Genomic DNA, 144179 nt, shown 5'->3' with positions numbered 1-144179 from the left:
TTCACTTGCACATGAAAGTCAGCATGATATGATGGTTATTGTTCCACTTTCACGGCTGAAGAAACCTAGCTCAAATCTTCATTCAGAACTCATCCTTAATTATAGCATAAACAGATCTGTCTATTGAAAATTATGTTCTCATGTTATTGTCTTCATCTCGTTCACAACCAGCAGCCGGGACTACTTAAAGTAATCTTTAAAGCAGCGCTTTCTGCTTTCTTAATGTGGAACAAGTTATGGAAAATCATTGGTCTTTTTCCCTCACTTCATTCCTTCCCCACTGAGCAGCACCCACTGGTGGAAAAGACAATTACTAATTGCATTTCTTAAGAAACAGTAGAGTATGGCTGAAGTGGTGGTTTTACTACCTGTCAAGTTGTCCATTAACAATTGCATGCATAGATCTGCTCCAAGGATCGTTCAGTCTACTTTTTATTGTCAGTCTGATGCTCTTCTGATAAAAATCTTAATCCCACATTTTTTTAAAAAAAGGAATTGCAGGCATGGGATATCGGATGGAGCAAGGCAGAGCTCCCCCAATATGTTAGAGAGAACTTCCTCTCTCTATACAACCTGAACTATTTGCAACCTATAAGCATAACCAAATTTGAAACACATGTTTAGTGCATATAAGGAGGCCAAGGAAGACCTGACAAGTGCTTCATGTATCATCCAGGCAGATTTCTCTGTGGAAATTTGATAACCAGACTTTCCTAAAGCTCTGGCCAAAATTATAGCTGAGGGATGTGGTCCAATAAGAGCTGGGCAGATTCCTGCTCAATTGCATTGTAGGAAGTTAAGCACCCACCCTTCTCTTAGAAAAAATGAAATATCCTAGGAAATATTGAAAGGCAGAATATTATATTTCCCTGGATAAGAAATGGAGAAACATGTTTTTAGGCAGGAAACAGACTCACTCTTAATAGCCCCACGTTTCTCAACGGGCCATTAAAGGCTCTGAGCTATTCTACTCTACCCATCTCACCACAGGGCCCCTAGGAAGAAGCAATACTCAATCAAACTTGGACTCAAAATACATCCTAGAGAGTTGTCCATGCATGGCCCCATGGGAGTCTGATAACCAATCAGAATACATTTCTTACGCAGGAACAGGAAACAGAGAGGTGGGGGGCGAACAGAGAGTATAAAAAAACCCAGGAACTCTCAACAAGGTCTTCTTTTTCTTTTCTTCTTCATTTAACATCTTGAAGCATGTGATCACCTTTCCCCCAGGACCTCAAACCATATAGTCCTGTCCACCATTAAACTCATCTTTCCAAGCAGCCTCCATGTTCCCAGTGTCTTTTTCCCCACTTAGAACTGAACCCAGAAGGACATTTCTTCCAACAGCATCATCAATTATACTGTTGTTCAAGTATCCAAGACCATGTCCACAGTAAAAAAAATAATGGAGAAGACTGAAAAACATGATATTGTAACTGAAACTTCTAAAGATGACTAAGCTGCTACTTCTAGAGATGAGACAAATGTGATCTCATAAAGACATGTAATTTAAAAACAGTAGATTGTGTTCATTCTTCAGGTAGAGGAATGACAGCATGAGCTGCATGTTTTTACTATATAGCATTTTGTTTCAGAGGCAGTTGGGGAGCTATAATATTACTTATATGGTTTAGATCTATGTGTAGCCCACATACTTCCACTTAAAAAGTAGTAGACAATAGAAATGAGAAATAGTTGATATGAAATAAGGCAGCAGCTGCCCACTGCTCAAAATTCATCACAATCAACCATGATTTATTTTAATTGTGGTTATGGAATATGTTACAGTGTTTAATTTTCTATAAAATGCTAAATGAAAATAAAGTACAATAAATGAAGACTTAGCATCATGTATTAACTCCGTCCATATGTTCAATAGTCTGATATTCATAATTTTAAAAAATGAATATTTGGATATACTCTCTTTTTTTCCAGATGCTCATTCAGTTTGCCAGTCAAATTCTCATGTTTATGCTTGCCTAGTCTCTTTAAAAAACAGCCACCAACTCTATCATAAGTTATTGTTACAACTGACAAATTCTGAGAAGCGCTACCAGGACAATCCTACTTCTGACAATCATGTCAAGTAAATATGCTGTTACCCTCAGCAGTTCAGATCAGATAAGAGTCTTTTCTAAAAATTCCTAAGCAATATATGGGAGCTGCTAAAACATAAACTGATAGCACATCATTCCACTCTCTGTGGAATGAGGTTGCTTCTCACATTCCAGAGTTTCTCAAACAAACCATTATAAGAAGCATCTGCGTATGTTGTTTGGCTATCAGCTCCCATCAACATGGTCAGAGATGATGAGAACTGTAGCTCAGCAACAACCAAAGAACATCAAATTCCCTGTCCCTCTTCCACATCATTTCCTAGCTTTGCTTGGGCAGGGAATGGGGAAAGCATCAAGCATTCACATGATGATATATATGATTATATAGACTTTTTGTGCCTTGGACTCGGTGTCAATTCCTGGCAACTGCCTAGACTAGTCCCTGCAGTTTCCTTGGCAATGTTTGTGCAAATGGTTTATTTATTCTTATTTGTAAAATTGATTGGTCACCCATCTAACTTTAGGGTAACTCTGGGCAGCTTAAAATAATAATAAAAAAATAAAAACTGTATAGGCTAAAAGACATAGATAAGTTAATACAAAAGCCAAACACTGCAGTGAATTAAAGATGGGGAGGGAGATGAGATTTGTTGTTAATCTATCAACTATTAACCACTGAGATGGTCTCCCATTGTATCCACAAGCTAATTGGCAGAGTCAGATCTTTAGGCTTTTATGAAAGGTCTTGTCTTCTTCTTCCTAGGGCTGAGAAAGAGTGAATGGCCCAAAGTCACCCAGCTGGCATCATGGACTGGTTTCTAACCTGGCTTCTTTAACCAGTGCATCAAATTATCTGTCTTATTGTAAAGGTAAAGGTTCCCCCACACATGTGTGCCAGTTGTTTATGGCTCTAGGGGCGTTGCTCATTTCCGTTTCTAAGCCGAGCAGCCGGTGCTGTCCAAAGATGTCTCCATGGTCATGTAGCCAACATGACTAAATGTGCTTTCGAACTGCTAGGTTGGCAGAAGCTGGGACCAATAAGAGGAGCTCACTCCATTACGCGGTGCTAGGAATTCGAACCGCTGAATTGCCGACCTTCTGATCAACAAGCTCAGTGTCTTAACCACTGAGCCATTGCATTCCTTATTGTACTGCATTATTATTGTTGTTGCTGCTGTTATTGCTATTGTTACTATTATTTTAATAAACTTTCTAGTTTCAAAAGCGTCACTTGCAGATCACATTATTTCCTACTGTAGGGTGAATCACAGATAGCACAAGTATGAACCGAGTGACCTAAAATAATTATCGCATGATTCAGTATGAACTTCATAGTATTAGAGCTCATCAGCAATGTGTTCCTTGCAAATATGACTGACCTTGTGAATCAGTTCCTTCTAGGGCAGTTTTTAAATCTTGTCTTGAAATGCAATTTACAGTTTGGAACAACGTATCTGGCTCTAGCAGTTTTAGAAAGAAAAGAGACAACCACCGAACAAATTGGGAACAGAATATTATCTGATATGAACACAGGAACAAAGGTATAGATTCCTTTATGAATTGCTAATCTGGTTATATTTATCAAATTTATATGCCATCCATCTCATTATCAAAGTACTTTAGCAACATATATTGAGTACATGCAATCATGAAAAGAAAGCAAAATTAGCCAAGAGAAAAGTTATCTTCTTTTGAATATAAAGTGTATCTTTATATTCTGTATTTATCTGTGTAAAGTGCATCTAACATTTTTGATATATTTTTTAACATTGATATGAGTGAGAAAAATTAACCAGTGGAACAGCTTGCCTTCAGAAGTTGTGGGCTTTTCACCACTTGCCTTAAATTGTGTAGGGTCTCCTGCTTGACACAGGATTGAACTAAAAGACCTCCAAGGTCCCTTCCAGCTCTATTCTGATTGATCTCATCACAAAGAGGTCATCTACATGAAAAGTGTTGCTTTTTAACATGGCTCTAAATAGACTATAGAGTGAGGAAAAAAGAACCAAGGTATCGCCAAGGTAGCAAAGTTTTTTGATATCCCCAAATTATTTATTTATTAAACCCATTTATATTGCACATATATTAAACACGTTAAAACACCATATGAACTCGCGTATGGTGTCTTTATATGGCTTACATCCAGGTTATTCAGGGTAGTAAAAGAAAAAAAAGGGATAGTGAAGAAACTGGGGTTTTGAACGACATATGCAGTTCAATAAAAGCAGGTCCAAAGCGACATATATTGGAACAAAGGTATGTCCAGAGAAAAGGAATCTTAAAGTCATAATGGAAATGAAAATGTCAAGCTGCCCTCAATGAAAATATCAACCCAACGTGCAGCTGCTATTTGAAAAGCTGAATTGCACATCAGGAATCATCAGAATAAAGAGAAATAAAAGTGTTGATATAATAATGCTGCCATATACGTTTCTAGTGTAACTATAGTAAAGTATTACAGTATATAGAGTTCTATTCAGAAAGATCTATAGCAAACGACAGTCAAAATTACTAGGCAACTAAGGTGTAATCCAATAAATATAGAAATAAAGCAGACAAGAAAAAAGAGGTAAGAGAGCTGGAAAGTTGTGCATAAAGGAGAAAAAGAGCCTGTGGAGATTTTTTTTTCCTATTTCTTACAATATTGAAAACCAGGATTACTAAATTATGAAATTTACTTTGCTAGATGCTGCCAGTTTAGGTAGCTTTTAATGAGAAATTGACAAACCTATCTAGTACACAATCCACAAGTTTGTTGTGTAGTGGACTTGGAAGCAGAAGTATTATACACCTCACCTTGAACCAGTGGTGGGTTTCAAAATTTTTAGAACCTCTTCTGTAGGTGTGGCCTGCTTTGTGGGAATGGCTTGCTGGCCATGTGACCGGATAGGAGTGGCTTGCTGGCCATGTAACTGAGTGGGAGTGGCTTGCCAGCCATGTGACTGGGTGGGAGTCGCCGACTTGTAAAATGTGGTGAAATTCACTTAACAACGCTCTTGCTTAGCAACCAAAATGTTGGCTTAGAAACCCTGGCATTTGAAGCACGCAAGTCTTAAAGCTGTCAAGTTACAAGACCCTTGCACCCCTAACCCTTTAGAAAAAAAAAAACCATGGGTGTTCAAATTTGACAGCTTTAAGACTTGTGGACTTCAACTCCCAGAATTCCTTCTCTCGCTCTTCATCTTGATGATGTGCGGACGGACGGGAGGAGGGAGCTGGAGCCGGTTCTAAATGGCACGGTAGATTTGTGGAACCTCTTCTATAGAAGATGTTAGAACTGGCAGGAACCAACCCCTGCCTTGAACTCATAAAAAAGGAGGAACATAAATCCATAGGGTTGACAGGAGATATGGTCAAAAGAGTCAAAAGAGTCAATGGATCCACCTCAGTGGTGGGTTTCAAAAATTGTTCGAACGTACTCTGTGGGTGTGGCCTCCTTTGTGGGAGTGGCTTGCCACCCATGTGACCGGATATGAAGATGCCGACGACACTTGTCAGAACCACCTTAAATTACCTCACACACACCACTGGCATGCATAAGAATATGATGTAAACTTGTTTTTTAAAAGGCATATTTGGTTTGCGTTAAAACAACTTCAACACACGCAATGTTCTGATTGCATCACAAATGCAGTAGTCATCCTTACCTTTCACAGAGGCACTGAGTTTTATAAATATGAGCATGATAGTGTAGAATAATCATATCCACCTGGGCTACACATAACAAATGAATGGCCCCAGAGGTGAGCTGCACATACGTTAACAACTGGTTCACCAGAAATGTGACTGTGCATTCCTTCCACACTTTTGTGCAGCTAAATTAATCATCTAAGGCAGCCACAGTGAATAGGGCAGGAGAGGTGCGGCAATCAGCTGGGCTGTACAGGTGGGGAACAAAGCCAGAAAGTGAGATAAATAGGACAGGCTAGTCCTAGCCTGGGAGATAAATAGGACAGGCTGGTGAATGGGCAGGCCCCAGCTGCTTGGAACTACCGGTTCACTACCAGTCCCACCAGGCAGTAGCCCACCACTGGATGGCCCTTTGATCATACCCACTGTGGCACTGATTTAACTTTTTTTTAACTATATGCTATGGACAATCCTATGAATCTAACATATGGATAAATGATGCACACAAAGGCCTAATCTTATGCTAAGTCCTCGACTTGCAACCGGTCCTAAGTCCTCGACTTACGAATGACAGCCGGCAACGGCTCAACCGCGCCTGATTGGCTAAGGCACGGCTGGCTAAGCGCGGGCTGTCAGTCATGTTCCTATTGGTTGCCCTGCTTGACAGCTCTGGTATAAATAGCTGTCAAGCAGGGCAAGGTACTGAATTAGTTCTAGTTGCTGTTTTGTCTCATTGTGTTCTAATAAAGCTGTTCAACTTACCTCAGACGTCTCATGTCTCCTCAATCAATCCAGAATTCAACACTTTACTCATTGAAATTGTTTATCCATTTTGGATCATATGTCAGCTATCCAGTGGTGGGTTCCTACCAGTTTGGACCGGTTCAGCCGAACTAATAGTAGCTTGGCGGCTGAGTCACAGTGACCCAGGCCTGCTACAACCACAAACTGGTTTTCCCAGCGGTGCCATAGGCGCCGCAATCCTGTTGACCAATTTTAGTTATACTGCACATGCGTGCTACACATCAAGCGCGCGCATGACAGTCTCTGCCAGAACCCAACCCTGCAGCTATCTGACCTCACACCAGTGTGAAATTCAATTTTTTTTAAACTATCGGTTCTATGGGCATAGCTTGGCGGGCATGGCAGGGGAAGGATACTGCAAAATCCCCATTCCCTCTCCACTCTGGGACCAGCTAGAGGTGGTATTTGCCAGTTCTCCGAACTACTCAAAGTTTCCACTACTGGTTCTCCAGAACCTGCTGAATTTCACCCTTGCCTCACACCCCTCTGTTTTTCTGAAACCTGCCTGTTCTAAACTGTTTTAGCTCCCTTCTGTCGGAAAAAGACAGGAACAAGTACTTAATTTTCTTTTAGCTCCCTCTTGTGGTTCTTATGGATAGGTTTCGTAATAATTAAGCATTTTCTCAATTTATGAAGTTCTCCTGGGAGATGAGAAACTCAATGGTCCATTGCATTAGTTTGAAGTTATTATGAATAATTTTGTTTTTAAAAAAAACAATTGTTGCTTTTTTTTCAACTGGAAGAATTGTCTAGATCTAAGAATTTCCTAATTGAAATGCAAAATAGCAGGTATACCATCAGCTTAGAATCAGCAATTTTGGAATGCTACTAGAGAAGTTACCTTTTCTGTTTGAGTCAAGTTCATTTTGCAAACAGACCTAGAGTTAGAGTGCTCTGACTTGTGGGGTGGGTGGGAGAGGGAGGTTGACAGTTTCTGGTTGCCATACTTAATCTTATAAAGGAGGAATGATGCTTCTCTAGTTCCTCTTATTTGACAATCTAAGTTGTGGTGGCATAGTGGTTAGAATGAAGTACTGCAGGCTATTTCTGCTGACTGCCAACTGACTGCAATTTGGCAGTTCAAATCTCACCAGGCTCAAGGTTGACTGAGGTTGGTAAAATGAGGAGCCAGTTTGTTGGGGACAATATGCTGACTCTGTAAACCACTGAGAGAGGGCTGTAGAGCACTGCAAAGTCTAAGTGGTATTGCTATTGCTAATGAGAAGTTTGTTTATTTAAAAAATATAGCTGTTTATCTTATGCAGTGATCCTAGCCAGTCCACACCCTATAAAAAGCAATAATATAAAAACAAATCAGATCCTTCCATTAGATGGCCCATGTGACCACATGACCCAAACTCATCCTAGCCCATTGCTTGGGGAAGAGACAGGTTTTTCTTACCGTCCAGAAGGCTAAATGTGCATTCCATACACAAATGCATGCAAATCTCAGGCAGATAGCTCTTTGAAAGATCCAAGTGGCTACAGAGAAGTTGCAACTTCAAGGTCCCACTAGATGACAATGTTTGAGGAACCTGGTGTATGCCCATCTGTCTGTGCTTGTGGGATAAGCAGATACCCTCAGGGAAAGCAAATCTGAATATAATCTGACCCTATGCCATGTAGGACTTTAAAGGTGAAAAATCCAGGAGAGCCAGGATAGATACACAAACACTCACTTCGCTCCCACACGCTGCGTCAGCGCATGCACAGTGCTTGTGCATGATGTCAGGGCGGTTGGGTGGAGCCTCCCACAGTCACTGCTACTGGTTTGCCCGAACCAGAGAGAACTGGCTGATTACCACCTTTGCACACAACTCTCCATTTGGAGCGCTCCAGAGGTCATCCCCAACTGTGATAAATGAAGTCTTGATATTGTGTAGCACAGTCTAAATTCTAACTGAAAAGGGTCCAGATAATCTGTTTCATTCAGATTATCTCTGAAGTTGTAAGCCCAGTGCAACTTTCAACAACCTTCCCTATAAAGATTAGAGAGTGGATGGAAACCTTCCAATGAATGGTTTCTTGAGGAACAGGAAAATCACTACCTCTTTCAGAGCAGGCAGGATCTCACACTCTATTGCAAAGTGGCAGAAACAACCACTTGGACCCAGATGTCACTGCCTGAGATAAATATTAGACCCAATCTGTGACACAAACCCCCATGGGAGTCCAGCTCTTGATAAGATGGTTCAGGTCAACAGCTACCAAGGTGACCATGCTATTTCCAACTCTCATTCCAAAGAAGGCAAGTTGAAGTCCTAAGCATCTTCACTATGGGGAACTCCATTGCTAACTCTGCCATGGACTAGGGGAGCTTGGACAGGACTACTGAGGGAGGCAAGCAGCATGCACAATTGATTCCCTTCGGCTCTCACAAAGGAAGCCTCTCGTCACTCCTCAAGGCCAGTAGAGACTCCTAAACAACAAATGCCAGAGTCCCACCTAGAGTTGTGTATGGTGGGGATTAAATATTAATATAGGAGTGTTATAATTCCTATGTTATAATTGCTTTAGATGCGCTAGCTACAGTGTATAGCAATAATACTTAGACTTATATATGGCTTTACAGTGCTCTACAGCCTTCTCTAAGCGGTTTACAGAATCAGCATATTGCTCCCAACAATTTGGGTCCTCATTTTACCAATTTTGGAAAGATGGAAGGCTCAGTCAGCCGTCAGCCTGGTGAGATTTCAACTGCCAAATTGCAGGTAGCCGGCAGTCAGTAGAAATAGCCTGCAATACTGTTCTCTAACCATTGTGCTACCACAGCTCATGAAAGGAAGGGGAATACACTTTCCTTTCTTTTCTTGCCTGGCATAATCTGTTTTTGAGAAACTCATTTTGGTTCCCAGTAATAGTTTTGCTTCTAGGTGTTGGCAGATCCGTTGCTTGATTATCTTTTCCAGGATGTTCCCAGGAACTGATATCAGGCAAAGTGGTATGTGGTTTCCTGTATCTATTTCCCCTCTTTTTTTGAAGATTGGAACCATGTTAGCTCTTTTCCAGTCCTCTGATAGTTCCCTGGTGCTCCAGGATCTTTGAAAGCTATGGGTCAGGGATTTTGAGATCATGTCTGCCAACTCCTTCAGAACGTCAGAAGTATGTGAATAAATTTTTGAGGAAGAAACAGGTAGCTTAGTATAGTTCATATGACTGATACAAGTGTTAATAATTTAACAAATACAAGTAGTCCTCACTTAACAGCAATAATTGGGACCAAAATGTTCATCACTAAATGACATGATTATACAGTAAAGGATGATATCATGTGACTGCGTAGCTTAGCAACATAAATTATGGCATGCCCAGGTGTCATTGTTAAGTGGTTATAGGTTGTTAAGCAGTTACATCACATGGTCCCTATTTGTGACCTCCTGCTGTCTTCCCCATTGACTTTGCTTGTTGGAAGCTGGCAAGGAAGGTTGGAAATAACAATCATTTTTCTGTGGGATGCTGCAATGTTGTTATTGAGAACCAGGTGCTGAGCACCCAATTGCAATCATGTGACTGTGGGGATACTGTGATTGACATAAAAATGAGGACTAGTCATAACTATCGTTTGTTCAGCACCATTGGAAGTTTGAAAGGTCTCTGCATGAGTAGTAGTTAAACAAAGACCAACTGTAGCTTAATCCAGTGTATTTTTCTGGTTTGCAACATTAAGAGCTTTTTATTTAACTTTGTGGTAGTGCACTACTGCATAATGTCTATGTTCATACAGTACATGAGTACTGAAAATAATTGTATATTTGTAAATATGTATAAAAACATTTTATTTACAAATATACAAATACAGACTAAGCTGCAAACAGGTATGTAATTAGAAAGACTCAGTATTCCATATCAGTTCCTGGAAAAACATTTACACCTTCAAGATGCGTTCAGCTTATATTTGACTTTCCATTTTCCTCCACTTTAGTGCCTATTTTCCAAACTGCACACATACTCATTTGAACTTTTGGCTTGTGAGAAGAAGCCAAGGAGAGCTTTTCATTCACTGAGAGTGGCTTGCTTCCAGTGAAATTTTAAAAAAGCACTTTTTTTTTTCCTGACTTCAGTCTGCGCAAGATTTTGACCTTTATAAAAGCAAAGGTTCTTTGGAGCCTGGAGTTTAGATATTTTAAAAAAATCTTAACCCCCTAGTCCCCTTGGTTAGAACTTGTGAAGCTGAGAAATAAAGAGTGGAACACTTCTGTTACCCATTAACTGATTGAAGCATTATAAATGTCAATAGCCTGATATTTACTGAAGCAACTGCTACATCTCTAGGACTTCAGGGCACAGGCGACTCTGACTTCTCATTCATGTGGGTGCTTTTATCGAGCAATGTTGGAAGACCTGAAGCTTTGCTACTCTGGACAATTTAAGGTAACAGCTCCTAAAGGCCATGTTGTTAGCATGAAAGGAAATGCTGTATATACTTTCTTCTTTCTCCAACTGAATTCTTTCCCAAGAAGTGGCTCCAAGAATGTTTTTATTGTGTTTCCCCAAAAATAAGACCTCCCCGGCAGACGTGGGTTCCTCCCGGTTTGGCCGAATAGGTAGTAACTCACCTGGACATGTGACCATACCGGATCTATCCTCGGCGGCGCCATCTTGATTTTCTGTTTTGCACATGCGCAGAACAATCTTCATTGAAAATTTCCCCCCCTTTTTAATGTTGTGCACATGCACAGACTTTTTAAAGTGCAAATGTGCACGTGCGCGGAGTGCAAAATGTTTCAGCACCGAACAGGTAATAATGCCAGCAGGAACCCACCCCTGCTCCCCGGATAATAAGCCCAATTGGGCTTTTGAGCACATGCGCTAAAATAAGCCCTCCCCCCAAAATAAGCCCTTCCTGAAAATATTGCAACACAGCAGCAGCCATGAGGTGACTACACTCGCTGTCTCCTGCACCTCAAAAATATTAAGATCTCCCTGAAAATAAGGCCAAGTGTCAAAAGAAAATAAGACTTTGTCTTATTTTCAGGGAGATGCGGTACAAACTGCGGAAAAGTTCTCCTATCTGTTGGACTATTTGATTTATCAATATTTTATTGCTAAAACAACCACATAGAAAATATTAAACATTTGTACCTATGGATTAATACCATTCTTCAAAGCCATTGTTTGCTGAAACACAATTTCATGTGTGTACCCCAACTGTATTTAGCAATATACTACACTAAATCAGTAAACTGCGTAAGCATGTGTTTTTTTCTTAGTCAACCACAATTTATCTTTATACCTTGGTTGATCTAGTCTTTGAAGGAAATTCTCCCCCAAACAATTCAGACAGAATTCAATATATGGTATGTTTTTTTAATCGTGTTTCTTGAATGTCGCTAGAGGGCACTCTGGTGTGGGTTTTTTTCCCCCTTCTCTTTATTCATTCTTAAGTAATTAAAAAATGTTAGGTTGGCTCCCTAGAGCATTCCTGGAAGTCACAAGGGCTCTTTCAAATTTACTTTTCTATGGAGCATAAAAAAGATCGCAAAGGCAAATACAAGATTAAAATACAGAAGCAGCTGAATGGGAAACATCAAAGTGTGATTGAGTGGAAAAACAGATATGAGACAGCATAGTTCTTATACCTTCAGATGTAAACTGAGTTACAGTTCTGTTCTTCCTTGAAAAGTTTGTCTTCTATTCAAGAATGGGGGAAACATTTTGTCCCTGCAGAAATGCTCCATGCAGGTAGTATTTCTTTCCGCCTTTCCATCTAGGATTTTAAATAATCTTAGTATGTTAATGCACCATCTACATTAGTTTCCTACAATAACTCTGAAAAGTATAAAATTCTCTATGCTTGAAAATGTGTTAAATTATAATTGTGATTTTGCTTAATGGATTATTTGAATTCGAACTGAAAATCAAATTGCGATTTGATTTAAATTTTGACAGCATACTAAGAATGATCAAGTTAACCACAGCTTGATTAAGATTAGCTTACTTTGTTTTCACTGGTGTACAAACTTAGGCTACTGGCTGGCTTATGATTAAACAAAAAAATAAGGTAGATCTGCTTTTCGTATGTGTATATATACTCATCTACCAATACCTATCAATGTGTATGATGGACCTTTAGCCTTCCCCCACACCTCCCACATGTGGAAACTCTAATGATGAACAGCACAGACTTTTTTATTAATAGTATTTAAAAATAAATATATGATAATAGATGAATATCTGGACCAGAAGCAGAGAAGTCAACAGAATGGTTAAACTAAGTCAACAGCATGTTAATTCTCATCACACATCATGCAACAGTCATCATTATAGTGTCATACATTAGAAATGAGCGATTATTTGTGATCTGTGCATGTCACAAAAATAGATGCCAAGATGGGTATCTTTACATTTAAACTAAGTTCATGCCAATATTAAGCTTTAAATTCTTTAATCATGTTTTATTCAATACATCACATATGGTAGGGCTTACAACACCTAAGCCAAAATCTTCAAATGAGTACAGGTAGTCCTTGACGTACGACCACAATTGAGCCCAAAATTGTTGTTGCTAAGTGAGACATTTGTTAAGTAGGTTTTGCCTTATTTTACAACCTTTCTTGCCATAGTTGTTAAGTGAATCACCACAGTTGATAAGTTAGTAACCTCATTGTTAAGTGAATCTGGATTCCCCATTGACTTTGTTTGTCAGAAGGTTGCAAAAGTTGATCACATGACCTTGGGACACAGCAATGGTCATAAGTATGAACCAATTGCCAAATATCTAAGTCATAGGTCATCTTTTTCAGTCCATTGTAACTTTGAATGGTCACTAAATAACTGTTGTATGTCAAGGACTACCTGTATCTTTTGCAAGGATGACTCATAAATAAAACTATATAAGCCCAGGTTCACTGATTATAAGTTTGAAAAGGCAACATGGCCCCGCCTGTAATCAAAGGCTCGGCTCGGCTCCAATCCAACTTCTGTGTTTGTGTTTGTTTGAGAGAGAGAGTGAGAGAGGAAAGGAGATAGTCCAATCCAACTTCTCTGTGTGTGTGTGTCTGTTTGAGAAAGGGGGGAGGGAGGGAGGGAGGGAGAGAGGGAGGAAGGAGGGGGAGGGAGAAGAAAAAGAATGAAGGAAACTTTTTCACAAAGGAGAAAAACAAATGCTGTCGCTTTAAATCAGAACTGAGCATGCCTGGCTGTGGAATTCTGGGAGTTGAAGTCCACAAGTCTAAAAAAATTTGAAACCTCTGTGTCAGTGCCTCACCAGCCATAAACCTCACCACACATCACTGACTCACAGCCATATTATTCTGCTTCTATTTCCCTCTTCCCTACACAGTTATGTTCCTGGGACTATCAACTAGAAAGGTCTGTGTTTGGATGTGTTTTATACAGCTCTTTAAAGTCGTATATTGATGTCACACAGATTTTCAAGGCAAGAAAAATAATTCTGCATTATTTCTTTTAAAAGAACCTAACATCGAGTAACTGTTATATACAAACTAAAAACAACAACAACAACAACAAAGAAAAACAATCCATGCCTGTAGAATTTAGATTTTTAAAAATACTGTAAATTAAAGAAATGGGGAAGAAGGAGCAAGAAAAAAGAAACAAATTTCCAGGTCTGTAGAGTGGTTGAAAATCCCCCAAAATTGAGAAACAGAATGATAATGAAGCGATAGCTGGGTTTCTGTTGTGACTATACAGTAATTAGGATTTATCTTTTACAATATTTTTTCAATATTTTAATGTCTTTCATAGTTTCTGATAAGCCATAATATGGTTAATATGGTTTTGATTTCATGACCCTGGACATTTTAGTTGGAAAACTATATTTTATGCCTTAGCCTTGCAAACTTGGATAAAATAAGCCATAATTTAATACAGTTTCACAGAATATTGCAGGACTTGGAAAATAAAAGGAAATTTTCCAAAGAAATTATACAGGTTGAGATAAACTGAAATGAAATTGTTTTAAATGCAAATGCTAAAATACTAAAAAAAGAGAAAAACCTAAAATACTTGAAAGCATGTTATGATTACTACTAAATTATTGGTATAGATAAAAAATAAAATTCTAAATTATTGACAAAGAAGCTAAAATGCTAAAAAAATAATCTAGTAATATATTACATTATTAGAATATTTAAAATGCAGCTAATATATTTAATACATTAGAATGTATAAAAATATTACTAAGCTGTCAATGATTGTTTAAGATGATAAGCCAACATCAAATATTTAATTTTCATTCAGCATATGATCCAGGATATAAATTTTTTAATAAACTGTATTAGATTCTATACTACCCCTGTAACACTTTATTCCACAGGCAAAATCTCAGTTCTTGCCATAACATTTTTGGATCTTTTTCTGCAAATAACTCATATTAAATTCATAGAGAACATAATATATATTTTAGTCTTAGGACAGGTGTTAAGATTCTGCATGTACCTCTTAGAAGAGTCATTGGCCAGTGTTTCTAACCCACCATCCCCTTGTGGATATACTGTACATGTCATTGTTAATCATTGACGAGTCATTTTTAAAAGAAAAGCAGGGTATAAATGTCATCTTCTTATTTCTGTTCACGTTTATGATTTTCTATTCAGGGATTGTAAACTACCTTGTGAACTTTGAGACCCAGAGGAAATATAATACAGGAATCTAATGGGATCGTATTGGCACCTGAAAGCCCCATTGTGCTGGACATGCCACATGAATAGGCCCAATGTCCCTTCCCCAAAAGCCTGCAGATGTTGATGAGGGACAGCAGATGGAAGGAACAAAGGCATGGAGGGATTGTGAGGTAACAGCAAGGCAATGCTTATTAGTCTGAGTAAGCTGCTTTCCTACATACCAGCTGTCCAACTACAATCACTAATTGATCTTGGTGTTTAGTGAATTGGTTCTTCAATGACATTAAGAAATCTAGCTGTTTAACTTCACAGGGGATTTAAAAAAAATCTTTGGATTTTGTTCCTGTAGAAGACATCCCAATATATTTTATGGAATGTTGCTTGATAGTGAAATGGGAGGCATATAATAGTATAATAGTAAAATCTTTATTGTCATTGTACTTAAATACAACAAAATTGGTTTTAACCTCACTGGTGCAAAATTATAGCAGAAACGAAAAAAGAAAGAAAAAACTAGCATGTGCATGGAGTGATTGTGGTTGTATTTAAAAGTCTGACAGCCCAAGGATAGAAACTATCTTTAAACCTCTTTGTTTGGCTGGCTATACTTTGATGTCTTCTGCCCAATGGTAAAAGTTGCAAAGAGACACTGACTAGGGTGAGAATCATCTCTGAGTATCTTTCTTATTCTGCTAAAGCAGCAAAATCCAGCGATGTCATCCAATAGTGTCAGAGGTCAACCAATGGAAACTTGTGCCAAATTGATCACTCTCTATAGGGCCTTCCTGTCCGCTGCTGTTAAACCAGCATACCATACTGTAACGCAATATGTGAGGACACTTTTTATGGTGGACCGATAGAAAGAGGTCATCGGCCGTTGTTCCACCTGATTTTTTCGCCGGACTCTAAGGAAATGAAGTCTCTGCTGGGCCTTTCCAATCACCAGAGGTGGGTTGTTTTTCCAGATGAGATCTTGACTAATAAGCACTCCCAAGAATTTAAAAGAGGAAATCCTTTCCACACAGTCCCCCTCGATATACAGTGGGGCAGGCTCCTCTCTGTGCTTCCAGAAATCTGGCACCATCTCCTTTGTCTTACTAGTATTTAGTTGTAAGTTGTTTCTTGAGCACCATGTGGATACCTTTTGGACTTCTTCCCTGTATGCTGCTTTGTCCCCTCCAGTTATGAGACCCATCACCGTTGTGTCATCTGTAAACTTTATTATGATGTTGGATGGATCAGAGGATATGCAGTCATATGTATACAGCGAGTACAGGTAGGGGCTGAGCACACAGCCCTGAGGGGAGCCTGTGCTGAGCTTCAGCGTGGAAGATGTAAAGGACCCAATCCTTACTGTTTGTGGACGATCCATCAGGAAGTCTTTGATAAATTGAATAAAGAAAAGTTTTTAAAAAATTAAAGCTGTTATGCATTGCATAATAGTGTGAATCTTCTTTCTTCACCTCATATCCTACCATTTCTGTTCTATGAATGAGCTTTGTCAGAGACACATCTAAAAATCCTTCTAGTAATTGGTTAATCAACTTCTTAAATAATGTTATAAATATCCAGCTCCACCATGCCAGAAGGTACGATAGGTTTTTTTTTAAGAAAAATATTGGTCTAAATGAAATTACAGCCAAGGGAATCATGTTGGAAATCACCTTTTCTTTCTTGCAATTTTATTTGCTCCATATCAGAATTCATATCCTTCATCAATTGGTGCTGACATCTATCCCATTCCTCTTCCTTTGTTATCAGATCTATTAGTGATGGGGTTAATTAGACATACAAACTATACTAGTGCTGTTATGTTCCTAAAACTATTACCAATAAATGAAACATTGGTTATCTGATTTATTAGAATATAAACACGATATAATCTTATAATCCTTTAATTATAAATGAATAGCAATCTGATCAATTTCCGAAGCAGTCTGCCTCTGCCAAGAGATCCCATTCACCCCCAGGGAATCCCAAAATTCTCTGATGGTCCCAAAACTTTTATAATATATTAGTCTCGGAGAAGCCTCTTTTCTAAACCTTTTTTTTAAAATTCTTGTTGTTAGTTTGGTGTCAGTAGGAAAAAGTTGCTGTTTTACACACACAGATGGTGGCTGGAAGAGAAGCCTTTGTTGCTGTCTCCCCTCTTTTCTTCTAGAGATTTATGGTAATTCTTTCTTTGGGTTTTTAGTTCTTCTTAACCCCAAATAAAAATCATGCAGCCAGAAAATATTAATCTACCAGAAAGCTTAAAGGAGCTTTATATGGGGACAAATAACATTGTAGTAATTCAGGTATTTTGGTCAGAATCCTATAGGTTACTATTTTGTTTTACATTCTGTGTTTTTCTAAATGTTCAAAATAGGTTGCAACAGAACAAAATAAACCTCCAAACCAATGAACAGTTAGCAGATTTAAAACTGTTATAGTAATAATATCCAAGAGAAGTCAAGATCAATAGTTGTATACTCAAAATGCAGCTCAACTTTGGGGATCCTGGTAAGGAAAACTATAATATGATCTGGATATTGGGTGGAATGAAATGAAAAGGTAAGCACCCAAAAGCTGAAGTTGCATGCTAGCTGAGGAATTCTGGGAGTTGAAGTCCATACACCTTAAAGTTGCCAAGTTTGCAAAACCTGTTTCAAGGGATGATGAACTGAGAAAATTTATTCCATCAGAGTAATTGTTCTGAATAGACAGAGTGTTTCATAAAAGTAATAGGATACTACATCTTTCAGAGACAATCTTTGGGAAATACTAATTTGAATGGGACAATAGATAATACAATACAGTGGTGTGTATTGATATTTCCCCCTTTACTTACTCTACACAGAGGGCATGCTCAAAATATGCCTAACCACATCCCAGATTAATTTTCCTATAATTCAGCCTTATCCCACACCCGTGGTGGGGAACATGTGCCAGAGGTGGCAAGCAAAGCCCCTCTCTGTGGGTATGCGCACCATCACTAGCTGCTCTTTTGGTTTCCGGCCAGGTAGTCTTCATGGGCACTGGAGCACCAGAAAATGGCCTGAAAACACCCCCAAAACAGGCAGTTTTTCGGGATGTTTTTGCACACTAAGCAGCTGGTCTTTGCTGGCACGGAGCTCTGGAAAATGGCCAAAAAACCCGGCCATTTTCCAGGCTGCTTTCAGGGCCATTTTCTGGGCCAGAAAACAGCATGAAAATGGCCTGAAAACAGTCCAAAAACCAGCCTGAAAAAGGCCCCAAACCCCACCTGAAAATGGCCCCAAAACGCCCCCAAAACAGGCATGTGCCCGCTGGTCTTCAGGTTTCCACTGCTCTGGCACGCACACATGCACACACATTCTGGTTTGGGCACTCTGTGCTGAGAAGGTTCACCATCACTATCCTATACTTATACTGTGGTACTCACACAGAGTTATTTTCTTTTAAACAAGTATTCCTAGAAATCACTTGGCAGGCATTTGATCAGATCATCTAAAGGCTTGAATCTCCCTCTTTAGAAGAGATTCTCACAACCCAAAGAAACTCTCTTAAACAGTGATTTTCCATTGTGTCCAAGACATTGACAGAAAGGCCAGGACCCACTGTGGAATTCTACAAAATTACTCTGAAATATAATAAAAGATAAGCTCCTAAGACATTTAGATGGCTAAGATGGGTTTTGTAAAATACTAAATACTGATTGCAACACTCATTCTCTTGGGTCTGTCAGGAATCAATAGCACTTAGATACCACGCCACAATGCTTTACAGCACTCTCTGAACAGTTTACAAACGTCAGCATATTGCTTCCAACAATCTGGGTTCTCATTTTACTGACCTTGGAAGGCTGAAAGGCTGAATTAACTTTGAGCCTGTCAGGATCGAACTCCTGGCTGAGGGCAGAATTAACCTGCAATACTGCAATTTAACACTGCACCACCCTTGCTCGTTGGTAGGCCCTACCTATCAATGAGATAGTAAAATGCATAGAAAATCATGATAGTATAGGTAGGATAGATTGGAAGGAAATCACAGCTTTAATTATAATTACTTTAATATGAAATCGTTTCTTCATAAAATCTGTTCCTTTTCTTAGTGTAATCTTTATTATAATAAGGATTCATTCTGCTACAGTTCTGTATGAATGATTGGGTTCACACAGCATATTTAGCTGTGATGTGGTTTGATTTTTCTTTAATGGGCTGTGGGAAAGAAGTCAAGTTTACTCTGTATGGTTAAACAAATCTTGTTTTAGGATGACGTAATACAAAGTAAACAGATTGTCTGGATCTATTTCAGTTAGGATTTAGGCCTGGTCATGGACTAGAAATGGTATTGTAGGAGTCATGGTGGCACAGTGGTTATAATGCAGTATTGCAGGCTAACCCTGTTCACAGTCTGGAGTTCGATCCTGGCAGGATTCAAGATTGATTTGGCTTTCCAACTTTCTGAGTTCGGTAAAATGAGGACCCAGATTGTTGGGTGGGTGCAATATGCTGACTTTGTAAACCACTCAGAGTGTGATGTAAAGCACTATGGAGCGATATATGTCTAATTATAATTAAATAATTTCATTGAAAACATATGTGCATAGTAAAGGATACTAAAGGTGCATGCATAGTTGGCTTAGATTGCAATGTTTAAGAGGAGAGACTTAGATTTCCTATGGCTAAATCTTGTCTGTGATATGAACTCTACACTATATTGACTGTTGAAGGATTGCTGGTTCTCAGAGACCCTGGGACAAAACCATTGAAGTGGAGATGAGCAGGGGTTCCAGAGGAGATCTACTGAAGGAAGAACTAAAGAGTTCTACTAATCAAAGATGGCTTTCATGAAAATTTGGAGAAGGAAGAATTCACATCCATCCAAAGGAAATATTAACTCTTTTAAAAAGATTCTAAGGAACCTAGTAATACACTACACACTACATTAGACTACACACATACCCATAAGAACAGTAGTTACTTTAAAGATGCTGGACCAAATGCTAATCAAATCAATAAGTTGGTCAATTAAGTTGGTTTTATATTGTTTTAGGCTTTATACATAAGCCTAAATGTACAACATTTGATTATAAGTTTAATCAATGTATTTATCTTAGGTGTTCCCTCTCAGAAGACATTTTTCATAGATGTGTTAAACCATGGTTTATTAAATCATAAGTTATTCACTAACCAATAATAGGTTTGATAAGCACAATTTGTTAAGTTGTCAGGTAGGATGGATAGCTTCTCCCCTTTGTATTTAACTATAAATCCCACTAGAAATAGAACCAGTAGTCAAGAAATATGAGTTCTGCTTAAGACCTAAATGTTCAGGTTTCAATTAACATATTTCAAACATATTATGTAAAGGATCAGCTTCCTCAAGAAGTCAGTATGGTAATGTTGGGAAAGATGGAAGGAAAAAGAAGAAGGGAATGGCTTCAGCAAGGTGGACAGACTCAATTACAGTGGTGATGGATGTAGTTTTGGAAGACCTCAAGGGCCAATCTGAGACTAGATCATCCTAGAGAAGGTCTGTAAATATGTGGTCAACACTGATGATGGCACATACGGTAATAATTCAAAATAGTTGGTACATACAATACTTTAAGCAAAAATGAAACAAATCACATCATGTCTTTTTACTATGTATGAACACAGCCACTGGCAATTTTGCAGCCTCCTGTTAGGTTTCAATAAAATTTTCTTAAGAATAACAATATTTACTTTGAGGACAGATGATGGATCATTGAGGTTTCATTAGGCAAAGGGGAATTTTGCTTGGGGCTGGAACAGCTGGCAGAGTTTAATTATTCAATTGTACATTGTCGAGGAAAGCAACACCTTAATGCAAATAACTTATTACCTTGTCTAGCAGAAAAAAACCTGGGGAAAAAACCTGATTTGAGCAAGGCAATAAATTATAGCAGATGATCCTTTTCAAGAAATGGAAATCTCTCAGTCCAAGAATCTAATGGGATGCTAATGGGAAGATGGAGCAGCAAGAGTTTATAAAGGACTGGAAAGGTTAATTATGGAAGAGAATTCCTGTCTCATTATGACTCTGCTAGTCACACATCAATGACTCCAAAGCAGTTACTTGCTTTAGAAAGAAAGGAATGGATTCTCCTAATCTGAGGGAAGCGCTGTCTTAAAAAGTATGATTAGGGTTGTCAGAAAATATTAGGAAGTTTTAACTAAACAGGTAAACAAAAACCTGAATAAGAAATGTAATTAGAAGCCTAAATGGAAGACATAGCAGATAAAAAGGTTTTAAAAAATGGTGAAACTAAACATTACAGTTCATCAATCTCTGATTTTCAGAAATGGGAGAGACACAAAAAGATGGGTCATCAGTTATCTCTTTATTTGTAACAGGAAAACCCAGTAAAATACCATCATAGGTATGTTTTTAATCCACAAACTGAATAATAAGACCACCACTAAACATAATAGAATCAATTTATATCTCTGCAGAACAGAAGGAAAATATTGGTTAAATCATTTTTAGTAGAGGTAGCAGTCAGAGATGGAATTTTTATTTTAAAAAAATGGAACATTTTAATATAATATAGGCTACTGTAGCCTACTGGAATTGGATTTTCAACTGATGGGCTTGATAAGGGTTAAGAAGAAAGATGAAGTTTGCAATGTTACCTAGCCTTTTTTCCCCCCATGATCATTTTTTGTGGTTAAAAAACAAACTCTGGTAACAACTTACAATCAAGAAAAACAGATTCTCAAATATTCAGGGAAGTCAAATGCAATTACAAGTTAGGCTACAGAGATTTGGAAACTGGGTGTATGGTATATATACCTTGAATCTCATTTACCTATTATTACAGTAATTGTATTTTTCTTGTTTTCATCAATTAACCAGCAAGCCAACCAAGCAACCACCCAGCGAGTATATTGAAGACCCTCCCTGTTTTCTTAATCAACATTTTAATATAGTATTGGTTTGATAGGGAAGATGCTAATTGCTTATTGTATAATACAATTACTTTACTTCTTCTTTGTGTAGAACAGGGGTTCTCACCCCACCCCACCCGGTCCGTGCCCGCTATCAGTCCGTGGCCCGTTGGGAACCTTGCCATGCAAATGGCGGGCAAGTGCTCAAAGTTCCATTTGTGCACACACAGGATTAGGTTGCACATGTGGAACCATCTCAACTCTGCCAGTTGGCAGAACTGGAAAAGTTGGGGACCACTGTTGTAAAATATTTGGAAATATCTATTTTCATCCCCCAATTTAGGAGCTTCTTTTTTATCACATTTTCTATTCCCATGTTCAGCGTAAATAAAGCTGGTACAAATTAAAACTTAGTTTCTTAGAGGGGGAAATGTAACCTTGTGTTTTCATTGTTCTTGTGATTTTTACTGATATATTTGTATTTCACAACAAATTTTGATTCCACTATTTTTTAAGGAAAATAAAGTAAAAACAAATGATAAGTAGGTGATTGATTCCCACATTGTGATGCGCCATCATGCAGCTTGTTTGATTGTTGGCTTGGTGTCAAGCCTCCAAGTAACATGTCCCGAAAAATAAAGTCCAAGATATCCATCTTCTTTTTCAAATCCATTTATTGGTGTATAACTTATAAACCATGGTTTTTGTCAATATATTGTGTTATCAAGAGGTGTGCCGTAACTTTCAAGTTCATAATGGTTCAAATAGGAAACATTGCCTTGTCCCCACTTGCCTTGTCTCATCTTACCAGTGGTGGTCCAATGCTGTTGTGAAAACACAATCTAGTTAGTAGGTACATGAAAAAGTGCTGTACAATATCTGCTGGATACAGAGCGGGAGTGCAAAACTCATATTTCATAACTGCAACAATAGGTTCAATTTTTGGCAGTCAAATTCATGATTCAGTCGCGGGCTCTAGCTGTTATCATTTGCATATGCTATTTCTACATGTCCCTGTGTAAATTTCAATAGGTTTGAAGTTTCCCTTTCCGTATCATACATTACATACATTTAGGGATTTCTTTAAAAAAATCAATATCATGTAATCCCTTGGTGCAAGTAGGGGTCTTTTCACCATTTTTTGACCACCTTCCATTCTCTAGTAAAGTTCAGTACTTAAAATCTTATTAAAGAATGCAATCTTGTCAATTTCAGTTTTTGTTTTGCTTTAGGTCAGTTTCAAAACTCTGTTAATAGTCCTTTCTCATATATATAAAACAGTCACCTTCCTTCTAGATGTATCCTGAAGATGTACAAAAGATCCAGCAGAAAAGCAACAGAAAAGCAGGTGTGTGTGTGTGTGTGTGTGTGTAGTCTCTGAGAGAATATCAATAGCAGAACATTTTGGAATGTTTCAATTCCATTAGGGTTATAACCATAACTTCTCTGTAGATACTGCTTCAAAACTAGGAAGACCAAAACTGAAAGCACCAATATGTTTATATACTTATTAGGTGACTAGTAGTCATCATTTGTTAATATAATCTACCTCTCAAGGTTATTGTGAAGATCAAAAATCTGGGAAGATAACTACATAGGCTGCTTTGAATACCTGGATGAAAAGCAGAACATAAAAGCAATTAAATAGAGAAGCTCAGCAGGCTTGGATGAATGGAAATGTTCAAATTGTACTCAATTTTTTCTGATGTGAGGAAGAAAGCCAATATTATCCATTTACTATTACATAACTGTGAACAAACACATAAAAAACAGACATATCTTGCTGCTACATTTCTGAGTATTTCCTTTAAATCCATAATGTGTTTTAAGTGGCCTTCATAACAATGGATGGTCCTATGCCAGTTCTCAACAGGCAGCCAATTGAACAAGCAATACTGGTTTTCACACAGTGTCCCCTGCTGTTTTGTTGTTTTTGTCTTTGGCCAAAGTACAATATCTACCCCCCCTCTCCACCACTTAGAAGAAGAAAAAAAAGACATTTTTTTAAATATGGTACAACCTTTCCTGATTCAGGCTTATCACTGATATTAAAAGCCCATCTAAACTTGCTCTGTTGCAATAAAAATTGGAGAACAGAACAAAGGATTATACAGTGTGCCTTAATTTAATCAGGTAGTAGGAATACTTTGACTGAGGGCTACTGAATGGGCACATTATGTATCTCAAGGTGAGTATTTTCAAGAACACAATCAAACATTCAAGGTTCACACTTCTTTCCAAGATATCTACACTATAACATCTTACATTCATGCATGTTCGATTGTTCTTGATGGGTGGGTAGGGTGTGTGAGAAAAGAGTGCTATTTACATTTTGAAGAATTCCATTGCATTAGTTTCACCTTTAAATAAGACCAAAGGAAGGAAAAGGCTTATATGTCAGCATTCAGTGGTGGGTTCCTACCAGTTCGGACCAGTTTGGCTGAACAAGTAGTAGCTTGGCGGCCTGGGTCGCTGGAACTGGCAGCAACTCGGGTCAGCCACGCCCCCAAACTAGTTCTCCCAGCGGCGCCATAGGCGTCACCATCTTGTTTTTTGCTTCTGCACATGCACAGAGCAATTTTTTATTTTTCTGTGCATGCGCGCATAGCGTGCATCAAGCATGCGAGCACAGTGCGCTCACGGCAAATGAGCAGTAGGGACTGCCGGAACTCACCCCTGGAGCATATATAATGCATGGTGCAAAAGAGTTGCTTTTAGAATAGTCTGACATATTTTTGCAGTTTGTTTAACCACTTGGCTCAAGACTGTAGTGCCAAATTTATGAAAAAGAACAGAGGATCCAAGGCAGATGGGAAAGACGATACCTATAAAATTCAGCTTTATCTTCAATGAAGCTGAACACGAGAAGCCAGGGCACTGGCAGGAGTGAAGGGACTGATTAGGAGAAATTTCCTCTGCCGGTGAGATTTACTTGTCTACTGGGACGCAACAAAGGGAAAAGGAGAGAGAGAAACAGGGCTTGTACATTATCTTTCCTGAGTAGCTATTCCAATCAGATGCCTCCCTTTTATCAATTATCACAGGCAACAATGGCCACGCTGCCTGAAAATTCGTGATACCATTCCCAAAATATCTCAAGGGCACCAAGTTGGAGAAAGCTGGGGTATAGCCCAAGTTGTTTCTACAATGTGAGGACCTGTGTTTCTTAGTTTTCCCATTGGTTTCTTTAACTGATTAGTATAAAACCCATGATCTTTGTGGGTGGACTTTCCTGAAACAGTTTCCTGTTGCCCTGTAACACAGGATATCAGTCTTGTATTATCTACCAAATTTCTTGGAGAACAGCCAAGAACAAAAGACTCAGACTATACCTTAGTTTAGAAATCCTTTTCAAAAAAGTTACTTTTAAACATGTGCACTTTGAGGGTGCTGGTGGACACAGCAGAAATTACTTTGTTTACATAAGGTTTAGCAAAAGCAGTTTTAGAATAATTTCACAAGACAGATAAGGAAATCATGTTTGTATTTTTCCATAATCGGGCAGGAAAAAGGAACTGTTGGGACATATTTTTCCCTTCATAGCCAAGTCATTTTTATTTTTAGCATTCACCTCAGTTATCAGCACCACCCCAATCCAAGCTTGCATAGTCTATGATTCACTAGGCTGAACGCAGGCAGCCATTGTGTGTGTGCAGAGCTCCGATTTCTTCATTCCTAGACAAGCAGCTGAAGCAAAATAGTCACTGAGATTTCCATGAGCTGACTAGCATTTGAAACATTGCATCAGAAATTATGTATGCAAGGTCTTGGAAAGCTATCTGAAAATGTGACACCATTTTGAATTATGCAAACACCTTGTTCTTGAAGCCAGATGGCCTGCATATTGTTCTAGTCATAGGCATGTTATCTGTAATTTGTTGACTAAAGCACAATTGGTTATATAATCCCAACTGAAATAACTTGCATATTAATATCAGAAGGGCTGATTATGAGTTTGCTTGAGTTTGTTTTGAATCCAGTGATTGTCATATGTGAACATATGTGAATATTGCTTAATATGTGAAACATCTAATTAAAGCTTAATTCAACAGACTACGATAACCTTAATACATGTAAAGTGTAGCCTCTGTATCTCAGTGACAGGAATTCAGAAGTTGGAAACTTCATTTTAAAAAGCTACAAGAATAGTCAAAGTGATCCCAAACTACAGTGGTACCTCAGTAACTGATTGTTAATTAGTTCTGGGAGGCATGATGAGTACCAAATAATTTTTTACCATAAGAAATAATGTAATGAGTCACAAGGCAGCTGACAACAAGTTCCACCTTATGTGTTGAGTACCAAACAAGCAATAAGTATCGGGACAAATTTTTTGTGTCAAAATGTGTTGAGTACCAAATTGGATGAGTTTCAAAGCAGTTGAGTACCAAGGTACGACTGTAATGGCATTGCATGGAATTGTTAGCTTCACTTTCTTGCTAAACATGTTTTATGAACACAACCTAGCAACTAAATCCACTTCACAACTTCCAGTTAAGGACTTCCAGGAATCTTTGTAAGAATCTCAAGATCACCAATAAACAATTCCTAGGTTTATCCAGAAATAACAATTCTTAAGTTTATTTTCAAGTCCCAGCTGTGTATTTTGAATAATATTTAACAGAGCATCACCATAGAGAAAACATTTAACACTTTTAGTATTTCAGACCAGGACTGTTGATAGATCTACTTTATATAAGAAAGATCTCGACTATCTCATCATTGCATTTGGTATAACTCATATGAAGGATCTCAGCTAAGAGCAATTATGACCATGATGGTGAACCTATGAGATGTGTGCCAGAGATGGCATGCAGAGCCCTCTCTGTGGGCATGCACACCATCACTACCTGGTCTTCGAGTATCCAGCACACACATGCATGTCGGCCAGCTGCTCATTGCACACACCGGAAACCGGAAGACCAGATGGCCAGTGTGCGCCAACCACCTGGTCTTCCAGTTCCCAGCGGTTGGGCACTTGGTGGCAAAAAGGTTCGCTGTCACTGATTTAGGAGTTTCTGCAAGTCAGAATACACAATTCAATTCCAATTTAGCATTTTACAACTTTATATGTTCCTGTTATACAAGAAACTAGACTTGTGATACATAGCAATCACTGATCCTTAACAGTATGCCTACGCTTGCTGGTGGTAGATCTGAGAGATTTTGCTTGTTGTTTCTCATTATACTATTGTAACTGGATGTGAACAAGTACTGGGTTTTGAAACTGTCTCTTTCTATACCTATTTCTGAAAATCATATTTCTTACTACCCTTGAATTTTGAGTATTTAATAGTTCATTACCTTCAGTGAAGAAAATTATAACGAACAGTCAACATTTTGCATTGCATTCCTTTAAAAAGATAAATCTGATGACATAATCCTTACTTTATATGGATTTTATTGCTGCTATACAGCGAACTGCAATTAAGCCTAGCATGTTCCAATAATGCAATCTATGTCATTATTTAATTGGCTCAATTGTCATATGAACCCATAAAATTGGATTGAATAGATCATGGTTAAGCATAAAATGCAAAAACAATGTAAGAAGATAGTCTTGGTTAATTAAGTGATTCTTACTTTCAAGTAAGTGGGGGTAGGAATCTCAATTTGTGAGCCTATCATAGCACCCCTTCAGAAAGAACAGAATATATCTCAAGATATCCACAAATTGGACCCAACTAAATGACTCTATCAACCCTCCCCCCTTTGTTTATCTTGAAATCTTAATCTGAGTAAGACCTAGTTAATATTTAGATGGGAGACCATGAGGAAATCTCATCAGAGTAGGCTAGATGAAGATGTCATAAAAACATTCTGGAAGAGGGAATTGGAAATAAAAGAATAAGTTTAGCTTTGTACAGCTGCGAGACCAAGGACAACCAGAAGATAGGCTCAAGATGCAGATGGATCTCGACAGACTCGAACACTGGATCCTATCTAACAAAATGAAATTCAATGGAGAGAAAAGTAAAGTTTTACATTTAGGCAAGAAAAAAAAGCCAAATGCACAGGTAGAGATTAGGTGAAACTTGGCTCAACAGCAGTAATTGCAAAAGGGATCTTGGAGAGCCTAGTGTAGCTTGCACTCTGCCGCATTCTCCAAAAAAGCCAATGCAATCCTAGACTGTATTAACAGAAGAGGTAGAATTAAGATCACATGAAGTGTTTGTAGTGCTTTATCTTGCTTTGATAAACCCAGAATATTCCTTAGAATATTCCATCCAGCTTTAATCACAATATAAAAAAGATGTAGACTCTGGAAAGAGTGCAGAGAAGAGCAACAAAGGTGAGCTGTGATGGCGCAGTGGTTAGAATGCAGTAGTGCAGGCTAACTCACTGCTCATTTCAGTTGAATTCTGAGCAGCTCAAGGTTGACTCAGCCTTATATCCTTTGGTAAAATGAACACACATTGTTGGGGGCAATATGCTAACATAGCACTATGCTGTATAGCACTATGAAGTGGCTAAAACATATGAAGAGTGGTTGCAGGAATTGGGTACGTCTAGTCTAGTGAAAAAAAGGACTGGGGGCGACATGAGAGAAGTGTTCCAATATTTGAGGGGCTGCCACAAAGAAGTGATGGGGTCAACCTATTTTCCAAAGCACCAGAAGGTAGGAAAAGAAACAGTGGATGGAAACTAAACAAGGAGGGAAGCAACCTGGAACTAAGGAAAAAATTCTTGACAGTGAGAATGATCAGCTGGTGGAATGGCTTGTCTTTTTAAAAGAGATTGGACAGCCATTTGTCTTTACTGAGCAGGGGGTTGGACTATAAGACCTCCAAGACCTCTTCTAACTCTGTTATTGTGTTCCCCAAAATGTATCTTGAAAATCTTTCCCAGTTTAATCTGAGCTATGAGATCCGAGCTGCAAAAATCAGAATTAGGCAACATCAAAAATCAGACACAGAACACTTTGATGCCGTTTAATTGTATTTATTCAGATTTGATTAAGTTTGTAAAATCTCAGCCACTCATTCAGCTGCTTAATCACAGAATGCTATGGGAGGAGGAGGGGTATGGAAATAGATAAGTTGAGTGTTATTATTTGATATATCAGCAAAAATATATATATCATATATATATCATTTTTGCTGATAAATAAATGGAAACTAGTATAGATCTATTTCAAGCTATTTAGCTCTCATCAGCTAGCCATATCCTTACTGGGATTCGAACTTGGTTTGTTTTTACATGTTAAGCAATTATATTAACCTCTAAGACACAAGCTCTCCTTCCTTATCAGCTGAGCCAGGGGAATGATTAAGAGTTTTGTCAAAACACCTTGAATGCCCAAATATGGGAGGGATCTATATTAGTATCCCTTCATTTATTTATCAGCAAAAGTGCAACACAAAATGGTTTTTCTGCATGGAAGGCTCCTGGAATGGAGCTGAAAGACATAAGAGAAGCATACCAGGTGCTTTGACGAAGGAGTTTGTGTGTGTGTGTGTGTGTATGTATGCATGTATGTATGTATGTATATTTCTTTCTAATGGCAGAAAGTGAAGAGGAACTAAAGAGCATCTTGATGTGGATGAAGGAGAGTGCAAAAGTTGCTTTGAAAGTCAACATTAAGAAAACTAAGATCATGGCATTCTATCCTCTCAATGCCTGGCAAATAGATGGGGAAGAAATGGAGGAAGTGACAGATTTTTATTTTCCTGGGCTCCAAGATCACCACACCGATGGGGACTGCAGCCAAGAAATTAAAAGACGCTTGTCATGGGGAAGAAAGCTATGGCAAATCTAGACAGCATGCTAAAAAGCAGAGACATCAACCTACCAACAAAAGTGTGTATGGTCAAGACTATGGTTTTCCAGTTGCAATGTATGGCTGTGAAAGGTGGACCATAAGAAAGGCTGAGCACCAAAGAATTGAGGCGTTTGAACTATGGTGCTGGAAAAGACTTCTGCAAGTCCCTTGGACTGCAAGGCAATCAAACCGGTCAGTCCTAGAGATCACCCTGACTGCTCTTTAGAAGGCCAGATCCTGAAGATGAAACTCAAATACTTTGGCCACCTAATGAGAAGGAAGGACTCACTGGAGAAGAGAAAGATTGAGGGCAAAAGAAGAAAGGAGTGACAGAGAATGAGGTGGCTGGATGGAGTCACTGAAGCAGTAGGAGTGAGCTTAAATGGACTCCAGAGAATGGTAGAGGACAGGAAGGCATGGAGGAACGTTGTCCATGGGGTCATGATGGTCGGACGCGACTTCGCAACTAACAACAATATAAAAGATCAGATCTATGTTCGTACAACGCACCGACCCCTGGAGTATTCTATTCTAAACGAATATTTGCTAAATTTACCCAATCTCTTGGATTTAACCCCGTCCTTATGAACGGGATGCCCTTATCAGGAACGAGTAGGAAGTTATAACAAATCTAAAGCATTTGGGGCGTGGGAGCCAGGAATATGCTGACGGGAATTCCGGTGCCTCGCTTGTTTCAATCCACTTGGCAAAGGAAAAGGTTTTGGATACGTGAAGAGAAAGCGGCCGCTTTGTTTTGCTCCCGGGGGCTTTCAGGTTGCGCAATTCGCGAATCTGCCGAAAGGGTTTTTTCTTCCCGGCTTTCCAATCGCGGCTCTCCTCCTCCCTCTCCTCCTCCTCTCCGAGCTTCCTGTTGCCCGGATGCTCACAGCCAGAGGGAGCGTTTCCTTAGGAACTACGGCAAGAGGCGAGGACCAAGTCCTTCCGGCTTCTTCTCGGGCCACTTTTCCAGGGCCCTCGCCCAGCGCCTTCCGTCCTGCTCCCAAGCGCCAGAGAGGGCGGGGCGGGGCGGGGTGGCGGGGCGGGGACGGGAGAGAAGCGGGGCTGAGTTGAGAAGAGGCGGCCTGCTTTGGGGGGGAGGGGAGGGGGCGGGGGCTGCTTTGACCACCGGCATGACTTTGCCGCACCGCCTTCCCAGCGGCGGCCGTCGCAACTGAAAGCCGGGACTTCATCTTCGTCGTCCTCCTCCTCCTCCTCAGCCGTTGCCAGGCGAAGTGAGAGGGCGGGTCCGAAGGGGAGGGACCAACCGATGGACCAGCCGGGCCTGGAGCGGAGTCTGCTGCAAGAGCTGCTCTTCGGAAAGGCCTCGCGAAATGTGGGCGTAGCGTGGAGGCGAAGCAGCCCCTAGTCTTGCCGGGCCCAGGGCCCGTCGCAAGGCGTCGAGGAGGGAGCGCCTGGATAGGCGGATGCCTTCGCCGCCGCTGCTGCCCGGAGCCTGAGGCGGCGGCTCTTTCCTCCTCCTCTTCGCCTTCCCTCTCCGCCTCGCTCGGCCTCTCCCTCCTCCCTTGACCGACCAGTCGCTCAGCTCGCTCTCCTCAGCCGCCGCCGCCACCATGTCGGCCAAGGTTCGGTTGAAGAAGCTGGAGCAGCTGCTCTTGGATGGGCCCCGGCGCAACGAAAGCGTCCTGAGCGTCGAGGGGCTGCTGGACCTCCTGGTCGGGCTCTACACCGAGTGCAGCCGCGACTCGCCGCTTCGCAGAGACAGGCTCGTCTCCGACTTCCTCGAGTGGGGTGAGGAAGAGGAGGCCTGGGGGAGGGTAAGGGAAACGGGTTGGGAATCTTGCTGGATCGCTGGGTCGGTTTGGCGAACTGGGGGTGTGGGGTGAGGTTTCCTCTCTGGTCGCCCCCGGCTGAACTCCGGGCGACTTGCTTCCGAGTAGTAGGCAATGGGTACGATGCCTGTTTTTGTAGGGCGATAGAAAGTGGGAGCGCCCACACGGTTTAAACAGGAGTTTGAGATGATCGGGTTGGGGAGTTCGTGGAAATCTGAGACAGAGATGGGTCTGCAGATGGGGATAATAATAAGGGTGGGTCTGGCTGATAAGTGCTTGGGGGAAGTGAGAAGGAAGAATTGCTGGGTTAATTAACAGGAGGATGGGGAAAAAAGAGCGCATCCCCTGTCAAATTGGCCGAAGTAGCAGGAGAAGTGAGGATTATTACCTGAATCATCAGAGGATTGTTCATTTTTTAGGAGACTGTGATGGTAAGGGATTGGAACAGAAACTTAAGCAATAAAGTGGCAATGGTGAACAAAGAGAGCACAATTTCTGCCCTAAAAGCTTTTGCAGAGCTAAACATGGACATTTCTGGTGAGAAATGTCTCTTATGAGACTTTGGGAGTGGCAACAGTGAAGATGAAGGGAAGTGTCCTCACTCAGTGATATGAATGATGTGCATTGAGCACATTTGAATTATAAAGAAGGCAGAAGAGCCAAAGTATTATTCAAGCTAGGAGAGCATTGTTTTAAAATAATCATTCATAACCATCTACAGTTGCAGAAAAAGGAGTTGCATGAATTCAAATGTAGCTGGATGAATAGGAAGATGGTAAGGCCAAAGAATATTAGGCGACTGGAGACTAAAATATGAAGAATGGTTGCAGGAACTGGGTATGTCTAGTTTAATGAAAAGAAGGACTAGGGGAGACAATGTTCCAATATCTCAGAGGTTGCCACAAAGAAGAGGGAGTCAAACTATTCTCCAAGGCACCTGAGGGTAGAACAAGAAGCAATGGGTAGAAAGTAATCAAGGAAAGAAGCAACTTAGAACTGAGGAGAAATTTCCTGACAGTTAGACCAATTCATCAGTGGAACAGCTTGCCTCCAGAAGTTGTGAATGCCCCAACACTGGAAGTCTTTAAGAAGACGTTGGATAGCCATTTGTCTGGTATAGGGTTTCCTGCCTAGGCAGGGGGTTGGACTAGAAGACCTCCAAGGTCCCTTCCAACTCTGCTATTGTATTGTATTGTAATATGGTATAAATTCACTTTGAATTATGGGTTTTGCTACTCTAACTTAGAAGAAAAGGAGAAAGTTAGAATAGAATTGTATTGGTTAAAGGTGAATTAAGGAGAACAGGATGTGAATGAAAGATATGCTGTTTCTGCAAAATCAGAGGAGACACTATTTTAGGGCAGGAATTGTCAACATATGGAATAGCTCCAGACACTACTGATCACAAAAGAGAAAATAGGGAACTCAGTCTACAAGTACTATACATTAGAAAACAAATTGCAAACTTTGTAAAAGAAATTGCACATTGTTGTCAGTTTAAGAAAATGGGACTAATCAATACATCCCAGACAGTTCTTACAGAAATACTGTATTTATCTGAAATGAGCAGTGAAGAAAAGTCAGAAGACACTTTTATATTCAAAGCTGTAAGGAAGGAAGTGTTCATATCCTGAAGGTGACAGTTCAGACTGTCATCCTGACTAATATGGGGGGAGGGGGTGGATTAGATTCCATTAATAGCACAGCCAGATGGATTATTAGAAGAGATGTGGGATGAATTCAAAGGTAGAATTAGTTTAAATGAAGAATTTGGAGTCAGTGTTACTTTTAGTAACTGAGGAATACAATGTTACCTTCTTGGTTTGCTGTAATATTGGAGGTTCCAAGAAATCCAGTGCAACAATGAGGTGGAAGGGAAGGAAGACAGATGCTTGCACCTCTCCATTCCTTTCTGAACTTTTTTTTTTTTTTAAGATTTCCATTACAAGTATATAGATCAAGAAAAGAAAAGAAAGCTCTGAACAAAACCTTTGAGTGATGGGTTTTTAGTGCTCCTTGAGCTTGGTTGTTTTCTTGTAGACATTTCATTACCCAAACTAGGTAACATTAGTGCTAGTAAGGAGTGGAGCTTGCTCTCAATTTATATTTTAGTGTCCTGTCAGTGTTGGTGGGAGTGGTCTTGATGATTTTTTGGTTGGGCTGTTTTCTGTTAGCTTGTTTGGCAGGTCCTAGATTGGTGTATTGTTTACTTCTTGATTGTTGCTCTGATGTTAATCTTGGTGTTAATCTGTACTCATCTGGATATTGATTGCTGTTGGGGAGATGTTTTTGTTCCCTTTTTGGTTTATAGCAATAGCAGTAGACTTATATACCGCTTCATAGGCCTTTCAGGCCTCTCTAAGCGGTTTACAGAGAGTCAGCATATTGCCCCCAACAATCTGGGTCCTCATTTTACCCACCTCGGAAGGATGGAAGGCTGAGTCAACCCTGAGCCGGTGAGATTTGAACCGCTGACCTGCTGATCTAGCAGTAGCCTGCAGTGCTGCATTTAACCACTGCGCCACCTTGGCTCCTTGGCTCCTTGGTTTGTTGGTTGTTCCTTTTGCACAGTATATAGATGTTGTTTATGTCTGGGTGACTGTAGATGGCTTTGTAGATTTGTCAAAGTGCCAAGCTTCCAGGAAGTTTCTAGCGTTTTTTTGAACCTGGCATGGTCTAGGATGGTCACCATTTCCCAGTTGAAACTATGGTTAAGTCTGTCCATATGTTGTGAAATTAAGGAGTTTTCATCATGTCTTCTGACTGCTGATTGGTGTTTATGGATGAGCTCTGCTAGTCTGTCTGTCCTCCATAGTGGCTGTTGTAGTCTTTACACTATAATGTCGTAGATGACTCCTGTTTTTTCTTCTGGGTCTGCTGGGTCTTTTGATTTACTCATGTTTTGGAGGGCTTTAGTTGGTTTGGATGCTGCACTGATTCTGTGTGGTCATAATGGTCTGTTGGTGGTTTCTCAGATGTTTTTGATGTATGACGGTGTTAGCCTTTTTATGACTTGTGTTGCTTGTACTATATTGGGTGGAGTGGTCAAGCAGTTTTTGATGAATTTTTTTTGAAAGATGTGTGGATATTCTGTTTTCTTTTTCCGCTGTTCAGAGTTGTGGCAGTCTAAATAGAATTCTTATACAGCTTCTCTTGTGAGAAGTTAGGTTACTCCTAACCTCAAAGTTTAGGTAAAAGCTTTGAGTTCCATATAAACTTCCAAAATAATCTTAGAAGAGTGGGGGGGAGGAGAAGAGAGAGGTTAAATTAAAAAGTATACCTGGAAAGAGGCATGATTTTGAAATATATCAGCTTAACATTCAGTTCCCAAATGCTTTTTTAATTGGTGGATTACTGATTAATGGAGCACTTCTGATTTTGTCTTTGCTTTGTAAATTCAATCCACATATTTTTCACCACTGACCAGCACAAAATATAACACATGGGTTTACAAAATGTAGCTGCAGATTAACAGCTATAATTTAAGAATATGCTAAGCTTATTAAGCTGTATAAAAAGTAAAATAATGATATGGTACATGAAACTATGTATTTTGGAACTCAAAACTACAAGACATTTACTGTATTACAGCATGTAAGGTTAATTATTAATTCAACTCTAATTAAACTTTCTATATAAACTTACTTCCCTTTCAGTTAGGCGTGATTAGGGCTTACCCATTTTATTACAAGAGTTTTTTTAAAAAAAACATTCTCCAGGAAGAGATACATATGAATATAAGTGATGAGGAATCTTTTACTTCCTCTTAATGATACTTAGTACAACACTAAAATGTGAGAACATCTGGTTCTCAATTTTTGAATGGACCAGTGCTTTTTGTTTTACATTAACCCACTAAGAGGATTCACTTCCTGCAATCATCTATTGACATCAATAAGCCCTTTAACTGAATAATTGAACACTACCTGTCATCTACTTTGAAAGCTCATAGAATTGATTAGTTTAGTGGCAGATATAAAGTAATACTGTAATCATTTAAAAAAAAATATTTACAGTATATAAGCAGTTGACATATAAATTGCTGTGTTCCATTTTGGAGATTTAATTTGTATTAGATGACAAAAACATTCATTTCTAGTAACAAACTTTCTAATTTTGATTTTATTCTTATAAGCTGAATGCTGATATTGGACTAGTTCAATTTCATTATTGGCAGAGATATGCATGAGCTTTGAGTGTTGTTTTCAAACAACTGAAAGAATAATTGCAATCTGTTAGAAAAAATATATTTAGATCAGTTTCTTAATATTTAAACAAGAATTTGTTTTAAAAGTGGCCAAGCTATTATCTATTATATTACAGGTATTTATGAGACAACAAGTAAATGCTAAATAGTTCAGAATTCTGAACTTCTTTGATATACTGCCTTGTTACTATCATAGCTGTTTATCCACTGCCATGACCGCTATTATTTCTTTCTTGAAAAAATATTCATGCCATTTAATTTGAGTTGTATTATAGAAGAATTAGGAAATAGTTGAACATTAATTCATATGTTGATGCCAATATTTGTTGCAGGAACTTTTGCCAAGGTACATGCAGTGGGAAAGTTTGATTGCTTTGTAAAGAGTACATGGCTTGGATTTAGAAGATTCCAAACATTCTAAGCAAAATGATTTAATAGCCTAATTCAGTACAAATCAGTTTCATATACTATGGGATGACTGAACTATAAACTAAATAATAGCCAATTTTAGTTTAGAGAAGCAGAATTCGAAATAAAAGCACTTTTGTAGTGAATGGTGGGTAACTGGATATAGATATCACATTTGAAAGGAATGATGAAAATATTAGTACACTCAAGTTTAGAAAACTATTCACATGACCAATGACCTAGCAATTATTATGAATTCCTTTGCTAAGAATTAAGACATTAAAATACACAATTGTACAGAAGTAAAATATTTAGTATCTGAATTGGACACGGGTGTATTGGAGGTACTAATACCTCCGTGTTGGAAACACCAAAGTGTTTTTGTGATGAAAATTTTGGCAGTGATATCACTGTTACCTGGAGGACATCCAGTTGGGGGCTCCTTTTGTGAATCTGCCCACCAAAGTGGTACCCATTTATCTACTTGCAGTCACTTTCCTGTTTTTGAACCGTTGGGTTGGGGGAGCTGGTGCATGTGATGGGGGCTCACCCTGCTTTGCATTGGCAACTGGTCTCGAATGCAAGGTTGCCAATTGTCAGCTCAGCATTCTAACCTTATGAGCCACTGCATTTCTTGATGCTTTAGATGCAACGTAGATACCTCTGATTTTCAGGATTTGGATCTGAAAGAGTTCTTTTCCTTCATGTCTATTTTATTTTATTTTATTTTATTTATTACATTTCTGAACTCTTTTTATTTATTTAAATAATTTATATAGCTGTCCAACTTGTAGGGCACAACTCTGGGTAGGTAACAACAGTGATAAAAGCACCAACAATAAAATCAACTCAAAAAGGAAAGAAACAAAAGATATCAAGCGAAACCAGGGACCTAATCCGTAACTATATCCATTGGCCAGGTTCTAACCTTATTGTCCCAGAGCCTAGGGAAAAAGCCCTCTCTTCACCAATTTTTAGAAGGCTAAAAGTGTGGGGAGCCTGCTGGATCTCAAGGTGTTCCACAAGGCAGAAGCTGCTATGGAATATAATTACCATTGCCTTTATTTCTGTTTTGAGGTGTATTTGACATAAGTAATTTCAAAACTTCATTTTTCTATGTTGCAATAACTTTCACCTATAACTACCATGCTATCATAATAAATCTATCTCAGTTTCTTATGGTCAGAAAATAGTATATATTTAAGTTATTGTTATCTTAAGTGTCTGTAGATACCATGTGAAAACAGTGTATTATGATTGCATTATTAAAGAAACTCATATTTTACCTTTAAAATAGTCTCAAAATCAGATGGCCAGATCAAGCTACTGAAGAAATAAAATGTCTGACTACCGATTGAGGTCTCCTTAATTAAGCTTGTAAGTTCTGGAACCTGCATAGGAAAAGATACAGTTCTTCTAAGGAGCAGCTAATAAGTACAGGAACATTCTCAACAACCCACAGATACATTATATTGCCAAAAGTATTTGCTCACCCATCCAAATAATCAGAATCAGGTGTTCCAATCACTTCCATGGCCCAGGTGTATAAAATCAAGTACCTGGGCACGCAGACTCTTTTTACAAACATTTGTGAAAGAATGGGTTGCTCTCAGGAGCTCAGTGAATTTCAGCGTGGAACTGTGATAGGATGCCACCTGTGCAACAAATCCAGTCATGAAATTTCCTCGCTCCTAAATATTCCATAGTCAACTATCAGCTGTATTATAAGAACGTGGGAGTGCTTGGGAACGACAGCAACTCAGCCACGTGGTAGGCCACGTAAGCTTGTCCCACATCAGTGTGTGACCTCACAAATGCGCTTCTGGAAGAATGGTCAAAAATTCCTATAAACACACTCCTGAACCTTGTGGACAGCCCTCCCAGAAGAGTTGAAGCTGTTGTAGCTGCAAAGGGTGGACAGATGTCATATTGAATCCTATGGATTAGGAATGGGATGTCACTTACAGTAAGTTCATATGCGAGTAAAGGCAGGTGAGCGAATACTTTTGGCAATATAGTGTTTCTAGTGATGAGGGTGAACCTGGCTAGGAGGCAGGAGTCTAACATAGATGAGAGAAGAAACATTATAGACAAGTGTAGATAAAAAGTTTGATCAAAGCAAAGGCTTTATAGGAAAAGCAAGGGATTATAGGAAAAGACTCAGATCCAAAATCTTGCACAAAAGAAAGTGTCTCAGAATAGCACAATAATCAAAATCTCTAGCTGGTGTTTATTTAATGTAGTGATATAAGCTTTAGAAAGAGGGCTATTCATTTATCCTCACACTTAAACAGCATCCTTCAATAACTGGTGGAAATCATAGGCATTTTCTAAGATTCATTTAGCAGATATCTCTTTTTTAAAGTTGACCTTTTAAAGTTGACCACATTTACTAAGATAAAGTTGAGAGAATTTAATCCATTTTCTATTAACCTTTTTAATTTCTAGAACTAGTTTTAAAACTACTGACTGATTATGCACCAACAAGTTGATGTTGACTCTTATATCTTTATTATTTGGGAAAAGCAATACTGTAAGACTTTACTTATGTAGCTTGAACAATTTGTTAATATTCCACAGACTATTTTATTATAGTAACAATAACAGTAAAGTATTTTATATATATTTAAGTGAACATAGTGAACAATATGACAGACACACATAGGAGAAATTATGTAGATGTTGATATTTGAAATTTCCAATGTACCACAGGAAAGTCTTAATTATTGAGATAAAACAGAAATAGCCCAAGTTTTAAGGTCTTTTGTATACAAGTACAAATCTTGGAGTATCCATTGAATGAAGCAAGTATTTTTGGAAGGTCTTACAGAGAGTTAAGAGTATAAAAAAGGACTTACAAAATTAATTATATCTTTAACTTAACAATAGCTATCTTCTTGCAAATAAAATATTTATTATATTATGATTTGTGTTTAGTGTTAAATATAACTGATTGTGCAGATGATCAATAATAAAGTCTGCTAATATATGCAAACTAATATGATACTAGAGTAGAAATTATGCAAAGCATTGGTAAGCTTGAATGTCATAATTTCCCATGTGTTAAAGAATGATATTCAGGGCTGTTAAACATATTTTCAACAATGCATTTAAACTAGAGTAAACCTCAAACTCCGTTAGTAAAGCATTATATAGCAAAGAGCCATTCAATATAACATAAAATTCTAAAACCCTAAGAAGGTTAAATATAAAAGTGGCAAATTAAAAAAAAACTGTTAAAGAGAGAATTCTAATATAGATACATTTTAAGAACATATTCTCTTTTTGGGCTCAGTGGGGAATTTGAATGTCAAATATGCTGTGGCATGTCGTCTATTTCATCTTTATCTTTTTTCTGTCTTGGGATATAGTTGATGTAACTAGTTTTAGTACTGCATTTTTAGATGTGATGGTAATATTGAATACACCTATAACAATAATGGTATGACTAACTAGTATTTCTTAATCCAAGAATGGTGCTTTGAACATAGAAGTTGGTTTTGCCTGAAGATTATGTAAATGCAGGACGAAGAACAATGCTTGTTTTCTAATTGCAGTTTTCAGTGTGCAAATAGGTTTTCATGTTTTACTGAATTAAATTTACCTTAGTAAACTACTGAATAAGTAATCTGATTTGGTTGGAATTTTTTTTAACAATTTATATTTCACAATCTTTTCTTCAAATCTATTTACATTGGACCATACTTGATTTTCTGTCCATATAAATGAATTTAAAGGGATACTTTTGAGAAGAGCATGAAAAGCACATCAACAAGCCCTAACAGAATTATTATTACATTTGTGCAATGTATTTCTTTAACTTTCCCATCTTTAGACAACTGAATAAAGATGTGCTGCATTTAGACCTGAATTGGAGAAGGATGCCTAGGGGGTAGCACTGATACCCTCCCTAGGCTGTTTTAAGATGTTATCTGATATTATAGCAAGGGTGTTCACATTGCTTGCTTTTGATGCAAGTGATGCACACTTCTACAATTGTTTATTGCAACAAGTTATTCTTTACTCATGCTAATAAGAGTTTTATAAATGAATGTAAAGTATGGTGCAATATCATACTTTCATTTGATACTGTTTAATAGACCAGAAATTAACTTTTTTGTTGCTTTATTATCATAATTATGTAATTAATAAAAACTAGCAGGAAGAAATAGACAACATGATGAATCTATTTAAGTCCTTAATAATAGCCATGGATTTCATATCAACTGCTTATCTCAATAAAGATTTTCTAATAACCACTATGAAATCAAAACAAGTGGGACCCTGCCAAATCTCTTAGAAAAGATATTCCAATGTTCTGTTACTATCCGGTCTTCTGTGTATATCTCTTTCAGTTCTAATCTTAAAGCTGGGCATGTTCATACAGATGAAGGGAGTGTATAAAAGGACATTGGTCTTGGCCCACTTCCATATTTAAAATGAATAAATGAGTTTTGTAATGGATAAATAACTGATTCAGCTGAAACACAATGTGCTCTGATTATTGAAAGCACTGTCAAGGTTTCTGATGGTTGCACTTTGTTCATTTGTTCCAGAACTATCTTTAAAAGCAATCCCAAGTAAAGAACTTTACAGTAGCCTATTCTGTGCATGAATAGAACAGGAATAATAGAGACTAGGTCTGATTTTGTAATAAGGCTGCAATGCATAGAGTGATAAAGCTACTTTTAGCAGCTATGACTGTGTATCAAGTATGATGTTAGATCTAGGGGGTTCTTACACTATTAATTTGATCACCGAAATAAGTGAAATCCCTTTCAAAGCAAACTGCAGTCAAATTGACAAACATAATTTTGTCTGAAGGAAAGGGGGTTTGGGAGACAGATGCATTAGGATGCTATTTTCCAAGGATATACATAATAATATTGGACTGTCCAAAACTGTTTTATTTCTCAAGGGCCATTATAAAATGAAAATTAAGACAATAACTCATATATTTCAATATCTTACAAAGTAAATCTGTGTATTTATTTTCACCAAGTTGTTGAAACTTCTCCAAAATATTATCTTTGCCTTTTCAGAAATATCATAGATTACATGCTTAAATCTTTCAATATAAATGAATATAGAGATGTTTTATTATGTAACTGAGCCTTTAAAAATCTATTCCTTTGTGCTCGCTTCGGCAGCACATATACTAAAATTGGAACGTTACAGAGAAGATTAGCATGGCCCCTGCGCAAGGATAACACGCAAATTTGTGAAGCGTTCCATATTTTTTAAATAAAAAAAAGAAATCTATTCCTTTGAAGGAGCTGATATTCAAGGTTGTTACAATGTTATTATTATGGCATACAGCAGTGATGGTTTAGGTTTAGGTTTTATTGAACACTTATAGGCCGCCCTTTTCCCTGAGGGGACTCAGGGCGGCTTACAATAATGAGGGAGGGGAGTGCAAGACAAGACATAAAAGAAAATGTGAGTAAAAATAATTAACAATAAAAGCACAACATTCACTCGGCATTCGGGCAGGGAGAGAGTAAAGTCCTATCCCCAGGCCTGACGGGATAGCCAGATCTTAAGGGCCGTGCGGAAGGCCTGGACGGTGGTGAGGGTGCGGATCTCCACGGGGAGATTGTTCCATAGCGTCGGAGCTGCAACTGAGAAGGCTCTCCTCCGCGTAGTCGCCAGTCAGCACTGACTGGCGGATGGAATTCGGAGGAGGCCTACCCTGTGCGATCTGATGGGACGCAGGGAGGTAATTGGCAGAAGGCGGTCTCTCAAATAGTCAGACCCACTACCATGGAGCGCTTTGTGGATGGTAAGTAGGACCTTGAAGTGCACCCGGAGATCAACAGGTAGCCAGCGCAGCTCACGGAGGATCGGTGATATGTGGGCGAACCGCGGTGCGCCCACGGTCACTCGCGCGGCCGCATTCTGGACTAGCTGAAGTCGCCGGATGCTCTTCAAGGGCAGCCCCATGTAGAGCACATTGCAGTATTCCAGCCTAGAGAGCACAAGGGCTCGAGTGACTGTTGTGAGGGCCTCCCGGTTCAGGTAGGGCCGCAACTGGCGCACCAGGCGAACCTGGGCAAATGCCCCCCTGGTCACAGCTGACAAGTGATGGTCGAAATTCAGCTGTGGGTCCAGGAGGACTCCCAAGTTGCGGACCCTGTCTGAGGGGTATAAATTTTGCCCCCCCCCAGCCTGATTGATGGAACATTAGCCAAATTGTTATTTTTGTTATTTTTGTTATTTTATTGAGATTTGTAGGCCGCCCTTTTCCCTGAGGGGACTCAGGGCGGCTCACACAAAATCGGGGAAGGGGAGATACAGACAATAACAAAGACACATATAATAAAAACAGTAACCAACATGCATTCATCATTCGGGAGGGGCAACTATCTTCATCCCCAGGCCTGACGGGCTAGCCAGTTCTTCAGGGCTGCGCGGAAGGCCTGGACGGTGGTGAGGGTACGAATCTCCACGGGGAGTTCGTTCCAAAGGGTCGGGGCGACTACTGAGAAGGCCCTCCTCCTTGTAGTTGCCAGCCGACACTGGCTGGCCGATGGAATACGGAGGAGGCCCAATCTGTGTGATCTTATTGGTCGCAGGGAGGTAATTGGCAGAAGGCGGTCTCTCAAGTATCCAGATCCACTACCATGTAGGGCTTTATGGGTGATTAACAGCACCTTGAAGCGCACCCGGAAGTCGACAGGCAGCCAGCGCAGCTCGCGGAGGATAGGTGTAATGTGGGTGAACCGCGGTGCACCCACTATCGCTCGCGCGGCTGCGTTCTGCACTAGCTGAAGACGCCGGATGCTCTTCAAGGGCAGCCCCATGTAGAGCACATTGCAGTATTCCAGCCTAGAGGTCACGAGGGCCCGAGTGACTGTTGTGAGTGCCTCCCGATTCAGGTAGGGTCGCAACTGGCGCACCAGGCGTACCTGGGCGAATGCCCCCCTAGCCACAGCCGTCAAATGGTGGTCGAATGATAGCTGTGGATCTAGGAGGACTGTTGGGAGGAAAACACAACAGCCACTCGGTCTTTTCCGGGTTGAGTACCAGTTTGTTAGCTCTCATCCAGTCTTTAACAGCCTCAAGGCCCCGGTTCATCACGTCCACCGCTTCATTGAGTTGGCACGGGGCGGACAGATACAACTGTGTATCGTCCGCGTATTGATGGTATTTTATCCCGTGCCTCCGAATGATCTCGCCCAGCGGTTTCATGTATATGTTGAATAGTAGGGGGGATAAGACCGAGCCCTGCGGCACCCCATAAGTTAGGGGCCTCGGGGACGATCTCTGCCCCCCCACCAACACCGACTGCGACCTGTCCGAGAGGTAGGAGGAGAACCACTGCAAGACAGTGCCGCCCACCCCCACCTCCCGCAGTCGTCGCAGAAGGATACCATGGTGAACCTTTTTCGGCTCCCATAACGCTATGTGTGCAACACCCTACCCCCTGCTCGCATGCGCACATGACCAGCAACTCCCTTCACTTTTGGCATGGTTTTTTTGCCCTCCCTAGGCTCCAGGGGATTTCTAGGAGCCTGGGGAGGGTGAAAACAGCCTTCCCCGCTCTCCCAGGATGTCCTCTGGAGGCTCAGGAGCTTCCCTAAAGACTCTGGAGGGCGAAAAACAGACCTACGGACAAACCGGAAGTCACTTCCAATTTGCTTGTAAGGCCGGTTTTTGCCCCCTGGAGCCTTGAGGGAAGCCTCTTAAAGGCTCCAGAGGGTGAAAAAAATGGACCTATGGGGAACCCGGAAGTTTGGGGATGGTGACTTCCAGTTTGCCTGAAGGAGCGGTTTTTCGCGCTCCGGAGGCTTCAAGGAAGCCTCTAGAGGGTGAAAAACAACCTCAAAAGAAGGCCGTAGTCAGCTAGCCAGCGCGCACATATGTGCTGGGCAGTTGACTGGGTAGCACCTCGTGTGCCCTAACAAATGGCTCTGCATGCCACCTGTGGCACGCGTGCCATAGTTTCGCTATCATGGGCATACAGTGATCAAAATTCACATTATAGGTATCTATTTGAATTATTTCAAATGGCTTCATAACTGCCTGAAACATCATTACTTTAGCCAGATTTGAAAGACAAAATCTATTTACAGTTTATGCAAAAATTTGTATTAACTTTCCCTGCTAAGAATGTTCCCAAATGCTTACATGTGTATTGATAAACAGTAATACAAATTTCAGTGATAGTTTAGTTGTTCCTAGGTAAAGCTTGACAGTAGTCAACTGAATAGCAAAATAGTTCTGACAGATAGTTGGAATTAGTTTTAAGATAGTTTTGTAGATTATATATGGCTATGTCTTGTATAACATAGTCAAGAATATTTATATGCTTTGAAGAATTTCATCCAAGGAATAGGGTTAGCATATTTAAAGATACTCAAGGAATTTACTGATAGTGTTTTTTGATTATGTGTCACCACCTAGCAGAATTCTAATTTGTTGGAGTTTATAGTATTGTCAGCAAATATGAAAACAATGATACAGTCTGAATATTGCATTCCAAAAGTTATTAGAAAATTTACATGTAGGCAATCTTTTCTCTATGATCAAAATTGGAACTAGAATTTTTGTTGCTAGGCAACAAAAGTGCATTCTACAATCTTTTTACCACAATTAAGTGAATGATATAGTTGTTAAGTACGTCCAACTTCCCCTATTGACTTTACTTGTTGGAAATTGACTGAGAAGATTGCAAATGAAACACTGCAACCCTTGTAAATTCATGCCAGTTGCCAAGGGCTTGAATTTTGATCACATGACCATGGGGGGGTCCTGTGAGGATCGATCATACATCATCTTTTTTGCAATGCTGCTATCATTTTGGTCACTGAATGTCAAGAACTATCTATAGCTATCTTAATAGTAAGCAGTGGGGTAATATACCAATGGTAAAACTTTTTATATTGGCTTTCTCTTAGTATAATATTCATAGTAGATTTAATATTTATCTTCTGTTGATATTTCGATTATTGTACATTTAATTTCTGCATCCATTTAATCATAAAAGTCTATAACTTTCTTAGTTTCTAAATTTATTTCATCAACGTGTAAATAAGCCCAACAAATGTTGAGTTTTGTACAAGTTTCTCAATTTCAGTTAAGACTTTTAAATATTCAAGCCTCCCTGTTTCTGTAATTCCTTTTGAACTATACCGCTTAAAGGTCATGCCAACCATTCTAAAGAAAGAATCTTGAAAGCAGGCCTTTCATTTTCCTGGTTTCCCACTGCTTTGGTTTTCTTATTATTATGCACTTCCCTTAATATCTATCAAATCTGCATCCTTTTTGCCATTTCCCTTAATTGTCTTTTATATCTTTACCTTTGTGTTTTCCCGTGTCTCCTCAAAGACATTATCCCTCAAATGCTAAGTGCTAAGAAGGAAACAAAAAGAACAGAACACAATCTTGCCAGCAACAAACTTCAGATGCAAAAAAAAAATCTTATTCCTAGTATGAAATCCAGACAAATAATTAAACAGAAAACAATACTCTAAACAAGGACCTGTTGAGGGGGCGAAAGCAACTTCCATCAATAGTGGCAGGGCCAAGCCATAGTGTATAAACAAGAAGCAAACCTCACTTTCATTAGTAATGATGATATTGCCTACCATGCTTCCCCAAAAATATGACATATCCTGCTAATAAGCCCAGGCCTGGTTTTTGCCTGGTTTTTGAGGTGGGTGTAAATATGCGCCCTCCCCTGAAAATAAGCCCTAGTGAAAGCCCCCGTGGCAAGTACAGGAGGAAGCCCTTCCCTTCCCCGGTCACCTCAGCGTTTCTTGGCTCCTTAATCGGATGAGTTGAGCCGATCCGGCTGCCATTCAAAAAACAGCTGATTTGCGGGTGCTGCTCAGGCCGTAGCCTGCAGCAAGTGCGGCTGCTTTTGCCATCGATTACGGCCACAAAAGCAGCAGGAGTCCAAGTGATGCACCCCACGTGCCTTGCACCGGCCTTCCAAAGGGTACTGTAGCAGAAGTTATCCACAATTTTTTAATCATTATTTCGTGCCGACCCACGTGGCCCAGTGAGCGTCATGGATTGGGACAAAAAGGGTAAAAAAAATGTGGATAGCTGCTGCTACAGTACCCTTCGGAAGGCCGGCTTGAGTTTCCTGCTGCAAAAGTGGCTGCGTCCGAGACTGCATTTGGGAGAGGAAGCAAAGGGGAAGCAATCAGCTTCATCTCACCCTTGCTCTCAGTCCCCCTTTTGGCTGAGCTCAAGCAGAGAAGTGGCCCGCAGAGTTTCAGGAACAACGTTGAGGCTGACAGGAGACAGGGCAGGGGGGAATGTCCAGTGCAGCCCCAGTGCTCTTCTTTCCTTGGAAACGGAATCTTGGGAGTGGGAAACGGCATTCCCAGGAAGGGTGGGTATGTCAGTATGTGTATAAAAAACACAAAGCGAGGGAGCCAGCAGCCACGGATTAAGGAGCTTTGTGAAACGTTACGTCTACACGCAAAGTTTGGCAAGGGAGGGAGAAGAGATACTTCCATCTCTTGGCAGTATTTTGCTTGAAAATATTTGAGAATCAGCCAGAGAGAAGGAAGAATGAGCCCTGCGAGGAGATGCTGCCGACACTGTTGCCTGCAGAGACACAGACAGAGCGAAGTTCATTGAAGACCTCTCCGGCCAGCCCACAAGACTATCTGAAGGTGGAGGGGGGGAGATTTCCTGCACATCAGCAGTGATGTCTTCTCACAAGGCTTCTTCCAACATCCCCAGTTGTATGAATATCCATGCCTTCCTTTAGGGGATGTTGCTTTGCACCTGGGACATTGGGACAAGCCCTGTGAGGAGATGCCGCTGCCAATGTGCAGGATATCCCCCCCTCCTGCAGATCATCCTTTCAAACTGTAATTTCACCAGGATGAAGAGGTGGCTGGAGGTGGTGTTTGCGTCGGGTTGGGCTTTCTTTGCAAGGCAGACGATCTGGGGAGCAAGAGATTTAGGAAGCCTGGGCTGGCGTGGGTCCGTTTCTCCAGTGAAGTATCTGATTCACCCTTCATCATCTCTCTGCCCTGGCTTGGAAGCTGCAGAGGAAGCCTGCCATGTCCAGTGAGGTAGGGGGAGAAGTGACAGCAAGAGCAGCCATGTCTCGCTCTACACCTCTCACTTCTTCCCCACCCCACCTGGCATCCATCTCGCTAAAGAGACGGTGGGGAAGGGAAGCAGCCTGGACTCTGTTAGCATTGGGGCGGGGTGGGAGAAGTTGGGCTGCGAGACATGCGTCCTACCCGAGACTTGCAGCTCCATCGTGTTCCTCACTGTTTTGTCCAGGGAAGTTGAACTCATGAGATTTTTTTTTACAGGGTGCTTCCCTGGACAAAACAGCGAGAAACATAACGGAGCTGCAAGTCTTGGGTAGGACACATGTCTCGCAGCCCAACTCCTCCCACCCCGCCCCAATGCTAACAGAATCTAGACTGCTTCCCTTTCCCACTGTCTCTTTAGCGAGAGGGGTGGCAGGTGGGGTGGAGGAGAAGTGAGGCGTGGAGCGAGACGTGGCTTCTCTTGTCGTCTCTTCTCCCCCCCTCGCCGGGCATGGCAGGCTTCCTCTGCAGCTTCCAAGCCAGGGCAGAGAGGAGGCAAAATGCTCACCCCTGGGGCTGAATCAGACGCTTCACTGGAGAAACTGCCCCACACCAACCCAGGCTTCCTAAATCTCTCACTCCCCAGATTGTCCCCCTCGCAAAGAAAGCCCAACCCGATGCAGGGTGGTGACAGGACACATCAGAGCAGTGCTGGCCAGCCACTTGGCCAGTGCAAAGAACAGGGAGGGGAGGCGATGGGGGCAACATGACATGCAGTCCCATGCTTGCTGCCTCCTGCACCCCCAAAATAATAATATCCTCCTGATAATAAGACCAAGGCCATATTTCGTGGGTCAAAATAAAATAAGACCCTGTCTTATTTTTGGGGAAACACTGTAATTGAGTAATGAAACATCTGCAAGCAAACAAGCTCAGCGAGTACCAAGGACTCCAAAGTACAGTCACTGTCTTGCAGCGTTAGCAGATTAATATTTGTCTGTTAGATTTATATCCTATCTTTTCTCTAGGAGCTCAGGACATACATAGTGCTGCCTCCTTTAATTTCCCCCCATACCCCATGAGGTAGTTGGAATGAGAACAATTTACGAGTACAAATTAACCCAGTAAGCTTCCATGGCAGGCAGTCATTTTAATCTGGGTCTCCCTAGTTTTACCTCAGCACCTTAGCTACTATATTTGTCTAGTCTGTTGATCCCTAATGCCTCAAAATGTATTCTAGAACATAACAGATTTTGGCAGAGCTGTATAGGGGCAATCCATTCTACTGAGGGATACTATATTTTTTACATCTGTACTCCTACTGTTGGATATAGCACATCTTCCATGTTCTTGACCACAAGAGTACAAAACACTTAGTCACAGCAATTCTTCATTTTCATTATTACCTATTGAAAATGAATGACTTTTTACTTCCACAGATTCTGGCTTTTGAAATCAATTCCATAGAACATTAAAAATATGAAAAATAAAAAAAGAATCTCTACTTATAGAGGAGTAGCATTTCTGGCTGCTCAGCTGACTATGGTGTTTTAGTTTCATATTAACCTAATATTATGTCAGTTTGAGAACAATGAAGATAATTTCTTTGTATCTTTTTTATTGTGTATAAAGTGGTAAATCAGTTCCATTTTTCATTTTGCACATTTGCTTTGAAAAAAAAACAGTATTCTATAAATAAATTTTAATAACTGTATATATTAAAGACATTGAACAAAAGTTAACTACGATGTTATGCTCAACCTATGAAGTCTAAACTGAGTGACAACTGGTTGAAGTTAATTGTTTAGAAACACAAATATAAATAAACAATTTCTTGGGGGAAAAGGTGATAAACATAGATATGCACTGATTTTTAATACTCTTGTGGTTTTGTATATCGTTTACATTGATATTGCTCTTGATATTTGAGGGAAAATATATAAAATTATCCTGTTTTCACTTTAAAATTTCTTTACAGCAAAAAAGATACTGTACACAATAATTGTAGAAAGGGAAATCTTTGTTGTATACATTCCTATTAAAACATGTGCTGCCTGGAAATAATTTCCTTTGAACAAATATGAGCCTCCTATTTCTTATAAAGATGAAGACTGCATTAATGAAATATACTTGGAAATACTGTTTCATGTCCTCTTTGTTACCAAGTGGTTTACATAATGTGCTCATGAAGTTAGCACTTTGACTTGGAAATACTTTATACTTTGAAAGTATTTTATACTTTCTGCATGTGAACTTTGGGTTTTATCACTAAACTACATCCAGAGACCAATACTACTGGTAAAATAAAGTTTGTTTGTTCTTTCTAGTCAGATAACTGTTATCTCTAAGAATATAAACAATCTATGCAACAGTTTCATTTTTAATATATTTTAAAAATATCCGTAACAGTCACTTCAGCAACAAATCTCAGAAGGTATACATTGTGTTACAAATGGTTAATCAGTAATTCCAGTAAAATATTAAGTTTATTCAGTTGGAATGCATTATTTACTGCTGAATCTGTAAAACCTTATTAACTAGAAATGCATTTGTCATAATCTCACTAAACGAGATAACTTGAAACGTCTGTAAGCCAACATTTTAAAAAATTAATTCATTAATATTCTACCAGGGCTTCTAAAAATTTGGTGCTTCTTGAAACAATAAATTAATTTAGCATGTACGCCCCTCCCACAATGAAACCATTGGACTTCCCTTTGGTACTAGCCATTGTGACAGGTATCAGATTAACATGAAATTGATTCCTTATCCATTCCATGTCTGTTTTAACACATAAAGCTAGAATCTTGTCAGGTTCAGTCCCATTACCAGCTTGTCTGATCCTGTTGCCACAGTCCAATTAAATGTTGATAGTGACTCAACTCCTTATGGGCAAACCTGCTACCCTTCTCATAACTCACTGCTCTTGCGACATTCATCGTGGAATTGGAATAGTGAAAGCACTTAGACTTATACACTGCCCCATCATGCTGTATGATATTCTCTGGGCATTTTACAGTGTAAAAATTATTTGCATATTGCTGCCAACAATTTGGGTCCTCATTTTGCCAATCTTGGAAGGATCAAAAGCTGAGTCAACTTTGAGTCCCATCAGGATCAAACTCCAGGCTGTGGGCAAAGTTTGCCTGCAATATTGCATTCTAACCACTGGGGCTCTTAACTGAATTGAAAAAGTGGAAGCTTCAGGAATTCTCTAAAAATTTATCTACCCCACCACACCTTGCATTTCCAGCCTCTCTAAGTACTGTATATCTTCTTTCCCATTGCATATGCCTCCCCAAAACAGGGGGTGAGGGTGGGGCAACTGCACAAAGCCATGATGTTAGTGAATCCCAAACATGTATTCTGTTTTATGCTGTTAAATATGTGAGGAGCCTCAATTTTTAATGTGATGTTGCTATAAGGCTTCGATGTGGTATTTTATTATGTTTTATAAGCTGCCCAGAGTTGAATGGTTAACATGGGTGGCCATAGTAATATGTTAATTAAACAAGCAAATGATTTTTGGAGGGGGGCTTTGTCATTCCCTAAAAGATGTAATATAGAAGCCTGTAGATTCTGTAGATCTTTTTGACATCTGTAATAACAAATATAGTAGAGGTGGGACATACTGGAGGTTCATTCTTTCTTATTATGATAGATGGGTGGATCCCAAAGGAGTGAGCAGATTTTTGTTTGTTTAGGTATTCTGGTCCCAAACATTTTGTAGATTGGTTTTCAGTAGAATAGCTTGTATCATTGTGTTCACTTGGAAGGGGACTTGAAAAATATATTTCTAAATAGTAATCCAGAGTGCAGATTTAATCAAGGGATTAGTATACAAAAACACATTCTAAAGAATGGCTACTTCTCAAACAAAAGTTGGAGCCTGCAAAACATACCATCTGGCATACAATTCTAGCTTTCCTTACAAATTTACAGTTTCACTATTGAAAATTTGTTTCTTTAACAACGGTGAGTGTGATTCATGCATTTTCATGGATTTTTGCCCAAGGCAAAGGTTTGACTCTCATTGGCCTTTCAATCAAAACTAGATCACTAAGGAAGTAAGATAGGGTGAGGACAAAACTGAGTATGACTGGTTATGTATTGCAACTCATTACAAGGAAGTGGAAAAAACAGAATGGTATACCACACCTTTGTGTCACTAATTGCTACCCTTTGCTCTCTATCTTTAGGTGGCAATATGTTCTGTACACATATTTACATTATATCCAGCAACAATAATAACTTCACAATGTATCCATTTTGAAGAAAAAGAAAGATTCTTTTCTTAAAGCATTTTGTGTTTTGCTTTCATTTTGAAACCTTTGGATTTTAAAATTGAGCTACCTGCTTATAAAATGTGCTTATTCCTGCTTCCCCCTCTCTCCTTATTTTTATTAGTTAAATATGATACAAACATGAATAGGCATCTCATTCTGTTTTATCAATTACATGTGAAAGGAATGGCAGATTCTTTCACACTTCAAAATGTATTTTTTTTAAAAATAGTGCAATGAGAAAAATATCAGAAAAGCACTTGCTCTTCTACAGTCATTATATTGCATAATGACTCTAATTGGGACTGGGAATTTCTGTTGCAAAGCAAAATGGTCATTGGGCAAAATACCATATGACCTATGAGGACACTTCTGGTAGTTAGGTGAGGACCTCATTCTTTTCCTACCCTGTGCAAACTGCCAGCTCTATCCTCCTTCCTAATTTGACCCATTGAGCTCTCTTAAGCAAATGAAGAGAGCTGCCCCGCTGAGCCTTCTTGTCCAGCTCTCCCTATTTGCCTATCTACCCTTCCCCCTTCTTTGTCCATTTGGCTGCCCTCCACTCAGTGCCATTATTTAGTCCTTCTTCCCTATTCCCCCCCCCCCAGCTCACTTTTGATGTCTTCTTCCTCCTCCTGCCGACAAGGTGTGGTTGGCCACTGCAACTGTTGGCCCTTTGGGATGCCTCCATGTGGGGGATAGGCAGCGGCAGCAGAGCACAGGACAGCCAAAGGGGTGAACATATTGTGGGGGGGATAGGCAGGCAGGAGGAGTTGAAGCACATCATGCAGTAAATATATGGAAAGGCTGCCAATTTTGATCAGGAAAACTACCTTTTGTATCTACTATTCATTTGGCATCATTGTAACTTTGGAAAGTAACTGAACGAAGGATTGATAAGTGAGGATCACCTGTAGTAGATTTTATGTGCCATAAAAGCTATTCATACAAGCAGCTAAGACTCATTTGCATTCCACCCAGTCTGTTTTCCAGGTTTCCTTTTGACAGGATAAAGTTGGACGAGACTTCCACATAGAAGACAAAATTTTATAATCTTTTAAAGATTATTATTTAATGCATACATAAATGAATGTGTCTGATAACATTCAAAGGTCCTTCAGGAGTATTTATAAAACATCAGGGTTATTTCCTTTGTATACTTATCTCTCATTTTCAAGCATTATGGTTGACTGAAGATAGGCATTCTGGTTGCTTTAATATAATTATAACTTAGTATTCAGGCAGGATTTTTTTCCTCTTTAAAAGAGAATTCGAATGAAAAATAAGAATCTTTTTTGTTCTTATTTGATTCCTAAACACTTCCTCATAGTATACATTACCTTGCCCTCATTTCACCTTCTCTAATGGGCAGAATGATGTATGATGTAGATCAAAGAAAATTTGGACTGTATGCGGTCATATTCAGGCAATTTACAATACTTATCTGAGATACTAATGTTTCTATGTGTGTGTATAGTGTGTTTTTGAATGTGATTAGATTATTATCTTTCTCTCTTTTCTCCCTTCTACTTGTTCTCAGTCTTGTTCAAGAGCCCGAGATTTGTTCATGTTTGTAAACCACTTCAAGGACATTTAAAATTGGATAGCATAAAAATCATTACACAAATACATTCACGTGTAGATTGTTTAAGACTGTCTCTCTAGAAAAACTATGGCAGAATTGGTATTAAATGGAGAAATTAATAGAATAAATCAAGGGTTCCCAGCCCCCGGTCCACTGCATGCCTGTAATTGGTCCATGCAAACAGGCAAAGCCACATCCACGGGATGCAGGCAGCATGCCCTTTCCAGTCGCGGAAGAACCTCTCTCCACAGAACTGGTTCCTGTTGCCCAAAAGGTTGAGAGCCTCTGGAATAGATTTCTCCTCTTTATTAAGAAAGGACATTTAACCCTTGAAAGAACTGAGGGAGGACAGTGGGTAATAAAGTTAAGAGAGAGATTTTAAAATGTAGGTTACCATATTTTTCGGAGTATGATGCACCTTTTTCCCTCAAAAAAAAAGGCTGAAAATCTGGGTGTGTCTTATACATCGAATACAGTATTTTTTGCCTCATGAAGCCCGCCTCTTCACCAAAGCTTGTAGGAGGCTTTCAGAGAGCTCCTGTGGTCTGGGGAGGGCCAAAATGAGCAATTTTCTGCTCAAATCCCCCCCACAAAGCCCCCAGCAATACTCTATAAGCCTCCATAAGGCTATGCATGCAATTTTCTTGACAGAAAATGGAACCATTTTCGCAAAACAGGGTCATTTTTTCCTCATTTTTGCCCCCTGTCCCAGGAGCATTCTGCAAGCCCCCCAAAGGTTATTCATGCCTTTAAAAAACAAAAACAAATGGGCCCGTTTTCACAAAAAATAGGCCGCTTTCGTGCGGTTTGCAGAGTGCAAAAACTTTTTTTCTCCTTTCAGAAAGCTCTTTAGTTAGAGTGATTGATGAGAATTAGATTGATCAAGTGCTGTGCCAGCAGAAACAAAGTCTTAGGTGCTGCAGATTGTCAGTGATTTCCTTCTCCAGCACATGGATAAATACACCTGGAAACATCTACCTACCTACCTACTCTCTCCCTCCCTACTGTAGTTTTTCTCTCTCTTTCTCTCTCTCTATTCCTCTATCTACCTACCACTCTCTCTCTCTCTCTCTAACTACCTACTGTATTTCTTTCTCTCTCCCCACCTACATACCTACCTACCTACTCTCTCTCTCCGTACCTATCTACTGTATTTCTCTCTCTCTCCCTCTACCTACCAACCTACCTACTCTCTCTTCCTACCTACTGTATTTCTCTCTCTCTCCCTACCTACCTACTGTGTTTTTCTCTCTCTATTTCTCTCTCTCTCTCTCTCCCTCTCACTCCCTTTCTCTACCTAACTACCTAACTACTCTCTCTCTCTCTCTCTCCCTACCTACCTACTGTATTTCTCTTTTTCTCTCTCCTATCCCTCTATCTTCTTACCTACTTTTTTAATTTGCCACTTCAAAACCTTGGTGCGTCTTATACTCTGATAAATACGGTACTTGAGGTTCAGTTCTTTTTCAAAGTGAACCTGAAATTAGTTCTCCTCATTTTAATTTTAATTCAAATTAGTTATGATTATAGAATGACAACACTGAGAAGTAGAGAAAAGTATACACAATCCTTTGTTTGTTTGATTTGCCATTGAACCCATTGCCTGGCTGATCTTGGCTATTGTCAAAAAGCTAAGCAGGATTGGACTAGGATAATTCTAGGATGGGAAATCACCAGGAAGTACGAAAGCTATAGGCTAATCTGTGAAGTCACTTTAGAATTTAAAAGTAAACCAGTTTCATATGGTTGCCAGGAAAACTACATGGAAGTGTTAGGAGACCTTAACTTTGCCTTTAATGAAACTGATAGGCAATATACTATCATAGGCAGTATATTGTCATTCATTAAATAAACAGTGGTATAATTAGCAACTCGAATTAGTTATCACTGGTGTGCTTGATAAAAATGCTTTTAAAATACCATAGTATGTTCCTTTAACATTTAATTTTGGGACAATATTCAATTGGGATTTTTTCATAGTGCCCTGGGTAATTTACAGTGTTTCTCCATAAGAGTGGGATTTACAGAAGTAAGAAAAATGCCTTATGTGATGTTAAGTGTTCAGGAGAGATCTAGGCATAGTCCATCAATAGTGGGTATCAGTTTTCCATTGCAGATATACTTGATTCTGTTTATAAGCCTTCCATTCTGATATTTTCAGTACCCTGTCCAATTTGGAAGGAAACTAATATTCCCTTAACTAGGAAGAACTAGATATGTGCAGAAAATTTTGAATACAAAATATTCCTTTTTGTGATCAAGACGTCACTATTTTGACAGCATGAAATGAACTATGTTTATAACTTTGGACTTCTCAAGCAAATATGGAATCTTTTAAAGTCAAAACAGAGCTGTTTTAATACAACCTGTTTTTCACTCAGAACAGTATATAAAATGGACACAAAATAGGGGTTTCAAATTTGAAATAGTTTGAATTACAAAAAAGGTTTTAAATTCAAAAGTTCAAATTTAAAGTGTTTTGCATACTTCTACTAAGAATAGTACAGTAATCCAAAGCTTTCCCCACATTTTCTGGTATTTTCAATTCATGTCTGATATATTTTTTTTTTATAAAAAAAGACTTGCAGGCTGCAAGTAGCCTACTGAGTGGCCTTATGCAATTGAATTGAATTGAATTGAATTTATTGCATTTATATGCCGCCCTTTTCCCCGAAGGGGACTCAGGGCGGCTCACAATCCAAGTCAGGGAAGGGGGTACAGATAAGGGATAAAAAAGACAAACAGAACAATACACAATTTAAAAGCACACAACAACCATACCATTCGAGGGGGGGGGGGGAAAGCTCTTTAGCCCCAGGCCTGTCGGAACAGCCAGGTTTTAAGGGCTTTGCGGAAGGCCTGGAGGGTGGTGAGGGTTCAAATCTCCACAGGGAGCTCGTTCCAGAGGGTCGGAGCAGCCACAGAGAAGGCTCTCCTCCGGGTAGTCGCCAGTCGGCATTGGCCGGCGGATGGAATTCGGAGGAGGCCTAATCTGTGGGATCTAATCGGTCTATTGGAGGTAATAGGCAGCAGGCGGTCTCTCATGGTGTTTTATTTTTTAAAGTAATTAATTCAATTAATTAATTAATTCAATTAATTAATTGGGTTCCTCTACCAACCCAAGCTGTGCTAGGCACCTTCAATAATCAGGTTTTCAGTGCCTTTTGCAGCATCAGGATAGGAGCCATATGGAAATCTCTTGGAGAATACTATTGCAGAAGAGAGTTGAAGAAACCATGCCACTGACACTGAGACGTGGTGATGTTTAATTGACTGACACTTTGCGCTACAAATTGTTAATCCATTGTTTTATTTTTAAAAGCTGTAAAATTTATTTTAAACTTTAAAATGAAATTGTTATTTTATCTTTTCCCTACAACCTTATGAGGTAATTTACTAAACTTGTGTGAATCATCACTGACAGAGTTCAAACCTTGTATCATACATCACTTAGTAGGTTTTGGCTAAATTTGAGCCACTAATTCTTGGAAAGCATGGTTCATGACTTGTGTTGTAGGTGAACTATTAGCAACCTATTGTAGTACCTAAGGTGATTAGGTAAATTATGACTTTCATACACCCTCCCCCCCCATTAGAGTTGTCTTATTGCAATGACTTATTTTAAGTTGATTAGCTGCTAATTTCAAAAGAGGACTAGAATAAATAGAAGTATTGTGTGGGTTATTGATTACTTGCTACACTTAGTGTCATAGCCAGCTCAGACTCTGAAGATGAAGAGGAGTTACGGGAGGGTCAGCAGCCTGAGGGGATTCAGCTGGAAGAGTCAGGCAGGAAAAGCAAGTGTTGCTTAGAAACCAGGAGAGGCAGCTATCCTTGGCCTCAGAAGATGAAGAGGTGGAACTAGCATTTCCTCCCAATTTGAAAAGAGGAGGGCTGATCAAAGGCATTCAAGAAGACTGTTGTCCAGAAAGAACCTCAACCCCCTCAATGGAACAAATCCGGATCATACTACTTCTGTATAAGAGGAGCTGTGCACCTGACAGATCCATTGGCAACAATTCTCCATTTACCTCACCACTGTATTCCTGAACTCATTAAGACCCTACCCTCTCAAATTGTAACCCTGGACCCTCATGCTATATTTAATTGACTCTCTAGTACCTTGTTTACAATTTGAATTCTAATCTAAGATGGTTGAGTCTTTGTGGGCTAGGTATTTTGGGCATGAGGGATTATGAGAGTTTGTCCAATCCTTTTTGCCATTGAAGTTCTGTTTAGAGACCTTTTTAGTAAAAATATAAAACTTACATGTGTGTCCAATTTCCATGGCCGGGACAGGACATTTAAGAATTGTTCTGGTCTTACTTGGAAACTTCTTATAGTTCTTCATGGGTGTATGTATTTCTGTAGAATATGATTATTAAAAGTGTGGCAAATTTAGAATAAGAATAAGTTTGCTTTTGAACTTGTTGCCTATTGTGGTATAATGTGTTTTCTTTATATAAATATATATTAAAGTGTTCTAAACATGCCTTCAACTTTAATTTTTTGTGATTATTCATGTATTGTGCTAAACCCTAATGTATTTTTGGATTAGTATAATGTGTGAATCAAACCATTGTAATTTATAAATTATATTTATTGCTTAATTAGTAGTTTAATTAATAGCAGTTGTAGAACTGATATCAAAGAGCTTCTGCCTTTTATGATCAACATCAACAGTAAAGGAACTAGTTGTTAAGAAATATGCTGTAGACCAGGGGTGTCAAACTGGCAGCCCATAGGCTGGATGTGTCACAAGCAGACCACGCCCATCCCAGCTCCACGAATGGGAAAAATATTGCAAAATGTCATGCGATTGCAAGATGGCACCACAAATTTGACACCCGTGCTGTAGACTGGTATTCATGAAGACCTTGAACAAAACATTCAGATGTTGTGATGTGTTTATATCAAAATAGTGTAAACAATTGTATTTTCTGAAAAGAGAAGTTGAATTTTGAAAATGGAAAGACTATTGGTGCTTTTGAAGTTTTATGTTGTGGAAGACTCCTGAAATATACTGTGGATGGACATACAAGGGGGAAACAAAACCAAATGGATCATTAAACAAATGAACACAAGAGTTCTCATCAAATCACAAATGAGCACGCTCAAATTATCCTACTCCAGACACATGATGTAAAGATCTAACTCTCTAGAGGAAAGTCTAATGCTTGAGAAAGATGGAAGCAAAGGGAAGAACAGCAGTAAAGTGATTAGACTCAATTACAGTAGTGTTGGATGGTCCACTGGAAGACCTGAAAGATCAGGCTAGGGACATATTGTTGTGGAGAAAAATGATCTGTGTGGTTATTCAGAGTCAATACTAAGTTGATGGCACATAATGAAATTTCTAGGACCTGGCTTGATAAGCAATTAATTTTATTTGAGGTGATTGAAGATGCATAAGAATGATCTCTCCATGCACTCACTAAACTACCAGTAAATTGTACTTCTAGATCTACTACCGGTATGAGTATTATTTCTAGATTACATAAGATTAGTAACTGAACATGGGATCATGTACTTCCATTTGAAGATCTTGTGAAGATATCTGGGAAAGGAAAATTATAGACAAAGTTACTATTTACTGAATGTGGTATTGCAAACATTGTATTGACTGCTTTAGAAGAATTCTCCCAGGAATATATTTAAAGGTCAAATTACTTTAAAGCAAAAGTTAATTGACAGATTTTGGGACTGGAGACAGAATAGAAAAGCCTGAGAGATATGGAGCACAAATCTTTTTTTATTGATATATGCAAATCATCTTTAACTGATTGATTGCAGTAATAAACATTTGATTAGATATAAACAACATCAAACTAGTTAATTGCAAATAACTTTTTTTCTGATTGATACAATTAGGATTATTCATTGAATTAATATACATGCACATTAAAATATTTAATAGGGAAGTATGAGATAATAGTGGTAATATAGAACATTAGACAATGGTTCTTTTAGATTCAAAGGCCAAATAATTCTTGAGCTGAAGTATTGCTTATACCTTAAGAGCTTTCTGAAAGTCTTATCTTCCCAAGGCTAATTGCTAATTTTTTGCACATAGGCTTGAAGTTCTTCTTTAAGGTTAGCACTTTTGCTTATTTTATTAATGAGAGATACATTCTGTATATTTTCATTGCCTAGTTGCTTCCTAGCTTAGCTAGCATATTTATTTGTAAGTGGGTTGGGGGCTTTTTTTTTTGAACACCTATTTTTTTAATTCATTGATTAGTTGTGCTAGGAAGACTAGATAAGGTTCTTTGTATTAGAAATAAGAACTGGCTTCTTCTTGACCATATCATCTGCGATAGAGGTAGCAATTTTTGATGTTTTATTATCAAATCTAAACTAATATACAGATTGATACCAATCAGTTTACATCAATATACAATATACAAACTTTAACTTGAGATTTCCTCTTATTTTCAAACAGCCAAACCATTTACCCAGTTGGTGAAGGAAATGCAACTTCATCGAGATGACTTTGAAATCATAAAAGTCATTGGCAGAGGTGCATTTGGTGAGGTAAGATACCTTTAAAGCTCCCAGATGACTAAGGAAACATATTGTTCACTGATTTTTCCAATGGAGGAATTCTTTCTTTTGAACCTACCTCTCTTTTACAATGGAAACTAGATAATTGAAGATGATCTGTTTGTACCTGTGTGTTACATCTCACAATATTATATATAAATCAAATGTATAGGTTGCTGAATACATAACAACCATGCACAGCATATAAATTAAAAACAAATACTATAAATAAAAACAAAAAGAAAGCAGGGAATTAATAGATAGAGCACATTAACAAAATTCTCATAACAAAGAGCTTAGGAAAACAATCAGATCTTCCAAGACCTATTTAAAGAATGGCAAGATCAAGATAACGCAGACCTTTGGAGATTACTATTGCACAGTGCAGACACTGTGACAGAAAAAGCATTCCACTGAGATCCCATCAGATGATACTCTCTTAAAGACAAATCTGGAACATGCCCACTCTGTTAGATCTTATTAGATAGGGAGAAAAAGTAGGAAAAAGATGGTCACTCAGATAGCCAGGCCCTATGCCATGAAGGACTTCAGAAGTCTTAAATAGCACTCTGAATTGTAACCAGAGACTGACTATAAACCAGTGAAGACTGTACGCAAAAGTGTTACACAAACATTTCAAGGTGTGCCCATAACTTCATGTATTGATGCACTCTAGGCCAATTGTATTTTTGGGGTGGTTTTCAAGGTTATCTTCATTGTTGCAAGTTGCAATAGTCCACACACAAAAATAATAAGATACGCATGACTGTGAGAAGGGGTTCCTAAATCCAGAAAAGGGCAAAGGCCACCTGGCTACAGCTGGGATCTACTCTTCAAAAAGGAGTTATGAGTCCACACTAGTTTTCTCCAGGGAAGTTCTACCCCATATTAGAATTAAATACAAAGAATTCATGGTCCCAGACAAAAATACCCAGCCACTCAGTCTTTATCAGGATTGAGTTTAAGTTTCTTTCTTCCCATCTAGATCCCAGCAGCCTTCATACATTGGGATAAGACAGAATCATTTGGTTAGGTTGGGCTCAAGATTTAGTTCAATTTGGTATCACCAGCATATTGATGATATGCTGTGTTCAACAGCCGGTGTTGATGAATGACATCACCCATCAGCTTCCTGTAGATGGTGAAAACATCCAATCTTCGTTCCCACTTTTCAATATCCTCAATACTGGTAGAATTGACTGTACAGTGAGAACCACTGTATGTTGAATGTATGTTGAATGTTGATTTTATTTATATAAAATACTGAGCCTCCACTCCTACAACTGCAGTCCATCCAGAAGGATGCCATGATCAGGGGTATCAAAAGCCACTGAGATCTGAAAAATTGCACCATTGCTAGCCTGACTCAGGGAAAGGTTACTGACAAGTGTGTTCAATGCCGTCTCTATACAATGCCACAGGGCAAAGCTAAAAGTCCAGGAAAAAGTTCCCTAAAGCCCAATGAAAGTATAAATAGTTGTGCTTAAAAGATATTCTAGTCTCAGGACAAAGCTAACCTAATTATTTTTTCTGCTATTATTAGGACCAGTCACTATTATTAAATCCTCTATCAAGATGCACTGTTCTTACTAAAGATATCAGCATGTTATTGAGTTTATTTTGATTGTTCCCGAAATACATTTACATAATAGAAACCATTTACAATGACTTTCATTATGATAATTTTTTTCTTCAGTTGAAATAGTCATAGCTCCTTTTTATGGCTCTGCCTTATAACTGAAGAGATTGTTTGATTTCTTTCTGTGGCCTGGTATCACTTGCATGATTCTCCAAAGTATTTAGGGAGCAATCATTTTCCCCCTCATTACTTGCTATCTGTTGTTCTTAATTGGAGAGATGCGAATAGATTAACCCTCCCCCAATCAATAAAAACAGGAACAAAGAAGAACACTTTAGCTAGTCCTCAACTTATAACCATTTGTTTAGTGAACATTCAAAGTTATGACAAAAATCATAAAATTAGGCAAAACTCCTCATTAACAACTGCCTTGCTTAGCAATGGAAATGTTGATCTCAGTTGTGGTCAGACGTTACCAACTACCTATAGTAAAATTAACTTTGCTGTTCAAGCCAAAACTTAAGTAAAGGGGTTCATGAAAACTTTCCCCTATATTAATTGTAATAAAAATGAGGGAACCCAACTCTTATGTCAGCCGCTCCCTTTAGGAAACAAATTACTGTATTTTTAGGAGTATAAGACGTACCTTTTTTCCTCAAAAAAAGAGGCTGAAAATCTGGGTGCATCTTATACACCAAATACAGCATTTTTTGCCTCCTGAAACCCCGCCCCTTCACCAAAGTGGCCGTGCATAGCCTTATAGAGGCTTTCAGAGAGATCCTGGGGGCTGTGGAGGGTAAAAATGAGCAAAAAATGGACCTCCCCCCTCCCAGCCCCCAGCAGAATTCTATAAGCCTCCATAAGGCTATGAACGCAGCTTTTTTGACAAAAAACGGGCCCCATTTTCACAAAAAATGGTCCATATTTCTCGTTTTTGGCCCCCCACTCCCCAGGAACACTCTGCAAGCCCCCCCCCAAGGCTATTCATGCCTTTTTTTTAAAAAAAAAGGCCTGTTTTTGCGAAAAACGGGCCTTTTTGGGGAGGTCTGCAGAGTGCAAAAACTTCTTTTTCCTTTCGGAAAGCTCTTTAACTGATTGATGAGAATTACATTGATCAAGTGCTGTGCCAGTAGACCTAACACCTACCTACCTACTGTATTTCTCTATCTCTCTCTATTTCTCTCTCTATCCCTTTATCTACCTACCTACCTAACTACTCTCTCTCTCCCTACCTATCTACTGTATTTCTCTCTCCCTCTCTTTTTCTCTCTCTCTATCCCTCTACCTACCAACCTACCTACGCACACTCTCTCCCCTCCCTCCCTACTGTATTTCTCTCTCTCTCTCTCTCTCTCTCCCTCTCTCTCCCTTTATCTACCTACCTACCTACCTACCTACCCACTCTATCTCTCCCTACCTACCTACTGTATTTCTCTCTCTTTTTCTCCCTCTCTATCCCTCTATCTAACTACTACTTTTTTTAAAAAATTGCCTCTTCAAAACCTTGGTGCGTCTTATACTCTGGAAAATATGGTATGTCATTTTGAAAGCAGACAAGATTCTTAATGGTGGATATACTGTAAGTAGTGTTCACTTGCAACACCAATTTGGCACAGAATCTGGGCTGTTAAGTGAGAGGTCATTAAGCGAGGTACTGTACTACTGCTTCACACCCTTCCAGTTTTACAGCAGCTGTTGCAAATTTTGCTGTTTATTTCTTTGGGTGTTGTTTCTGGTTGATATCTTTGTTTCCCCTTGCTATACTTGTTTTCTTTTAATTTTTTTATCTGTAACATGCCAAAAGTCAGGTGGTTTCAAAACTGAAATGAATAAATACTAGAATGTCATGGCGTTATTTTTACTTTTTAAATTGTAGGTTGCAGTTGTAAAATTGAAGTGCACAGAGCGCATTTATGCAATGAAAATCCTAAATAAATGGGAAATGCTTAAAAGGGCAGAGGTAAGTCTGATATTTTCAGTTCAGATTTCTTTATAAATGGTACTAAGGAAGATCACATTAAACAGTTACTACTTAAGCATATAGGAAATTTCTCTTTTTTCCTGAAGGTTTTTCCTATAAAATACCATATGTTTGTAGCATTTATTGCTTTCTGTATAACTATATTTACTTGGTTTTCATAGTAAATAAAAGTTTAGAAAAAAGGAGATATAAAAAAGAGGAAATGTTAATGTGGAGAGGATTTGATGATGTAGGTGTTATGTACTATTGTATTGATATATAGTTATATTATTAATAGTTTTGTGATGAATATTATAACAAGTATGTGGATTTTGATTGTTCACAACCCAGATACCACACTGTTAGGTGGAAATAGAAAGTAATACAAATAAAATAAATAAAACATGGAAAGAAAAAGAAAATCAAGTTAATTACTAGATGGAAACTTGGACTTTGGTTACATTGAAAGTCAGAATTTCAAGGAAGACTCATGCTTGGTTTCATTTTTATAAAGAAGTAGATTTTGCAGAAATAAATCAATTAAGCATTGTAGATTATTAAATAAATATATTTACATATTTTATTTGTTACAGTAAAGATATTTAATATAATATGTATTATATCATACATAAAGCAAGAATTCATTAGCCAACATTTTTAAGTATGAAGATTTATACAATCTTATTTTTTTTGTTCAATCGTGCTTGATTCTCGGAAACTGCCTTGACTAGTCCCTGAAGTTTTCTTGGTATGTTTTTTCAGAAGTTGTTTGCCATCGCTTCCCAGTGCTAGGGTTGAAAGAAAGTGAGTAACCCAAAGCCATCCCACCTGGTTTTGTCCCTAAGGCAGGACTAGAACTCATAGTCGCCAGGTTTCTAGTCTGATACCTTAACAAGTTCACTCGACTGATATATAAAATATAGCCAAATTCAATAAGAATATGCAAATTTTAAAGTTTTTTTGGTAAAGATATATAAAATATTTCAAATCCAATTGATTCAAATTTGAAATACTCTCATTTGAATTTGTAACATCCCACTCAAATGTGAAACAGCTGTTATAAACTCAAAATGGGCAATTTCAACCACTTTGGCAATGGGTAAGTGTGAAAAGGTCTCAAAAGGCTTGAAACAGTCCATTTCATATTCATAACAGCAGTTTCTCAAAATAGGATATTTTCAGTTCAGTACTCAGTTTCTGTAGTTTCAGATATTTTTTGTATAGTGCTAGATTTTGAACAGGAAGTTGCATTTGTAGTTGAGTGTCTAATTTTCACTCTAATAGGAATGTTTTATTCTTAGATCTTGCAATCCGTCAATACAGTCTATTATCCTCCCATTACAGAGTGTCCTGTATCAATTTCAAAATTTTATAATATTTCAGTTTTTAAAAAATACCTAGATGCTAACAGAAACTCTCTCTCTCTTTCTCTCTCTCTCTCTATTCCATATAGGAAAACTCTTGACTTGCTTCTCTCCTACTTGCTTCTCCCCTATTGTATAGATACAGGCTTATATACATTAGAGATCAGAAATCTTTTTAAATATTTTGAAGAGGATGCTGAATCAGTGCAGATTAGTTCCCAGTATGTTTATGTTGAAAAGTCTTGCTGTTTAGCATTCTATATTATGTAAACATTTTCAAATAGTTTAAGGGAAGGTCCACTTATGGTGAATTGCTGGCTATATTCCCAAAATTATAAAATATAGGTAAATACTTCTGAGCCAGACTTTAAAAAATATATATAATCTTTTCTAGCAAAATAATATTTGCCAAAAAACTACCTTGTACATTATGTCAGGAGATTGATTTTTGTAGCCCTAATTCATAGCAGATTTAGAAATTTCCATCATGCTACTAGGATAGTTCAAATTATTAACTACAATTAGTAGTTCATAATTATGTAATTATACTTACTCTGGGATATAATGTCACAATGAAAGAACTAGTGGATAATAAAATTATTAGGCAAACGTAAGAAATTGGGTAGTTCATGCATGAAAATAAGGGGAAAAGTAAATTGACCATGTGTTTCTGCAATAATTGAACTTAGTGAAGCATATTTTTGAGTGATGCATAAAAATGTTCCGTGTTATGACCCTGAAATAATTATAACAGTAGGCAAGTGATGGATTGTTTAAGAATCTTCCACTTCTTCATTGAGGTGGAGATAGCATCCAGGCATGGGTTGACTTTGTCTGCTCACTGATTGGACTGAGTCTGTCAAAGCTGTTAAGAAACACCCTTGTTGCTAGGAATATCCAGCTTTTCGACTCAGTTCATAAGCAAGGATGGACGTGTCTATCTCTTATTCCTGTCAACTTTTGGACTTTATTGTGAATTAATAGGAATTTGTTACATCATTTTCTGGACTTTGTGAGTACTTTCTTTGGCCACAGGTGTTAAAGCCGGCTCAGCGGCTAGAGCCTAGGCTCTGGACGCTAGCTATTTGACAACTCAAGCCATGCATGAGGGTGGCCACATTGAGGATTCATAGTTCCAGCAGCCTGAAGGCTAGATCTAAGGAACCTTATCTAGCTTAACGGAAAGCAATAGCAGCCATCTTGCAGAGCTTCACGCTCTTGTTAACAGCTGGTTTGGATTTGGTGCACTTTGGATTGCAGAGCTTCATGCTCTCCCTAAGCCTCAAGTTAACAATCGACTGCTCTTGGCTGGCAATTTGGAGAGCTTTGTGCTCTCAGGAAACGGCTAGGTTCTGCAACACTGCCGGAGTCCCCCGGTCAATAGGAACATCACGCCCTGCATGAACAGTCATTAAGCAGAAGAAGGACACGATATAAGCAGCGGGGACATCCCATTGCTTCAGCGGCAGCTTCTGATTACAGCGACAGCAGCCTTTAGCGTGACAAAAGCCTCAATCCTCAATCACTGTCAAAAGCAATCGGAGGGCTCAAATTGCTTAGTTCACCATGAGGTTTTTGTGCCTTTTAAGCCCCAAAACCTGGAAAGCCTTGTCTCTCAGCCACTCGCTTAAACAAAAGGTGTGAAGCGGCCATTTGACAGGAGGGCGGTCTTTTCCCTGTCAAAGAATCAAAATGGAGGGCGCAGCAGCACCCAATGTCAGTGAGACAGGCTCAAAAAGAGGGAGGGACCTGGACAGTCAGGAGCCCATGGCACCTTCCCCTGCAGCTCCAGCATTACCATCTACCTCTACAGGGCACAAATGTAGTTCAAAGGCTGTCTTCAAAACAGGAAAATCCAAAAAGAGCTCTAAGTCTGTTTCCAAGTTTGAGAAACGAAGGGAAAAAACCTTGGAACACCTGTGCTCAAAGGGTAGCAGCCAGAAGACTCAAGGCTCTCATATCAGTCAGGGCACTCCCATTCAAGATACACTTTAACTATGTCACCAAAGGGAGCTGAGTTGTCAAATTGTTGTCCAAGCCCTGTTTTTCCTATTAATAATTCTGGTCTATGGGACTCTCTGTCAGACTTACATAGCACTGCAGCCATGGTGGGTCAGCCCATCATTCGGCTAGAGTGGAGCTATCTTTACTCCCAACTGCTGCAGGTCTTCGCACTGAATTGCAGCACGATCCACTGTTCCAGCCAAATTTGCAGGATATTATAGCCAATGCAGCACTCTACACCTCCTCAACCATGCCAGGGGCGCCTGAGGAGGTATTGAAACCAGAGGACAAGCAGGCAGATCTAACCCTACAAAGAAGCCATCCACAACCGCCTCCTTTTTCAACAGTGCATTGTTGCTTTGGCTGCGCCAGCTGCAGGAGAGAATTCCGGTCACCGATTCCAGGGCATACCAAGATCTCAACCAGCTGGTAGCAGCGATTCAGTTTTCAGTGGACACCACACTCAACACTGCTAAATTTGTGTCCAAGTCCATGGCTTCATCAGTGTTGGTGCGACATTTGCTTTGGTTATGCCAGTGGCAGGCAGATGTGTGACACAAGTGGTGTTTGGCTTTACCTCGGCCAAGGCAACATTTGACCAAAGGGTACTACAAGCCGTTCACAGGGAAGGGGGTCTCTCAGACCAGACGTCAGCCTTGTAAGGACAAGCCAGCTTTGGTATGTCCCATGCTTAGATGCTATCTCCACCTCAATGGAGAAAGGGCATTGGTCTTACCTGATACCCCTCTTCTCATAAGGTGGAGATAGTATCCAGCCCCACCCTAAGATGCTGGTCTTCACGGCAAACGAACAAGACTTTTACCATAAGACTTTAGCACAACACATGTCGAGTCTGTCAATTTAACTTCGCTAAAAAGCTGGATACTCCTAGCAACAAGGGCGTGTCTTAAGAGCTTTGACAGACTCAGTCCAATCAGCGAGCAGATGAAGTCAACCCATACCTGGATGCTATCTCCACCTTATGACAAGAGACGTATCAGGTAAGACCAACGTCCCTTTTACATTGTTATACCTTCTATTAAAATGGTTACAACAGTTTATAAATTATTCTAAGTCAGCTTAATATATTTATAATGTTATTGATATATTTTACAAGATACTTTTCTAATTGAAATAATATGTGGCCACTTAATGTTATAGAACAAAAACAGATTATTATTCTCCAGGCCCTGAACAAATTTTATGGATTTGTTCTCTGAATAGTGTACGGGTGAGGTATTATTTTATATCAAAATAAACAGTGTAAAATAAGAAAGAAATCCTGCTACAATAAATAGTAGATAACAGTTTCATAAATGGAATAGAACGAACTATCAATGAACCTCCAAAGAGAGGCAATTTAAAAGTTTAATATAAGATAGATGAATCCTCTTTGCCTGTCTGATACTATCAGATGCTATCTTTAGTATTGTCTGATTGAAATGAGTTTGAATTTGTTATTTTTGTGGGAACTTGGAGAATTGTCACATATTTGAATTAAAAAAACCAATTTGAACAAATTAAGAAGTGTTTGAAGAAAAATGCAATTAGTCAGACATTATTTTGTGGCTGTTCTTATGCCTGATCTAATTCTAAAATTTAGCTTTCTAATGTTTAAATGCAATTTATGATAATGGCAGAAGTTTGGAAGTAGGATTAATAGACATTTGAATAAACTTGGAATTTTGTGGTTCAGACTAAGTAGGAGATAGAAGTAAGGGACCCATGCTCCAGATCAAATAATTCAGATAGAAAATTAGATGAAAATATGTTTCATGATCTATGTTTAAAAATCCTAATTTTACTCATTGTTCCTAAATATGAGACACTAATATGGATTTCACATCCTTTGTAACATAAGGCCTTTAGCCAGGACATTCATTAAAACAGAAGGAAGTAACTTTTTGAAGTCATAATTATCTTCCCCCTTCTGTTTCCTTTGGAAGTAGTCATGGCCCTACTTAAAGCATATACGATTAGTGGGGGTGGATAGAGAGAGAAATAGGCTCAGAGATATGTGACTTCTATGATACATGCAAGAAATTCAGCTCCCATTTCCAGGAAACATTATTGAATAAATTGGCCAGGTTTGTATTCTCAAATCTTACTTTTGTTTTCTTTCAAGCAAACATTTAAAAAGTTTCTTGTTTTCTTGAAGGCTGTCAGTATGTCCACCTTTAGGAGACTGGATATTGCTGTAGATATTTTAAAAACATTCAGGCTATTATAAAACTAAAATGTTATCTCAAGAATCCAATGCTATCATGTTTTTTAAATTTGATTTTAAAATTATTTTTGGTTAGCTATGAAAAGTTTTATTCCTTGGTTTGAATACTGAATTAATCTAGAGGTGGTATATTTATAAATGTTATAATCTTATATTACATAAACATTATTGCAATATCCTTGTTTATTAAAGTCAAGAGATTAGTTAAACAACTTTTTCTCCCACTTTTACTCTCTTATTTTAGACTGCTTGTTTCCGAGAAGAGAGAGATGTTTTGGTGAATGGAGACTGTCAGTGGATTACAACGTTGCACTATGCTTTTCAGGATGAAAACTATTTGGTATGTGTGTACAATAAGCCTATGAAGAAGTAGTTCGTAATCTGGTTTCTCAGTTCAAAATATTTTGAATTCAGAGCATTATCAACTGTATTTATCTGAAAGGAAGATTTCTCCTCTTCCTCCCCTCCAGTGAAGGGAAAGGGATTTTCACAGAATCAAACTTCCTGCCCAAGTCAGGAGTCCTTATACCTTTTGGTCAAGTTGTCCAATCTTTTCTTGAAAAACTCAGTCATGGAGCAACCACAATTCTGGGAAGCAAGCTGTTTGATAATAATTCTCACTGTCAGGAAATTCCTCCTTATTTCAAGATTTGGATCTCTCTTTGATGTGCTTCCACTCATTGCTTCTTATCCTAGAATAAAACAATATTCTTTCAATTATTGAAATATTGCTATCATGTCTTCCCTGAGACTTCTCTTTGTTAGACTAAACATATCTTTTCCCCATAGCTGTACATTGTACAACTTAGCTTCCAGGCCCCTCATCTTCTTTGTTTCTGTTCTCTGCGGTCTTCCTAGGGCTTCAACATCTTTTTTGTATTGCGACCAGAATTGGATGCAATTCCAAGTGTAGCCTCACTAGTGCAGTGAGGAATGGCATTATCACTTCTTGTGATCTTGATGGTATCTCTCTGTTGATGCAGCCTAGGATTGTGTTTGCTTTTTTGGGAGCTGCATCACACTACTTAAGCAGTGATTCACCAGGAAACCTAGATCGCTCTCTCAGGGATACTGTTGAGCCACGCCTATCCTGTAACTGTACCTTGATTTTCCCTGCCTAAGTGCAACGCCTTACTTTTCTCACTACTGAACTGCATCTTGTTGGATAGGGGCTAATGCTCAAGTCTGTCAAGTTCACTCTGAATCTTGAGTCCATCTTCCAAATATTAGCAATTGCGCTCAGCTTAGTGTGATATAGATTGGTCCCATTTTGATTGCATTTGTTGAAAATACTGGAACAGAAGAAATGAGAGGTAACAAGTATTTTAAACAAAGCTGAAAAGGAATCATTTCAGTGGAAGTAGGAGAAATCACTGTTATAGCTCATCTTCATCTTCTAATGAAGAGAAGACACAAATATTTATTACCATTCTCCATATGTATTGATTGCAATGGAGAAACCCTGAGAGCTCAACAACACTATCCCTGGGTAGAGAGGCTCTTCATTGCAGTTCCTTGGCCTCTATGCATGAAGGATGCTGAGAGAAGAATGGAGCTGCCAAATTGAATGAATGGAACTAAAAATCCTAAGCATTCTTTCTTTGGAAGTAAGAGACACAGAATTTAATGGGATTTAGTAGTATGCAGTTGTGTTTATGCTTGCAGCCCAGTATGGAGGCCTCCAGTTTTCTTCTTGCAATTCAGAACCCAAGAATTTCTTCTTCACATTACATTCTATTTATACGGCGTAAGCTGGGCTAAACAGAATTTCCACAGCATAGCACATTTACTGCAAATAAACATGCAGAAGTTTATGGTAGCTGAGCCTACATTTCTGCAATCTCTCACTGCAATGAGTGTATGCATATTTGTGTGTAATATGACTAGTTTGTGTGTCTCTATTTGTATATGCAAATAGGTGCTTAATTAAATTTACAGATGGGATACCTAATTTTACAGGCAATTTTTATGCAGTAATTGAACATGTAATATTTGTCGTGGCTATATTCTTTCTTGGAATGGACCTCTGATTCTGTTCTTTTCTGAAGTATAGTAAGTAATAAAAAATGTTTATGAAATAATTTGAAATAGAAATTGGCAATCACAACTGAAAAGTATATAAAATTTGATTGTTTCGTCTAAAAACTAGAATCATCTTCCTTTTGGGTCAATATGTAATTGTTTATATTCTTATTTTAAGAGAGAGACAAAATTCCAAAACAAATTATTTACAAGTTACTCTATTTTCCATCTATAGTTTGCTATTAAGTATAATGAGCTGAAGTTAACTTAATTAGATAAATAAATTGTTCAGTTGAACACTTATCATCTAGTTATTTACCTTGGCACAGTACTGCTAATGTGTCATTTTATACACACAATCTCAAGACTGCTGTTAAAATCCAGAAGTGGCCAAACCGGTTTGTGGGCCAACTGTGGCTTCTGTAATGTTCATTTTCAGCTCTGAAGCACTTGCGGACAATAAAAACTGGAATAGTATTGAAAAGAAACCGCCTTTACAGTACAATCCTATGCATGTTTACTCAGAAATAAATCTTGCTGATTTCAATGAGTTACTACCAGGTAAGTGTGCATAGGATTATATCCCTGGTATAAATGTTTGGAGGTTCCTAAAAGGTTTGCATCCAATAAGAAATAAATAGCCATCTTCTCAAAAAAAAAAAAAAAAGGAGGATGGGGAAAATGCAAATAGTTACTTGGGATATTCTGATTGCTTTGTGTCTTTGAGAAGGGTTGTTAAGAAAAGGAGTGCCAAAGGAAGAATTTCAAGTGAATGAAATAGAGGCAGTTTTTAAGAACCTTGACAAAAGTACAAATGACTGAGAGCTAGCTTCCTTCTTTGTTCATTGTATTTTTCATATCATATTAATTCATCCATTTATTATCACAGAGCTACTTTGCAACCTGGTTAGGTAGAAGCCTTAATTTATAATTTGTCAAAATTACACATTATAGTATTGTTTAATAGTCTTTAAAAATTCAGTAGAGCACCTTTAGGTCATAAAGTATATTTCACCCATGGTTTTCCTGCTGTTGTATGAGGCCATTTTTGATAATGTTTTTCTTTTTATATTTATTTAAGATGTGGACAGGAATTAAGATTTTTCTGAAATATTTTACTCTGATCTTACTCTTATGGTAAGAAGTTAGAAAAAAATAGGAAAACTAGCATATTTAAATGAAAAATACTAATTAACAAGCAATTACCGTATTTATCGGCGTATAACACGCAGTTTTAAAACTAAAATTGCAAGCTTAAACCCTGCCTGCGTGTTATACGCCGATACTGCATGTTATACGCCGGGTCCACTGTTCCCTCTAAGGTGCGCGGCCGCGCGGCCGCGCACATGGCAAGAAACCCCCGCGCAGAGGTTTCTAACTCCTGCGCAGAGGTTTCTTTCAAAGCAAACGTGGGGAAGTCCTTTGCAGGCAGCTAGAACTGGCTGGCTGCAAAGGACCTCCCCAAACTTGTTTCAGCGGCAGCTCTCAGCCTGGCGGCAGCGTCACACAGACTGTGGAAGGAGGGGGAGGAGGAGGGAACCAAAGAGAGCTTTTACCGAGTCTGCGCCCCACAGCCAGGACCGTCCTGGCGCCTCCAGCCGCGTTTCTTCCCCGCAAAGCCCTTCGGGCAACCCGAGAGTTCCGCTTGACGCCAGAAGGGCTTTGCAGGAAGAAACGCCGCGTTTCTTCCTGCAAAGCCCTTCTGGCGTCAAGCGGAACTCTCGGGTTGCCCGAAGGGCTTTGCGGGGAAGAAACGCGGCTTGAGGGGCGCAAGGACGGTCCTGGCTGTGGGGCGCAGACTCGGTAAAAGCTCTCTTTGGTTCCCTCCTCCTCCTCCTTCTTTCTGGAGCCCCTTCCTCAAAGATTTGGTACCAAAGCAATGGCGGTGAGGAAGTTGTGTCTTTTGGATTTTGCACTGTTGTCTTTTCAATGGTTCTCAGACTGGTTGAACCTTTAGCAGCTGGGGTGATATTCTTTACTGTTAAGGTTACAATTGGATGTGTTGGACAAATCTTAAAAGATGAAACTTTTATTAAAACGTTTGACTTAACTAAAAACGTCTTCCTTTTTCTTCTTCTTCTTAAATATGATTTATTTATTTATTTTTACTTCAGAAGTTTGATGACCGTTGTACAAACTAATCCAACCTAAATGTAGAGGAGGAGAAGAAGGGGGGGGATTTAAAAAGAGCAGAGGAAAAAGAAAAGAAAGCATGAAGAAAACATAAAGAAAGGGATGGGAGGGAGGGAAGGAAGGAAGGAACTTTATGTTGAAACAGAAAATATTATATAAGGAAGAAAATGGAAATAACTTTTTGCTCAAAGAGGTGTTTTTTCATTTCATATTTGCCTTTTAAGAGGAGTTAATGTTATAATTCATGTTCTAATGTTATAAATTTTAATCCAACATTAAGTTCCGAGCTTCCAAGTCATTTATTTTTAATGAAAAAAAATTTTACTCACATTTTTGTGTTAAAATGGGGGATGCGTGTTATACGCCGGTGCGTGTTATACGCCGGTGCGTGTTATACGCCGATAAATACGGTAGTATGTGTAGCTTTGGCTAATTTATATTTTCCAGCAATTTACTCTTGTCATTTCATTTCTCCAGGAAATACATTGAACTACTAAATTGCTGTTGTTATTTAGATTTAGTATAGCTGCCCATTCCTATGGAGTTTAGTAGAATGTCTGGTATATGCCTAGGAATCTTTTATCATAGTAAAATGCAACTATGCGAAAAAAAATTGACTATAAATGATCATTGCAGTGAACTCAATTAACTAGAAGAAATTTATGTACACGAATATTTTCTTACAACAATTGAGGCAGTGGAGTTTGGTTTTGTAAGCAACCTTTTGCCCAGATAATGACAAGTCTCATCATAGTTCTTAGCCTCAGAATAGTTACTGGATCATGTACTCACTGGGACCATATTTTAGCATACTAAACCATACATTTCATTGATTTTTACAAATGACATTTGAATTATTTACCCTCCAACAAAGGAGAAAGAAAGAACATTATGAACTTTTTTTAATTTCCATTTTTGTTTTAAATTGTTAGAGAATTACTAAGTTTGAAGTTATATTTCTTTAATTATATTATATGTATTGATGCTTCTCTTTTGCAAATTAGTATATGTATATGAAATAAGCGGGGGGGGGGCAGGGAGAGATAATATGTCTAGCATAATGATTGTCTGGGAAATAGTTTAGGTTAGTTTAAATTCCCATGTTTACTTTAATTGGATAATTTAATTATTAGTTAAGAGGAAGCAGTTAAAGTCAGTGTGTCCAGTTAAACCACTCACTTTGACTCAGTTTCAAGAATCATATATTAAAGTTGTATTTCAGTGAACATTTCATGTAATCACTTATGATATAATTCTGCAGTGATTCTTACCAGTAAGTGTTCTTGTTTTTTAGTATTTAGTAATGGACTACTATGTGGGTGGTGATTTGTTGACATTACTTAGCAAGTTTGAAGACAAGCTTCCGGAAGATATGGCCAGGTTCTACATTGGTGAAATGGTTCTTGCTATTCATTCCATTCATCAGCTGCATTATGTGCACAGGTAAGATTTCTTATTATGGCATATAAATACAGGTAGTCCTTGATCACAATTGACCCCAAAATTTCCATTGCTTGGTGAGACAGTTGTTAAGAGAGTTTTGCCCAATTTTGTGACCTTTGTTTTCACAATTGTAAAGAGAACCATTGCAGTTGTTAAGTTAGTAATGTGGTTGTTAAATGAATCTGGCTTTCCCATTGACTTTACTTGTTAGAAAATCATAAAAGGTGATCACATGACTTCAGGGTACTACAACCATCATGAATATGAATCAGTTGCCAAGTGTCCAAATTTTGATCATGTGACCATGGGGATGCTGCAACAGTATTAAGTGTGAAAAACAGGCGTACGTCACTTTTTTCAGAGCCATTATGACTTTCAACGGTCACTAAATGAATGGTTCTCCATAGTAGTGGAGGTAGCATCCAGACTGGGTTGACCTCATCCGCTCATTGATTGGACTGAGTCTGATAAGACTGTTAAGCCACGCCCTTGTCACTAGGCACACCCAGCTTTCGACTCAGTCCCTCAATAAGGATGGATGTGTCATTAAGTGCTCCAGTAGGATTTATAACACCTTTGAATTTATTGGAAATTTCTGGATTAATAACTTGTGAGTACAGCTGGGAGTAACACCATAAACCCCTGCATTGGAGTGGTGTCAGGCATGCCTTTAGCCCCTTATGGGTGGCGGAGACCTCCATTTTCCCCTCAGACTGAGCTGTCACAAATGGCACATAAACTGTAAGATGTTATGAAGTTGGTTACCTTAAAATAATGTTCCTATTTATAATTTCAGATTGTAGCCATGCCCATCTTCAAATATTGTAGGTTATTAGGGGGCTCAAGCAGACTAGTCTGCCCTTCCTTTCATTAAAGCATGCAGTCATTATGCTCATGTCTTCCATCTGTAATCAAATAGTCATTTAAATTTACAGAATGTATATTTCCACCACTTCAAATTTTAGTTGGTTCAATTTAAATTTCAGATTGAAGGTGGTTATATATAAACAGGGTTTAAGGCAAAATCTTGCAGGAAATGTCTAGACTCTGGCACAAATGTAGTGGCAAAAGTTAAATAGAAGAGATAAGGAAAAAAAAACTGTAATATGTACCAATACGATTTTCAGCATCTCTCTGTACCTTTTTATACTTGTAAACTATAATTTCTTACATTATAGGGAGATATAATTTAGTACATGAAAACCTGATTTCAGGTTTTTTTTTCTTATACCAATTCAAAATCCAAGATTACTAGAACTTGTCCAGTCAGGAGGAAAAAACTGAATGGAAAAAATAATGAGAACATAAAAGTGTTGAAAACACAGAAGTACAGAAAGACTCTTATGGAGACCCTGTTTAGATAATAGGTTGCCCATTCACAGAACATTGGATTATAGTTTTCAGCTTTGCTGTCATGTTTAGCATTACTGCAAAATGATTACTTTCACTTTCAAAATTCTTAAAGTGGTGAGAAACCTTCTTTGCTATTTAAAGGATTATATTATTTTATACCTTCTTTCTCAGACTACTAAAAGCTGATAAACCCCCAATTTCTAGTTTATTTGCTTGTTATGTTATTTCTGCCCTTAACTTACTATACAAAATGGTATTGGGATGTTTATGGCTATCCTGTCTGGTTAATTTTGGCTAGAAGTAGCCACTGTGCAGTGTTTAATTGTATACAGACCATGGATTTGGTGTGCATTTAAAAGTGGAGAGGAACATCAGTGTATTTACTCTAATCAAGCCAAAAAAAGTGTTTCATCCAAGTGTTATAACTTTTAAAACAATTGAAATATGATTTTTATTTTAAAACATTTTAAATGCAATAGTTATAACTATAACAAAGGTTTCTAAATCTCATTTTTAAAAATTCACAAATCCACTTAAATATTGAAAACCTATGCCAGTGAAGGAAAACTTTTAATATCCTAGTTGTTGGGAAATAAATTGGTGGTCAAATGAATCCTGTTACAGTTCTTCAAACTAGTGTTCTGCGTTTTAACCAAGGAAAGTTAAATACATCGTATAAGAATAAATAAATCAATAAAATATTGATTTATTTAATATGCATAAAATCAATTAAGAATTTTGTCCATGTCTTTCACGCAAGAGTTTTATATGTGTGCTTTTGAGTACTCTAAATAAATAGGTGCTTTTCTGATTCGTAAATACCAGCATGGCCAGTTTTTATCCTGAGGTAAGATACTGTAAAAGACCATAGTTAGCAACAAATTCATTATGTAAGTGTAAAATTTACATGAAGAAAACTTCCTCATTTGCTTATAAGATTACATCTAGAATGTGATGCTATATTTATAAGGAATAAAGAATATGTTCTTGAATTTAAGAGTACTCCTTCAATTTGATCTTTTTATTGTTGTAATCTTGAACAAAGTCTGTACATGTTTATAAACATTAAGACAGCACCAAAAATAAACTTGTCTCATATAGAAATTTTCTTAATGTAAGGTGACATTAGTTACAGGATTAGGAAGCTCAATCACTCCACATGTTCCTTTTAGGTATTGTCAAATATGTAGCCCAGGGTGTTGCACTTTCTGTGAAGTAGTCCCACTTATTTGGAGCAGTTTACTAACTCCACCCTATTGTATTTTAGGAGAGCTGTTAAAACTTGTTTTTTTAAAGAAGCACTGGGTGGGGACCTTGTATAAGTTTTACTTGGTTGTTTCTTGTTCACAGTGACATTAATTTCTTCTTAATAACTTATTATTTTGAACTGTAGTTTATTAATTCAATATACAATTTATGACAGTATGGGTTGGTGGTTAAGGCACTGAACTAGAAACCTGTAGCCTGGGAGTTCAAGGCCTCTCTTAGGCATGAAAGTGGGCTGGGTAACTTTGGGCCAGTTATTTTCTTTCAGCTCAGCCCACCTCACAGGGTCTTGTTATGGGGGAAAATAGGAGGCAAATATATTCTCTTGAATAGATCATACTATATATTTTTAAAAAAGATGGGGACATCATTGTTATTGTTATTAAATTCTTTTCATATAAGAAGAGAATGTAAGCCACTCATCTCATAGCATGTGAATCCTACTAAATAAAGCAATATATCTGCACCATTTTATATAATAGACATTGCTACAAATCCTGAGATAACCTTTTTGTAGGTAAGTCAGTGCCAGATCCGGCAAAGGAATTAAACAATAATAATATTGAATTTCTGTGGGAACTTCTCAAGCCAATTAATCTATGGTGGCATATGTTAAATATGCAGTCCTCTGCATCGTGGCATGAAGATAAACCTAAGGAATAATTAAATTAGAAGCAAGCTGAGAATTGCAAAAGATTTGCTTTCATGTACATAATGTTATAAGTTCAGTATCAGAAAGAGAATATTCATTTCTGAGATAGTTGAAACATCTGGGCTGTTGGAGGGGTTGAGTCACTAGTTAGTGGGTGACATATAAAAATGTCTTAGAAGAGTTCGGCTTGTGGATTATAGTGCAGAACAGCATCCCTCACAAATGAAATCCAGTATTCTGTTGTTACTCCTATTTTGTGTCCTTCATAGAGCACAATTTAATGCTACAATATATATAAAACATCACAAAAATGTACGATATTGAGTGTATAAAGCAATGTGATTAAAATGTTTGTTAATGTGTGGTCGTTTCAGGAGGCCAATAGATTGCACTTTAAAGTAATTTTTTATCTTGCTAAATACAAAATGGCTTTTAATAACCTTTAGAAATTACTATATTGCTTCAGGAAATCATTTGAAGACTTATTGCTTTGACCAGAGCTAGCCAGCAAAATGGTATTAGAATAAGTATGTAAGATAAAATTGGAGAAAAAAATCAGTATAGTGAATTAATATAGCTATCCATTAATGCTATTACTTGCTTATGCTGCAATGTTATGCATGCTTACCTCAGAGTAAGTCCCTCTCAGGTAAAAGAGGTTTACCTTTGAGTACACATGTGTTACATTACTGTGTTCTGATTACACTATACAGCAAAGAAACCTCTATTAGCTCTTAGTGTTTCTTTTTGCAGATTTTTTTGCTGGCAGAAAATGTCCCTGTGTTAGTTAAGCTTTGTAAGAAATACCACAGTTTTAAAGCTCTTCAGTAGTTAATCACCTTCCTTCCTCTTATACTGTGAGAGGAAATGGGAGACAAAGTACGTGTTGTGCATTTTTATTGTTGAGTTGTTCTTAGGAATATGTGTTCCAAAAGAATCTTCAGTAAACAGATGAGAAACACATGATAAAACCTGCAGTATATGTGAATATTGATCTATGATCTACTTCTTAACAATAATTTTTCTTCATGCATTAATTCTACTATTTTTGCAGTGTAGATGATGAGTTACATTTAATTTATGTTTGGAACGTTTCCTTTATAATAATTTCATAAATACGCTGTCATGAAGTATGTCAGATACATACTGGCTTTTAAGGCTTTTTTTGTCTAAACATGTAGAATGTTTATTAGACATTATTTCTTGAAAAGTTAATTTTTAAGAAATTTGGAGGCACACAGGGACAAAGTCAGAACACAAACTTAGCAAATTCATTATTATGATACAAATTAAATAGGAAATAGAATAGATATGTTCAATTTAGCAACAAAACCAAGGGAATTGTGAATGCATGTATAAAGATATATTTCATTATTGTTTTAGAGCTATTTTTTGTGAAAACTATAAACCATTTTCAAATATGCACTTTGAAGGAAATAGGAAACCAGGAAATTCTTTGTCAAAGAGCACAATTCAAAAATGATTTGGAAGAAATTCTTCAGAACGTATTTAAATGCTGATATTTGAAGACCCATGTTTTGTTTCAGACTTCTATACTAACCTGAAAAAAATAATGTACAAATAGCTGCATAAAGGAACCACGTTAGACGCGCCATTCTAAAAGAGCCGAGGTGGCGCAGTGGTTAGAGTGCAACACTGCAGGCTACTTCAGCTGACTGCAGTTCAGCAGTTCGGCTGTTCAAATCTCACTGGCTCAGGGTTGACTCAGCCTTCCATCCTTCCGAGGTGGGTAAAATGAGGACCCAGATTGTTGGGGGCAATATGCTGACTCTGTAAACCGCTTAGTGAGGACTGAAAGCCCTATGAAGTGGTATATAAGTCTAACTGCTATTGCTAACTGCTATTGCTATTCTTCAAAATTATTTTCAAAGTGTGCACATCCTACTGGGGGTAGGAATTTAATATGATAGGTTTATATAATCATAGTGATACCTTACAGTATTCTTTATAGTGATATTGGGGATTATTTTTCTGTCATAGACGATTTGATCTTTTGCTGTTTTAAATATAAAAGATATAAAATTGTCAGTATCCAATTTTTATAAGAACTAAGTTGATTTTAATATACATTTAGAATACCTGGTTAAAGGTAATGTTCCAACTATGTGCCTGATTTAAAATAATATCTTTTTTCCCCAAAAATCAGAGATATAAAACCTGACAATGTTTTATTGGATGCGAATGGTCACATACGCCTGGCAGATTTTGGATCCTGCTTAAAGATGAGCGAGGATGGCACTGTATGTATCAAAAAAGTATAGTGTTTTTTTTTACTAGAATACTTAAACTGCAGTATATTTGAGTTAGTTTGGGGATTATATTTGGAAGATAAGCTGCAAAAGTACATGTGAATAGAGCAAAATTTTATATTGTATCATTCTCTGCAACATGTTTAATCAGAACTGCTATATATTATTTATGAATGGAGTATCCTGTAATATTCCCATGTATTTCCTTTCACTGTTTCATGGCCAATTAAACTTTTTATTTGTACATGAGAAAGTTATGTTATGATTCTTTTGATTTATACTTAATACAAGAAAGCATGAACTTTTCTTTTTGTATATCAGTAATGCTCATTGACCTATAGATTTATACATGCATACAATTAAATTAATTTCTCCTTATATACTATTTTACATTGTTTTTCTTCAAGGTACAATCTTCAGTCGCAGTGGGCACCCCTGATTATATTTCCCCTGAAATACTGCAAGCCATGGAGGATGGCATGGGAAAATATGGACCTGAATGTGATTGGTGGTCCCTAGGTGTTTGCATGTATGAAATGTTATATGGAGAAACACCTTTTTATGCAGAGTCACTGGTGGAAACCTATGGGAAGATTATGAATCATGAAGTAAGTGCTATGAAATGTTTGTTCCTCTTAGCTGTGTAATTTTCACAGAAATATGTCACAAGGATCCAAAATCTTCATGTTTGTATGTATGAGTAACAACATTGCTCAGTGAATCTTCTAAGAAAAATCTTCTGTGACTAATGTTCAGAACAGGTATTTCTCAGACCTCTGCTGTTGTATACTTGGAATATATTGATTCAATTATTTCTGAAAACCTTTTCACTGTATATTTTTGCCACAAAACAGACTTAAAATGAGCCAATTCAGCAAAATATATAGGTACAACATACTGAAATTAGTCTAATTAGACTAAGAAAATATATTTAAGGGTGTTTCTTCAGACAAGCAACGTCAAAGATAAATGACTAATATTAAAAAGTAGAAAGTCTAAAAACAAGAACATTTAACAATTTTGAAGCTCAAGAAGCCTTCTGCAGGTTTTTTTTTAATGGTATGAATGTACATTAAAAATATTTTGTCATAGAAAAGAATAGCTTCAGTTCAGATTTCCCTTCCTGTTCTTCAGGAGAGGTTCCAGTTTCCATCTCATGTTGCTGACGTATCTGAAGAAGCAAAAGACTTAATCCAACGACTTATCTGCAGCAGGGAACGTCGTCTGGGGCAGAATGGAATAGAAGATTTCAAATCACATGCATTTTTTGAAGGACTCAATTGGGATAATATCCGAAATTTAGAAGCACCTTACATTCCAGAAGTTAGCAGTCCTTCAGATACATCCAATTTTGATGTAGACGATGATATATTGAGAAATCCTGTGAGTAATTACTATATTTTCTTTTTGTTGTTATTGTTTGTTTTCTACATCACTGATTTTCTAGCTTCTGAGCTGAATAATGACATTTTTTAATGTTGCAGAGGCATTCTGGAAGGAGTTTTAGAGTTTAAAATCTCTGCCTCTAGCTATTTTGATAGGAACTGCACAGACCTGGAAATATGTTTAATGTTTCTGCTTCTATTCTGCTTTGCATGTGTAGACAGTGTGAAAAAAATGGCTTGTCTTGATTAAATTTACTAGAGTAAATTTGATTTACCAGACTTTAGCTGTGATGGGGAATTATTTCTTTTGGGCATCCACCCCAAAGAATAAAAGTCTGTTGAATCTGATGATTTGTATAAATTATATCATTTATAACCTGACATTATGCCACAAATAATGTTAATTATCTTTTACCCTGAATAGTATACTAAATCAAGAGTGTTCTGCAATAATAATTTGGAAACAGAGTTCAAATTTTCCTTAACTTATTGTAGTAAATTAATCTTAAACCTTTCTTAGGTCATCCGCTTTGCAGAATGCCAATGCTTCTAAAAGCAGCATGCATGAAATTACTAAAATTAAAATATTTTTTCATTTGCTATATTGATAACCAGATTTCAGAGTCCAAATAGTACCAATTCATAAATTTACATATAACCAGGGATATTTAAAACTTGTATGTTCTGGGCAGAGAACATTGCATTTTTCCCCCTCCTGGGAGCCATAATCATTATTGTCCAGAAATATATTTTTTGAAGTAGTAATTGGTTTATAAAGATGGGCCACAAGACCATCTGCAGATGATCTCCCAGGCTCTGGACTAGAATGGCTTGAGCCCCTTGTGATGTGTTTTCTGTGTCTTTGGTTGGTTTCATCTTCCTGTTTTTACTTGTTCTTTATCTTTTTCTCTCTTTGGATTGGGCCTTGAAAGATTCAGTGCATTCCCCAAGGGTCTGGAACATAGTATTTTGCCAAAACCCAATATAGAACATTTAAACAAACCATTGAATTCATTAAAAATAATCAGTTAAACCTGAGCCTTTAGGTGACTCTAAGATTCTACCTTTTGTCTTCTCCTTAAGAGGTCAGACATGGAAAAGTCTTGGATGGCTTTTCCATGTAGTATGAACTGATATTAATTATTTTTATGCAGTTCTGTATACCTGTGTATTTTCTCCAGTAAACTAAAGAGATATCCACACTAAAATATACTAAATATGATACATATTTCTACTGCTTTGTTCTGTTTGACAGGCTGATCAATTTTAAATTTAACTTCTTTCATATTTAAATACATTCTCTGAATGAATAAAGCCAAATTACCTTCTTAATTGTATCTGGTTTAATAAAGAAGATTGTCAGATTATTATTTTTTTAAAAAAGCTAAAAGTATTTGCCTAGGGTGAGAAGAGATATATACATATTGTACAATATTACAAAGATAACCTGCCCCCACCCGAATGATGAATGGATGTTGCTTATTATTTTACTTCTATGTATTGTTTGTGCCTATTGTCTGTATACCCCCCCCCCTTCATTTTATGTAAGCCGCCCTGAGTCCCCTCAGGGAAAAGGGCGGCCTATAAGTGCTAATAAATACAAATACAAATATTAAGCTTTAGATAAAATGTAATACTTGAGTTCATGCAATTCTTAAAATTAATGTTCAGATTGAATGATACTTAGGAAAAAATATTGATGTGAAGGATTTTCTTTCTAAATGAAATGCCAGAATCTTAATTTCTCAGATACACAATTTCTCAGTCAAACTACATTTCACTTTCAGGACACATTTTATTCATTCACTTCATATCTGGACATTTCATTCTTTGCTTCAGATTGGGACTGGGTTAAGTTAGAGTAAATTTTTAAAAAAATCAAGGGAGAAAACTAAAAATAAAATAACTTGGTATTTAGAAAGACCCTTTACAGGGATGTTGAAAAATATTTTTTCTATAAATGGAGAGAACCAGCATGGTGTAATGACTGATATGCTGGACTCCTTAATCAAGGAAGAGCTTTGGATGACTTTGGGGCAGCCATTTTCTCTGAGCTCACATCAGCATCAGGACTTGTGACAAGCCAGCTAATGAACAAAAAAGCCCTAGTTGCCATCATGCACTGATAGCTTTACCATAAGAAGCAGGTAAGCACAGTGCAAAAAGAAGTGGGCTTCACAAGCATGTGGACAAATGCTAAAAACACCCACTACAATGGTCTTTCTATAATTTGAAAAAACTATGCAAATACATACTGTGCAATAAGGAGATACTAGATCTGGTTATAATTTAAGTAATGCTCTATTAATAAATTAAGATGTTGTACAGATTAGATTTGCAAATAAATGAAATATTTGTAGGAAGGATGATTTAAGTTAGGATCCCCTAAGCTGCTTTTGTGAGGATAGTGCACCTTAAAAGGCAGGTTGAAAGGCTTTAAAAAATTTTTTTTAAATCCATGCGTTTTCTATTTATATTATGTTATATTCTCAGTTTTGAATTAACTCAGCATGTTTTTGATTCATCTCCGTTTTCTTCTTGTATTTGGTTTTGTGCAGGAGATGATACCCCCTGGTTCTCATACTGGCTTTTCTGGGTTGCATTTACCTTTTGTTGGCTTTACCTACACAACAGAAAGGTAGGTTGAAAAAAAAAAGAATTGCAGTTTAGAAAGCTCACATGATTAATTTATATAACACTGTCAGGTACAAATGCTTTACAGAATTATATGGGGGAAGAAAAAGAGGTACTTTTCTATAATGGCAGTGTTTTAGAGTAAATGCGAGGTAGTATATTTATATACATATATATTATTTAAGCTTGGAATTCATGTGCTCCAAGCCTGTCTAGTACATCAGATGGTTCCTAAGATTATAGAATATAATACAATGATTATTCCACTATATAACAGCATGTTAGATCGGTAAAAAGACAGTGCTTTACCACACATCTTTTTTGCCCACATCAGATTTACTGCTGCTAATTATGTATCTGTATATGTTGATGGGACAAAAAAGCTAAATAATAGTTTTTGATTATTTTATTTATTCAATTTATATGCTGCCCATCTTGCTATAAAGCAACTCAGGTATAAATGCTTGATGGTTCATATCAGGCACATATTCCAAAGTGACCCTTTAATGGTTCCTAACTACAAAAAAAAAAAAGTTTCTGTAAGCTCCAATCTAGTAGATAAAACTACTACTATAACTTCTATTATATAGATTTCTGAGTTATGCTAAAAAAAATATTATTCTTTATTGATTTTTTTTGTACATGATCAGTTGTTTTGTGTTGGGTCTTTTCTTTGTACTTCATGAAGCTACTGCAGTGTATCTAGAGTGTTCACATCAAATGCTGTCCTCAAACATTTAAGGACTAATGATTATCACAAAGCTATTCAATGAGCTTAATAGACAGGTATCCTATAGGAAGGATGATAGATTAGCTATCCACAAGCTTAGTTAGTTATAGATTTTTTTAAACCTTATGCTAGTCTTGATTGATTGATAAAGGAATATCTGGCAGGCAAAAAGAAATATAATCTGGTGAAAATAATTTTCAAGCTCCTGTCATAAATGTATATAATGTTAGCAAACTGAACTTGAATCAGATCACTGGCCTGGCTGAATCCAGTGTTCTGTGCTCCATCTTTCAAAGATGCTCCAGGTTTTCCTGAGTGTTTTCTCAGTGTAAACCTGAGATTATTATGAAAAAAAAAGTACTATACCTTCCTACATGGAAAGGCAATATTCTCCTGTATTTCCTTTGCCTGTCTTAAAAAGTGAAAGAGATAAGAGTATGTGGGAGCAATGGTATCAATCTTCTGCTTTAAATCCCATTTGGGTAGAAGTTATTACTGCTACTTCCTTGCGAGTAAGCTTTCCTTTGTAGGGTTGGAGTGAGAAAAAACAGATTGCTGTTTAATTGCCAGCTTGCTCAGTAGTGATTTATATAACTTCTATTACTTAAGATTGTATTAACTTTTCTGATTCTATTGAATTTTCAACAGAAAATTTGCTGTTTATGGTTGATTAAACATGCTAATTAATGTGTGCATTGATTATTTTGGGTCTCAGCTGTTTTTCTGATCGAGGTTCACTTAGAAGTGTAATGCAGTCCAGTAGCATAACCAAAGATGAGGATGTTCAACGTGACCTAGAGAATAGTTTGCAAATAGAGGCATATGAGAGAAGAATACGAAGACTGGAACAGGAGAAGCTGGAACTAAGTAGGAAGTTGCAAGGTATAACTTCTCATTGGTTTTCTTAGAGTCCATCTAGTGGAATAATATAATGTTATCCTTTCTAACCATTATGTTTTCCATTCAATTTAAGAGTCCACCCAGGCTCTTCAGTCCCTTCATGGTTCTACTCGCTTAACAATGAACACAAATAGGGATAAAGAAATAAAAAAGCTAAATGAAGAAATTGAACGTTTGAAAAATAAAATATCAGGTAAGTTTTAGAGAATGTTACTAAATCTAGTAATAAAAACTTAAGTTGTGCTATGCACTTTATAAGGTGTACCTCAGTCATTTTGGTGTGGGGGGACTCTTTTGTTTGGCTTATGTGAGCTACATAGAAGGAAGAGAGCTTATGGTTTTTAATACAATGTGTTAATGAATCTGCTACTAGACCACCTCCTAGTTATTTGTTTGTGAATTTTTATTGTTTGTAAAACTAGAACTTGTCTCTTATGCATCTTGGCTGAGTGAGAAAATGAACAAGGTCCATATCATATCCCAAAGATGCTTTTTTGGTTGAAGACATTTTGAAGAAGCTTCTTGGTTGAGAAGTGAAATGATTTCAAGCAAAAACAAAAGAAGTCCAGTTGCCTTTTGAAAAAGCACCTTTGGGACAACCATAACCTACATGACCGACAATCTCCATAGTTGTCCAAATTATATATTAAAACAATACATTTTATGTAATCTTTATATGTGACATATTTAGGCATGGTTTGTGATTGTTATGAGATTATAGATGGGTTGCAGGTGAAGCAATTTAGAGAAATCAGTCCTTAAACTATGTGTGTCAAACCCATGGTCTGGGGGCTGCATGCAGCCCTAGACAATTAGTAATGTGGCCCATAAGACCCTCCAAAATAAAGGAAATTTGTTATTTATATACATTAACTATATTATATATATTTTGTATGCAGCCCAAGACAATTACTCTTTAATGTGGCTAGTCAAGCCAAAAGATTGGACATGCTTGCCTTAAACCATGGAGGAAGTCAGTGTCAGTGTATCAAAATCAATAGTCAAAGAATATTTACTTTAATTAATTATTTTTTTAGTTTGTAAAATGCTTTTTAAAAAATATGCATCAATTCTGGTGAAAAAGTTACAGTTTTGAGTTTTGATTAAAATTCGCTTGTTAATCCTCCTCCAAAATTTAAAAAGTAATCATTTGAATGTAAGGGTCATAACTGATTTTTTTTCAACATAGTTGCTTGCAAATAAATAAAGAAGAATTCTGCATAACATGCATAACATATAGACAATTGTGTCTGTTTGTGTGTACATGTATGTATATTGGACTTCTTTTTGTTCAAGCAACCATATTATAAACCTCAGAACCATAATATAGCATCTGTGGATAACAAATCATCTACAAATCTTTTTTATTTGCCCTGCCAGATTCCTTGGCCTGCCTACCGTATTTTTCGGAGTATGAGATGGACTGGAGTTTAAGACGCACCAAGGTTTTGAAGAGGCAAATAAAAAAAAGTTTTTGCACTCTGCAAACCTCCCAAAATTGTCCTGTTTTTCTCAAAAACGGGCCCATTTTTGTCAAAAAAAAGGGCATGGATAGACTTTAGGAAGCTTATAGAGTGCTCCTGGGGACTGGGGGGGGGGGCAAAATTGAACAAAAAATTCCCATTTATTGCTCATTTCTGCCCTCTACAGCCCCCAGGAGCTCTCTGAAAGCCTCTATAAGGGTATGCAAGGCCATTTTGGTGAAGGGGGCAGGACTTCGGGAGGCAGAAAATGCTGTATTCAGTGTATAAGATGCACCCAGATTTTTAGCTTCTTTTTTGAGGGAAAAGGGTGCATCTTATGCTCCAAAAAATATGGTATTTTTTCCCAGATTTAAAAAAAGGAAAAAAACAACAACCTGGAATGCTGTAAACATGGCGCCAACCTTAAGTAGTATCTTTATTTGCTACTGCTGATTAAATATAAGCCCTCATTAAAATAAAAATGAGATGTAACTGATGCTCAGTAATTCATTAGAAGTAGCAGTAAGAAGAATGGTTTAGAATGATAAAGTAGAAGGAATGCCAGGCAATGTTTTGATAAATCCATGGTTTGTAATTGGTTATGTTTTTCCCTTCACGCAACAGTAGCCATATTTACAGAAGTTCACACAACATATTTTTAAAATTCCTAAAGTATTGGTTGTTCAGAAAGATTGCTCCCTTCCCCCACCAGTTTTCCGTGGTGGAATTATGATAGAAAGCCAAAGGGAAGATTTTATGTCTTATTTTCCCTCCCCTTCTTTCGTATTTTTATTTGTAGAGGTTCCCAGTTCTTGTTAGCTTAAAAGCTTAAATATAAAGAATCTTTCGATTGAAAAGATCCTGATGGCAGGAAGATTAATTTAAGCTAGAGATGACTGAGGGGTGGGGGCCTTCATCGCTTAACTTAATTTCCTGTTTCTTCCTGTAATGCCTGCACCACACATTGGCCTGTGATTATTTCCTTCCTCTTCCTTGTGGAAAATATTCAGTGAGAATTCTCATTAGTTCAATGAGAATTCAAAGAGTGATAAATTGTGATTTTGCCTGTCTATATATTGCAGCAGGGAAGAATTGTTCATCTTAATGGAGAAAAATGTTTCTCTATCCTCTGTGAAAAGAAACTTCCCTGTTCATAGATTCAAATAGGTTAGGACGGCAGTTTGAAGAAGCAGTGACCTTGCGACAGGAACATGAAGACTCCACCCACAAGTTAAAAGGCCTTGAAAAGCAATGCAGGATACTAAGGCAGGAGAAGGAAGATCTCCATAAGGTATTTATTGTAGAAAATGCTTCACTGAAGTGAGATATATGTTGCCTAGGAAATAGAGGTATAAAACAGCTGGTTTGGCCATCTGCACAACATAGTTTAAGAATGGTTATTAATAAAATATATTACTTGTCATATTCATATCACATACTTTTTCTCCAAAGCTTGGGAATTTCGGCATAATAGGAATTCTATAATATAGACATGCAATATTTTTTAGGATTACATAAATCAGCAATCTTCATGGCTGAGTAGACAATAATCAGGATCTAGACTTCACTAATCAAGACTTCTTTAGCTGCTCCATTATATTTACTTAATAATTCCCCAACTATTGGAGAGAGATGCGAGGTTTATTTTAACTGTTTTTAATAAACAACAACAAAAAACAGCCAGAAGAAATTTGTCACTAAAAAAAAGGCATCCTGCAATTGCCAACAAGACATTTTATGCTACAATGTCATAGCCATAAATCTAGTTTCTTACCTATGAACAAACAATGCCACATTTCATTAACTTTCTCTTATTTCCTCTACTGCTTTCCTCCATACATCAAAGCCAATTGAGAGTAACATTTCAATTGTGGATTAAACTGAATTATATACTGTATATATTTTTGCTTAAGGAAAACCTATACTGCATAATTAACATAGTGGTGTACAAAATGTTTTGAATTTAAAATTTTCATTCTAGCTAATCATAACTCTGTCACTTCAAGCTCAGAACATTTTTGCTAATACCAGAATAATGTCTAAATGTTTTTGTGAGATAAAGCAGCCTGTTTCAATTTTGAAATGGGATGTATGAGTTTCGGAATGGGATGTTTTGGGCTCAAAATATTTGGCACACCACTACTAGTAGTGTTTGGGTGGGAAACCATTTGAGAATTCCATGGCTATAGGCTGAACATGGAAATCAAATCATAGATGAAGGAATTGGGCAAACCTTAACCTTTCCTTAACCAAGTTAAAAAACCTGCACAAATGCAATCACGGAATCACACTTGTTGCTCAGAGTTACAAAAGGTTGCCTATCCTTGGGTTAGAGCAGTGTTGGCGAATCTTTTTGGCATTGAATGCCGTGCACATGCATGCCAGAAACCAGAAGAGCAGCCGCCCGGTGCGCATGCACACACCAGGAAGATAATCTTTTGGTTTCTGGTGCACATGAGAAGACCAGCTGGCCGGTGTGCATGCACGTGGTGGAAACTGGAAGATCATGTTTCTGGCTCACACATGCACACCAGGTGGCTGTTCTTCTGTTTTTTGGCACTTCCGCACGTATGAAGACCAGCTGGCTGATGGCTCATTAGAGGAAGGCCAAGCGTCTAAGTAAAAAACTATGTACATAACTATGTTAAGGTATTCTCTGTCTTTAATTCCAGTGAAAAACTGCTTTTCCTATGCAATCTCTAAAGAATAGATGATCACCAAGTGTAAATATTTTACTTATTTCTTATCCCATGGCTCCTTTTGCCAGAATATTTCAATTACATTCTTTTTCTGCTTCTGGGAAGGAAAGGATCTGCAAAATGCAAATGGAGAGCAAAAGCAGCAATCACAGTAAAATAATTTTTAAAAAATCTATATATTTTTTTCTTTGAAAATGGAGAAGAAAAGAAGAGAGAAGGAAATAGAACAATGGAAGATGTGAGAATGGAGGAAAGATAAGGAAGAGAGAAAGAATTAATCAGATGATGCTAGGTACAGTGTGTAAATGAGATGAGTAAAAGATAGGAGAAGAAAGGGAAATAGATTTTAAAAAGTAAGAAAAGAAGAGGAATAATAGAGAGAAATTAAAAATAAATGTATAGTGTATTGTGTATATCAAGCTGGTGATATAATAAAAAACCAATATTGATATTATATTGACATATTTTTAATACACTGAGGATAGGAGGGAGACGCAAAGCCATTCCCCCAAAGTTGCCAGGGTACAATTGTAGCATGCTTCTGTACAGTTTGCTAAGTATTATTTGACATTAACCAAATGTATCCTAAAACTCAATATAGCTTTAAACTTGATTTGGGTTGTTCCTTTCACCAGCAATTTCTTGAGGCATCTGAAAGATTAAAGATACAGTCGAAAGAATTAAAGGATGCTCATCAACAAAGAAAACTAGCAATGCAGGAGTTCTCAGAATTGAATGAGAGGATGGCAGACTTGCGTTCTTACAAGCAGAAACTCACTCGACAACTCCGTGACAAAGAGGAAGAAGTGGAAGTGATCATGCAGAAAACAGACACTATGAGACAAGAAATGCGTAAATTGGAAAAAGCAAGGAAAGAGGTAGTTCATCAGGGTGTTTGAGGAGCATGGATTTTAACGGCTACTGCTACGTAGTAAAGTTAGTGTGACTTGGTTTGGGGCTATACCCAACTAATGTGTGTGTGTGTGTGTGTGTGTGTGTGTGTGTGTGTGTGTGTGTAATTCTTAACAACACTTCCAGTTTAGAAGGTAATGTATAAAATGAAAGTGTGAAGTATTTATTGAATACAGTCTATTATGATGTCTACATTCATAGCAGTTTTCTAGATCACAGGTCTGCGATTAAAAAGCTGTTTGATTATTTTCATCTAATTTCCATGTATTTTGGTGTGCTGAAAACAAATAAAATATTGAAAAAACTCCTAGACATCATGATTTGCCAAGACATGCAAAATTGTCTTCAAATTTATCATTTTTTTTAATTTTTGGTATTTTTTTTAATATTATGGGTTTTTAACCAAATTTAAAGTCCAAATTACTATTAATTAATTCACATAAGTGTATTTAAGATATAAAATGCCAAAAAAACCTTAAAGGGTTTGTCCGAATTATGTAAAAAAAAATATAGCACTGTAAATCTGATAGTCAGCAATATATACATAAGCTAAGCAAGTTTTAAGTCTGTGCTTAAAAGGGGTTAATCTTTCATGAAGAATCCAGTGGGAGGGAGACACAGGGCAGTTAGCAGCCTCTCCGGCCAGTGCAGGGGGCGTGGCCAGCACTGTGACGTCTCGTGTACAGACACAGAGCTGCTCTCTCCTGCATGCCACACTTTTTCACGAATCATCATCAGGTTCTTGGTTCTAGGCTGTTCACACTTTTTCATCGCGATTCATGTTAGCTCATCATTCTTCAACCGTTATGCTATGACTCCGCGAAAGTGTATTAATTTGCCAGACAGTTTCTGTTTCATCTGTGATGAATATACAGTGTTGAAGCAACAGCAGAATATTACAGACTTTGTAAAAAAAAGTTGCATACTTTGGACTAAAAATTGGAGATCAAGATAAAGTTTGGGCGCCTCATAAAGTGTGCAAATGGTGTGTTGAGGACCTCCGAAACTGGTTCAAGGGTAAGAAAAAATCTTTCTGTTATGGGATTCCTATGGTATGGCGAGAGCAAAAGAACCATAATGATGATTGTTACTTTTGTTCATGTGATATGAAAGGATTTAATTCCAAATGGAAGCATTCCATTTCATACCCCAATCTTCACTCAGCAATTTGTCCCACTCCCCATGGCACAGATATACCAGTACCCAAACCCCCTGCTACCTTGGAAGAGATACCTAGCTCCAATGAAGGTGAAGTCATACCTGAACCAGATGACGAATCAAGTTCTGACTTTGAAGATGATACAAGACCAAAATTGTTTTCTCGGAACGAGATGAATGATTTGGTAAGAGACTTGAATCTTCCCAAAGATGCTGCTGAGTTACTCAGATCAAGGCTGAAAAGCAGGAATTTATTGTTGCCAGGAGTGTCATCATCATGGGTCAGACATCGTGAAAAGGAGTTTGTTCCTTACTTTGCCCAGGAAGACAAGTTGGTTTATTGCATCGATGTCGAAGGTCTAATGGGTCAATTTAAAATCCAATATGATTCAGAGCAATGGCGTCTTTTTATAGATCCTTCAAAAAGAAGTCTCAAAGCAGTTTTACTCCACAATGGTTTTTACACTTCCATACCTGTAGGTCATTCAGTACACTTGAAGGAAACCTACAGGAATTTGGAATTGGTTCTTCATAAACTTAAATATGAAGACCATGGTTGGCAAGTGTATGGGGACTTGAAGGTCTTGTGCACGCTGCTCAGGCAACAAGCTGGGTCTATGAGACAGTCGAGACCGACAAAATCACTAGACCAAGAAGAGTTGGCAGCCGAGGGTGCTAACAGTTGGTGAAAAAAATGTCCTCCGAGAAACTTTGGTACCGTCTCATAAAGTTCTTCTACCACCTCTCCACATAAAATTGGGATTGATGAAGCAATTCGTAAAATCACTTCCAAGAGATGGAAAATGCTTCAAATACTTGGTCACCAAGTTTCCATGCTTGTCGGAGGCAAAATTGAAGGAAGGTGTGTTCGTCAAACCAGACATTAGAAGGCTTATAGTTGATCAAGAGTTTGTCAATACCATGATGGCTCCGCAAAAAGAAGAGTGGATTGCATTTAAAGAAGTCATATAGAAATTTTTAGGCAATAACAAAGATCCTCACTACAAAAAGATCGTCGGAAAAATGCTGAAAGCATTTCAAACTTTAGGGTTGCCTGATGAGTTTGAAAATGCATTTCCTCCAGTCCCACCTTGACTACTTTCCTGAAATTTGGGAGCTGTGAGTGAGGAACAAGGTGAACAATTCCACCAAGACATTAAAGAGATGGAAAGAGAAAATGGAGCATTACAATGATGGCAGATTACTGTTGGATGCTTCAGAGAGACATTCCAGGTATTGCCTTATTTAATGTAGTTACCTAAATTGTCAGGAAACGTGATGTCCTATGACAAAATGGAGGTTATTTTCAGATTCAGCGTACCAAAAAAACATAAAGATTACGTGGAATAACCAAAACAGCTCTTGAATTTTTTTTTTGCAACCTGTGTTACAGTTTTATTTACTGTACCTCACATCTCTATAATAAGGCACTTTTGTTAAAATTTTTATCTCATCATAACAATACTGTATTTTTCCATTCTTTATACTGATATTTTCTACATATCAAACAACTTATTTTTAAAACAAAATAGAATCTGCCTCTTATTTGGAGTGTACATTTGCTGTAAAAATAATCTAATCTAGATTCAGTGAAACATTAAAATATAGTAGAAACCAATGCAATGAAAATAAAGTATGAGAAAACATTTTTCTTTAAGTTTCAGAAATAAATTATGAGGATATCTCAGTGTATCCTTATAGTGACCTGTTTTTACATTCTATTTTCCCTTTCCTGTAAATCTTGCTGTTTTTAATATGGGCTTTAGCTTATTTTTTAGTACTTCAAGGATTTTATACACTAGCTAGTTCTTCTTGATGATGTAGAATTAATAATGACTAAGCTCAAGTTGTTTCTATAATTATACTTATTTTTCTTTTTATAGCTAGAAGGACAGCTTGATGATGCACTAGCAGAAGTATCAAAAGAGCGGAAACTTAGAGAATGTAGTGAAAAAGCAACTAAACAGCTGGAAAATGAACTGGAAACACTAAAGGTGATTATGTTATGAATGATTAAACCATCTTGAGGCTTACTTTATTTAGGAAGAACAAGAAGTGTGTGTATGTGTGTGTGTGTGTTTAATATATTCCATTTTTCAGTTGCAAACTGTTCTAGAATTTAGCTTATCAGGAAGCTCAATACAATTATTATTAATTTTATATTCATATTGAAACATCTAAAACCAAATTGGCATCATATACATTTCATTTATAGTCAGTTGCAGATATTAGACATTCCATAAAAATGTAGGATTAGGTGGTATGCTCCCAGCCTCACGGTATTACTTGACAAGTTACCTACATTTTATTTATTGTTGTAATTTCAACTCACTATGTGACTCCAGGCATCTTAACAAAAAGTTAACAACAGCAGTATTTAAAAGTGGTCCACATAGAGGTTGGGACCGTGCAGACATTTCAGAAAATGCTCTTTCATAGAGGGTAGATATTTTGTGACAGTGATAACAGTTAATCAGTGGAACAACTTGCCTCCAGAAGTTGTAAGTATTTCATGACTGGAGGGTTTCAAGAGGAGACAGGATAGCCATTTGTCCAGAATTGTATAGGATGTCCTGCCATGGACAGGGGTTTGGATTAGAAGACTTCCAATTCTATTGTTCTATGTTCTACATTCTGTGGTGACAGAGAAAATATAACTCCTAAGTCCCATAATATGAGGCTGTTTAATAGACAGAACCCAGAGCACACCAACCTTATTAGATCATAACACGGGTAATTGGAGACCGGTGGTCTAAATAACAGCTCTGTCTCGTGATGGGTTTTATAGGTGTTTACCAGCATTTTAAATTATAACTAGAAGTTCACAGGTGACTGATGGCTGATGCACACATGAAACTTCTCATGGCAGTATCTGTAGCTTCTAAGTAGTCTTCAAGAACATGCCCATTTGACAGAAATCCAAAGAGGTGACCATAATGTGAACAACTGTGAGTAAAGCCTCTTGACTGTTGAATAGATGTAACTGGCACACAAGATGGATTTATCCAAAGGACCTCCTAACCAAATTAGATACCATGTGCTCTTTGAGCAGATGCCAAGAGGCGAGGAAGAGCTCAGTTTGTTTACAGGTTCTGTTTAGGGCAGTGCAACATTGGAAGGAAGGTTTCCACATCCAAGTAGCCGAAAATCCATAGCCATGTAACTTGCTATGAAGCCCCACGAAGCCACTAGACACAGACAATCTTTACAGTATTTCTTGGATGGCCTAGAGTTGAAATGCATAGCTAGGTGTCATCAGTGTGCTGATGATACATAAACTCATACCAACCTCACACAGCATCTTTGTGTAGATATTCAATAGGTGTGATGAGAGAATCAAGTCCTGGGGCAACCAATAAACTATGGCCTTGGGCTAGATTTCTCCATCAACATCAATTGGAACCTAATCTGGAAGAAGAAACAGAACTATCACAATAACCACCTCTCCACTCCAAAACATCTGTGCAAGTACAGAAGGATTTCATGAGAGATTATATCAAAGTCCACCCTCTCCTCTAATTATTGCTGTCTCAATATTGTACCCAGGCCTGAAATTTGATTGGAAGGGGCCCAAATAATCCAGTTTCTTTTGAAGCTGCAAGCCAATCACTATTTTTTTCCCAAAAGGGAGGGTAAAGATAGGTAAGAATTATGGAGCAATGTTGAATCCAAAAATGATTTCTTGAAATGGGGACAGATGGATTACTGCCTCAAGTTCAAGTAGAAACTCCTTTTCCACTCAAAGATGAATATAGGATCATTTGGACCTAATCATGCATTGGAGGACATGGATCTACATAGGTGGCCATGCTTATGGCCCTAACGACACAATATGTAAAAGTTGCCATGTAGTTTATGGGATTTCTTTAAAATTTATTTTTTATTTGTTTATTGGCATTTGTCAAACAAAAATGAGAACAAGAATAAGAGAATAAAAATACAATGATAGAGACGATAGGCATTTTAGTGCACTTATGCACACACACCCTCTACTGACCACTTAACTATGAAGTAAGGTCCACGGAAGTCCATTTGTGACTGAAACTGAAAATATGTAGCTGAGGCAACTTAAATATGGTAAACTGCATAGGTGCTGCTATAGGAAAAATAGTAAGGCACTTATGTTCAGCTGATAAGATGACTAGGCTAAAATATCTTTCCATAACATGCTAATAATCTACATAGCACTGGAAAGGCTAGAAGTCTGTTTCCTGTTATAAATCCTGTGTCATTCTATTCTTCTCTATGTTTTCTCATAGAGTTTTCTCACCTTGGAAAAAGTAAACAGCAGGTCCTTTTACAGAATATCCACCATTCTTATGGCTTAGAACTCTGGGAATTCCAATTTCTTGTTGCTTCCAAGAGCTAACCGATATGTTTGAAGCATCCTGATTTGTCTCTTTGTTCAATCAAATATTTACTTTTGATATTAGAGAGATAAACTTTTACATCCTCCTCTTTTTAGAAACTATGTTTGCTCTTTTGCAGGTAAAGCAGGGAGGGCGTGGTGCAGGAATGGCCATGCAGGAGCATCAGAAAGAGCTAGCTAAGGAGAACTCAGAGCTTCAGAATAAAATTTCATTTTATGAAGAAGAGTTGGTCAGGCGAGAAGCTTCCCATGTCTTGGAAGTAAAAAATGTGAAAAAAGAGGCACATGATATAGAAAGCCATCAGCTTGCCCTTCAAAAAGAAATCATGGTATTAAAAGATAAACTGGATAAGGCAAAAAGAGAGAAGTAAGTACTCTATACAATTGTGTTTTGAAAACTTATTTTTTTAAATTGTTCAAAAAGTATCTGAAATCCAAAAGTAAAGTAGAAAAAAAAGGTGTTAGCAATCTTTAGAATGGTATTTATGGGATCTTCAATTCTAGGCACAGTGAGATGGAAGAAGCTGTGGGAACTCTAAAAGACAAGTATGAACGAGAGAGAACAATGTTGTTTGAAGATAACAAGAAATTAACAACTGAAAATGAAAAGGTAATTGAGATTAAGGAGAAACATTTTTAAAATCTCAAATTTAAATTCAGATTTTTTTCAATTCTCCTCCCCTCCCCCCCAACCCGGTGCATAATCTGACATGTTGCAAGCAGTTTACAATTAGCTTGAATGGATGTAAGTTACATTAAATTACACGTATGAAAGTTAATTAACTACTAATTAATACATTCTGTTGTCACAGCTTTGTTCCTTTGTCGATAAATTGACATCGCAAAACAGACAATTAGAGGATGAGCTTCAGGATTTGGCAGGAAAGAAAGAATCTGTGGCCCATTGGGAAGCTCAGATTGCAGAAATCATTCAGTGGTATGTACCCTTTGGGGATCCAGTAAAAAAAAGTATACTTGGAGTCTTCTCAACAGAAGTAAAATTTGAAGATAATTGAAATGTATCATTTTGTGAATGTGATCAACTTTATAAATTACACATAACAGCAAACGTTAATAGGTTAGAATATTGTCTTCTCTTTTTTCTCACCCTTACAAGCAATTTATAAATTCCATATTGACTAATTTCTCTACAATGAGAGCAACTAAATCTTAGTTTTAATTATTGCCTAAATACCAAGAGAAATGTTTTTCACAACGGCTCTCCTTCATTTTGCTATTTCAATATTTTTATACTAAAAAAATGTCAGTTGGTCTTACCTGAACTGCATGTCTCGAAGGATGGCGTGGGAGCAATCACATCTGGGTATTGTCACGGCCCATCTGCCCAGAGACTGAGGTAAATCTTGAGGCCACACCTCTACCCCTCCTCTGACTCTTCAGATTAACCAATGATCCAGTCAAGGTGTCTCTAGAAGAAAGGGAACGGGGTAACCCCCCCCCCACTCCCCTCCTGGTCCCTGATTGATTGGTAACACTCTACTCAGGCCCACCCTGCGCGGGGAGTACTACAGGCAGGAAATGACTACTCCCACACCATCCTTCAGAACATGCAGTTCAGGTAAGACCAACTGAAAGTCTCTGAAGTGGGGCGTGGGAGGAGTCACAGCTGGGACCTACCAAAGCTAGGTGTCCCTGGGAGGGTCCATAGGGCCTGAGTCCCCCCGAGTATCCAGCACTTTCTGAAAGAGTCTCCTCCCAAAGGACGCCTCCGCGGAGGCGAAGTCATCCAGTCTATAGTGTCTGATGAACGGAGAGGGCGAAGCCCATGCTGCCACCCTGCAAATGTCCTCGATAGGGGCCTGGGTAGCCCAGGCCGCCAAGGTAGCTGCACTCCTGGTGGAGTGCGCGATGATGCCCTCGGGCACCTGAAGTCCCCGTGCCTCGTAGGCCTTGGAGATGGCTAGCCTGCTCCATCTACTGATGGTGGCTGGGGAGACCTTCGCTCCCCTGGTTGCTGGGTGGTAGGAGACGAAAAGGGCTTCTGACCACCTGATGGGCGACGTGCACTTCAGATAGATGCGCAGCGCCCTCCTGACATCCAGGTGATGCCAGGACCTCTCCCTTCTGCTGGAGTGAGCTGGACAAAAATTTGGGAGAATAATCTCCTGAGCCCTATGAAAGGGGGAATTAATCTTTGGCATGAAGGCAGGGTCTAGTCCTAGGACTACCCTGTTACTGTGAAAGATGCAGAGATCTGCCCTGGGCGTTAATCTCTGACACCCTTCTGGCTGAGGTAATAGCCACAAGGAACACTACTTTGTGGGTGAGCAGCTGAAGATTCACCTCCCTTAGATGCTCGAAGGGTGCCTCCAGAAGAGCCTGGAGCACTGTGGGCAGGTCCCACGAGGGAAAACTGTGAATCACCGGGGGTCTGAGGTTGGTTGCTCCCTTGAGGAACCATTTGTTGATGGGCAGTTGGGACAAGGACTGTGTGCCCACTCCCCCCAGGATGGTGGCCAAGGCTGAGACCTGGCTTCTGAGGGTGCTAGGGGCCAGGCCCTTCTTCAGTCCATCCTGGAGGAAGTCCAGAACCTGAGGAACCTGAGCCAAGTGGCACCAGGCCACGAAGGAGACCCAGGTCGCGTCATAGATGCGAATGGTGGATCTCCTTCTGGCCGCCTCTATGGTCCCTATGACCCTGGTGAAAATCTGGGTCTCTCTTAACTGTGTCTGCTCAATCTCCAGACGGCCAATTAGAGCCAGTCTGGGTCTGGGTGAAGCAGACTCCCCTGGGTAAGGATTAACTTCCCCTGGGGAATCCTCCGGGAGGAGGGGCGATAAACAGCTCTATCAGGTCTACGAACCAGGGGCGTCAGGGCCAGTATGGAGCCACCAGAATGACCTCTGCCCTCTCTAGTACTAGTTTCCTGAGTACCCTGGGTAGGAGAGGGAGGGGAGGAGAGGTGTAGAGAAGACCTGATGGCCACTGGCATCACAGGGAGTCGTTGTCCATCGCTTCCTGTGTCTGGAACCGCGATATAAATCTCGGAAGCTAGGCGTTTGTCGGGGAGGCGAAGAGATCCACCAATGGTCTTCCGAACCTCTGGCAGATTTGGTTGAAGATGCTGGGATGAAGTTGCTACTCTCTGTGGTCCACTGTCTCCCTGCTGAGCCAGTCCGCCTGGTGATTCTCCACCCCAGAGATGTGTTCTGCTGGGATCGATAGGAGGTTCCGTTCCGCCCAGTTTCCCAATCTCACTGCCTCATCACGCAGTGCCTTGGAGTGGGTGCCTCCCTTTTGTTCATGTGTGCTTTGGCCGCCACATTGTCTGTGAGGACTAGGACATGTTTCCCCGCTATTGTCATCTTGAATTGTCATAGGGCCAGGTGGATCACCTGGAGCTCCAACCTGTTGATGCTCTTGCGGAGGTTGGTCTGTGTCCACCGCCCCTGGGCCAGCTGGGAATCAAGGTGTGCCCCCCAACCGAACAGGCTTGCGTCTGTCATTAACACAAGTCTGTCCGGCTCCCTGAACAGGGAGCCCTTGGACAGGGCTGGGGACATCCACCAGCAGAGGGACAGGTGTACCTGAGGCATCATCCTGACCTTGAATTCTGCGTCGCTTGTCCCGTCTCTCTGGTGGGGAAGCAGGAACTACTGCAGCTCCCTGGCATGGAGTCAGGCCCAAGGCACTATCCCGATGCAGGAGATGAACTTGCCGAGAAGCCTGGAAAGAAAGGCTACAGAGACAGATTGAAGCCTGCGAATCTCTAGGATCATTTGTACAATGCTGTCCCTGTGCTCCTCTGAGAGGGAAATATCTCCCCCCACCAAGTCAATAATGGTTCCTAAATATTGGAGTGTGGTGGTGGGTGTCAGGTGACTCTTCTCGAGGTTAACCGAGAACCCCGGAGATTTCAGTGTGGCGATGGTGAGCCTTAAGTCCCCTTCTGCTTGAGCTAGTGAGGGTGCTAATACAAGGATGTCATCAAGGTAGCAGTGTAGCCGGACCGGGCTCGAGCAGAGGTGGGCTGCCACCATGGCCAGTATCTTGGTAAATGTCCTAGGGGTTGAAACCTAGGCTGGAGGGAAGGGCTCTGTACTGATAATGGGTGCCCCCATAGGAGAACCTGAGAAACTTGCGGTGGTCGGGTGCAATCATGATGTGCAAGTAAGCCTCGGTGAGGTCAATGGAGGCTAGGAAATCCCCCTATCTAATCCCCTCTAGGATAGACTTGAGTGAGGCCATCTTGAACCTATGGTAGACCATCCTGGAATTAAGTAACTTAAGGTCCAGGATGGCCCTCCACCCTCCAGAGCTCTTGGGGACCACAAAGAGGTTCGAATAGAACCCAGATTTCCTCTCTCCTTCCAGTACCAGCTCTACCGCTCTGATCTCCAGTAGATGCTGGATAGCCTTGTGCATGAGAGAGCACTTGGCCGGGTTCCTGGAGGAAGAGAAGATCCAGAATCTATTCGGGAGTTGTGAGTGGAATTCCAGGTGGAAACCGAACCTGACAGTTTGCAACACCCAAGCATCCATGGTGATGTCCACCCAGTGATCCACGAATAGAGAAAGGCGGCCACCGATAGGGTGATTCGATCCCGAATTACTTGTTTCCGTTGAAGGGGCGGCTGCCTCCCCCTCGAAATGGGCACTTGTTAGATTGTTGGAACCTGAACCTGTCCCTAGAAAACTGTCTATCGCCTTGTCTGGGGAACCTGGGCGCAGAGTACCTTGGTTGTTGGAAGTCCTGTTCAGGTGCTCAAAAACTGGACCTTCTGGGGTACAGTGCCAAACAGTGATCCGGTCGTCTGGACATGGATGGAAGGACCTTCCCCTTGTTTTTGTCCTCAACGACGATGGGGTCCAGGGATGGACCGAACAGCTGTCCTCCTGTGTACTCTGTGCCTGCCAAATGCCACTTTGCCCGGAACTCCACCTGCCAGTTATGCAGCCACAGCAAACATCTGGATGCCACTGATGAGGCTAGAGCCCTGGAAGAGTATCTTACCGCGTCCAGTGTGGCATCCGCTGAGAACTGGGTGGCCGCCAACACCTTCGTGATGTCCTGCAGGAGTCTGATATCAGAAGCTGGGGTTCTGTCATGGAGCTATTCCAGCCATAGCAAGGTAGACCTGTTAAAAAAAGAGGCTGCTGTGGCAGCCCTGATTGCCCACAATACCGCCTGGAACATGGCTGTTCCAGGCTGCGCATGACTAATTCTGCATTCCTGTCCTCCGGTTTCAGGCAGTTGGAAATGTCTCCCGTCACTACTGGCGAGGAGGATGCCAGGGTTACCACTGGGGCATCCACTGATGGAACCTGCAAGACTTGATCAAAGTTAGCATTAATGTTATAGAATCTGCGATCATTGCTCCCAGGAGTGGGAAAGGTTCCTGGTTGGGCCCATTGTGACTTGAGCACCTCTAGAAACAGATCTGGGGTGGGGATTTCCTCCTTCTCTACCTGGAGTCTGTGGAAGGGACCCTTCTTAGCTCCTCTGCTCGTGCCAGCCTTAGCAATGTCCTGATTGGCTACTGGAATGTCCAGGCCTGCCGTGGTCTTAGCCTTACGTAGCAAGGAGGTAAAGAGAGTGGGTGGCAATAGACCCAAGATGGATGGGGCCTTGGGTTTCCCTTTTGTCAGAGAAATCTACTTCCTTGATCTCCTCCTTCTCTGACCCCGAGTCCTCACTGGCTGTGGAGGGAGAATCCTCTCTAAGGTCCCTGGAGGTGGAAGGGCCGGGTTGGTCTAGATGACCTCAAGGTGTGCTATGGCCTGCTTTACTCCTAGGTCCCTGAAACTGATGCTGCATGCCTGAGGAGATGCCCTGGGCAATGGCTCTAGCCAAGATCTCTTGGAAGCCCTGGGAGAGCTCTGGGTAAGCCGGAGATAGCCTGGAAGCTCTGGATTCATGCTAGGATCAGGGCTTTGTGGGGCCAGGCATTGCCTTGGCTGGCTATTTGGATGGCGGCCGAAGGGGTTTCCTCACGCTCTGGAAAGATGGGCTGGAGATAGTGGGGGGGATAGGGAGATACCCCCCCCCTTAGGGAACTACGTGGCGAGGCTGGTAGGCCAGGAGGATCCCCTGGGGAAGTGGCCCTGACTGGGAATTGGGATCTGGCTGGGAAAGGGCTGATCATGTCCCTGTTTCTCCTGCCTGCTGTCCTGGTCACCCTCCCTTCCTTCCTAGAGTGCTCCCTCTGCGATTTGGAGGTGCCGCAGCTCTGTCCCTCTCTGCAGGGTAGGATCCTCAGGAGGACCCTTCTCCGGGTCTGCCCCCCTTGGGGAAGCTCTGCCCAGCCCTGCACTCCTCAGATTGTCTGCCATCGCTTTACTTACGGTTAGACGATCCCCCTCCTCTCTCTTTGTTCTCCTACACTGCTGATCCACGACTCAAGTTGGATCCGGCCTACCACCCGATGCTGTGGCCCTCCCTGGATGACCAGTGGAGTTCAGACCCGGTCCTCTTCTGAGCTGGTGGTGGTCGCGGACGCTTGCAGTCTCTGCGACCAGAGACCGGAACTGCTCTCCACGCCTGTGCTCTCTTGTTCAAAATGGCGACCACCGACCATGCGGTCTGATCACATGAGCTGTTCTGAGTGTGGCCTCAAGATTTATCTCAGTCTCCGGGCAGATGGGCCGTGACAATACCCAGCTGTAACTCCTCCCACGCCCCACTTTGGAGACTCTGAATGCTCTGGTACAAGATAAGTAAGATGAAACAGTGTTGAATCTTTAAATATTTTCTTAAATAACGTGATAATGTAACCAAAATAGTAAAGGGATTTGTTTTCCCTTTGCAACAGAGCTTCATTATTCCCTCCACTATAATATTCTTCATAAATTTAATAGTCAGCCTGAATGGAAAAAAATATTACATTCTTCAGTGACCCCAATGTGGAGAATTTGTCTAAGGGCAGTAAAACCTTATATTTCTTCTCATTAATATTTTCATAAATAACTCATAGCAGCAAATATACCTAATACTCCTATCCCTCCCCCTCCTCCCGTTTTGTACAGAGTTAAAAATAAAATGGTGCCTTTAATGTTAAAGTTAATATTTTAAAGAGCAAATACGAAATTTCAGAAACATCAAGAGAAATTTCCAACTGAATTGTACTGAAATAAGCTATTAACAGACGTCTGTCTCTTTGTTGTATATGACTACAGTGTCTTCCATTACTGTCTCAGTCTTTTTAGCCCACAAACTCTCATATTATTGACTCGGAGGATGGGAGGAAAAGGCCAAGAATTTAAACTCTTGGGGAGAAACGTAAATATAGGGTTCAGTTTTTATTTGTAGCAGAAGGCAGTTCCTTTGGGTCTTCATTGTTGTCTTCAGTAAAGTGGCTAATTTGTGTGTGCCTGCCTGCCAAAGCAAGTTTATGAATATGGGTCAACTGTCAAGTTAAATGGGACATGTTATTATTTTCATTAATTAATTATTAATATTGTTAATAATATTTGTTTTCCTCTTGACTGAAAGATAAGGTTCTAAAGCATAATATCCATGGAGGAAGTTTTCTTTGAACTACTAAGCTAGCCTACATGGTAAAAATAGTCTTGACTTGTCTCTCTCATAGTCCTGAACATTGTGATTGAAGTAGTTGGTTTAAGTAATTTTTGGCTTTTGTCTTGTTTCATTTTAATTTTATGAAGGAACTGAAAGGGCCTTTCTTTGAAAGCCTCACTGGGCAGGAAAAAAAAGATTTAAAAGGGTCATATTTCAAGAGCCATATTATAAATGAGACTTCCTCATCCTGAAAACACGAAAGGAATTTCAAATATGAGCTTGGAATTTGTTCTATTCCTAACCAATAGTATGGTGAAATCTAAATGTTTCCACTGCAGAAGAAACATATTATAAGTGAAATAAAGTTGAAAAAGGGTGAAAGAGCCATAGTGGCACAATGATTAGAATGTAATATTGCAGGATAATTCTGCCGATTGCTAGCAATTCAATTTATACTGGCTCAAGTTTGACTCAGCCTTCCACCTTCCTGAGGGTGTAAAAGGAGGATCCAGATTGTTGGGGGCAATATGCGGATTCTGTAAACTGCTTAAGAGAAGGTTGTAAAGCACTGTGGTATATAAGTCTAAGTGCTATTGCTATGTTGATTCCAAACAACAAAACTATAAGCATGAAAAGAGCCACAGAATTGATAAAAATTGTTTAATCGTAGGTAGAAAAAGAGTCTTGTCTCTGCTAGTTTCAAATTTATGATATGTTTTCATTCAAGACCATATTTAGATAGTTTGAAAACTGTTTTACTAATGTTTTAATGTGATTGAATACATATGAAACATTTTCAAGTAACCGCCTATGTAAAATAATGTTTCTAATATGCTTTACACACTAGGGTCAGTGATGAAAAAGATGCACGTGGCTATCTTCAGGCACTAGCTTCTAAGATGACAGAAGAACTTGAATCATTGAAAAGCTCTAGTCTGGGATCAAGAACACTGGTGAGCATGGAAATATACATGATTAATTAATGGGAAAGCTTTATCATGTCTGATGTTTAAATTGCAATTCAATCACTACCAGCTATGGCTGCTGGTATCCCACTTAGATGTCATAGGAGGGTGAAGAGTTCAGCATTAAACATGTCCCTCATAATCCAACAGAGTCATTGCATCATCTGAGCTATACCATGGCATGGATATAGTGCTTATAGCTGAGAAAAATCATCTCACATGTTTTTGCTAGCCTCTGTAAATGAGAGTCTGCTTCTCTAAAAGAAGAGGAAAAGGTTGTTTATTATTCAGTTGTGGTGTTTCTAAAGCTCCTTGATACATTGGAAATGAGATCCATATAAACACCATGATGGCTCAAATCATCAGTCTATTTAATTCATCAACTTGGGCAGATAGTTTAAGATGTCCACAAATAGGATATGAATTGTTTTCTACTCTTATTGCTCCCAGTCTGTCCTTTTTATATGCTGCTTCTGTACGTAAAGTTATCCTATATACTCACTGAGTGACAATTTCATGATCTATGTGTTCACATCTTCAGCCTATGATTTCCACAAATGAATTTTGCATCGAATAAAGATTTATACTTTATTAAAAATTATCTCCTGGTGAGTTCTCATTGAATGAGATCTGAGTTCTACTATTATGAGAGATGAAGAAAAAAACCAGCTGCTATCTCACTATTATACATATTTTTCTAAATTTCATTATACCTCCTTTTACTAACCCTATTTTCCAGATTAGAAACACTTGACCAATTTGGAATTCTATGCCTTTTTCTACTATTTCTACATCCTTCTTTGAGACAAAGTTACTCCCTCAATATGAATCCTTTTATATTTTCCAACATTCCTGGTTCATTGTTTTAAATCAAAACTGAAACTAATCACATTTGATTTAATCCTTTAATCCGTAAGAATTAAGTAGCTATTTAAAGAAGGTTGTAGTACTTTTATGGGCAGCTTTTATTTCCTTTCATTTAGTTTTTATTTTAAGTATTACCTATTTTGAAATCCATTTGGGAAGAATGACTAGATTATAACATTTGGAGGAAGAATAGACAATAATAATATATTATTTGATGCTACAAGAAAAGCAGGAATTGGAGATGATATACAACCCAAAAAAAAGAATATACACTTGGCAATGTTTCATAGGACAGGAAATTGTTTCATCTGATGTTCCCTTTGCTCTTTTCCACTCCTTTCAATAAATTGGGAAATAAAATGTTTCACCTATTACACGCCAAGGAAAGAGTGGTACTCCTGAGACCTGCAAGTTTAACAGAGGTCCATAATGCAACATCCTGGTTAAGTGTTACTGGCATTGCATTCTCTCTTTTTTCAGATTGCATTTATGTATATCTGATAAGAATGTAAAATCAATACGAACTGATTGAGAAATACAGGTAGCCCTTGACTTATGACTTATAACAACATTTCTGTTGTTAAGTGAGATTTTGTTAAGTGAGTTTTGTCCCATTTTACGACCTTTCATACCACATTTGTTAAGTGAAACACTGCAGTTGATAAGCTTCCCCATTGCCTTTGCTTGTCAGAAGGTTGCAAAACATGACCTTGGGACACTGCAAGTATGAACCAGTTACCAAGCTTCTAATCACATGATCGTGGGGGATGCCTCAAAGGTAATGACTGTGAAAAATGGCCATAAATCATGTTTTTCAGTGTCGTTGTAACTTTAAACTCTCACTAAATGAATGAGGAGTACCTGTAAAGAGTTATTCTGACATTTTTTCCCCCAATTATATAGGACTTTTCAAATCAAACATGCACTCATTAATAGTCGTAGGTACAAGTGAAATTTTTGAATAGCATTAATATTTAAGATGTTATTAATAATGTAGAGGAAATAACAATTGCTTGATGTAACAGGATCCACTCTGGAAAGTGAGACGTAGTCAGAAGCTGGATATGTCAGCAAGGCTGGAATTACAGTCTGCTCTTGATGCTGAAATACGTGCCAAACAGCTAGTCCAAGAAGAATTAAGGAAAGTGAAAGATGCCAACCTGTCCTTTGAAAGGTAATTTTTGAAAGGGCTGGGTCCTGTGTAATGATGTATTTTAACATGTATTAAAGACTTTTTTTATGCTGATCTCTTCTAGGCATTTGTTTGTTTCTGATGGTACTCAGCAACTGGTATTTAATTTAATTGGTATAACTGTCTTTAGTATTGGAAGCAGTATATCACACCCATGAATTATAACCATGAATAACACCTCTATTATGGAAATGAAAAATAACTAAATTTAGGAGGGTTGGAAGAGCCACTCAACAAAGAATAGAGGCAGTAAAATATGTGGTGGTTAACTTATGTTTCACATATCACTGTATTTCCATTTTTTCATTTAGCAAACTAAAGGAATCTGAAGCAAGAAATCAGGAACTCTTAGAAGAAGTTGAAGGTTTTAAAAAGAAACTGGAGGAAAAATACCGATCAGATTCAGGTGAAAATTTAGCCAACATATGATTGCAGAATGATTACTCTTATTGGCTTATTTATTTATTTATTTATTTATTTATATATTTATTTTTTAGGTCTTAAACTTTCAGATTTCCAAGTTTCCATTTTTGACTACTTCAATACCTCTCCTCTTACGCATGATCTGACTTTCAGAGTGAGTATTAAAATGTGATTACAAACATTTGCCAAAGATAACACAGAAATGCATGTTGAATTGCATGTTGAGTGCAGAGTCTATACATAAAAACATTGGTCTTGTATAAACTTACTAAACACATTTCAGAATATATTCTCCTATTCCTACCAATTCTACCATCACTTGCACCTTCCTTAACTTGTAACAGTGTCAGGTGCGGTGGTACTGTTCCTACTGAAGTTAGAGTATTATTTATGGTGTGTTTTTAAGTTTGCTACATTGTTTATATATTACTTATTTTTATGTAACTTGAATCATGGGAAACAAATGAAGTAAAGGGGAAGACAGGATTTAAATTTCTGTGTTAGGCTGAAATATTTCCTATTTTAGAATTTCCACTTTATTTTTTTCATTAATAAGTAAGAATCTCTCCTCAGTATCTTTTCTTCAATTGTCAGCTTAATTCTTCCACATCCTTTGTCAAACCACATCCCTAACGAAAGAGAAAATTCACTTGTATCTTCTGGCATTCTTTATCCTTCAGTCTCTCACAACATGGGCAAACAGGGTTCTTTCTATACTATCCCTTTCCATTGAGAAAACAGATGAAGTATTATTAAAAAAATAAAGAGAACATGATTTAAAGTAATGAGAGCTACAATAATACTTTAGAGGCTCTGCTGGTCCACTATATTAACCAGTACCAGACAAGCATCATAGCTTGGCCTACTTTTGCCTAACAGGGGGGAAAAAACCATCCTTATATTTATACAATTTTATAACAACAAATATAACCCATTGTTGATTAACATAGTTGATTAAACTAATGAATTCATATTACTTCACCTTTATAAATTCTAAATCCAAAGTGTGCTTATCAGTGTTATTTTTAATATTATTTTAAATGTGATATTAAACTTGCAATGGATCTGTTGGTTAGAATTCAGATGAAAAGGCCATTTCACACAAGAAAAAAGAAAATATGGATTACCATTTTGAGAATCAGCTTATTCATCTTTTGCCAGCCAAATACTCAGAAAAGGTCACAGATTGAATGAAAATAGCCATACCCAGCTGTTTGTATCATAATGGTAGTGGTTGTTTGTAAAGTTGTGGTCCACAATTTAAGCCTTTTGCAGAGTGTTTGGTTTAAACTTCAGGTGCACATGCCTGGACCATTTACAAATAGTTTTCCCTTAGGTTAATAAAGGAAAGTATCATGGTATTATTGTTATGTTCAACACTTGATCTCCCTGAATTTTGTGGCTCATTCCATAAAACAGGGAAAATTGATATTGTAAATAAGATCATATGTGAGAATAAAACACAAGAAGAGTTATTTTTTAATATCTCAGCAGCATTTGTACATATCTAGTTTCCCTTATTTCCTTTTCAAATTTTATGTTAATTGTGGAGAAAAAGACAAATAGTTTTTAAGTCTTTGAATGAATAAAGTAGGAACTTATTCTGTACTTTTCACAGAATGTGGCTGTCAGTTTCAGAAGAAACTGTCAGAAGATGCCTGAGTCAAGGTGACCATTATGTCATTACAGTATTTTTCCTACATAGTTAAAAGCCTTAAGTGACAGAGGCTGCACTTTTAATGAAAGTCAAGCATTATTCTTCCCCAAATATTCCTTTAGGACATGTTTGCCTATGTACATTTTCTTTTAAGCATGTACTCATGGTAGCTTCCAAATATGATAGTATAAAACAAAAACTGAATATGGAACTGGCAACAACTTTTGAAAGTCTATTCAGTTAATTTCTTCACTTAAATCTGTGTTTCATTTGCTATATGTAGCATAATTAGCACATTCACAGCATCTCCATTTCACCTTTATTGAAATCCAGAGTTCCAGTCTGTGTAGCCTTTTCCACTAAGATCATTGCCCTCTCTTTCAGCGAATGCAATGTTTTCAGAGATCCTTTGCCCAGAAATTCATATTATTGCCATTGTATCAAAGAAATGGTATAGTTTCCCACCTGATCTGATTTTTGAGATGATTATGACTAAAATGCCTCTTTGCTATTCTGACCACCTTCTTCAGTATTGTTGCATTATGGCAAGGCTAGGACCAAGTAATCAATTCTCCTTCAGTTGCAAGCTGATTTGTTTGATGGTGCAGTCTTTGAGCCTTGAAATTCAAAATCATTTTAAGTAGAAGAAGCAGTCGACTAGCTACAAGATGCTAATAATTCACCAGTTCTCTAGGCTTTCAGTACTGCTGAAGATAGCAGAAGATGCCTGAGTCAAGGTGACCATTATGTCATTAATCTTTCACCATGTTAAAAATCTTCACATAATGAAAGAAGACAGAAACCAATTCCCTTTCCAACATTCATCTTCTAGGTCTATTATAATAAAGATATCTCAGTCAGGCTCCTACTGTCCAAATATTCAATAATAGGCCATTAGACAATCTCAACAGCACTTAGTTGGAAAACCATCAGTAAAGTATCCACCTCAAAAGCATTATGAAGTGTATACTATCAAATATGAAGGGGAAATGCCATAATTTTAGTGGAATAAAGTTTGTCCATTTTCATTTTACTTGCCAGATGTATTTTCAATATTTCAAGCAGAAGCAAAATTTGCTAAGAATTAAAATCAGTGGAAATAAAAAAACCTACACACCCTTGTTCAAATGCTGGGTTTCTGACATATTAAAAAAAACCAGATCAAGATAAAAAATGTACAATAACCTGCTTGTGTAAGTCTGCACATCGTCTTATAAGTAGGGATATGGCTGCCTTCAGAATTAGTCATATTCAAACTGATGGTAAATAGTAGTCAGAACCTATCTGATATTACTGTATTTTTCGGAGTATAAGACCCACTTTTCTCCCCTAAAAGAGGGTGAAAATTTGGGTGCAAGTTATACTTCGAATGTAGCCCTGCCCACCCACCGGCCCCCACCCCTTGGCCTCTGCCTCCCAGCAATTTACTTCCTTGCAGCAAATGGGGAAAATGGGGCTTGCGGAGGCGGCAATAAGCTATGGCAATCCCTGCAGCCTGAAACAGCTGATTATCGGGAGGCTGGTGCTGAAATTGAAAGTGAAACTGGCTGTTTGCTGCAAGGAGAAAATTTCTGGGAGGCAGAGGCAGATTTTTTTGTTCTTGTGCTAATCAGGCTAAACTGAAACAGGCTGTTTGCTGTTTCTACAAGGAGGTAAGTCAATAACTATACATGCCTATAGAATGTTCAAATTATTAGATTTATTTTTTAAAACTGCTTTATTATTGTTCTAACAACTTAACAAAATGTATGTTGTGTATATCGTCTGTACTGTTTGCTGTTTGCTGCAAGGAGGCAAATTGCTGGGAGGCAGAGGCAGATTCCACCCCCCCTTGTTTTCCTCCCCAAAAGCTAGGTGTGTCTTATACTTCAGAGCCTCTTATACTACGAAAAATACGGTAGTTAAAGTGACTGTGATCAAGCCATATAAAGTTTAGCTGGTTTAGTAGGATATTTCTGACATTTATGTAGTTGCCTCTTCCAACAAAAGCCATGATCTGCAAAGAGTATCAGTGGGATCTCATATTTGGAAGATATCAGTCAGGAGAAAGGTAGAAAAAAATTTCCAAGTCAGTGGATATACCATGGAACACAGTGAAGATAGTCATCCGCAAGTGGAGAAAATATGGCACAACAATGATATTACCAAAAACCTGGGCGGGGGGGGGGGCATTAAAGGAAGTTTGCCAGTCTGACTTCCTCTTTCTTACGCAAAGAGATTGTGAGTATCTCTCCGGAGGATTGCATTCTCACTTTTTTTTAAAGTCTTTCATCTTTATCAGAAAGAATCTTTCTTTATTATGATGAAAGATACATAATGTGGAGAGGCAGGAGTCAATACAACTTTCCTTTCCATTGGTGTATCTTATATGCAAGCTCTCATCAAGAACAAAGGCAACAATCATTCTTCAGCTATTGAGCTATGTGCCAATTGTAAATTTAATAATTGGTTTTGCCCCTAGTCTCATCTGTGTCCCTTAATGAGTGGCATGTTCATTCCACTTCTCTGAATTCAGATAGTCTACTGTAGTTCTTCATTCCTGACTTCAAGGAATCTTTCTCCCAAATCTCTTATCAAAATTTTACCTTTGATGCCTCCCTAACTGCATCCTTTGGCTCTGCTTATCAAATCTCAATGAGGCTTTTTAAAGATCAATATTTTAAATTGCAGAAAAGCTGGTAATACCCAATCTGTGGCCTGGATAAGATAGATACGCAATTGATGTTGATGGGAATTTCTTTTGTGTTGCATTTATTTTCTCATGGAATGGAGTCTCTCTGTACCTCTTTCTAACTGTTCCCTCTTTAGCTCCATGCTGTTCCCACCATGGTGTTCTTGAACACAATAAGGCACTGTTTTATTACTTCTTCCTGCTGATGCAACGCTTCTTCAACTGTCCCAACTTAAGTATGGCTGTTCTACCCAAAGCTTAATTCCCTGAACCGTACAACTTGATGGATTTAGTTCTAACCAAGTTAGAAATTCTCCCAGTTTCTTGAAAATCGTCCTGAAAGGCTTCCAATGCAACCAAGTAGAAATCCTTTGAAAATATCCTATATCAATGAAATTCCTCATAACAACAACAAATTTGACACTCTCTCCTATATACACCAAGTTATCACTGCTTTCACCTTCATTGGGGATAGCTCTTTATATGTTTTTAACCTGCTAATAAAATATTTTGTGAAAATCCTGGTAATTCTGTATCTGCTGATATGTTTGCCAATTTTGGGTTGGAGTTTTTACCTTGTTCTTTTCATGCTAATACTAAATCACACAAGTCTATAGCAATCACCTTTAGTCATTTTTCATTCATGCCATAAAAATGATATATTTGAAAGTACAGCAGTGGTTTTGTAGCTGTGCCAGTCTCCAATTTTCATTTGACTTATGATATTTTATTATCTTCCCTTTCCCCCAATCCCTCAATTTTAATGGAAACATAAAGCAGCAATGTCTCTGTGGGACCCATGCCATTCAGTAAGGGTGACAGGATTATTTGCAGTTTTTCTTCCAAAACTCGCCATGCTGGATTGGTAATCACCCAGGCTTAACTTTTCACCTTTCTCCAACATTATGGAAGGGATGCCTGCTCTCAGATTGCTGCTACTTTGAAAAAAAAAGATTTTTGATCACTTCATGATGATTAAACCCTCCAATGTGGAAAACATAATGAAGAAGAACCTGTAACTGGACTTCTTCAACAGATCATCTGTGAATTCAGATATCCTTCCTTATAGCCGCTCAGAGGAACTATTTTTTTTCATTTCCCTTTCCCCTCCAGTGATAATTTTGACAAAAAGCCAACTTGCAAATAAACATCTTATTTGTAAACCAAAGTCTAGGAGTTTGTATTTAACATGATTTTGGAGAGTAGTTAGCATGATTGATAGCCACTTGATGTAGCTAGATAGTATCTGGCATTTTGTTTACATTGAACTTTGTATAAAATAAAGTGTATCAAGGAATTATAGTGTATATTACATTTAATAAAACATATTTATCTAATACCATATTTACAGACCACCTACATATTTTCGATTTTCAAAATGATGTTATTTTCTTAGCAATAATCATATTCTATTTCTCTTAAATGCAAAAATACACATGCAGTACTTTAGTTTTATATATATATATATATATATATATATATATATATATATATATATATATATATATATATATGTACATATTTATTCAAAATTTGAAAACTCACATGTGTTTTTTTTAACTTTGTCTATGTGTCAGATGAATTAACATAATACATAGTCGTAGTGTTTCAAGTAGTAAGCTGATTATTTTATTCCTTTATAATACATTCTATCTTGTGATAGTGATGTGAAATACTGGTTAAAGTGTTGGATTGGTGGATTCAGATTCAAGTTTATCTTCCTCCATTACTGGATGATTTGGGTCACCGTTCTCTTTCAGACCAACAGACAACCCATGGGGTAGTTGTTTGAAGAAGAATGGAAGGAAAAATTGCCATGTGTGCCCCTATAAATTCCCAAATAAAACAGAATATCAATCTTATAATAAATTGGATTTCTTATCCTTATCCACAAGTCTTCACTTTTAGAGATGTCTTTTATAACTATAAAAGTCATCCCACCGTAGGGATGTGGTGGCTCAGTGACTAAGATGATGAGCTTATCGATCAGTTCCAATCCCTAGTGCCACGTAACGGAGTGAACTCCTGTTACTTGCCCCAGTTTCTACCAACCAAGCAGTTCATAACCATATTTCCTTCCTCCTCCACTATTTTTGCAGCTGCACTTTGATTTGTGTATTCCATGCCATTCAGAGAGTACAGCTTTCAGATACACTTTAATAATAAAAAACATAATTAACTAATGTTTTTATGTAGATTTTGGCATTTGGTTGGACTTTGTAATCAAGTGGAATATTGTGTCGCTAATCAGTTCAAAATAACTTCAGATGATTTGGGGAGGCTAACCAATGAGGACTTTATTTTAGAAGGAAAAGTCAGTTCAGAATAATTTCTATCAGAATAATTTCCATTGTGTTCTGGGGGCTTGTTTTTAGTAGGGGCAGAGGAACTCTCTTTACTTTTTAATAAATTCTGAACAGACAGATTTTTTAACCTTGGATAACCTTGATCTTCCTATATTGAATGACTATTGATGCTAGAAGCTAATTTTCTTGATTGTGTTTCTGCAGACAAATTCTGTTAGTGAGCAGGAGGTACAAGCTACAAAGGCCGAGGTGGCACTGTCAACATCTGTTGCAACTGCAGAACAGCAGCAGCAAGAAGTAAGCGTCCATATCCAAATAAATAATTTGTAGTATCCTAATAAGTGCGTGTTTCAATCAGAGATCCATGAGAAAAGAGTTTTTCTTTTAATGGCATGTTTCCTTGTAGACTTGTGTCATGTATAAATGTACAAAGTTGGTGTGAACTTCATTTGTTTTGCTACTGTTTCCCTGGCTCTTATTGTCTCATTCAGCTGTGCATTTCTTGTTCTTTTATTTGCTTAGCTTCTGCTGCTTGCTAAAGTGCAGGTTTTCCTGTGAGTCTATCTTGATCTGCAAACTTGCTTCTAATAAATTAGGGGCAAGCCAGCATTTTTCAGTAGAATCGCTTACTAAAATTTAGAAGTAGAGATTTGTCAAATGTTACAAAACCAAATGTACATGGGACCCTGGAAAAATTAAATGTTATTCAGCTACAGTTTTTTGCAATTCAGGAACCAATTCGGCTTCAGAGGATGCCTGCTGCTCCTTCCCCCACCATTCAGTCCATTTCTCTAGCTGTACCAAAGGTAGGGGGCTTTAATGGTTTGTTTTAACAAAAAAAATGTGGGCAGAGAGTTAACATGTAAGGTATTATGCCTCATGCATGATCCATTTGTCAGTTTGTTCATGTCTGTATGTTAGCTATGTCTAAGCATGTTTTGGGGGGAATTATTTTAACCTGGATTAAGAATTAAAATGAATTCTGTATAGAATCTTATGGGAGTGTTTTGGGTGTTTTGTTTCCAGCTAATTCATCGTTGGACAGGTTCTGGGTACTTTCTGTTCTTCCCCAGAAAATACCTGCTGTACAAGTAGATGACAAATGCATTTTCTGTCTAAATCTTTGCCTGAGAGGATATTTTCAATCATTTTTTAAAATCAGTAAAAAGCCCAGCAAGTTGGCATTAAAGCTAGCTTTTTCTAAGAGTAGAAGTTTCTATTTTGATTTTAACTATATGACCATGCAACAATATGTGAAGGAAATGTCAGAGAAGAACCTTCTTATTTTCCACAAAATCTGGAACTGCTGTAACATTAAAAAAAGAATAGCTTCTCTAGCCACTTCCATATGTTTATAAAGTAAGTGCAAACTGTGCCTATCCAGCAAGTTTGATCTGACAAATTTCCACATTTTCCCCCTTCCCCCTTCCTCTTTCCCATTCTCCCTTCCCTCTCTTCTTTTTCAATCAGACTGGAAATTTGCTGGTTGGATCTTTTCCCCCTTAAATAAGCCTGTTACCAAAGGGTTTTGCCCTAGTTCACCAGCCCCAAATTAGAACTTTTTATTTGCTGTTATTATTTTGTTCCACAGACTAAGTGCAGTTGATATTGATATTGGTGGTAGCCAGTAAGCAACTAGTTTTGCTACATAATATTAGCTGTGGTGATAAAAAAGATGTTGAGCTTCTGCTAATATAATAATGGTGGGTTAAACATGCCTAGTATTATTTCAGTTTCAGTATATGAGTGGATTTGATTGTAGGTTGTAATTCTTATCTTATTGTTGAGTATAATTTAGGCGGTTGCATAGTGCACTTATTAAAAAATATAGGTTGCCCAAACTACTCTATACTGGTCATGTATTTATTTTGAAAGAAAGACTATATTGCTTTTGACAGGACAATTCAAATATAAATTAACCAATACAAAAACTATTTCAGCACAGTTCAAAAGCCAGGATAAAACAAACAAAGTATAATCAATATAGAAGCACATTAATCTGTCATAAAAGCAAAACAAAAGAACAGTACCTATTTGAAATCAATACATGCTTAACAGTTCATCAAAAACTGAGTGGCATTAATCTCATTAATTGCTGAAAATAATCACAATGAACAGCTAAAACATTCTGTTCAAGATACTTTTTATATGAAGATGGAGGATGTAATACACTATGTCAGCAGCATACAAGGAGTAGCTCCTAACCAATATCCATTCCAAATATGGGTTTACAGTTGAATTAACCCCAGCCGTCCATTTGATCTGGAATTGATATGGAAGCTGGTACACTGTCTCATTAATAATTTATCAGAGGTGTCCATTTTTCAGTGAACTTTTATGTTGCTTTATTGTGAACTTTTTTTTCAGCCTAAAGCTCATCAACTAAGTATCAGATCCTTTTCAAGCCCAACTCAATGCAGCCACTGTACATCTCTGATGGTGGGATTGATTAGACAGGGTTATGCTTGCGATGGTAAGTTGGTTAAACATTTGGGCATCTTAATAGCCTAATTGTCATTTGGGAAGAAAACAAATATTGGATGAGGCAGAAATTTAGTTCCCAAATGCATTGGTTTAGCTTTAGCTTTAGATCTATTCTTTTTTTATAGTATGGCTCATTGGTGAGAGATGATGTTAAAGTACACAGTTCAGGGAATGGAACAATTCCTTCTTAATTATTAAGATTATATACACTGAACAGTATAAAAGATGCTATAAAATATATTTAGTAAACAGTTATATTACTGGATTGCTTTATTTGGATTATAAAATAGAATATTATAGAATGCTTTCCTACAAATTATATATTGATGAGAATTTCTTTTGAGTAATAACACTAAATGTTTGGGACTTCAAACAGTATTTCTCAGAATGTGTACCTATACATTGTTGAAATATATATTGGAAAACTAAGTTACCAACCTTAAGGTCTCTACAACTTTCTATCAAGGGTTCTAGAACTATGAGTCAGTACCAGCCAGATATTTGCAAACTACATTTTGAGAAGGAGAGGGGAGATCATATCACTTTAAAAAAATTGGACAAATAAAATGTCCAAATAAAATATCCAAACCCACAGTAATGTTTGCTCCCTGTTCTACACATGAAGGCTACTTGTGTCTTATACTGGAATATTACATCTTGGGTGATTCAAGAAAATACCAATTATCAGTAGTCCTTGACAAGCGACCATAACTCAATCTGTCCATTGCAATAATATGTCATAATGGTTGTAAAATGGGCTAGTCACATCACCCAACCTGATTTTATGACCTTTTTGTGACGGTCTTTAAGCTACAGCCATTGTGCAAACACAGCCATTAAACTAGCCAGTGGTTCAATAGGGGTGCAGTTTTGCCAAAAACTGGAAGTAAGTGCTGGCTTTGAGCAAAGCTATCATAAAACATTGTCATTTGATTGAGGAATGTGGACATGTGAACACAGATGGGGCCCGGCCCAACCAGTGGAATTTCGAATGTGTTTCGTAAGTCCCCCTTTTCAGGTCAATTGGAACTTTGAATGGTCAATAAGTGATCTCTTGTAAATTGAGGTCTACCTGTATATTAGAAATTAAATGGAGTTCTGATAACATTCAGGGGCAAAGATATGCCTAAAACTGGGAAATGCAAAATAGGGATACATGTTTTTTTATTATTATAAAAATAGAAATAAAACTCTAAAAATAGAGTTCTATTTAGCTCAACAGTTCTTGAATATCTTCAGACTTAGGTAACCATTCCCAGAGGTGAAAATATTGGTGTGTATTTTATTCCTTTATCTGTAGATTTTACACATATTTATTGCAGACCTTTATTTCATAAGAAAAAAAGGGAGACTTGCCAAACTAGGTTCCATTTTTTTTAGTTTAAAATCAGAACTCTAAGGGGTCTTTGAAAGACTTACATAATTGACCAGAAGGAAACAGAGTTGTTCAAAATAATTAAGTATGTATAAATTCAAGAAGAAAGAAAATGCCATAATTTAAAAACTTGGAGAGTCTTTTATATTTTAAAATATAACATTACTGAAGTGGGATTATGGTTTAATGAAGCTCCTGCTATAGTACATTCATTACTTTTTCGTATGAAATAAATGAATGTTATGTTTGCCATTTTAAACTGGTTGTTCTTGGAGACTAGCTGCTGACTGACTATGGTGTGATGTCCTTTCCTTGCTCATTCACTGTTAGCCAGTTCTCTATTCTATAGAATTTATTGTGTCACAACACAAAGCTTAACAATTTTCCTTTTTCATCCTTAGTGTGTTCGTTTGCATGCCACATTACCTGCAAAGACAGTGCACCGCAAGTCTGTCCTATACCTCCAGAGCAAGCCAAGAGACCCCTTGGAGTAGATGTTCAAAGAGGCATAGGAACAGCCTATAAGGGCTATGTCAAGGTAAGAATCTGGCAGAAAAAGAGAATGACCCTTTGCACACATTGGCAAATGGTCAATAATCAGATAATCAGAGTTACTGTGCATAGTCAAATACAAGTGCAAATTTTGACATAGACAGTCAAGCAAATCTGGCTATAAATTAGGGTCCAGATTCAGTTGAAAACTTCAAGCTGGTCACTTCTTGAGGAATTCAAAACTTAATACAATTTCAGGTAAAAGAAATTAGAGTAGAAACCTTAGGAGTTCAAGCATGGCAAGATGGAGTAGGAGACATTGCTTCCAACCCCATCATCAACATCCAAACCACAGTTGTACCCAGGAACTGTTTCAGGGCATTTGAAGCTTTACCATTCTATACCTCTCCCAGCATTTCCTTCTCCTCTAAAGAGAACTTGTCCCATTACGGCTTATTGATTGCACCTTCAAGATTATTCAGGATTTAATTATTATCAAATTGTTATTGCTTCTGTTCTCCAAAATCACGATTAAAAAAGATAGGTAGATGGAAATAATTACCAAGTTCAATGAAGTGTCTGTGACATTTGAAAAAGTAATTATACAGCATAAAATAATGACAACAATCAGCAGCACTTAACTAAGCTCAGCTGATTTTGAAAAAGTTAAGCAGGAGCTGTAACTTTGACTTAAACAGAACTGGGATCTGAAAAATATTCCTAGAGAAAGCAAGGACAGACATTACATACTGACATCTAGAATACATGTTCATATAACCATTAGGAATTGAGCTTAACTGTTAGAAAGAGAATATCTTTACAAAGTTCCTGTTGAATTTACATCAGCACCAATAAAGAGATTTAGAAAAACCTTTCATCTGTCCATGCATTAATTTATTATTTTGTTGCAAATAGACCTCCAATATTTCTAGGTGGCCTACAATTTAAAAAAAAGATAAATACAAAAATGAAATAGAAATTGGCATGTCCTAAACAGGGATCAGCCATCACCCTACTCCCAAAGCCAGAGAGAATATTCAAGTCTTGAAAAGCTTCCTGAATGACAACATTGGCTCCATCTGAGTCTTGGGAGTTGGGGCTATCTTTCCAAGAGAGCAGGTGCTGCAACAGAGAAGGAATCTGCTAAGCAACACTGCTTAATCAATAGGATCCCAAGTGTGCCTACTGTGCCTCATCCCACCAGCTGGACATAAGTAATTGGACACCAGCAGTCCTTCAAATAACATAATTATAATAATAATTATGCAAGAGATAAGTATTCTTGTGGCAGCCTGTATCAGAAATTATGGAAGAATTAAAATATACCATCATCATTAACTTTAAATTAATACTTTTAAAACAGATTTCTTATAAATTGATCCATGGGTTATTGCTTATTTCATTAAATTGCGGCTGTAAATTCAGCTAATGAAAAAATGATTGTCATGCAACTTAATTTCTTATGAAGAGATGACTCATAACATCCATAAGAGCCAATCATATTTATTGATCAATTGGTTAATTGATTGATTTGTTTGCAATATCTTGTATATCTTAAAATGAAGAAGTTACAATATTTGAAAATTGTATATATTGTTGCAAATCCCTGGAAATAGTTGTATGGATTGCTTCAATGGTGAGATGGTATATTAATATATATTTCATGAATAACATAATAAATTTAATCAATAAAAAATAGTCTTTGCCTCCTTTTATGGTATGAATAATATATTTCTACATTTACAGGTTCCAAAGCCAACAGGAGTTAAGAAAGGATGGCAGCGGGTTTATGCAGTTGTCTGTGACTGTAAACTTTTCCTCTATGATGTGCCTGAAGGAAAATCCACTCAGCCAGGAGTTGTTGCAAGCCAAGTTATGGATCTCAGGTTTGCAACGTTAAGCCTCATATTTTTGTAAGCTTGATTGTGTCATAGAAAAAATAGCAAGTGAAGAATGACACAATTGCTGAATTTTCTTTGATGTTACATAGCAGGCTTTGATACATTGTGTGCTTTTTGACAAAAGTATAGGCCACATTTGTATAAGGTATGAGAGAATAGATTTATGTTCTCACATGCTCTTGATTTTTTCTGGTAGAAAATAAAACCTTAAACTTCTACTCAGAATCTCTTTAACTTAGTGATTCAAATTTTACCAATTAATTTGTTAATTACTTTGTTTTAGCAAGGATTTTAAATATGTAGTTTAAATCTAATAACATTTACTGTTATTTTTTTTCCAGAGATGAAGAGTTTTGTGTGAGTTCTGTCCTAGCATCGGATGTTATACATGCAACCCGTAAAGATGTTCCTTGTATATTCAGGGTATGTTCATTTGACTAATTTGTACAAATACAATTCATGTTTTACTCTATGATTGATAAAAAATAAAGTTTTACAAAATTTTCCAGTCTAAGCAAAACAAAACTGTTAGCTTTCCATAGCTACTCTATCGAAGGTTGATTATGGGTTTACAATTTAATAACTTAGTCACAGAAATAGTTTTTATTATATTTGTTTTCTAATTTTCTTTTAGAATCTGTCTAAAAGGGTGATAAGACAGTAGTGAAACATGTTCAGCTAGTTTATGCAATTATATGATAGACATTTGTGTGTGTGTGTATATGCAGTTTGATATCTTCTCTCTTGGAAAGAGGTGGTCTTGTCTAATGAATCAAGAAGGTGAAATATTTATTTTGCAGATGGCCTAATACTCTTTTGGTTTTGTTATCCGGCTTGTAGAACATATTTAATTTTTTTAAAAATAGGTAAATTCCAGGTTACCAAAGTGTCTCAGGATGCTAATTTCATTGCCAGTTTACTTTAAACTGCCTAGTAATAAGGAAGGCTTTTTTTTACACATAATACATATACCAGTGAACTAGGAACATCCATATTTGGAAATATTTTAGGGGCAAGAATTCAATCTAAAGTTAAATAATTTGTACTGTGTTGAAGAAGTGAAGTAATAGAAAGTTTGAAGTCTGAGTTAACATTACAGAGTACACTGCAACAGTTACGTGCAGTCAGGGGAGGCAGGGCCTCACCACTGTCATCATGAAAAGAAAAAAACATGTAAAAGGAAAAAGGCTGAGGTAGTTGCTGCTAGAGTCACAGTGGATGACTCTGCTTAGTGCTTAACTGTTTAAAAAAGCCTCTTTAAAAAGTGCCCTCTAGACGAGGAGGTGAGAGAACCACGTGCCTCATTTAATCTATCTTTATGATCACTCGAGCAGAGTTAAGCAAGAGTTAAAAGGCGAAAAATTCCTTATGTAGATGAGGCAGGTGGTTCTCTCGCCTCCTCCTGTAGAGGGCACTTTTTTAGAGGCTTTTTTAAACAGTTAAGCAGAGTCACCCATTGGAGACTCTGGCAGCAGCTAGCCCAGCCTGCTCTTGCCTTTTTCCTTTTATATTTTTACATTTTCATCATGGCAGACAAGAATAGAGTTGAAATCCTCTGTGAAAGAGTTGGAAAAGGTATGTGGGTTGGAGGGAGCGGGAGGAATTCAAAATTAATGTAATTTGTAAGTAACTGTATTATTGTAAGTAATTTTTGTGTGTGTGTGTGTGTTTTTTTTACCCGCTGCTGATGGCGCGCGGGCTGGCACTTTTTTTTAATGTTTCGGCAACCCAAAACTGTTAAAGCGAGGAGGCTGACCATTCAGCAGGCATGTTTATAATCATTTTCCGTGTCCTGTCTAAGGGGAACCACTTCAAGTGTGGGATGTCTTCATTAATATAATCTGCCCCTTTCTCCTTCTGATGCTGTTTTGTAAGAGTGGGGAGAAAGATGAGTTCTTCCTTGGTGTGGTAGAGCCCTTCCGAAAGCCCTGGCGCTGTGTCCATGGGACGCCTCTATGTCAGACACAGTGGCGCGGCTTCAGCGGGGCTTTCGGAAAGCCACGCCCGAGCTTTGGCAGGGCTTTCCAAAAGCCCTGCCGAAGTCCGGCACTGTGTCTGCATGTTGGACACAGGGGGCAGGGCTTTGGCGGGGCTTTCAGAAAGCCACGCTGAACCCCCGGCACTGTGTCTGACATAGGGCGGCTTTTGCCCGGTTGCCTTACCAGCCATAAACCCCATCGCACATCACTGCACTGCAACCAGGTTCTGCTCATTATGAACAAGGTATGTGTTAGATAGAACCATGTGTTTTTTTTCAGTGCATACTCTATTCATAAGTAATTTAATTTTACTTAGGTCAATTCTAGGAATCTGGAACCTTCATTTTTTTTTAACTATCATTGAACTCCCACATTTTAATTTTTAAAGAGAAATTGAATTACACCTACAAGGTGTCACTACTGTAGATATATATTTGGCAGTTTTCAGACAAGTTTTATAAATGAAGAGTCCTTGATGCTTTCTGAGCTTAGTTGAGTTCTTGCAGAAATTTCATTACCAAAGTAAGTAACATAATCAGCGCAAGGAAGTGGAATTTACACTCTGTTTATATTCTGGTGGCTTGTCCTATAAGTATGTCTCCTTTATTGAGTTTTATAAATATATTCACAGGTTTGGACTATTTAAAAACATTTCTTAAAACTATCCATTGTTTGTTGACCCATTTCTACTAAAGATGAGAGTCACAGTGAATGTGCCCTTATATAAGCAGCCTGATAAATTACAAAATAAGTGCAATAGCTCTTGATTTGAGCACCAGCAAATCTTATTAATGCATAGGGAGGGAGTCATTTGTAGGGGAAATGAAACATATCAAATGTATATACATTGCTCAGTGAATTGGAATAAAGAAGGCTGAGTTTGCCAAAGGACTGGAAGTTTTAACTTAATCGGAATGAATTAGAAAGGAATTTAATTGGAAAGAAAGTAAGCATCCAAAGCTTGCTTAAGTCTACGCCTGCACAAATGTTATAGACACTTTTTTGAAAGGAGTCTGTGAGATGATAGATGAAAATGAAGCAAGAATTTCTGATTAACCACATGAGTAAAGACAATATGCGATTGTCACCATGTCACGGTTTGTAGGAATATTTCTCGCATACCGTGCAAAACAAAAGTAAAAGAGATTTGCCAGCATTGTACGTTTGCATTGGTAATGAATTAAATATAAACTAGACATGATTTCATTGAAATTAAATCCAGGCATAATGTGGTGCCTTGCATGTTATTTCATGTCCCATTATTCACAACCAGCTTGCCTAATGCAAAGGATTGTGAGATTTTATTTAATCAATTATTTATTGAATTTGTATTGCTACCTATTTGCCCATGGCGACTCAAGGTGGCTTACAGAATATAAAAACAATAAAACTACCGTATTTTTCAGAGTATAAGATCCACTGGAGTGTAAGATGCACCAAAGTTTTGAAGAGGCAATTTAAAAAAAAAAAAGGTTTTTGCACTCTGCAGACCTCCCAAAAAACGGCCTGTTTTTTTTAAAAAAACAGGCCTGGGTTTTTCCCCCCCAAAAGAGGCATGAATAGCCTTTAGGGGGCTCGCAGAGTGCTCCTGGGGGGTGCCCCCCAAATGAGAAAAAAACAGCCAATTTTTTGCAAAAATGGGCCTGTTTTATGTCAAAAAAAATTGCATGCATAGCCTGCAGGAGGCTTATAGAGTGCTGCTGGGGGCTAGGGCGGAGGGCAAAATTGAGCAAAAAAATGGACTGTTTTAAACTTATTTCTGACCTCCCCAGGAGCTCTCTGAAAGCCTTCTACAAGCTCTGCATGGCCCTTTTGGTGAAGGGGGCAGGGTTTCAGTAAAAAAAATGCTGTATTCAGTGTATAAGACGCACCCAGATTTTCACCCTCTTTTTTGAGGGAAAAAGGTGCATCTTATACTCTGAAAAGTACGGTAATAAAAAGAATCAAATCAATTAATATAGTATAATAAAATCATTCTGCACTTCCTGCCCCAGCAACAGCAGATCACCCGAGCCATTTAATGGGCTCCATCTCGCTCTGGGTTGCCCAGGCCGGCTGGCAGAACCAGGTTTTCAACGCCTTTCAGAAGAGTATATATTTTACAGAACTGTACAGTCTCTCTTCTGATTCATAGTCTTAGGCCCAAAATTAGGGCTAAGAATGAAGACGATTGTCTATACTTTCAAGTTGCTTGAGGCAGGAGAAAACACTGAAGAAATTCCCCCATGTCAATATTTGCAGAGTAGATGGCCTCTAAGAAATCAGAGTGTCATTATCCCTTCTCTCTTTTGCCACTGCATTTATTCATGCTGCCTACAGAAGGCTCAGTCTGGAGCAGGGCATTTTGAAAAACACTGTCTGATTCTAGCGTACATTTCCATTTTGTCTCCTTTAGTTGAGGCATGTCTCGCGTGGGTGAATTTCATGCAATTATTTTCCTTTTCTGTCTTCTTGTTCTCAAGGTGACGGCTTCTCTCTTAGGCTCTCCTTCAAAGACCTGCTCTCTCCTGATCCTAACAGAAAACGAGAATGAAAAGCGAAAGTGGGTTGGAATTCTAGAGGGACTGCAATCTATTCTGCACAAAAATAAACTCAGAAATCAAGTTATACATATTCCGCAGGAAGCCTATGACAGTACACTGCCTTTCATTAAAACCACCCTAGCTGCTACTATTATAGGTATGTTGGAATATAACAAGACACTTTGAATGTGTAGCATTACACCTATAATTAAGACTGATACATTGCGATCTTTAAATATATTGTTTCTTATTTTTATCTCTGGACAGAACAAAATGAGTAGCATGGAATTTAGTGATTGACTTATAAAATGAATTGGTGTTTGTTTATCACTACTTGAAGTAGATATCAGCAATGCTTAGATGCAGTGACTCAGTTTTGGTTCCATCCCTTATTGTGCTAAAATAAAATTAAGTAAATTAACAAATATTATATTTCCTTCTCATTTGGAGTCATCATTTGTTTGCCTGTCTGCCTGCCTACCTTACTTCCTTGCTTCTGCCTTATGGACAGTTGCCATCTGCAAGAACCAAAAGGATTGTATTAGCGCCATATATAACAATTTTAAAGCAGTAAGAGGAGAATATTAACAACACTTTGAAATGAGGAAGCATTTCTCAACTATTTAAAAATATCTCACTTTCCTTAAATCTTCTGAAATAAAACTATTTTTCCTCATTTCGGGAAATGGGATGAGATGGATGGAATTAACCCAGTACTACAGTCTTGGTTATAGAGATCATGAGAGCAACATTCACTGAAAAATCTGGTCCTTCATCTCTACCAATTAAGCTCCAAAATAGAAAAATCTTGGAGCTCAGCCTCCTCCAAACCCCAAAATGCTTTATCAGTAGGTGACTGAACTTCCTTGTTTTTCTTTGAAAATGTTTCACATCTCATCCAAGAAACTTCTTCAGTGATACATCAAAGAAAAACAAGAAAGTTCAGTTGCTCTTGAAAAAGCATCTTTGAGATAACCGTGACCTAGATGATGGAGAATCTCCATAGACGGTCTTCTCTAAAGTTCTCTTTTAAATAATCTGAGGTCAATACCGTATAGTTTGCATTGATATACCTACTTTCCTATGAGCAAGCTTTACTAAATTCTGTGGACTTCTCATTTGGTTAGACATGGATTGAATTATACTATTATTGAGGTCTGATATTTTTGATACCGCAAAACGGTATCCACTGAGGTTGTTTTAGCATATGCATATTCTGTTTATCAAATGGATAAACAGAATGTAATGTAAAAAAAGTAGAAACCAGGGTTAGAATGAATATTTATATTAATAATTATGTTTCTCACCTTATTATCATTAGATCGAGATAGAATAGCAATTGGTTCAGATGAAGGTCTCTCTGTCATAGAGGTCACCCGTGACGGTAAGTAAATTCTTTATTGCGTTTACCAAATACATGCCAAGGGATGAGCTTCATTAGTTAATTCTTGATTATTTGCAGAATTCCCTTATATAGAATTTGCTTGTCTTACAAGAGATGAAGACCCAGAATACTGGCTTATTTAATGAACTGTTAAATGGGACATTTATGGCACAGCTCTTACCTTTCACAAAAGGCATTTGTTAATTTGACATCAAATGCATATTCATAGAGGCTAATCTGGTTTGTTCACTACTACTCCATAATTAGCTGATAAGCTACTTTTGTACCTTGCTTGGGAAAAAAGAACCTTGGCCACTAAGCTGCATCTCTGGGTGATTTGTCTTTTGACATGATAAAATTCATCACAGAAGTACCCTTCGGGATACTGTGGAGGTTTTAGGTAATCTAGAATGAGCAGCTTTTCAAACTCAGGAAAAAAAGCTCACAATTTTGGAGCATGGCCACGTAGTGGCACCAGAATCGATGAATATAAAATAACTTTGCTGAGTTTGGTGATGCAGAAAGAATGAATGGGAATTGAATTGCAAATAATTGTATGAAGGGAAAGTGAATGGGATGAAGGAAAAGAAAAAACCAACTTACAGTAACAGGAAATTGATGAGATCCTCAAAAAGAGGTGACAAGTTCAAAAATCAGGAATGTAATGTTATGATAAATGCCAGGGTGGAAGCAACTTTAAGAAATTTAAAGAAGCAACACACATGGACATATAGTCCATACATGGACTTCAAGTATTCTGGCTGGGAAATCCTAGACCTGAAGTCTGCATATCTTAAAGTTGCTGATGATTTTCCTGGGTGTAGGTATGCTTCTCCTATTAGTTTGTCCTATGTATGTTGCAAGACAGATTTTTCATGGTATTTCGTAGACTCCTTGGTTTTCTAGCTGGATTTTGTCTTTGGGGTTTCTTAAGATGTTGGCTATTTTTTGGTCAGTGTTGAAGGCTGTCTTAATATTGTGTTTGTGGAGAATTTTGCTGATTTTATCTGTAGTGCCTTTGATGTAAGAGAGGAGGGCAATGCCGTTTTCCTGTTCTATGTCTCGGTTCTTGGGGAGAGTCTCCCTTTGGATTAGGTTGGTAATTAGCACCTAAGGATTAATGGTGTTCTCAATGCTGAGAAATACAGGCAGATACTTATCCGTCATGCAATACCATCAGGGAGGTGTATGATTGGCCCCAAATTTATTCTGCAGCAGGACAATGACCCCAAACATACAGCCAAAGTCATTAAGAACTACCTTCACCATAAAGAAGAACAAGAAGTATTCAAAGTGATGGCATGGCCCCCACAGAGCCCTGATCTCAACATCATCGAGTGTGTCTGGGATTACATGAAGAGACAGAAGGATGTGAGAAAGCCTACATCCGCAGAAGATCTGTGCTTAGTTCTCCAAGATGTTTGGAGCAACCTACCAGCCAAGTTACAGCATTTTTTCATACTTGCCTAAAACTATTGCACAGTATTGTGTGTGTGTGTGTGGTGTGTATATATGTGTGTGTGTATACATACATACATACATACATACATACATACATACATACATACATACATACATACATATATATGTTGTATTTGTGCTGATAAATAAATAAAGGGAGACTAGTATAGATCTATTTCAAGCTATTTAGCTCTCATCAGCTAGCCATACCCTTACTGGGAATCGAACCTGTGCTGTATTGCATCTTAGGCAGATGTGTTAACCACTGAGCTACAGAGTTCGACTCCTTATCAGCCAAGCCAGGGTGAAAAGTATCTATTTAGAGTTACAAACCCCGGTATGCCCAAATATGGGAGGAAGATCACTACTTCCATTCTCTGTCCTTCGGCTCGTCACAAGAGACCATCCAGATAGAAACCCAATATTTTTACTGTTGCCTTTTTGTTACATTTGTTGTATTTGTGCTGATAAATAAATAAAGGGAGACTAGTATAGATCTATTTCAAGCTATTTAGCTCTCATCAGCTAGCCATACCCTTACTGAGAATCGAACCTGTGCTGTATTGTATCTTAGGCAGATGTGTTAACCACTGAGCTACAGAGTTCGACTCCTTATCAGCCAAGCCAGGGTGAAAGGTATCTATTTAGAGTTACAACCCCCCGGTATGCCCAAATATTAAAAATAGTAAAAATATTGGGTTTCTGTCTGGATGGTCTCTTGTGACGAGCCGAAGGACAGAGAATGGAAGTAGTGATCCTCCTCCCATATTTGGGCATTTGTCTGTGTGGAGTACTGGCTTTGTTTCAGTAAGTGGAATGATAATTTTGAAGGAACCAGGTTAATCTCCAAAGCAGAACACTTCAACAAGAGAATAATTATGGAAGCCATTGAAATAGAGAAACACCCCCACAACATGAATAAACGTGACAATACTTCCCGCCTACCAGACATCTGGAAACCAGCCCTAGTCAACAAACAAGCCCCACCCACCACCCAGGCCGTTACAACATGAAACAATAGACATACAGCCAGCACCAATCAGCACCAATCTACCAATCATGATACGACCACACAACCAATCATTCTACTTACTGAAACAAAGCCAGCACTCCACACACCCACCCACCAAGATTTATAGAAAGACGGCAGCTCCGATCACACTTTAAGACCAAACCCCAGCCTGAAGATGGCGAGTGAGACCTCGCTGAATATATATCCTACTATTTTACTTATTTCATGTTGCTATTTATTATTCCTCTTCTTCCCTTGCATATTGTTTAGCTTATCCTGAATGGGAATAGTTTGATGGGGGAGTATACACAGGTGTTTGTGTGTGTACACGGGTGTGTGTGTACATATGTGTACAATATGTTAGGTTTGGAAATGAACTTGAGGGTATAGATAGAACAAAATTGAGATGATAAATACTTCTCTGTCCCAGAAATTAATTTAGTTATGTGTTCTGTAAGCATCAGAACTTTCTGACTGCTTTCCAAAAGCATGTGATTTTTGGCATGTTGAGCTAATGTGGTCTGGATTTGATTAGGACTTGTGGGAGCAAAATCAAATCTGTTTTATCTGGAAAGTAGAATAGTGTGCACACTAACTAAAGCTAGAAAATGAAAAGTTAGCCATTTGAATATGGGAAGCATTCCCAAACTATAAAAACTGTCTCCATCAAGTTGAACTTGGCTCCTGATGACTATATGGATATGCCAAATGTTTTCCCCTCCCATTTGGCAACAGTAAAAAAATAGTTTGTTATTGCCATTTTCAAATATATATTTTCAACTTGGCAAACTAGCCTAAAGCCATGGGTTTCTGATCTGGTCTCCCATTCAGATCTACCCCTCATTAGCTTTTTGGTGGGTGGGGGGGAATCTAGCAAACTAGTTAGTACAAAATCATCCAGGACAGAGTATATCTCCATTTCCTGTTATTCTGTCTACTGATCAAAACATTTTGGTAATGTCTTCATGAAGCCCATTTTATTAGCATTTGGGCACTTTGTATTAAAAAAGGCAAGAAATAGAGAATTAAAAAAATAATTCATATATATTCATGCTGTACAGCTGTAAATCCTCTAGTAACCCATCCAGGCAGATTCACAGTAATATTAATTTACAGTACAGTATGTGAGAGCAAAGAGGAAATATTCATTTTTATTCTTTCTAATCCAAAAGAATGTTGGAAAGGAATTATGTCACTTGCTTCATCTTTTTTCTCCTTCCTCCTAGTCAAGGGAAGCTAGTATTAAGGAGTTAGAAACAATTCCAGAAGCTGTGTTTTGCATGCTTTCTCTGCCTTGTTTGTATAAACATCACTTGCCTTGGTTTTTACTTGACTTTTCAATGTTAAAATATCTGACTACCCATGCATAACTCCAGTTATTGGCACTCAGAATCTTCTGATTCTATAGGAAAATTAAGCTTTCCAGGAAAGGAGGCCTTTTCAGTAGAATTACTCACATTCCAGAACCTTATCCATAACAGAGAAGGATCAAAAGACAGAAAAATAGAAAGTCTTAGCAAAGCCTTCTAAATATATTAAAAGCTAACTTTTCCTGAACATTTACAATTACTCTTATTTTTGCTTATTCATGTGCACTTTAGTTTTGATTTTATTTGTACTGTTTTGAAATTCTGTATGAACAACAATTGTTATGTTTTCCTAGTATTTGTTCCTACCCCTCACCAGGGCAGTGTGAAGGTTTCTGTTGATAAAATGATTAGGAAGTTAGAATTTGTGTGATGGAACTTTTTTTCAGGAAACGATCCATAATTGCTCAGATTTTCATTTTCAAGAATTAATTCACAGCTCCACATGTGTTTAAAATGAAACATTTTGCTCCTGCTATGATAAAACTTGTTATTTGTTTATTTATTGCTGTTTTGATGCCATTGCTTAAATTCATAATGAGATTTGTGCTGGTACAGCTATGTCCTTGTTACATCAAAAGAGTACATATTTCTCAAACAATTACATTGTTAACATATCATGACTCAACACATACGTGTTCTCTTATGTGCATTGTTATTTTCCCTAGTGATTGTTCGAGCTGCTGATTGCAAGAAGGTCTACCAGATAGAGCTGGTTCCCAAAGAGAAAATAATTATTCTCATTTGTGGCCGGAATCATCATGTTCACTTGTATCCTTGGTCTTCCCTGGATGGATCAGAAAGCAGCTTTGATGTCAAGCTTCCTGAAACGAAAGGCTGCCAGTTCATTACAACTGGAGTGCTGAAGAAGAGCTCCTTACCGAGTTTGTTTGTGGCCGTTAAGCGACAGATTCTCTGCTATGAAATTTGCAGAACTAAACCTTTCCATAAAAAGTTTAATGAAATCCAAGCTCCTGGCTATGTACAATGGATGGCGGTATTCAAAGACAGACTTTGTGTTGGCTACCCATCCGGTTTCTCTTTATTGAACATCCAAGGAGATGGACAGTCAATAAGCCTGATAAATCCCACTGATTCTTCACTTGCATTCCTCTCACAACAGTCTTTTGATACCCTTTGTGCTGTGGAGCTCAGCAACGAGGAATACCTACTTTGCTTCAGCCTGTTGGGAGTATACGTTGATGCACAAGGTCGAAGGTCACGCATGCAGGAACTAATGTGGCCCGCCACTCCCGTTGCGTGTAGTATGTATATGTTTTTCTGTTTCTGTATCTTTGATTGCTTCACTTCAATTGGTGAACAGCTGATAGACCCAATCGCCGATTTGACTCAGCATGGTGCCCAATTTACATGCTATCTAAGCTTGCTTCCAGATTTTGCAGAAGAAAGTAACAATTATGGAAATAGTGTGCTGGATTTGATTCAACCATTTTTCTTGTTGCCTCCCAGTAGTATAAGCTCTATCACTCGATGGTCTATGTATTGCTTAGTGTGGTATATGAGCCTAGTCTTAGTGTGAAATCAGCCACTTCAAAGTCCTAACAAAAGTCGGGTTCCTCTTACAACTTTGCTTTTAGTAATATAGACAGAAAGTTACTCACTGTACTGTATGAATTTGTGACCCTGGTGTGGTTGGTGTTCTTCCCTAACCCACTTTTTTTGTGTAGTGAGGGAAGCTGTTGCTGATGTTAAATGCTACTCTGTGGTTCTTTTTACTTTCATCTGGGGTTGCTTTTAACTCTTGCTATTTGGCTTTGCCCTCCATCAAAATTGGAGATAATATTAATCATGCCTGCAAATACTTGAATACTCAAATTAAAATGACTGCTCTTCATCTCAGCCAGAATATATGAATAATTGCAAGAGATTTCCTTAAAGATATGTATGAAATCTACTGTTGCGAAATAAGGAAAAGGTGATTTGGTATGATGTTCAAAAGGAAACGTCATCCTTTTATTAAACTGCAAGGCTTTTGCTGGTAAACTGAAATCCAACCACTGAATGGGAAATGCTTCATTTAATGTGCTGTCAAAAATTCTATCTATGGGAGGTTCTGTGTTTAGAGCAAGTTTCCTCTTGAGTATCAAAGAGAAATATGAGATAATTGTATGACCAGGGGAGTTGCTTTTTTAATGAGCATAACTAGCTGCCCACAGTGATTGAATATCAGGCAGAAGTTTATTATGTAAAAACCTTTTGAAAACATAGTAAGTAAACACCATTATTCATTAGACCAATTTGTTCCCCCTGTTATATATTCAAAATGAATGTTTGAATATGGATGTTTGAGTATTTGATTAAACACAAAGGTAGGGTATAAATTAAATTATTATATAAATAAATGTAATATTTCTTTTATATAAAATGCTAGCTATTGGGGCCAGAATTTTGACTTTATCTGTTTGTTTCAAAATTCAAGTGCCCACCTGGAGTCAAAAGTGGAATAGCTCCAGCAAGGATTTTCGGTGCTCATGAAAATTTTGCATAAGATACCATTCTCCAGTATTAATCAGCTTGAGAAACAACAGCGGTAAACACTGAGGTTTTATCAGTTTTATCTCAAATATATGGAGCCATAAGAGATTTTGTTTTTTTCTCTCCAGGTTGCAATCCATCCTATTTAACCGTGTACAGTGAATATGGGGTTGATGTTTTTGATGTTAACACTATGGAATGGGTCCAAACTATCGGTTTAAGAAAGGTTAGTATCTTGAGTGTAGAGTAAAATATGCTTTATAATTTTCTGAAAACTTCATTGCATTGTACTGAAGGCCTATTCTAAAAAGCTTCTCTTACTTTGCCTTTATAACAGATCCGACCTCTAAATGTTAATGGCACATTGAATCTCCTTAGCTGTGAACCTCCTCGGTTAATTTATTTCAAGAACAAATTTTCAGGTTGGTAGACGGGTAGAAAGGGGCTTACTCGAGTTGGATTTTGGGGAGTCTTAATTTTAATTTAGTATATTATACCTATGTATATTTTAGTTTTTATAAAACTAAATTTTATAAATTTATTTAGTTTTGTTTAGTTTTGAACAGAGCACAACAAGGAAAAGACTTAAAGTGGCTTTTATTTCAATAAAAAAAACAGATCATAGAATTTACTCTCTTTTTTTAGAACTTCATTAAAAATAATAGGCATCTATTAAAGTTTTGTAATACACTATTTTATTTTAATTGTATTGTACAATTTATATTATTGTATATAATTGTATTGACTTAATTAGCTAAAAGGAGATGGTTGTAAATAAGACTATGGGTCAATTATGCTAGTATTGTCATTACTAGTGGCATATGATGGAGACACTTCCCAGCCCTTACCTGAACGTATCCGAAACCAAGGAGTAGAAACCTTTCTGTGAAATGACTGAATTAAGTCTTATTTGCACAGCCCTTTATGGAAAACATTCATAAAATTAAAGTATGCATATCTTGCAGTCAAATAATAATTCTAGAAAGCAATATGTGATTTATGTGTAATGCAGCTTTGGAGATTGAGAGATCTCCACAATGTAACAGATAAAAATCTGGAGAACAACCTGTAGGCTTTGTAATTGCATTATATATATTTTACAGGAGGAACTACTCTTAGTGTGCCAGAAACATCTGACACCAGCAAAAAGCAAATGCTCCGTACTAGAAGCAAAAGACGGTTCGTCTTTAAAGTTCCTGAGGAAGAAAGATTACAACAAAGACGGTAAGGCTTGGCTAGTTTTGTCACAACCTGGGTGGAAAGGGAATCTTTTCCATGTTGAAAAATCATTATATGATACCCTTTGTTGATTCAGAGAGATGCTCCGAGATCCCGAGCTCAGATCCAGAATGATTTCCAACCCCACCAATTTCAACCATGTGGCTCATATGGGACCAGGAGATGGAATGCAAGTGCTCATGGATCTGCCATTGGTAAAACAACTCCCCAAAAAATGTTCACAGAGAAAGCCTTCACTCGGCCAGAGGACACGTTGGCTAGGAGTTTTTGCAGTCCAAAAGGGGATACTGTTTGTTTTCTGAGGGGTAATTGAAATCATTAAGCAGGCTTAAGATGGTTCCTATAAAGAATTTAGAGGTTGGCTGTAATTCAGTCTCTTACACTTGGTTGTTTATCAGCTGCTTGTGTTTGAATTTTTTTTTAAATTTTTGTTACTTTTCATTTAACTCTTTTAATTTATTTTAATAGTGTGCTACCCACAGGTCACACATAAATTGGCAGCCTTCTACAAGTAGCCCTCAACTTACAATCATTTGTTTAGTAACTGCTCGAAGGCACTGAGGAAAAAAGTGATTTATGATCATTTTTTTACATTGCTATTACTATAGCCCCATGCTCATGTGATCAAATTTTGGGCATTTGGCAACTGTCATGTATTTTATGAAGTTGCATTGTCCCAGGATCACCCTTTGTAACCTTCCTCGGCGGCTTCTGACAAGCAAATTCAGGGGGAGGGAGCTGGATTCCATTAACAGCTGCCTTGCTTAGCAATGGAAATGTTGGGCTTAATTGTGGTCCTAAGTTGAGGACTATCTGTGCATTGAATAAATAAATACTCCTTTCACAATGTCTATATAGATTTTCAATCATCCGTCATGGTTGTCCCAAAGATGCTTTTTTTTCAAGAGGCAACTGGACTTTCTGGTTTTTCTTTGATGACCAGAAAGCTTCTTCAACTCTGGATGGTGGGGAATGGGAGGATATATACTCCTTACAGACAGCTGGTCATTTGTATTCTTTTAGCAAGTCCTTGAGGCCACCTGGAGGTTTATCTGTGTCATCAGGGTCTCCTGAGTGGTGCAAATGGGTGTGGAGCCTTTTTGGAATTGTTGAAAGGACTGTGTGGTAGTTTGGAGACGGATGATGTAATATCCCCCTTCTCAGGTGACCCTGATGGCACAGATAAACCTCCAAATAGCCTCAAGGACTTGCTAGAAGAATGCAAATGACCAGCTGTCTGCAAAGAGTATAAATCCTTCCAGTCCCCACCACCATCCAGTCAGACCTAAAGAAGCTTCTTGGATAGGAAGTGAAACGTCTTCAAAGAAAAACCAGAAAGTCCAGTTAAGCAATTTTGGGACGTCTTTTCATAATGATTTGTTAGCTATTTCAATCCAAAATCTCTTCTACTATTGACATCTTTTCCAACACTCCTATGGACACAGGCGAGACACTAATCAGAAAAATACAAAGAATCCCATTAGTTAATAGCCCTGACTGAAGGCAGAGGAAAAGGGAAGGGAGAATGCAAACCCAACCTTTGGCCTTCATTTTGACGTGGGCATGTGGGAAATGACGTCTTAACAGCCCATATAACGCTGTTTTGAGAGTGTTGCCAGGAGCTCACAAGGACGTGGAAAATGAAGTAAATTGCCAGGCTTCTGAAAGTGTTTCTGAATAACTCTTCTTTCCCTCCTTCCTTTTCTTGTTTCTTTTGTCTAAAATAATAGAATGAATTTCCTTCCCCCTCATCCTCCCGACATTCTGCTCTGATATCATCTCCAACAGGCTTTGAGCACGTCTATCACATGAGCCCTATCTCTGCTGATCTCTTTCTCCAGAGTGACCATTCCTCCTCAATGCTTTCCTCCTCTTCCTGCCCCTCCTCTGCTTCTGTAGCAAGGGTAGGAGCAGCTCTTTAGGAACTGAAGTGGATGATAGTGTGCATTAGACCTCTCAGCTGGCTAACCTCTGTGTGAATAAGCTTGCGCTTTCCTGCCCTGAGTTCTGCAGTTAAAACAGCAGGCTGTCAGAGCAAAATCTAAATCCCGTCTTCTCTAATAGGCTAATAATCTAGGATAAGAGAGTAACCATCCTTCCAGTGGCAGGAGGCAAAGAGAAAGATTATTGGATAATACTCAATATTTGTTTCATTGCAACCAAACTGCCAGCATTTACTATCATAGCTGCCAAATGCAGCAAAAGTAAAAGGCAAATCATGTTCCCATTTTATAATTTGGAAAGCCTAGAGGCATAATTTGCAATCAAATTCTGTTCCTTATGCTGCATAATATCAGACTGTAATAGCACACTGGCAAAATCAGTAAGATCACACAATTAATAGAATGTCACCACATCCAAAATAAGGCATTAACTTATAACTTTGGCCATTCGTTAGCCTTCAAGAGGGGAATAAAGCTGTAAAGCAAAAGATAATTTGATGTGGCTCATTCAAACAGACTTATTTTTCTAATAACTTTTGTAAAATGTCTCCAGCTACTGGAAAGAACTGAGATTTAAATACTGACCTTTTTACTTGCTTTTTGGGGTGGAATGGCTATATTTATCCCCTCGCTGATTCTTTGAGCAATATGCTTTGCTTTATATGATTCTCAGTAGTCAAGATGAAACCATTTTTTTTAAAAAAAAAAGCTTCTTGTACTGATTTCAGGTTTTAAATATTTTAAAAGGCTCTCTGTATTTAAAAAAAGAAACAAGTTGAAAATATCCATCTAATTGAGTTTGGTTACATTTGTGCTACAGACACAAGATGAGAAGGTTTGTCCTTCAACAAGCAACATTTCACGCCAAGCACCTCACAGAAATAAAAGCTACATTTCATGGCCATCTTCAAGTAAGCATCAAAGTAGATCTCTTTCAAAGCCATAAGCTTCCTAAGCTTCTCCTAGGGGAGATTCTCAAACACCTTTGCTTTGCAGGTGGCAGCGACCAGGGAGCAGCCATGCCCTTGCGAAGTATGTCTGATCCAGATCAGGAATTTGACAAAGAGGTGAGATAAATCTCTGTATCCTCACAGATTTTCAAATAGTGAGGTGGATTTAGAAATATGATTGATACACTAGAGGGTACTGACTTCTAATATTTTTAAAAGTATGTTTTTATATCTAGAATTTATGTGTATATAATCTCAATCTATGATATTATATAAAATTATGCTGCAATGAATGAAGACGAATATATGTGTCCCAGAATAATGTTATAGGATCCAATCTGGGTTCGTCACTGGGACCAGAGGTTTAGTCTTCTGGGCTTTCGGATTCATGTAGGAGCCCATCCTCAAGGAACGTCTCTCTAGCCGAGTGTGTGTCCCGGTGACCGACTCATGATGGATCCTGCATCATGCAGCAGTGTTGCTTGTCGGTCTGAAGAGTTTAAGAATCCAATAATGGCATATTTCTAAGTAAACAAGCCTTTTAGTGGAGCCCAGATCTTAATGACTTCATGGACATAGTTAGCAATAGCAATAGCAGTTAGACTTATATACCGCTTCATAGGGCTTTCAGCCCTCTCTAAGCGGTTTACAGAGTCAGCATATTGTCCCCAACAGCAATCTGGGTCCTCATTTTACTCACCTCGGAAGGATGGAAGGCTGAGTCAACCCTGAGCCAGTGAGATTTGAACAGCAGAACTGCAGTCAGCTGAAGTAGCCTGCAGTGCTGCATTTAACCACTGCGCCACCTCGGCGTAGTTATGTTCTTCTCTTGGCATCAGTATATGTGGCTTCCATTGTCTTAGAGAACACCCCCCATTTTGGGGGGGGTACTTCCCAATCTAGCCTACAACCTTAGAATTCCTTGGAAGGGTCCCATTAAGTATTCACCCAACCCAAACTTGGTTAGCTTCCAAATCCAGTCAAGAGTTACCAGGTGCTGTCAACTGCTAGGTATATACAAAACATTTTATTGTTCAAGCCAATGTCTGCATAACCAACATGCCAAATTGCAGAATTTAGTGCTGTCCAAAAATCTTAACTTAGAAGTCTCTGTTCCCGTCGCATTTTCAAACAATCCAATTGAAAGCCTAAATTCTCTGCAAATATGTATTTGGACCACTTTTTGAAATCAATTTTTTCTTAGGGAAAATAAGAATGTTTCATAAGTTTTTAAAGGACAAAGATGGCTTTGATTTTTTTTTAATCTCTGTTAATGAGATTAAACATTAACATTATCCTAGTTAATGTTTTAATGTTGCCATTACCATTAATACCTTCTCTGGATGTTGGAGAAATTCTCAATTACAACAGCTGTAATTTTAGTTTTAATGAATTTAATCATTAGAAAACTCCTATTGATAAGGGAAATATATGCGGCAAAAGAAAAACTACTGAAGTCCTTCCACATGTTAGAAGCATAAACCATATTTTTTTAGTCTGTTGACTACTGGGGACATTAGGAGAACAGATCGAAATCAAAGCAACTTCTTCTTTTTACCTCTCTTTTTTCTCTGCTCTCTCCTCATTGGAAGTTGAAGCAGCTTTTTCGTTCATCCTGCTTTGTGTCATAAGAGAACAGTTGCTTTCCCTCTACCAAGATAATGTTCAGATATACATACTTTTCTTAATGCGGTATATAGCTTCCTCCGCATATATATTTAGCTGTCCTTTTAGATCTTATGCATCTGTCACAGAAATTCTTAATAGGCTTGGTTTTACTGGTTCATGTATTTTGCTACATATGGACCCAAGTGAATGAATTGAAAGATTCCAATCTGGTTTTCTCAGTTTATTCCCTATACTATTAGGCAGCATTTAAAAAAAATCTAGCTATCTGTTGCTTCAATTAAAAAGACATCTCTAGATGACCTACACATTAGGATTAAAGAGAACAAATGATACCCAAAGATACATTGGGGAAAACCAAAGGGAGTTCATATGAGATTTTGTATTTGGATCAATGTGGGGGCTTGTATGTATGCTTACATAGAAAGAGCAGTATAAAATTCTGGATTGTACTCTATGGATTGTTGCCTTATCACAGCATTTGTCTGAACAACTGCATTAGATATGGTGTTTACAACCACAGCACAATCTTGACAAGTATATCTTCAAGCATCTGTTGCCTAAATAAATTCTTCTTTTTCCAATTAAACTGACTGACACTATAACACATCTGCTATGAAGCTAAACATTATGAATAATTAACTGCATTCCAAACTATCAGAAAATTGTCCAAGGAAGGACAGTGCTTTGAATGCCTGTGATCAGCAGGATATCTCACAAAAGAGCTATGGATGCAAAGACAGAGCTGTGGATATATTTAACTGCTTCATAAATCTCTAATTCTTTTTTGTACCACTTAATAATAAAAAAGATCATGGGTCAATTTTACCTTTATAGTCTGTTCTCAAGCTAAGTATGGTGGAATTCTGCCCTGAGGAAATTATACAATTACATATTTGGCATAGCTTGGCCATACATTTCCTTGTTCAGCTTTAGGTCAAACCAAATTCAGGATATAATTCCAACAGAATCTTTCTATGCATATTTCAAAAGAACATTAGAAAAGGAATTGATGGAAGAGAAATGAAGACAAGAAGTTTGGATCCATCATTTTGTGCAAAAATTGCATCTTGCTAAGCAAAATTAAAACTCTCCATGTGATTAGGAAACTGATCCCAATGGAGATACGTTTGTGGTTTGTTATCCCATGAAATATTGTGAGCACGTGCAACAAACAAGTTTGGGTGTAGTATAGATGTTACTTATCAGTATGAGGAATGCCCACAGTTTCTTTTAGCATTTTAGAAGGCTGTATTTATGATTATACTTTCATCTATTGCCCTGGAAATGCCCACTGTATATTGACATAAGTTCCAGCTTACTACTTTCTGTCATTGAAAGGATGTTAGCTACGAAGGACATCTGCTCATGACTTTAATATATTTAGGATTTTGAGGATCAGTAGTTTAGTAGTTTTAGTAAAACTACTACTAAAATACATTAATATTGATGTTACCTCATTTGGTAAATGAAACATCAGCAAAAAGAACCCCACCAAGCTCAAAAAAGCAACAAGGATCCCACAGTTCAAACCTTCAGCTAAAATATTCTCTTTTATCGGTATTAAAATATCTGAAGTTGACTGATGAGTCTATGTCAGGATCTTAAGAATTTTGTATTTTGAAGGCCAAAATCTCTTATAACTTAAAGTTATTGGGGAATTTTCTGTTATAGAGAAGGCTGTTCGTAAAATAGGTCTGTGAACAAATTCATGGATACCTATAAATGTACAAATGCATTCTCCTCTTAAATTTAAATTGTTTGATTTTGATATTTTTGCTTTTGTGAACTGCAAGTTTCTTTTTAGAACATTTGATTGCTCCTATTGGCTTTTGAGGCCTTCTGGACTCCATTCTTCTGATTAGTAGTGATTTAAACAGAGCTGTTAATCAGTGTAATCAATGACAGAATATCTTTTATTTAAACAAAAAACAAACAAAAAAGAAACATGAGAAGAAAGACAAACAGAGAAATTCTATAAGAATATAGGAATATTGATGTGGGTTTAACATATTTTCTGAGTATAAGGTGCACCAAAGTTTTGAAGAGGCAAATTAAAAAAAAAAGTTTTTGCATTCTGCAAACCTCCCAAAAATGGCACATTTTTCGCGAAAGCAGGCCCGTTTTTGTAAAAACAAAAAAGGGGGGGGACATGGATAGCTTTTAGGAGGCTTATAGAGTGCTCCTGGGGGCTGGGGGGGCAAAATTGAGCAAAAAACTGAGTGGTTTTTGCTCATTTCTGCCCTCCCCAGCCCCCAGAAGCTCTCTGAAAACCTCCAAAAAGCTATGCACAGACATTTTGGTGAAGAAGGCGGGATTTTGGGAAGCAAACAATTCTGTATTCATTGTATAAGATGCACTCAGATTTTCAGCCTCTTTTTTTTAAGGGAAAAGTTGTGTCTTATAGTCCAAAAAATACAGTAGGTTAAAGACTTAGGAGAAAGTATGATTTTGAAGAGGAAATTGGAGGAAGAATAAATCTACACTATTTTCACACTTCTGGGAGCACATAATAGGGTGGGAGATGTTAGATGAGGAGGAGGGGCTGGGCATCTCCTTTTGTTAAATTCATCTTTGCAGTTCTTGGTCTAGAAATAGAATGTGACTGGAATACATTGTTTTTCTGTTTCTTTTTAACAGCCTGATTCGGATTCTACCAAACATTCAACTCCTTCCAACAGCTCTAACCCAAGCAGTCCCCCAAGTCCCAATTCTCCCCATAGGAATCAGCTGACACTAGATGGATTAGACCAATCAACCTGTGATGCATAACACTGCAGCTCTTTCCACTGTTCCTCCCATTTGGGATTGTCTGCTACGCCGTGGAGCATCAAAAGCAGGACATCTGTCTCCAACAACAGTGCCAAGACTGATGCTTAATTTTTAGCATTGCACAAAAGTAAATTCCTGTATCTAGATTGTAGATTTGAGGGCATAAAAAGGAGGCAAGAGATCTTTATTGCTATAGTAATTAAATTGTTTTTTTTTAATGTACACTCTTACACTTAAGGTGGATCCATTTCGGCACAGCTGTGATACTCTCATGACATACAGTAAAGGCTACTGATAAAATCTTCATACTTAAGCTGAAAAAAGAGAGATGCTGATAGTTTTTACTACTATACAGTACCAGGAATATTATTTTTCTATAGGATAATGTAATATCTCATTATCAGCAATCTCTTTTTAGAAAAAAGTGCAGACCTTTGGGTATGAAATAAAAGCAGCGTAGTTACATCCTTGGCTAAATATATTCTAAATATATTGTTTGTTTCTTTTTTCAAAATTTAGAAGGATGATAGGAAGTTGTAGGGCCATTTCCAGCTTCAGTAGAATAAAACAGAAAAGTGAAAACAGAAGTTCTAGATTGTGGCCTTTTAATTTACTTAGCCATTACATACGTTCTCCGCTGTATAAATGTCTTTCTACTGAAATTCTAGTCATGTACATAAAGGACATCAGAAATGTTTTATCCTTACCCTACTTTTTTAATCTGATTAGCTAGGACAGGGCTTTTTTTAAAAAAAAACAACATACTGTTGGAAAACAGATTTTACTGTTTTTCTCGCAGTCCATCTTCTCAAATCTTTTTGTAATTTCTCTTGGATTTTTTTTTTTCAGAGTAAAAGATAACACTACATTTGAAAAAGTTTTACTAGGCAAGCATTCTCTTGAGATTGCTCCCCGATGGCTGCTTGTATGAGGGGGTTGTGTAGTAATAAATTGCTTCTGATTTTTCTTGGTAACCAAAGTGGAAGCATAGAAGGGTGTGTATATGAGGGTACCTCATCTCCCCCCCCCACTTCCCTTGATTCATAATATCCTCACCTGCATGATGATCCCAACCCCATGATTGCTCATTAAAAGTACTGAATGTGTAGGGGAGGAAATGCACAGCACATTCCTGTATATTTTGCAGCAGTGACATATTACATGTATATTTAATCTCATGCTTCCATGTATTATACATTTAGTAACACTACCCACCTACCCATCCTAGTGATCATGTTTCATTTAAAAGCGTGTAATTAATTATATGGCTGGCATATTCAGTTTGTCATTGTCACACTAGTGTGCCTTCTGTGCCAATTTGATGACAGTTGGATGTCAATTGTTTTAAAATCTGGTTTCTATGGGCTAATACTATACCAATGGCTAACACTCTTTCCTGAGACACTGTATAGGACATGCACTTATCCCTAGTTTAAACCAAGTGGTTCTAGTCAACATTTAATTCTGTTTCATTAAGTGTTTGACAATATTTGCTCTTTCTCAGATTCTTGATTAATAAAGCTCAGTTTGAGCTGGACACTACTGCTTTGGGGTTTTTTTCTGGTTTTTACTCTTTTTTTAAATGTATGTCTCAAGTCTTTGTAATTATTGAATTGTGAGAACATTTTTGAACAATCTACTTGTCAATAAAGCAGAAGAGGGATGTTTTAAAAAGTTTCTGGTTGTCCTGTCATTAATTAGATAAATGTGCATAGTTCTTTGGAAAGCACTGTGGCGTGATTCTAATCTCTACAAAAATAGGGAAAAGAAATATCCTGCAGTTGGGGAGAGAGAGAAGAAACTCCTACATAATCAGGTTTGTTGGTGCAAGAGCTTTTATCAACTTTTCTTCTTCAATGAGGAAAAAAACCTCAGCTAAAGAAGCATCTGAAATGGGAAGAATGCTGTGTTCCCTTTACAGTTTGTCACAAAGGCAAGCTTTGTTAATCTTTTTTTTCCTTTCTTCTTCTGGCATCTGTTCTAGTCTATGCTGAATTACCAACTTAATAAGATATATATGAATTTATTAGGAATAGCAGATGTTGGATGGGTTAATGTAACTGACCAGCTTAAAGATTGCCTGCTTTGACAAGTTTTTGCTTTGTTTTTCTCAGGGCAGATGGAAACTGTTTACTCATTTGAGAAAATTACCAGTCATTATAATATTGGCACAAGTTCTTTGCTTTACAAAAAATATCTTTGTAATGTACTGGATTTGTTATCTATTTTAATGGACTGCTTACTGTTTTTTCACTGATTTAACAGACTATACGTTAGCTGTATATTTTAAAAATGTACTAGGAGTAGAAGAATTACTAGTAGAATTAAATTTAGATGTTAATTATTTTACATCTTGTGAAGAGGATTTCAGTCGAGCCCAGCTTATTTTAATAATAAATCCATTTGTTTTAGTGTGTTACAAGATAGTTTGTTAAATGTGTTGTAAACATTCTAATGGCTTTTCTGGATTTTTGACAGTATGAATCACATAATTTAATTATACATAACTTGTTTCAGGTAAAACAGAAGTCATAGAATATTCCGCATAATTAAATACCTAGAATGAAATTGGGATGAAAGTGAGAATATGTGACACGGCAGAGCACTTGAATTAGCCAGTCTTGTTTTATCTGAGGATGCTGCTTAGCTGAGAAATGTGAATTTTCTGTACCATTTGGGAGCATAGAATAGCTGGAGGATGGATTGGAGCCAATAGTTGGTAACGTTATCTCTTAAAAACAATTATCACTGAAATGAGATATTCCAGCAAACTGATAATATATTTTCACCCAAAAACAACCAAATCAAGACATTTAAAAAAACCAAAGAAATGTTTACCTCTAATATAGAAATTCAACTCAAATATGTTCCTACAACATATTTGAGTTGAATTTACCAACCTTTAAAAAAATCCTGAGCAGCAATGAGAATAATCAAATAAAGCCAGATTTTTTAAAAAAATTTCAATATAAAATTTTTAACATATAAACTACAACACTGTGCATATTTTCTTGCCCACACTGGAAATGTCTTTTGCATAAGCAATGCCTTGATTCAGTGGTTCCCAAACTTGGCAACTTTAAGACTTGTGGACTTCAACTCCCAGAGTTCTCCAGCCAGCAGAGAATTCTGGGAGTTGAAGTCCACAAGTCTTAAAGTTGCCAAGTTTGGGAACCACTGCCTTAATTAATGGGTTGTTCATCAATCTCTAGTCATATGGCACTAGGGTTATACAATTTCTGTTAAGGGAAAAGGATATTGTGCACTAAAAAATAAAAACCTGAGGACCATGAGATCAAGATAGCAATGTTTCTGGAGTACTCTTTAAATTTGGTATTTTAAAAGAGGGAGATTTCATATATTTTAACCTTTGTTTTATTTCTAAAACATGTAGCCCAAACCTACCGTTTTCCTTCTAAATCTTAAAAGTGCATGTTTTTTTTTAAGTATAGACACTATGGAAGCTTCAAAAATGTGCCCATACATGATCAAAGTAAATAAGCTTTATATTTATATGTAAGGACATAAGCGGTGCAGTAGCCTAGAGGTG

General features: G+C 38.0%; 1 protein-coding gene and 1 non-coding gene across 5 annotated transcripts; both read left to right on the top strand.

The window, feature by feature from the left end:
• The first annotated feature begins 30880 nt into the window (after positions 1-30880).
• Positions 30881-142306, top strand: CDC42BPB (CDC42 binding protein kinase beta). Of its 4 annotated transcripts, none has more exons than XM_087726729.1 (38): positions 30881-31465; positions 59441-59532; positions 62997-63080; positions 68920-69015; positions 74125-74273; positions 79712-79805; positions 80222-80422; positions 80949-81197; positions 83758-83837; positions 85279-85445; positions 85537-85656; positions 88084-88217; positions 90261-90503; positions 93579-93689; positions 96184-96431; positions 96569-96674; positions 96877-97001; positions 104393-104498; positions 106403-106551; positions 106881-106975; positions 107067-107146; positions 113831-113923; positions 114358-114432; positions 115994-116099; positions 117887-118023; positions 119724-119863; positions 120220-120301; positions 124320-124536; positions 125701-125763; positions 130272-130868; positions 132228-132325; positions 132437-132521; positions 133203-133323; positions 133415-133532; positions 135069-135242; positions 136102-136192; positions 136278-136348; positions 140498-142306. In XM_087726729.1, the coding sequence occupies exons 1-38, from the start codon at positions 31288-31290 to the stop codon at positions 140627-140629; spliced, it is 5307 nt and encodes a 1768-aa protein (XP_087582855.1). In that variant the 5' UTR covers positions 30881-31287; the 3' UTR covers positions 140630-142306. The 4 variants fall into 4 exon arrangements, with proteins under 4 accessions (XP_087582855.1, XP_087582853.1, XP_087582864.1 ...); XM_087726727.1 differs by having other exon boundaries at positions 114343-114432; XM_087726738.1 differs by lacking the exon at positions 114358-114432.
• Positions 41256-41362, top strand: LOC148049764 (U6 spliceosomal RNA). Its single transcript, XR_015695305.1, has one exon. It is a non-coding gene; the product is annotated as a U6 spliceosomal RNA (small nuclear RNA).
• Positions 142307-144179: the final 1873 nt, after the last annotated feature.

Source organism: Thamnophis sirtalis, unplaced genomic scaffold (genome assembly GCF_051295495.1).
Source record: "Thamnophis sirtalis isolate CommonGarterSnake01/CBP01778 unplaced genomic scaffold, rThaSir2_p1.2 scaffold_1, whole genome shotgun sequence".
Lineage (NCBI taxonomy): Eukaryota > Metazoa > Chordata > Lepidosauria > Squamata > Natricidae > Thamnophis > Thamnophis sirtalis.
This window is presented reverse-complemented; position numbering and strand designations above follow the sequence as displayed.

Excerpts from the sequence above, each read along its gene's own strand:
- CDC42BPB (XM_087726727.1), top strand. The coding sequence starts at position 31,288 with ATGTCGGCCAAGGTTCGGTTGAAGAAGCTGGAGCAGCTGCTCTTGGAT. Across the intron at positions 93,690-96,183 it reads ATGAACTGGAAACACTAAAG|GTAAAGCAGGGAGGGCGTGG; the intron begins GTGATTATGTTA and ends GCTCTTTTGCAG. Across the intron at positions 114,433-115,993 it reads TTTCTCTAGCTGTACCAAAG|CCTAAAGCTCATCAACTAAG; the intron begins GTAGGGGGCTTT and ends CTTTTTTTTCAG.